The sequence below is a fragment of the Dendrobates tinctorius genome, unplaced genomic scaffold (assembly GCF_039654945.1).
Source record: "Dendrobates tinctorius isolate UK_male_01 unplaced genomic scaffold, ASM3965494v1 ptg000338l, whole genome shotgun sequence".
NCBI lineage: Eukaryota > Metazoa > Chordata > Amphibia > Anura > Dendrobatidae > Dendrobates > Dendrobates tinctorius.
The window spans coordinates 1,446,495-1,590,673 of NW_027362004.1; the positions used below are offsets into that span (position 1 = coordinate 1,446,495).

General features: G+C 42.1%; 1 long non-coding RNA gene across 1 annotated transcript; it reads left to right on the forward strand.

The window, feature by feature from the left end:
* The first annotated feature begins 19,171 nt into the window (after positions 1-19,171).
* Positions 19,172-112,654, forward strand: LOC141074854 (uncharacterized). Its single transcript, XR_012227223.1, has 3 exons — positions 19,172-19,363; positions 110,295-110,394; positions 112,166-112,654. It is a non-coding gene; the product is annotated as an uncharacterized lncRNA (long non-coding RNA).
* Positions 112,655-144,179: the final 31,525 nt, after the last annotated feature.

The following is a 144,179-nucleotide window of genomic DNA, read 5'->3' on the forward strand; positions in this document are numbered from 1 at the left end:
CTATGTAGCATGCATGTAGTATATATGTAGTATGTATGTAGTATATATGTAGTACGTATGTAGCATGTAGTATGTATGTAGCATGCATGTAGTATATATGTAGTATGTATGTAGCATGTAGTATGTATGTAGCATGCATGTAGTATGTATGTAGTATATATGTAGTATGTATGTAGCATGTAGTATGTATGTAGCATGCATGTAGTATATATGTAGTATGTATGTAGCATGTAGTATGTATGTAGTATGTATGTAGCATGTATGTAGCATGTAGTATGTATGTAGCATGCATGTAGTATGTATGTAGCATGTATGTAGTATGTATGTAGTATGTATGTAGTATGTATGTAGTATGTATGTAGTATGTATGTGTTATGTACAGTATGTGGTATGTATGTAGTATGTATGTAGCATGTATGTAGTATGTATGTAGCATGTATGTAGCATGCATGTAGTATGTATGTAGTATTTTTTTTTTTTTTTTTTTTAACATTTAACACATTAGCCGGATGATGGGACTACTACTGTCCCATCATTGGCTAATGTGTCAATCACTGTCATGGTAGCAGGCATCGCCAGATGGGACTTGTAGTCCCATCGGACGATGCTTGCACAGACCCCCGGACATCAGCACAGCCCCCCGGCAGGCCGGCACAGCCCCCCGGCAGGCCGGCACAGCCCCCCACAGGGTGCACAGACCACCGGTAGGCCAGCACAGCCCCCCGGCAGGCCGGTACAGACCCCCACAGGGTGCACAGACCACCGGCAGGCCGGCACAGCCCCCCGGCAGGCCGGTACAGACCCCCACAGGGTGCACAGACCACCGGCAGGCCGGCACAGCCCCCCGGCAGGCCGGTACAGACCCCGGGCAGTCCACACAGCCCCCCGGCAGGCCGGCACAGCCCCCCGGCAGGCCGGTACAGACCCCCGGAAGGCCCGAAATGACGGCGCATCATGATGCGCACACACCGCGCATCATGATGACGTCAGGCTGTCAATCAACTTTGAACTTCCGATTCCGATGCCGACTTCCGATATTGAAAAAATATCGGAAGTCGGTATCGGAATTCCGATACAGCAAGTATCGGCCGATACCCGATACTTGCGGTATCGGAATGCTCAACACTACTCAGGAGTCTTTTGCGTGGACCAAGACACTCCAGAACACAGTTTGTATGTGCAAAAGTCTATATTATAAACACACGGTGCTTCAAACAAATGCAGAAAAAAGGCCATAACACTTAGAATAACTACTTAGCAAGTCTGTGGTAAACCTCAAAGAGAAAAAAACAGTTTTTGTTTAAAGGCAGTTTCCACTTGAGAATGCTGGAAACAAGTAGGTCCGTGTCTAGTCCATGCAAGGATAAGCAAGTCCAAACAAGGTGTTAGATTATCCAGGGAGGCCTTGGTAGGAAGTCTCAGATTAAGCAGAGCAGTCACAAGCTTTGCAGCTCATTAAAAGAATGTAGAACCAAAACAGCAGCCAGCTTACATGTTGCAGGTGATCAGCAGCACGAGTAGTCAGGTGAAGGAGGAACACTGGCACAGATGATTACAACAGAAATCAGAGAGCGAGAAGCAGGATATTCACACAGGTTTGCAGGAGCAGATGGATAGCCAGGAAACCATTAGGAGCAAGATACAGGCAGAATACAGGGTGGCGTTAGGCAGGAAGACAAGGGGCACATGAAACAAAAGATGCCATCTTGAAAAAGGGCAGGCATGCCCAAACAATAACCAATAATATTCAGAGTTCTGATACTATGCTGGCAGAACCGCTGAAGAGGTTAGCACTAGAGGTGACTGACCTTAGTTCTGAGGTCCAGCAGCAACGGCTCCTATTGTGGGGAAGTCTGCAGGTAGGTTGGTCCAGCTTGAACCCAAAATTGCCCTCCCGGACAGGTTTTCTGAGGGTAGAGACTGTTGTTTTGTGTTTAAGGAGGCATACAAATTGTACTTTAAACTTCCTCCTTACTCCACTGGAGATGAGGAGCAACGAGTAGGAATTATTATTTTACTGCTGCAGGGGGAACCTCAGTCCTGAGCTTTTTCTCTGCCACAGGATTCTATGTGTCTCCAGTCTCTGGAAGAGTATTTAAGAGCCCTAGTCCTTTTCTATGATGATCCTGAACATATTTCCTTGGCTGAAACCAGGCTGCGTCGCATTCGGCAAGGGAATCTTTCAGGGGAGATATATAGCTCTGAATTCCATAGGTGATCAACTGATACCAAATGGAATGACCCAGCTCTCAGAAGCCAATTCCTTCATGGCCTCACTGAAGAGTTAACCCCTTACTGTCATTGGACGCAATAGTACGTCCAATGGCAGTACCCCCGCTTTGATGAGGGCTCCGGTGGTGAGCCTGCATCAAAGCCGGGACATGTCAGCTGTTTTCAACAGCTGACATGTGCCCGCAAAAGGCGCAGGTGGAATCTCGATCCACCCACACCTATTAACTAGTTAAATCCCGCTGTCAAATGCTGACAGCGGGATTTAACCAGTGCTTCCTGCCGCTGGGCTTCAAATATGCGCATCCCTGAACCCCATCACGTGATCGGGGGTCAGCAATGCATTGCCATAACAATCTGAGGTCTCCTAGAGACCTCTATGGTTGCTGATGAGGCATTGCTATGAGCACCACCGGGTGGTCGGCGCTCATAGCAATGCTGTAATTCTGCTACATATAGATGATCTGCTCATCACCTATATGTAGCGGAGCCGATACGCCTTTTAACGTCGGTGGTTAAAGGGATTTATTCATCATTCATAACTGCGCTGAGGAATAAGAATATAGCGCCGCCTGGCTGCGGTGGCAATTCCGGTGGGTGTCAGCTGAAAATAGCAACTGACACCCTGCAGTATCAGCCCCAGCCAGTTTTGAGACTGATTAGGGCCGATTAACCCCTTAAATGTTCACATTTGTGCATGCCACATGTGTTTTTAATCCATTTTCTCCTTGCTTATGCTTGATTTGAGAGACCCCACCCCTCTCTTGTGTGACATGCACATAAAAAGCTGCCTTACACCACGTGGCCATACTATGAAGCACCTGTCTGGGTCCTGTTCATTTAGACACTGTTCACATGTTCAGGTTTTAAATACATTAGATAGGGACTGTTCCATTAAGGGTTACTTTGACATGGTGGAGCAGCTTGGTATACATTTTTTTTTGCAAAAAAAGTATCGACTAAATACCCTGTATTTGTTGCCATCTTTTTACCAGCACTTGCTGATTACTGTCATATTTGTTACTGCAGGGTATTTATGTACATTTGTCATTCTGTGTTTTCTTTTTGTGTTTCAGTCAGTGGGTGGTGTGAACACTGTCCGACCAACTTGTTCACATTTGTGCATGTCACATGTGTTTTTAATCCATTTTCTCCTTGCTTATGCTTGGTTTGAGAGACCCCACTCCTCTCTTGTGTGACATGCACATAAAAAGCTGCCTTACACCACATGCCCATACTATGAAGTGCCTGTCTGGGTCCTGTTCATTTAGACACTGTTCACATGTTCAGGTTTTAAATACATTAGATAGGGACTGTTCCATTAGGGGTTACCTTGATGTGGTGGAGCAGTTTGGTATACATTTTTTTGCAAAAAAGTATCGACTAAATACCCTGTATTTGTTGCCATCTTTTTACCAGCACTTGCTGATTACTGTCATATTTGTTACTGCAGGGTATTTCTGCACATTTGTCATTCTGTGCTTTCTTTTTGTGTTTCAGTCAGTGGGTGGTGTGAACACTGTTTGACCGACTTGTTCACATTTGTGCATGTCACATGTGTTTTAATCCATTTTCTCCTTGCTTATGCTTGGTTTGAGAGACCCCACCCCTCTCTTGTGTGACATGCACATAAAAAGCTGCCTTACACCACGTGCCCATACTATGAAGTGCCTGTCTGGGTCCTGTTCATTTAGACACTGTTCACATGTTCAGGTTTTAAATACATTAGATAGGGACTGTTCCATTAAGGGTTAGCTTGACGTGGTGGAGCAGCTTGGTATACATTTTTTTTGCAAAAAAAGTATCGACTAAATACCCTGTGTTTGTTGCCATCTTTTTACCAGCACTTGCTGATTACTGTCATATTTGATACTGCAGGGTATTTCTGCACATTTGTCATTCTGTGTTTTCTTTTTGTGTTTCAGTCAGTGGGTGGTGTGAACACTGTCCGACCGACTTGTTCACATTTGTGCATGTCACATGTGTTTTTAATGTATTGCTATGTGGCTGCACGCTCCGCTCCTGAGTACCGGCGGCAGTGCCGAGTATTAACATGTGAGACTCGGCCGTGATTCTCGCATGTGTGATCCCGGCCTTAAGCTTGGTCTCACAGACTGTGTCAGTGAGATAATGATAGTCTCATGCACTGCAGTACACGAGTACTGCAATAAATGAGAACAGTGATCAAAATAAAAATTATGCATGTCCCACAGTGAAACTAAGTGAAAAAGTAAAACAAAGTAAAAATATGTAAAAAAAAAAAAAAGTGAACACAAATCAAGAAAATCCTTTTTGGTACTGAAAATGGAGCGTTAGTGATAAAACAAAAATAAACAATAAAATGTACACATAATTGTTATCGCCGGGTCCTGAACAATCTGCCTATAAAACTGCCACATTAGTTATTCAGTATGGTGAACGCCGTAAAAAAGTGAATAAAAAAAATCCGAAAATGTTGTTTTTTCATCATAGTGACTCTCAAAAAGTGAATAAAAAACAAAAAGTCATATGTAAAGCAAAAATGGTATAAATGAATATGTCCCACAAAAAACAAGCCCTAATATGGCTCATTCGGCAAATAAATAAAAAAAAGTTACAGCTCTCAGAATATGACAATGCAAAAACAAATTAATTTTGTTAAAATATTGTTTTTAGTCTGCAAAAATAGCCAAGCATAAAAAATATAAATCTGGTATCACTGTAATTGTACCGACCACATGAACAAATGGGTTTTTTCATTTTTACCCCATGGGGAACAGCGTTAAATATAAAACCATAACTGAATTGTTTTTTGCTCATTCTGTATTTGAAAAATCTGAATAAAAAACAATCAAAAATTATTATGTACCCCAAAGTGGTATGAAAAAAAAATCTGCCAATCATCCTACAAAAAATAAGCCCTCATACAACTCTGTTCGCCAAAAAATAAAAAAGTTACAGCTCTCCGAATATGGCAACAAAAATAACAACTTTTTATGAAAAAAGCATTTTTACTGCGTGATAGCAGCAAAACATAAATAATGCAATGTAAATCTGGTATCGCTGTAATCACACCGACCAGAACAATAAATCCGCCTTTTCACTTATTCCGCACGATGAACTGTGCAAAAATAAAAATAAGAACTATTCTTGTACTGCTTTCTATTTGTTCATTCTACATCCCAAAAATCAGACTAAGACTCAGCTCACATTTATCTCTCTCCACTGAGCTCTTAGGTCAGGGTTTCCGTGTAAATTCACCGAAACCGCAATTCAAACAAAACCCCCTACAGAACCAATCACTTATAAGGCAGATGGAATCACTTTGGATTGGTCTCTGTTCCAGCAGTGTATCATCATTTACTTTATCTTCTTAGCACACAAGTGTGGACGACTACAAATCTATGCACGCCTAAAAAGATGATACCATCGGAGCAGACGCCAAACGGAGTATAAAGTGTCTCCATCTGACTCGTTATGGTGGGTGGTTCCGTCGGAAGTGATAAAGAAATGTTTTGTACCCCAAAATGTTACCTTTGAAAACCCTAATTTATCCTGCACAAAACCAACTGGAATACTGTGTCCAGTTTTGGGCACCACATTTTAAAAAAGACATCAACAAACTGGAGCAAATTAAGAGAAGAGCGACCAGAATGGTGACCAGTCTGCAAATCATGTCCTATGAGGAACGGTTACAGGATTTGGGAATGTTTAACTTGCAAAAAAGAAGACTGAGAGGAGACTTAATAGCTGTCTACAAATATCTCAAGGGCTGTCACATTGTAGAAGGATCATCTTTATTCTCATCTGCACAAGGAAATACTAAACAATGGGATGAAACTGAATAGGAGGAGACGCAGATTAGATATTAGAAAATGTTTTTTGATAGATAAGGTGATCAATGATTTGAACAGGCTGCCACGAGAGGTGGTGAGTTCTCCTTCCATGGAAGTTTTCAAACAGAGGCAGGACAGACATTTGTCTTGGATGATTTAGTGAATCCTGCTTTGAACAGGGGGTTGGACCAGATGACCCAGGAGGTCCCTTCGAACTCTACCCTTCTATGATTCTATGACCTCCACTCAGGTCTGTCATCTATCAGTGGAACAATATGGTGGTTCCCACGTTACTGGTAGAACAAAGTTTCTGGAAAAGCAACATAACTCATGACCCCTTAAAAAAATCCACTGAATTCTGCTCTCCCAAATCCATATGCCCCCTCCTTCTGAAACCCACTGTGCCACATGTTTTGCATTATTCTAGTGGAGAAGAAGAGCACTTAACAATTTATGGGGTGTGTGTTGCCTGAAGCACAAGCTGGGCACAATGTATGGGTACTTGGCTGGCAGATTAGCAATTCTCCAGAAAAAAAAGCCTGGCGTGGATGTTACAAAATAGTCACTGCAGTCATAGATGAATTCATTGAGAGGTGCAATTTCTATAATGGGGTCACTTCTAGATTTTTTCCTGGTGTTCTGGTACCGCAAATGTCACCAGTAAACTATTATAGAAAAATCTATGCTCCAAAAGCCAAATAGCGCTCCTCCCTTCTCAGCCCTGATGTGTGGCCTAACAGTAATTTTTGATAACATATGGGGCAGCATGGCATTTAGGAGAAATTGCACAGTAAATTGTGGGGTCTAGTTTCACTTATTAACCCTTGTGTACCTGAAAACTTTGCAACAAATACAACAATTTTTACTAAGATCTCATGTTTCCATGTCTCAATATTATAAAACTCAGTGAGGAACCTATTATTATTATTATTTATTTATATAGCACCATTGATTCCATGGTGCTGTACATAAGAAGGGGTTGCATACAAATTACAGATATCACTTACAGTAAACAAACTTACAATGACAGACTGATACAGAGGGGAGAGGACCCTGCCCTTTCCTGCTTACATGCTACAGGATGGTGAGGAAGGAGACAGTAGGGTGGGGGGTTGCAGCAGTTCCGGTGTTGGTTGAGGTGATATCTCTGGTAGTGGTGAGGAGGTAGTGGGGTCATTGCAGGCTGTAGGATTTCTTGAAGAGGTGGGCTTTTGGGTTCGTCTGAAGGATCCGAATGTGGTTGATAGTCGGACATGTTGGGGCAAAGAATTCCAGAGGATGGGGGCTATTCGAGAGAAGTCTTGGAGGCGGTTGGGTGAGGAGCAAAAAAGTGTGGTGGAGGCATTCCATGATTAAGCCCTTTCAGGGTGAAACGCGTAGGAAATTGCTCCCCTCCATACGCCTCTTTATGTCATTTTTACCTGATGGTATGAAGATTTTATATTTTCAATAAAGCAATTATTATTTTATCTCCTGGAGACGCTAGAAAAATCCTTCTTTATGTTGTGCAAGGAGGTCTTGGCAGGATCGGAGATTATGTGAGGGAAGGTATCGGGAGATTAGTTCAGAGACATATGGGGGAGACAGGTTATAGATGGCCTTGTAGGTCAGTATTAGTAATTTGAACTGGATACGCTAAGGGAATGGAAGCCAATGAAGAGATTTGCAGAGGGGAGAAGTGGAGGAGTAGCGAGGAGAGAGAAGAATTAGTCGGGCAGCAGAGTTAAGGATGGACTGGAGAGGTGTGAGGGTGTTAGCAGGGAGACCACAGAAAAGGATTTCACTGTCATTGAGTGACTTTTAAATGTTTTTATGGTGTTCTGGACTGTTTTGACAATTAATAAAATTCATAATATTTTGATCTAGTGTGTGATCCCATTGTTATGGTCAGTAGCTTTTCCTTGTTTTTCTAATGAATATTTTATACTGACTATTGTTGTATCCCCGTATGTATTGTTGGTGGTGTCCTCCTTCTCTTTATTGTTACAATTGTCTAGTGGCCTTATAAGCCACGTTTCTTTTTGGGAGTGCAGGCAACCCTGTTTGTATATTGGGACTTTATCATGGATTTGGCAGCTAGAGAGGCAGGCTGCAGCAACCAGGCCCATGGTATTTTTGAGGATGTCACGATTACCTCTTCTTCCTTACAAAATGGCACGGGTAATACTGATTTTGACAGCATTTCTAGGGATTTGGTGAATTTGCACAAATCCCTAACGAAGACCTGGTGGAACATTAAAAGCTTAGAGGAGTATAAGAGGTTTGGTTTTGTTCCTCGTGGATTGAGGGTTCAAATATTTCCAGCCTGGGAGGCTGAATGTTCATTGCAGAAAACTTGGGAAAATGGGCATTTTCAGTGCTCTACTATCCTTATGAATTTGCTTATAGAACATGATAGACTGTCCCTAACAAACATCAAGGATAAAATAAAGTCATGTGAATTGAAATTAAGTGCATTTGACCTTAAAACAGTGGTTGAACCTTTTCAGATTCGCCTTAAAAACACCATTGATCAATATGAAAAAGATTTAATTGGGGGTAAAAAACGCAAATTCAAGCGTGATTAAATGGATTTTACTAACGGAAAAGCATATAAGTGGGTACACAGGGGTAATAAAAGACACTTTTTCCCGGATAATACCCCCAATAAGGATAATCCAACAATTGCTGATTCAGAGTCACGTGATTTTTTATCATCAGAGCAAAGCGATCTAGAAGGCGCCACAGGAGGGGCAGACATGGTAAAAAAAGGAGAACCAGAACATTCAAACAATGGTCCCCCAAATATCGGAGAAAAACCTGGCAGAGGCGGAGATATTGATCTCATTTGTGGCTGTTATAGATTCTTCTCCAACAACATCTAGTCTCAAACAGGGTAAGCGGTCTATCATTAATTTATCACGATATGAGTTGTCTGAAGTTGAAATTTCAATTTTACAACGTGGTTTATCATTTTGCCCTATGAATCCTCTGGACAAATTTACATTTATTAAGGATTTATACATGTTTTGTAGACAACTTACCTTTAAATTAATGTACCATCAACCATCTTGACAGCTTACCAATTGGAGAGAGACAAGCCTTGAGAGATCTTATATCTTTGTTGGAAGAAAATGAACATTCAGGGACGAGGACACGCTTCAAGGGACGTTTACCCTCCCAGGCCATTTACCATTTCTCCCCACAGAGAAGGTGAATAAGATTTATTATCATGTATAAGACAGCCCCCACAGTTGTGTATTTATATATTTTAAGTGTTTTTAGCTGTTTTGTCCCTTTTATTAAAGTAATTAGAAAATATGAAGTTTGCATCATACATACGGCCCTTTTTTCAGCTTCTACAGTAGGCTAGAGGTCATCATAAGATTTGAAAGACTTGAAAAGTTAGACTAGTTCTACCTGCTTGTAAAATATCAGCAACATTTCACTAGAGACCCTCTTGCAGACAATAAAACCTTGGACTGATGCAAAGGATAACTTACAGATAACTACTTTATGAATAGCAACATTGTGCAGCAAGTCCCTAAGGCAAGATCTTACCATGTCACATTCCCTATCTATGCAGAGGGATCTTCATGTCTTTGTCCTCACTATACAGATAACTTCTTAATCATATAATGCAGCTACAAGGTTCTGAAACAGAATTTCCAATCAATATATATTGCAGAGGATATTCCTCTGAGAATATTTTTTTTTTTGCACAGACTCATCGACGATCAATTTTGGCAGACTCACTTATGTGGTGGATATAGATCTGTACTGCATGTTATTCAGCTGTTAACTCTATCCATTCAAAGGAAAGAAGGAGGAAAACATGTTTTAAAGACTACTTGGAAAGTCAATGGGAAAGACTAGGACTGAAAGGAAAAACTTCTGTTATGATACCATAGTTAAAATATATGTAAGGAGGTGGCGGGGAACCTTACGTGCCTCCTCTCCCCTGGACACTGTTCACACGATTACCTGCGGCACCTTATTGTTATTAATGTGTAGTGTAATGTTTATGTACTGTGATGTCTTGTATCTGCCATGTACTGTGTATATGTGACATGCCATCTCATGTACAGCATCATGGAATTAATGGTGCTATATAAATAAATAATAATAATAATATGTTTAGGATTAGGGATAGAAGTTAGCATAGAGTAATAGCGGGGTTAGAATAGAAGGGGGCACATTAGAGATAGAGACTAGGATAGGTAATGTCATTAGATTAGGCACAGGCAGCAAGAAGATAAGTAGATGTGAGTGGCACAGAGCAGAGCAGCACAGAGCAGGGAGATATAGGAAAGGCACTTCCTGTTTAGAATCAGACGCCCGGGCAGTCTGCCCAAGGGCAGGACATATGCAGTGGACAGTAGCAAGCTATAGGGAAAAGTCTGCATATGGCAGTAAGGGGCCCCAAGCTGAAGAATAATGTAAACGGGCACCAGCTTAAAGGAATCATCCTCAGGAAGGATTCGGGGTCTAAGATCGGGGCGGGAGCAGCTGCCATGTCTTTCCCGGCATCTTTCCCTATTGGAACCAGACAAAGGGCTGACAGAGAGCTGGTGACGCTGAAGGTACAGATGGGACATAGACTGTCCAAAGGGACTGCCTGTATGGCAGAGAAAGGGAAAGTACAGGAAACGTTGCCCTGTGTGAACTGTGCTACTGATGTGATGGATGCCTTACTGTTTAGTAAAGTTCAACTGTTGGAAAAAAACTGTGACTCTGGTGTTTGCTGGAACCTGGAAGCCAGAAGCTGGAGTAACAGAGGTAACCAACTGTATAGCAGTACCAGGACTTTATCTTTTCATGTACAAGGTGCCGGGGTAACTTTGAAAAACTTTGCTTTACTTGCACCAAGTTAAATGACAATATCTTTTCTCATCATGCCAAAAGATAAATTTAGAACTCTGTTTCTGCTACCGGTTTTGGGCATTGTTGGATCACAAATGTTACACAGTTCTTGTTGATGTTAACTGTTACACTTGCTAAAGGGGTTGTCCAAAACTTCTCACTTTTGTATCGATAGATGAGCAACAGATGTTTAGACAACTAAAATCACTTAATATTAGTAAAACAATGAACAAAGCAATTGCAAAACTATAAACGCTTATGTGTGTCTGTTTTGAGGCTGGAATTTCAGAAAAAGCAAAATTACTTTTTAAGTAGAGCAAACCATGGAGCAAAGCTCATCAGATCTTCCTTGATAAAATCAATATAATATTATCCAGCCTTAAAGGGAATCTGTCAGCAGGATTGTGCACAGTAACCTACGCACAGTGTCAGGTCGGCGCCGCTAAACTGATTAAAATGATGCAATGGTTGATGAAATCCGTCTTGCGGTTGTTGTGTAATCTGTATTTGAAGTTTTCAGTTAATGAGATTCTGGTGCTTTGGGACGGCCTCTGGGATGTGACCTTCTGTCAGAAGTCTCCGGAGCCTGCACAGTGTGGCGTCGGAGTCAGTGTGTGCACATACCGCACTACGGCTTGGCGCCATTTTATTGGACATTGTGCACGCAAATACATTTTATCAAATACACTGTGTATGCAAATAAAACGGTGCTGTCGCAGAGCTATGTTGACATTGTAGTAGAATTCTTCAATAAAATGGTGCCGAGTCAATGGGTGCGCAAACTGCGATATCTGACGCCATTTTATTGAATACACTGGGTCTACGAATACCATATATAGCGTTGACTTTGCCACCATTTTAGTCAGGAATTCTAATACATCAAGATAGCAATGTGTACACGCACATGCTGACTGAATACACTTCCATCACTGATTAGTGTATACAGAAAACTGTCAGTCAGTAATGTGGAGGATTATACTGAGCTCTCTATTCAAATAACTGGTAGATTTGAAAAAGCTAAGTCACAACTTTAGCAAGCAGCACAGTAAGTGACACTTCACTGCAATTAGTCTTTGGTCGAGGTCACACTTGCGAGTACGATGCGAGAAACTCGCGCATCAATAACCGGCACTGCTGCCGACACTCGGACTGGAGTGTGCAGCTGCTTTTATTTCTATGTGTGACCCCGGCCTTTGTCCGAAGATCATGTTGCTCTTAAAAGAGGCTCTCATCAGGCTAGTAAAAATCTTGTGACTGTTTCTCCTTAAAGAAGCAGCCATTTGCAATTTTATATTTTTACACTTCTTCCAAGATCCAAAAGGTTTTAATTTTTCTATTGAAAACACTATATAAGGTCTTGGTTTTTGCGAGACGAGATGTAGTTATGATGGATGTCATTCATTTTACAATACAATGTAGTAAAAAAAACAGAAAAAATGCAAGGAAGTTGTGAAATAACTCAATTCAGCAATTGTTCTTTGGGTTTTATTTTAAAGTGTCCATGTACTGTAAAAATTATGTTTTAGTCTGATTCTGCAGGTCATTATGATGCAACCAAACCTGCAGATTTTCTTTTTAAGTGGTGAAAAGAAATCCATAAATTTGTAAAAGAAATAAAAAAATTGGTTTGTGTCAAAATTTTCTACAACCAGAAATGCTTTTTTTTTTTCCTATGGATCGAGCTACGTTTTTAGCATCCTGCGCAGACTGTTTTATTGACACCATTTTGTGGTAAATACTACATTTAAGGATCATTCAGACGTCCCTGCATATGGTCAGAGATTGGACAGCAATGCACGGACTGACCACATCTTTCCGGAGTCAAGCATGACAGCCTCACAGAAATAAATGAAGCTGTCATGCTCGAGTCAGGAGATCGAAAGCCAGTCTGTGCATTAGCAGCCCATGCTCGTACCGATTGGCATGGACGTCTGAATGAGTCCTAATTTTACCATATAACATACTAAAAAATAGGAAGAAAATCCAAGTGTTGTTAAAAAACAAAATTGTTGTTTTAAAAATAAAATGTGGTTTGTATCAACATTTTCTAAGACTTAGAACTTTTTTGCATTCCTTCGACAGAGTTGTGAGGCCTGTTTTTCATGATGAGCTAATGTTTTTAAAGGCAATATTTTGAGTTACCCCAAGCATTCTGATAACTTTTTATTGCATTATTGTTTTTTTTTTTTATTTTTCTGCATGGTGTTTACCATATTAATGAAATAATTTTCTATTGTTTTAGAATGAACTTTTATTGTATATATGCGGAAACACAAAATATGCTTTTTTTTCTTGATTTTAAATGGTAAAAAGAGGTTTATTTAAATTTTTTAAAAGTACCGTATATACTCGTGCATAAGCCGACCCCCTTAATTTTGTCACAAAAAACTGGGAAAACATATAAGCCAAGGGAGGAAAATGCAGCAGCTACTGGTAAATTTCAAAAATAAAAATAGATACCAATAAAAGTAAAATTAATTCAGACATCAGTAGGTTAAATGTTTTTGAATATCCATATTGAATCAGGAGCACCATATAATGCTCCATACAGTTCATGATGGCCCCATAACATGCTCCATACAAAATACGCCCCATATAATGCTGCACAAAGGTTAATAATGCCCCCATAAAATGCTCCATAGAATAATATGCCCCATATAATGCTCCATAAAGGTTATGGCCGCATAAGATGCTCCAGAGATTATGCCCCATAAGATGCTCCATAGATTATGCCCCATAAGATGCCCCATAAAATGCTCCATAGATTATGCCCCATATGCTGCTAAATAGATTATGTCCCTTAAAATGCTCCATAGATTATGCCCCAATAAGATGCTTCATAGATTATGCCCCCATAAGATGCTCCATAGAATATGCCCCCATATGCTGCTCTATAGATTATGCCCCCATATGCTGTCCCATAGAATATGCCCCCACATGCTGCCCCATAGAATATGCCCCCATATGCTGCTCCATAGACTATGCCCCATATGCTGCCCCATAGAATATGCCCCCATATGCTGCTCCATAGACTATGCCCCCATAGAATATGCCCCCATATGCTGCTCCATAGAATATGCCCTCATATGCTGCTCCATAGAATATGCATCCATATGCTGCTCCATAGAATATGCCAACATATGCTGCTCCACAGAATATGCCCCCATATGCTGCTCCATAGAATATGCCCCCATATGCTGCCTCGTAGATTATGCCCCATATGCTGCCCTGTAGATTATGCCCCCCATATGCTGCTCCATAGATCATGCCCCCATATGCTGCCCCATAGAAAATGCCCCCTTATGCTGCCCCATAAGATGCTCCATATATTATGCCCCCATATCCTGCTGCAAAAAAATGCCATACTCACCTCTCCTGCTCAGGACCCGGCACCTGAGATATTCACCTGTTCGGGGTCCATCACTGCTCACCGCTGTCTGCCACGTCATCTGTCAGTGACTGTTCAGCCAGCAGAGGGCGCGGCATGCACTAACAACGTCATCGCGCTCTCTGTTGGCTAAACGTCACTGACACATGACGCAGCAGACAGTGGTGAGCAGCGTGGGAACGGGGACTGGTGAATATCTCAGGTGCCAGGAAACCTTCCAACTCAGAGAAAACAAAGTTTAAAGATCTTTCTGGGGACTATAAACTTATATGAGACATGTCCGGACCACCCGTGGCCAGCTTCTTTCCACACTACTCTTGTTGATTGCCAGGTCTCTTCCATGTTTGTACATCAGAAAAGACTTATAAATCAATTAGGGCAATGAAGGAAGAACATGACTGGGGGCAGAACTTGACTAGTTTTGTTGAGGAGAGCCTTAAGTTCAAATACTTAATTAACCTCAAGTATATTATTTCACCTTACGTGAGCTTTTTCAGATCAAAGTGTGACACTAAAGATGGCTGCCATCTCCTGCTTGCCTCATGCCATGTGCTAATGGAACTGGAATTTCTTGTTTGGCCAAACCACCATGTGCTCCATGGATCCACCCACGATGACGCCCACTGTGATGACCTCATGGACCAACCCAGCCTGATGACCTCATGGATCTGCCCGAACTAGCTCACTGCCCAATCCACTAACCAATGGAATACATCTGAATACTCCCATCTTAGAATTAACCGAGCACACTCACAAGGGACATAAAAACCTGTTTGAATCAATAGAGCTCTCACTCTTGCTCTCTCTTGGAGCTATGCCATAGATTGATCAAAGAGAGATTACCTCCAACTGTGTGTGGTGTGATTCTTTTAGTGCGCACTGATCAATACCCATTGGGCCAGGGGCAGGCAACTATTGAACGTTATTTATTGTTCAACCTAACAGTTTAATTTCTGCTCTGGTCTCCAGCCGAATCTTTAAACATTTTTTCGTCTGAAATATTGTAGTGTTTAGAGTCGTGGAGTAAAACAGCCTGCAATTGTGCAGACAGGCTTTGATTCATGCTGCCCATGGTTTGGGCAGTACAAATCGATTGACAGACTTACTTCTCCAATCAGGGATATTGAAAGTAATGTAGATGGATACCATCAACAGTTTAAGTGGATTTTATTCACTGTGTCATGATCCATGCTGGATCATGACAGATAAAATGCAATAGTAACCTTTTTTTTTTTTCTTTTAAGCTATGGTGCATAAAGATAGTTTTGCCCCCGGTGGCCATTAGGGTCATTGCACTGTGGTGGTTTCAGTTCTAGTTTTGCCCCCGGTGGCCATTAGGGTCATTGCACTGTGGTGGTTTCAGTTCTAGTTTTGCCCCCGGTGGCCGTTAGGATCATTGCACTCTGGTTTCTTTAGTTTAGTGCATGTGATTATAAAGCAGGTGTGATTGCTCTGGCTCTGCTATAAAAGAGTGCCAGGTGTTGCAATTACGGTTGGTGATATTGCTAATTTCCAACCAAGACTGGTGAAGGAAGGAGAGAGAGAGTTCCTGGCAGCTCAGTCAGAGTCCTGGTGTGGAAGGAGTCAGAGAGGATTTCCTTGCAGTTGTGGCAGCTATTCAGGAGGAAAGCTGCATTCTGGTGGTGGACTGTGTTGCTGGGAGCTAGAGCAACAGAGCAAAGCTAAGTGGTGTTTCCCTGTTTGTATTTTTCCTTGGTGTGTATTAGTACAGCAGTGGGGCCAGTGCCTGCACCACCCAGCTCCCTAGCAAGGGATAGGTGTAGGGTGTGCTAGGGTGACAGGTTCCGGCTCGGCGACAGGTGAGGAGCCTGTATAGGGAACGTTAGGAGTGTGAGGGAAACTGACTCAGGGGGAGTGCAGGAGGTCTCCACGTCCCCGTTCCCTATCGCAGGGCCCACCGTTGTATCTGCTTTCCCTTCCCCCGTGTCTTGTTGTCTGAGTTACCGGCCTGCGGTCGTGTCACACAGGACGGGTCCACGTGACACACTGGGAAGCAATGTACTTGAAGGTTACAAAATCGTTTTAGAGGTAACAGTCTTGAGAGGAGTTGGCATACAGCAACAAGCTAGTATTGATGACACTTTGCTCATGCTTAAGACAGTCTGCTGGGCAAATAGTTCAGCAGCAATTTCTTCACTCGACACCTTCTCTTTCACAATAAAATACATCATACCTAATCAATGCTGGCCACATGCCCTTCTTGAATTTCCTCTTTAGATAGCAGTACTTCAAACACCAACAATTGTTTCTGTCTCTCATTGATGTGGAAACTTTCTACATACGCAAGTTTTAGTTTTCAGAGCTTGATTCATGAAAGCATTCATGCCAAAATTCTGGAATAAAAGCTTTGAAAAGTTGGAAAATGATATGAATTTTGGTGCATCACCAGTTTTTCTGAACTGCGCCAAAATGGAGAATCCACAATGGATAACAAGGGAGCAAGAGGCAAAAACAATTTTAAATTAATTATGTGATGACCCAGCATCTGACTCTTCTTCATCAATGGGTAGGTTTACAACCTCCAAATCTAAGAACCTGATATGTGGCTGTTTACCCTCGATGTTGAGTCACTTTATGCCTCCATCAGATATTTTTATGGTTTGGAGGCAGTTAATTTTTTCTTAGGGATAACAGACATGGATGATCACTTCGTCCATTTTCTGCTGTCCCTTTTGGAATTTGCATTATCACACAATTATTTTATTTTTAAAGAGACACTCTACCTACAGCTCCAGGGGACAGATATGGGGGTGGCCTTTGCACCATCATATGCTTGTCTGTTCCTGGGGCTGTGGGAGAGGAAGATTTTTCTTATGGACCCACCATCTCTTCCTTCTAAGGTTTTATTGTGGACAAGATATATCAATGACGTTTTTGCTCTATGGCAGGGTACTGAAAATGACCTTCTCAGTTTTGTGGAACAACTCAATAGCAACAAAATTAATATTAATAGTATTAAATTTACCTGCAATTACAGTCGTGAAAGTATTGACTTTCTGGATATACGGATTTATAAAGGAAAGGATGGATTCCTGCAGAGTGATCTCTATTGGAAAAAACTTCCCTTAACAGCATACTTCAAGCTTCTTCGGCCCATCCAAAACATTTGAAAAAGAATATACCTTATGGTCAGTTCCTCAGGGCGAAGCGTATATGCTCAGAGGAGACTTCATATCAGAGACAAGCGTATGACCTTCGGAATTGGTTTGAGGAACGTGAATATTCTGGACAGATTATAAAGAGCTGTAAGAAGAAGGCATCATACATTAAGAGAGAAGATCTTCTGAAAACTAAGAAGAAGTCCCCTTTAAATCACCAGGTGAGATTCATTTCTACTTTTTTTAATAATCAATTTGCAGTGAGGACCACCTTGGAGAAGTATTGGCCTTTGACTAAACAGGATCAGACCTTGGCTGAATGTACCTCTTTGCTACTCTCCATTACTTATTGGAGAAATAAGAACTTAAAGGATATTTTAAGTCACAGTTATTATAAAGGCCCAGAACAAGAATACATGTTTGGATCAAAAGGGCTCAAGTTGGGTTTTTACCCTTGTAAAAATTGTGCAGCATGTAAGAACTTGGAACGTTCGCTTTCTTTTAGCTCCAGTGATGGATCTAAGGACGTTAAAAGTACACATCATATAACTTGCTGCACTGAAAATGTAATCTACAGTTTTATGCCACATGTCCGTGTGGTCTAGTATATGTTGACTTAACTTCACGACAACTTCGTGTGAGAGTTAGGAACATGTTCATGTTATTCAAAATGCCGCTGAATCACAGACTGAAGAACAACTTAAACCAATACCTAGACATTTTAAGTTGACACACGGTTGCAATAGTAATCTATTACGGATTGGTGGCATAGACCGCATATTGACTGACAAACGTGGTGGAGATATCAAGAAAAAATTAGCCCAACTTGAGACACAGTGGATTCTGAAAATTGATTGTATTCGCCCAAAAGGACTCAATGAGGTCCTCAGTTTTGTTCCATTTCTGTGAGTTTGTGTTGTGTCTTGTTTTTATGATTGGTTGTATTTTAATTCTCACCTTTTTCTTTGATTGTGCAGGTTTTTGGTGAATTTTCCCTTTTGTGTCCTATTCATATGGATTCTCCACAGCGCATATAGACTTTTGGAGCTTTTTCCTCCCATATAGATGAAGAAATGAATAAATTGGATTTTCTCCTGTCTCCTTCTTTTGACAATATTTATGTATTTAATAGTGAATTTTTCTGTTTTTCTATAAAGATTTATGTATTTTTTACACCTCTCAATCGAAAGGTGCCACTCACAATTACTGTATATTTTTTCTTTTCTTTTTTATAAAAAGCAAAACATTTTTTGATATTTATGTTAATCACCAATTAAGTTCATCTTTATAATGAATATAATAATTTTAATATACATATATTTTGCACTATGGGTTCACTAGTATGTTTTGCTGATTTTTATTGGTCACACATATATATTCTTTTTCTTCCCCCTTCTTTTTTTCTCTTCATTACAATTATTTAGATTAAAATAATAAAGAATTCTTTTTTTATTATTTTATTGTGCACTTTTAACTCTTCTTTTTCACATATTTTCAGATTTTTGTACCTGGTAATTTTCTTTCTTTCTTTGCACCCCTCTCTTTCATCACTTGGTGATATTTCTTGGTTATCTTATAAGGTACTGTATGTGCACCTTTTCTTCTTTTCTCCCTATTATTGTGATTCTTGCCCTCTTTTGCACCTTGTTTACGTTTCCTTCCCTTAGCTCTACTGTGGTGTGTGCTTCCCATGACCTGTGTTATGCTGTTGCCATGGATACGCGTCCATATGACATCTCAAATTCCCACGCGTCAGCAGTGGGCGTGGATTTGTGATGTCGGACGCACGCCGAGGCCTCGGTTTCCGGCTTTCGCTGTGCCGCTGGAAGCGCCATTCATAACTGCGTGCATTGGCTTCTATCACCACCGGTATATAAACCTGCCAATTTGCACTATGACACCATGCCCCCCGCCAAAGAAGCACGATTGCGAAACATGTGTTGGGTACCTCTTCCCACGTCCTCATTAAGGTTGGTCTCCTTTTATCGTTCTGTATGCCTAGCTGACCACATGGTTTCTATACTTATCAGCATCTTGCATCTTTTCATTATTGATGTGTTTTTTCAATTGCACTAAATTGATTTGGACAATCTTTCTTTTTTTATAAAAGGTTCTCTTTACCTATTCGTAGGTCTGATATGACCACGTTGTTGCACTTGCCACTTTATATATTTTGACAAAGTCTTTTATAATGGAAAAGGTTTTTTCTGATTGACTCTGCTGTGCACTATTATTATTTAATTTTGAGTACTTTTATCTTTTGGATTAACCTCCCTTGTACCTTCTTTTGGCCTAACTATTAATCTATATACCAACCATATCGGACGTGGCACCTAGGTGTTGCCATCTCCTTTTTTACTATTATAGGAATTTTTTATCCTGTATTTTTACTTGTCATTTTCTGTATACTTATTAATAAAATTTGAATATAGTCATCTTTCTACTATTTGCTCTTGTATCCATTTTTGTTTTTTTGGTTATTTATAATTAACTTATGGATGAGCTTTGTTTTATTAGACGTCTTTTGGAATTTTGAAAGTTTACAATGCCTGAGAAAGCAAAACAGCGAGCCAGCATCACCACTTCACTGTAGGTACAGTAGGTGTTCTTTTCAGCATAAATTCCATTCTTCCTCCTTCAGACATACCACTCATCCATAGGCCTAAAAAGTTTCTGCTTCAGTTCACTGCTCCACAGGACAGAAACCCAAAACATCTGTGGATTATTTATGTGGTTTTAAAAGAGGCATATTGTGAAGAATTTGGAGAAAACCATTTGTTATATTAGTTGTGTTCAGCTATTTGAATTTTTCAAGTTTGATTGTTTTATGGCAAAGAGCAAAATTTTGTATTTTTTTGCTAATAAATACAATTTTTAATGGAGGTTGAAATACAGTGCTAATATACTATAGCTAGAGCACAAATGTAAATCCTCAATGTGTTATTTAATATCCTAAATTAATTAAATGGTGTCATTGGCAATTCTTTTCTTTATTGATCAGCATTTTTGTGCTAACTGGCTCTAGCAACAGTTGAAAAATATAAATAGTAGTTACCTGGCATCTGTTGTTTGCATGACGTACATTGGCCATCTGGAGTTGGAGATAAAGGATGTATTCCAATTCTAAACTAGGGATTTTCCTTAAATGAACCTTGTAAGTAGAAATTTTAGTGTGTATTGGACTTGTCAAGAATATCATTTATATCCTCTAATCATGGTTTAGCTTCAACATCTGGTTGCACTGCAGACAAAATATATTTCTGTGATATGGAAATAGATCTAGCGATATGTGTCTCAAATGCAAAATTTGCAAACCTGTAATTGGGGTAATTCGCTTAATTTCTTTATGAAATTATTGAAATTGAAAAATTCACTAATTAAGGGATTAAAGACCCATAATAGCTAAATATCCACTGATGGTGTTTGCTTCAGATTAGTGTGGCATATAACATCAGTTTAGTCATTCACCAAGGCAGATACCTATTACAATTGAAGAGACTATAGCCTGAACCTTTTATTAACCAAGTTGCCTCCTTCCCGATAACATAGTGCGCAAATAAGCTCACTGAACACATTACTCTTTGTTGGAGGGGGTCGACCACAGCTTTATTTTTCCTCTTTCATATGACCATTCTCTTTAACCATAAAATGTGTGTATCCGCTGGAATCTGAAATGGTATGCACCACCAGACTCACGGTGAGCAAGTCTTCAGCTCCATACCAGTATATTTTACCACCATGAAGGGGTTGATGTAGTCATATACTGAGCCCCATTGCCCACTCAGCATAAACAAGGCCTGCTCAATCCCATCCTGAAGATCCGATAGGAATATTTCCATGCCTATGTCATTCAGGTGAACACTGTCCTGACCAATCAAGCAGCGGTTAATAATAATTTAACAGCTCAGGTCAAATGTAACCTGCAAATCACTCCGATTTCCAACATCCAATTCATTTAGCCTCCCTATAAGACATACCTGCACTTGTTGCTTTTGTAGTAGATGTAATCCTGAAAGACTGATCACCAAAATCCCTGGGCTGTACACCAGCTTTGAACAAGCAACTAACTCTTTAATATAGCCTAAAATTGATAGAGTATAAACTAGATATCATTCAAACCTTGATTTTCTCTTGACACAACAGTCTGGCCGACTGAGAAGGCTGCTGCCTCTTACACTGGCTCAACCTGCCCATAGCCAAATTGCAGGAACTGTCACCCGACAAAGATGGTGAATGCCACAGAGATTATCTGGAGCAGTGGATCTCCTCCTGTTTCTGAATAATCTAGAAGTATGTCTGGCGCAATGCTGTTTACAATCAGGGCATTAATTGTAAGGCCTCATTCAAATATCGTGAACAAAGTGTAGTTGTGGTGCTCTTACACTCATAAAAACGCTGAACACAGTGCCAAGCATGCCAAAAATTACAAGCAGGGTTATCCAAACACCGTTGAAGGTAATAGCTGTAGTGCTTCATTCAAATATTGATGAGGAATTACAAATATTAACCCCTTCATGACGGAGCCCTTTTTCAGTTTTGCGTTACTGTTTTTTGCTCTCCTTCCTCCCAGAGCCATAACTTTTGTATTTCTCTGTCAATATGGCCATGTGATGGCTTATTTTTTGCATAACGAGTTGTACTTTTGAATAACTTCATTGGTTTTACCATATCATGTAATCATGTACTCGAAAATGGGAAAATAATTCCAAGTGCGGTGAAATTGCAAAAAAAAAAATGTAATCCCACACTTGTTTTTTATTTGCCTTTTTTGCTAGGTTCACTAAATACTAAAACTGACCTGCCTTTATGATTCTCCAGGTCATTATAAGTTCACAGACACCAAACATGTCTAGGTTCTCCTTTATCTAAGTGGTGAAAATAAATTCCAAAGTTTACTTAAAAAAAAAATTGAGCAATTTTCTGAGAACTGTAGCGTCTCCATTTTTCATGATCTCGGGTTGGGTGAGGGCTTATTTTTTGTGTACCGAGCTGACGTTTTTAATGATACCAGTTTTGTGCAGATACAATATGTTCTTTTGATCACACGTTATTGCATTTCAATGCAATTCGCGGTGACCAAAAATACATAATTCTGGTGTTTTGATTTTGTTTTGTCGCTACGCTGTTTAGCGATCAGGTTAATCCTTTTTTTATTGATAGATCGGGCAACTATGAATGCGGTGATACCAAATATGTATATGTTTGATTTTTTTAATTGTTTTACTTTGATTGGGGTGAAAGGGGTGGTGATTTGAACTTTTATGCTTTTTATATTTTTATATATTTTTAAACACTTTTTTTAACTTTTGGCATGCTTCAATAGCCTCCATAGGAGGCTAGAAGCTGCCACAACTCGATTGCCTCTGCTACCTAGAGGTGATGCATAGATCACCTCTAGGTAGCAGAATGACAGCATTGCTATGAAGGCAGACCACAGGGTGACGTTCATAGCAATCTGCCATCAACCTCTGGTTGTCATGGCACTGCACCGATGACCCCCCGATCATTTAACTAGTTAATAGGCGCGGGCATGTCCCGACTTTGATGTTGGTTCAGCGTTGGAACCCACATCAAAGGGGGAGACACGACATGCACAATACTAGTACGGCGCATGTCGTGAAAGAGTTAAGAAAGTGTAGTTGTGCTACGCCTACATTCATAAACACTTTGTACACAGTGCAAAGCAAGGAAAACATTTTAAGGAGTCATCCATACACCCTTGAAGGCAACAACTGGCGGGCCTCTTTAAAATATTTTGAAAGTGTAGTTTATGTAATCCTACACTCACAAAGGCTTTGCACACAATGCAAAGCTAGGAAGAAAATATAAGGAGGGTAATATAGTTAAGCATAGACCCTTGAAAGCAACAACTGGAGGGCCTCATTAAAATATTTTAAAAGAATAGTTGATGTACTCTTACACTCATAAAGGCTTGGCACAAAGTGCAAAGCCAGGAAAAAATTACAAGCAGGTTCATTCAGTCATTCATAGAACAACTGTAGTGCCCCATTCAAATATTGTGAACAAAGTGTAGCTGTGTTTCTCCTACACTCATAAAAGCTCTTTCACTGTGCAAAATCTGCCAATAATTATAAGCAGGCTCATTAATACACCCTTGAAGGCAAAGTCTGGTGTGTCTCCTAAAAAAATTTAAGAAAGTGTAGTCATAGTACTGCTACACTGCGAAGCCAGGAAAAAAATGTAAGTAGACCTTAGTCATCTATAGACGATAACAACTGGCAGTCCTTATTACAATATTCAACATTAAAAACACTTTATGTTCTTCTGTCATCTGGTGGTGCTGAAAAGTCAGGGCTAATCCATGCATTGTTCATTTTCATTAGAATGAGCCTGTCAGCACTTTCTTTTGACAGGCAAAAGTGCCTTTCTGTTATTACCCCCCGGTGGCACTAAAAACCCACTCAGAAAAGACACCAGTGGCAAGGCAGCACATCTCCAAGGCATAAAGGGAAAGCTCATGCCAAGAGTCCAGCTTTGAGACCCAATACCTAAAGATCGCAGAGGAATTAGGGAGTACACAGGTTTTGTCGGTCAGGTATTGCTTGTTCATTTTTAAAAAATGTTCCCTCCTTGTCAAAAATACCCAGTCATTAGGGCCTGGAAGCAGGGAAGGTGTCATGAAATTGGCCCATGCCTTTGACAGTATACCACTGCCTCTGCTGTACTTGGTGAGTGTCTCCTTCCCCTCTCCTCCTTCGTTGGGCAAGGAAGCTTGACCGCTGCATCTAGCATTGTCTGATGGGAATTTTTTCAACATATTTTCCACAATGGCCTTCTGGTATAGCACTATTTTAGAAGACATCTCTGTCTCAAGAAAAAGTGCAAAGTTCTCCTTGTAGAATCGGTCTAGCAGAGTGAACAACCAGTACTCTTTTTGTCCAAGATGAATGTAATGCGAGGGTCACGGTAAAGGCAGTCGTACATAAAGCCAGCCATATGTGCCAAGCTCCCTACAGTCAACACTTCCCTGTCTCCACCATGATGAGTACTCTCCATTTCCTCCTCCTCTATCTCTTCCTCCTCATTCCCTCCTCAGCCCATCCACAAGGGAGTGACGGGACAGTGATTGTGTGACTACTAGCCTCTGTTGCGCTAGAAACCAGCTTCTGTTCCTCCTCCTTCTCCTAAGCCTCCACCTCCTCATTGTTACCCTATCCATGCTGAGCAGATGAGATGAGGCTGTGGCGGGTAGTATCTCCCTGTCTCATGTCATCCTCCTTCCACCTGGTCCCCATGGAATACTTTAGCTTTAATTGTGAGCAGCGACTGTTTGAGTAGGCAAAGAAGCAGGTATTGTTGCGCTGACTATGGCATTATCACCTCTCATCATTTTTGAGGAGTACTCAAAGTCTTGGAGAACCACACAAATATCAGACAGTCTTGCCGACTCTTCAGTTATGTGTGAATGCTGACCAGAATACTGACGAGCGTGTTGGAGCTGATAATCCACAACTGGCCTCTGCTGCTCAGAAAGCTTTGCCAGAGTGTGCAGTGTGGAGTTCCAGTGTGCGGTGACATCGCACAGAAGTCGTTGAGCTGGCACTTGCATGCGCCGATGTAGCACTGCCAGAGTGGCAGCAGCTGTAGCCGACTTGCGGAAATAAGCACTGATGTGGCATACCTTGACCAGAAGCTCTGGCAAATCTGGGTAGGTTTTCAGAAACCACTGTATCACCAAGTTTAGCAGTATGTGGGCAAAGCATGGAATGTGTATGAGCTTGGCAAGTTTCACAGCCACCGTCAGGTTACAGCCATTTTCACACACAACCATGTCTGATTGGAGGTAAAGCAATGAGAGACACGGATCTATCTGGTCTGTTAAGCACTTCAATATCTCTACTGCGGTGTATGGTTTGTGTCCTACACAAATTAGCTTCAGCAGAGCCTGTTGTCGCTTTGCTAAGGCAGTGCTGCAGAGCTTCCAGCTTCCGGCTGATGTGGACGATGTGCTATGAGATACCAAATCAGAGATGGAGGATGAGGAGTAGGGTCATCAATCCTCGGCGTCGGTAGCACATGTGCCATGCCAGGGTGGAACTCAGCCCCAGTCTCCACAATGTTCACCAAGTGTGCCATCAGGGAAATATAATGTCCCTGGCCACAATCACTTGTCAACGTGTCAGTATACAAGCCATTTGGTAAGGGCACGGGTGATGTTCCTGGACATATGCTGGTGCAAGGTGAGGACACTACACCAGGAAAAATAGTGTTGACTGGGGACCGAGTACCGTGAGACGTCTGTCGCAATGAGTCAGTGGAATTTCTACATGTCTGCAAGTATAAATGGCAACATGTTCACGGCAAGCAGCCTGGAAATGTGCCCGTTTCACATTTGGGCCTGCGAGTGAGTGGCTGGTAACTTTCTTTTGTGTTCTAAGGCCTGGGGTAGAAACAACTGAATGCCATGCTGGGACATGTTTTTGGAAGCGCCTGATGTTGCACCCAGAGAAGCAACTAGCACATGGTAAGAGGCAATGGTGTCACCTGCTGAAACTAATCAAGGACCCAGGTGTTTCTCCCACTGAATCTGGTACTTAGATGACATGTGCATAATCATATTGGTGGAGGTTAGGCTCTTAGTGGTCAGGCCCCTGCAGATCTTGGCATTGCACAGGTTGCAAATGACTATTTTTTCATCTCAGAACTCTCTTTAAAAAAGTCTCAGACTGGGGCTTACGTAGCTCTTTGATGAAGAAATTAATGCGTGTTGGTGTTCTGTTAAACAGTTGCCTGCCTTCTCTCTCTGGTCAACCAACTCCTTGTTCCTGCCTGTTTCAGTGCTTGTCCTCCTGTCTTGATGAGTTAACAACAACCTGACTTTTCACAACTGTATCTCATCATCCTCTATCTCCTTAGACAAAATTTGCCGTTCTCCCCCATCATCTCCTTGTGACTGTGACTGCTGTTAAGTTATGTGCATCACTTAACATCATCTCCTCCTGTCCCTCTTGGAACATTCAGGGTGAGAGGCCAAAAACAAGAAAAGAGCTTGTAAAGAGCTCCTCGGGGTGTCCTTGTGTGGGATCTCTGGTCTCCTGGGACTCCAGATGGTAGGAGGAAGAAATATCAGGGTGAGGATTAAATGATCCAGACTGATGGCTAGTGAGACTGGACCATGTGGAAGTCTAGGTGGTGCTGCCAAGCATGCCAACTAGTTTTTTGCACTGGTGTGGCTTCAGAAGTGGTGCACTGTAGTTCCCTGCAAAGTGGGACAGGAAGCTATGTGTTGTGGATGTGTGTGTTTCTTGTGCTCCAGCAATAGGCATAGTTGCACATGCCCCATGTCCTCGGCATCTGCGTGCACCATCATAAGCACTTCCACTTTCCCGTCCCTTACCGCACACCTTAAGCATCTTGCAATTGCTAGGTCTCTGGAAACCAAGTTTATTTTTAATAAAAATAAAAAAATTGGTCACCTGCAGCAGGAACAGCTTTTTTTTTTGTTTAATACCACCGTAATGTAATAAAAAGAACGTAAAACTGTATTGATGACTATTTGAATCAAGAAAAAAAAATTGAACTGTTTTTTGGAGTGTTATATACCTCTGCTATGTAACACTAAGCAGTGCTTTAAACTTTATGAATGACTAACTGAATCCAGAAAAAAAAATGTGGAGTCTTATATACCACTGTAATGTATCACTAACCATGTTAAACTGTATGGATGACTAATTGAATCCAGAAAAAAGTAACTTTTTTTGGAAGTTTTAAATACCACAGTAATGTAACACTAAGCTCATTAAATTCTGTGGGGACTTATTGAAACTAGAAAAAAATTTGAACATTTTTTATTTTATTTTATATACTATCGTAATGTAACACTAACACTAGCCAAATGTTAGCTAACACTAACCTAACCTAATTAACACTACCGCAATATAACACTAACCATATAGCCAAATCACTGTATGGGTGACTAATTGAATCCAGAAAAACAAAAGAACCTTTTTCAGTTTTATATACCACTGAAATGTAACAACCACGTTAAACTCTGTGGATGACTAACTGAATCCAGAAATTTTTTTATTTAGTTTTTTGTGAGTTTTATATACCTCCATAAGGTAACACTAACCACGTTAAACTGTATGGATGACTAATTGAATCCAGAATTTTTTTTATTTTTTTTTGGAGTTTTATATACCACTGTAAAGTAACACTAAGCATGCAAACTGTATGGATGAAAATATAGCCAATTTTTTCACCCATCAAAAAAAAGAATGCGGTCACGTGCAGCAACTATATATTCAGCAATAAACTGCAAAGCCTTTAGCCCTGCCTAGAGCCTGTATTCTGCCTCTCTCCCTGCTCCTGCAATTGCACCTAGGCTAAATGCAGAATGTATCTGATACAAACAGTAAAGCACAAGATTAGCCCTTAGAAGAACTGTTAGTATGATGCTTCAGCATCAGCACCAGTATCACAACTAGAGGACTCTGATTAGTTAAAAAGTGCACACACAGGCCTAGATAACTGCTCTCTCCCTCCAAAAACAACTGTAGCTAGGCTGGGCAATGGTGTCAGCGTGATGAACGTTGCGGCTCCTGTGTCTTTTTAACCTCTGATGAGGTAATACGGCCAACCAATCACAGTAATGCCACTACCAAGATGGCAATGGCATTACAGTGACTGGCAGGCAATCCCCGCATGTTTATTTGCTGTTTAACAGGTGCCAAACATGCAGGGAACAGACTAGCTGTTATCATTTAATAGTAGAGCAGGAAATGGCAATAGTCAATAGGTTTAACTGCTGCTCAGTTGAATGCAATTGTGATAAGTAGATAAAATATGTGAACACCTTTATGGGCGATATAAAGTACTTTGCAAAAGATTTGGGCAGGTGACAAATTGTCTCTTCAGAGAGGAAGAGGACTTGAATTCTAGTGCCACCTATTTTAAGTATCAATCCTACAAGAAATTATTGACTCATTAATGAGCCCTAAAATATGATTTAGAATAAAAGACAAATCAGTATCTCATATTGTGACACGGTATTAGGTGTAATACCCCTCATCAGTACAAAGTGCGAGATATGATTTGGCTAGGTGAGAGGCTAAGACTGAGATGTAACGGGTGAGATTTCTCCTTGTGGAAAGTGACATGCCAGGTCTGGCACTAGCCTGACAGACCTGGCATGTCACTCTCCACAGGTAGGTGTGAAAAAACTCTTCAAAGTAAGAATGCTTTAAAAAATCTAAGTGTTAATTTTTTTTATTAATTAACAATATGCAAAGTGAATTAATGATGGTGATATCTTAATCAAATAAATATTTGGTGTGACCACCCTTTGCTTTCAAATCAGCACATTTTTGTCTAGGTACTCTTGCACAAAGTTATGGATTTTGTGGGATTAAAGAGGACCTTTCACCAAACTTTTCATGTTAATTTGGACAGAATGTAATAGATGATCCAGATCAGAAATAAAATTTTTATTTTTTTTTCGCCTCTCCTTTTTGGAGCTATTAGCAATCAAAGTATTTGCCACTGGAACAATTAGATTTTTTTAAGTCCACGTGGTCTGTAACAGACAGATTTCACTGGAGGCAAGTACGTCAGACAGTAACACAGCCGAGTAAGAAGAGCAAGCGCCCACAATAGTAATGACAAAGTATCTGCTTTCCTTACTGCATTGTGATGAGATGCTTGTGCACAGCAGGTATGAATGTGATTTACTGACTGCTTTCAGCTCTCATTTGAGAGTGTCATTGTAAACTTCTAGTATCTCTCCTCCAAGAATGCTGCCAGCTTTGAAATTTAAAAGATGGCATCCAGATGCAAAGAGAAAAAGAACACACCTGCATTATAGCTTAGGCTAGTTTCACACTTTCTTCCTCCGTGAAGGTCTGCCAACACTACGCCTACTGCCGCATTTGTTCAGCATTTCCCTGTGTACCTATCTTTAACATTGAAGGTGAAGCAGAAGTCCAGTGAGGGTGATATCCATAAAAAAAACTTTTATTCCATTTTAATTAACCCCTTACCTACAATTGACGTAATATTCCGTCCATGTGACCCTGAACCTAATTACCATGGACGGTGCGGGGGACTCCTTTCCTGCAGGTCCCCGGATCCAATATGGCGACGGGGACCTCCGGGGGCCTGCAGGAAGCTGGCTTCCTCAGTGCCTGCAAAGCGCAGGCATGAGGAAGCCTGTGCAGTGCCTGTGACAGATCGCTGATCTGTCACAGTGATCTGTGATGTGACAGATCAGCGATCTGTCACAGGACAGTTATGTCCCCCCCTGGGACATTGTAATAAAGTAAAAAAAAAAAGATAAAGTGTAAAAATAATTTAAAAAAAATCGCTAAATAAATTAAAAAAAAAAATATTCCCCAATAAATTCATTTTTTGGAAATAAAAAAAAACACAATAAAAGTACACATATTTGGTATCGCCGCGTCCGTAACGACCCGCCCTATAAAACTGTCACAATATTTAACCCCTTAAGCGAACCCCTTAAAAAATAAAAATAAAAAACGAAGCAAAAAATAATGATTTATTATCATACCGCGGAACAAAAAGTGCAATAACGCGCGATCAAAAAGACGCAAATAAATATCCATGGTACCACTGAAAACGTCATCTTGTCCCGCAAAAAACGAGCCACCATACAGCATCATCAGCGAAAAAATAAAAAAGTTATAGCTCGCAGAATAAAGTGATTCAAAAATAATTATTTTTTATATAAAATTGCTTTCATTTTATAAAAGCGCCAAAACATAAAAAAACTACCTAAATGAGGTATCGCTGTAACCGAACTGACCCAAAGAATAAAACCGCCTTATAAATTCTACCGCACCCGGAACGGCGTAAACGCACCACCCAAAAGAAATTCATGAAACGCTGTTTTTTGTAAATTCTGCGTCCCAAAAAACAAAATAAAAAGCGATCAAAAAATGTCACATGCCCGAACATGACACCAATAAAAGCGTCAACTTGTCCCGCAAAAAATAAGACCTCACATGACTCGGTGGGTCAAAATATGGAAAAATTATAGCTCTCAGTATATGTGGTGATGCAAAAACTATTTTTACAATAAAAAGCGTCTTTTAGCGTGCGACAGCCGCCAAACATAAAAACCGCCATAAATAGTAAATCAAACCCCCCGTTATCACCCCCTTAGTTAGGGAAAAATAATAAAATTAAAAAAATGTATTTATTTCCATTTTCCCATTAGGGTTAGGGCTAGGGTTAGGGTTAGGGCTAGGGCTAGGTTTAGGGCTAGGGTTAGGGTTAGAATTGGGGGTTTCCACTATTTGCGCACATCAGGTGCTCTCCAAACGCAACATGGCGTCTGATCTCAATTCCAGCCAATTCTGCGTTGAAAAAGTCAAATGGTGCTCCTTCCCTTCCAAGCTCTGCCATGCACCCAAACAGTGTTTTACCCCCTCATGTGGGGTATCAGCCTACTCAGGACAATTTGCAAAGCAACTTTTGGGGTCCTATTTCTCCTGTTGCCCTTAGGAAAATAAAAATTTGGGGGTAAAAATATCATTTTTGTGGAAAAAAAATATTTTTTTATTTTCACGCCTGGGCGTTATAAACTTCTGTGAAGCACTTGGGGGTTCAAAGTTCTCACCACACATCTAGGTAAGTTCCTTAGGGGGTCTAGTTTCCAAAATGGTGTCATTTGTGGGGGGTTTCCACTGTTTTGGTACATCAGGGGTTTTCCAATCGCGACATGATGTCCGATCTCAATTCCAGCCAAAAACGTCAAATGGCGCTGCTTCCCTTCCGAGCTCTGCCATGCACCCAAATAGTGGTTTACCCCCATGTGTGGGGTATCAGCGTACTCAGGACAAATTGCACAATAACTTTTAGGGTCCTGTTACCCTTGGGAAAATAAAAATTGGGGTGAAAAGATCATTTTTGTGGAAAAAATATGATTTTTTAATTGTACCGCTGTACGTTATAAACTTCTGTAAAGCCCTTGTGGGTTCAAAGTTCTCACCACATATCTAGATAAGTTCCTTGGGGGGTCTAGTTTCCAAAATGGGGTCACTTGTAGGGGGTTTCCACTGTTTAGGTACATCAGGGACTCTCCAAACGTGACATGGCGTCCGATCTGAATTCCAGCCAATTTTGCATTGAAAAAGTCAAATGGCGCTCCTTCCATTCTGAGCTCTGCCATGCGCCGAAACAGTCGTTCCCCCCCACATATCAGGTATCAGCGTACTCAGGACAAATTGCACAATAACTTTTGCAGTCTAATTTCTCCTGTTACCCTTGGTAAAATAAAAAAAATTGAACCTGAATTATTTTTTTTGTGAAAAAAAGTTAGATGTTCATTTTTTTTTAAATATTCAAAAAAATTCCTGTGACGCACCTAAAGGGTTAATAAACTTCTTGAATGTGGTTTTGAGCACCTTAAGGGGTGCAGTTTTTAGAATGGTGTCACTTTTGGGTATTTTCTATCATATAGACCCCTCAAAGTGGCTTCAAATGTGATATGTTCCTAAAAATAAAATGGTGTTGTAAAAATGAGAAATCGCTGGTCAACTTTTAACCCTTATAACTTCCTAACAAAAAAAAATGTTGGTTCCAAAATTGTGCTGATGTAAAGTAAACATGTGGGAAATGTTAGTTATCAAGTTTTTTGTGTGTCGTATCTCTGTGATTTAAGGGCATAAAAATTCAAATTTGGAAAATTGCGAAATTTTCAAAATTTTCGCCAAATTTCTGTTTTTCTCACAAATAAACGCAAGTTATTTGAATGAAATTTTACCCCTAACATGAAGTACAATATGTCACGAGAAAACAATGTCAGAATCACTGGGATCCATGGAAGCGTTTCAGAGTTATTACCTCATAAAGGGACAGTGGTCAGAATTGTAAAAATTGGCCCGGGAGTTAACGTGCAAACCACCCTTGGTAGTGAAGGGGTTAAAAGCACATAAGTCCAAAATCCATCTTTATATCCAGAGACACAAAAACAGGTAATTCCTACCAGTGACAGTCACAGGCTTAAAGTGTATTTAAAATCAAATGCATTTCACAATGATTAAGGCAGCACGACCGCTGAAACGCATATGATTTTCCCTGCCACACGCAAATAGCCACATGCAGATGCATCCACACACAACGCATGTGGCAGGGAAATGCTGGACGCATGTGGCCGTAGGAGGAGCACAGTTGGAGCTTCATGGAGGAACAAAGGAGGAAGTAGGATGCCATCCGCAGCCCTCCTTAACGCAAGTCTGAAATTAGCCTTAGAAAAGGCTGTGTGTCAGACATAATGACACAGCATTCAGTGAGCATGGAGGTGTAGCACATCAGAGTTAGGCCAGGGTCATATTGCATTATGGCAGTCCGTTTAATGCATCCGTTACATAGCAGCATTAACGCTATGTAACGGATGCGTTAACACTGCCATAGACTGCTATAATCGAGCACATGTGCCGTCATTCTGTGACGGACCCTCAGACGCGGTCAGCAGTATTCGAGGGTCCAATCACAGCATAACGCGATCGCGCTAGGGAGTAGCTTTAGCGTAGTCTGTTTAACGCATACGTTGAATGGACTGCTCTAACGCAGTATGATCCTGGCTTAGAAGCACTACCCTTTCTTTGGTAATGCTAATGTGTATCTAGTCCTCATTTGAATTTGAGCATAAAGTTACTAGAAGTATTTTTAATGCTGCTCAACTTCCGAACTACAGCCCCTCCCTCAGAATAGGCGCATGAAATGAGTGAGTTAGTTGTTCACCTAATTTAACACCTACAGCTCCAATATTTTACACACAGACACACTAATGACATTATTAGTTAGGGACGTATATAAAGCTCACTGATATGCAATGGTTTACTGTATGTAAACCAGATCTATCCTGTCGGCTTCTGCAATGATTTTACAAAAGCCGACAAATGAATTACCGGCTATTCTACTATGCATCTCTCTATGAAATATAAAGATATACATGTGTCACTGACATATATATATATATATATATATATATATATATACAGTATATACCTATTCTATGTGTATACATGTATTCTATATATATGAATTGCCGGTTTTTCAAAAAGGACACCGGTGCGTAAAAATCAGACAGCACTCACATGGTGTGAGTGCTGTACGATTTTTGTCTCACACACATTGACTTGCATTGGCGAGTCTCATCTGAGAATCGCAGCAATACGCAGCATGCTGTGATTTTTTTCTCAGTCCGATTTCGGCTGAGAAAAAAATCACAAATGAGATGTCACCTATTGAATAACATTGGTCCGAGTGCAATCTGATAAAAATCGTATTTCTCGCAAGTGAGTGTGAGCCCTTAGAGGTGCATCGTTATGTGTAAACAGAACTCACACTTCCAAGAACCATGTCAGCCTTTGTTCACTGAGCGATCCATTATAGATTGAACTGTGTGTATCGTTTACTTTGGCATACTTGTCTAAACAGTCCTTTAACCCCTTAATGACTGGTGATACATCTTTTAACAGCGGCAGTTAAGGGTACTTATGCCTCAGCGCCGCTTTTTAACGGCACTGAGAAATAAGTGTATAGTGCCCCCCAGGGTCAGAATTTTTCTGGGATCTAGGCTACTGGAGGTAGCCGAGACAAAAGAGAACATGATTCGGGTTGGTTTTTACCGACCCCAGTGTTGCGATCACTTTTATTAATGGCATAACGGCGAATGGTAAAAAAAGTCTGATTTCCCATTTAATTTCTCTCTCCTCTGATGTGATCGCACATCAGAGGAGAAAGAAATGGGGTCCCCCGATCACCCCTGGTACCTCCGGAGTCCCTACATCCCCCGTGAAGTCCCCCGAGATGCCGGCATCTTCTTCTGGGAGAAAATGGCGGCTGCATGCGCAGTGCGCCGAGATCTGCCGGCCGGCACCTGGCAACAATTTGAAATTTTACCTATTGGTTCATTTTGATCACTGTGATAGACCCTATCACAGTGATCAAAATAAAAAATAGTACATCAAAGCCCCTTTTTTCACCCCCTTAGTTAGGTAAAAATAATAAAATAAAAAAATGTATTTATTTTCATTTTTCCATTAGGGTTGGAGTTATGCTAAAGTTAGAGTTGGGCTAAAGTTAGGGTTAGGGTTGGGTTAGGGTTAGGGTTGGGCTAAAGTTAGGGTTGGGCTAGAGTTAAGGTTGGGCTAGGGTTAGGGTTGTGGATATGGTTGGGATTATGGTTAGGATTGGGATTAGGGTTAGGGGTGTGTTACGGTTAGGGTTGTGGTTAGGGTTAATATTAGGGTTAGGGGTGAGCTGGGGTTAGGGGTGGAGGTAGAATTGGGGTGGTCCACTGTTTAGGTACATCAGGGGGTCTCCAAACGTGACATGGCACCACCATTGATTCCAGCCAATTTTTGCATTCAAAAAGTCAGATGGTGCTCCCTCCCTTCTGAGCCCTGCCATGCACCCAAATAGTGGCTTTCCCCAACATATGGGGTATTGGCGTACTTGGGAGAAATTGCACAACAATTTTGGTGCTCCATTTTCTCCTGATACCCTTGTGAAAATAAAAAAACATTGGTTCCAAAGTAATTTTTTTGTGAAAAAAGTAAAATGCTAATTTTTCCTTCCACATTGCTTAATTCACAGAGATCAAATTTTAACCCTTATAATTTCCTAACAAAAAAAAATTATGTTTCCAAAATTGTGCCGATGTAAAGTTGACATGTGGAATATGTTGATTATTAACTATTTTGTGTGACACCACTCTCTGATTTAAGGGTACAAAATTAAAATACTGAAAATTGCAAAATTTTCAAAAATTCTAGCCAAATTTCTGTTTTTTTTTTCCATAAGTAAATGCAAGTTGTATTGAACATATTTTACCACTAACATGAAGTACAATATGTCACGAAAAAAAATTGTCAGAATCAGTGGGATACGTTGAAGTGTTCTAGAGCTTTAACATCATAAAGAGACAGTGGTCAGAATTGTAAAAATTAGCCTGGTCATTAAGTACCAAATTGGCTCTGTCGTTAAGGGGTTAAATGACAGCTTTATTGGGTTTGCCAATAGATGGTCATACTGTGCCGCCGGTGGGTCCAAGTAAATTGACATTAAGAAATGAAAATCAGAATTTTTAATTGAATATGTTATTAACCCCTTTCTGCCATCAGACGTACTATCCCGTCCATGTGCCCTGGAACTTAATTCCCAGGGACGGGATAGTACGTCATAGCGATCAGCGGCGCCCACGTGGTGAACGCCGCTGATCGCGGCCGGGTGTCAGTTGATTATCACAGCTGACACCCGGGACAATGTGTCAGGGGGGGTCATGGACCGCCCCCAACACGTTAACCCCTTGTCCTCCGTGATCAAACACGATCGCGATGTACCGGGGGTTAAAGGGAAGCATCGGCAAGGAGGGGGCTCCCTCTGTGCTTCCCTGGGCCCCCCACAGCAGCGCAATGTGCAGCGCTGCTGCGGGGGGCTCTTTCCCTACAGGCCCCCAGATCCAAGATGGTGACGGGGACCTTCGGGGGCCTGTAGGGAGCTGACTTCCTCACTGCCTGCAAAGCGCAGTAAGGCGGAAGTCTGCAGCAGTGCTTGTGACAGATCGCTGATCTGTCACAGTGATCTGTGATGTGACAATGTAATAAAGTTAAAATAAAAAAAAAGTTTAAAAATAATTTTAAAAAAATCGCTAAATAAATGAACCCCTTAAAAAATAAAAAATGAAGCAAAAAATAATGATTTATTATCATACCACCGAACAAAAAGTGCAATAATGCGCAATCAAAAAGACGCATATAAATATCCATGGTACCGCTGAAAACATCAGTTTGTCCCGCAAAAAAAAGAGCCACCATACAGCATCATCCGCAAAAAAATAAAAAAGTTATAGCTCGCAGAATAAAGCGATGCAAAAATAATTATTTTTTATATAAAATAGTTTTCATTGCTTAAAACCGACAAAACATAAAAAACGACCTAAATGAGGTATCGCTGTAACCATACTGACCCGAAGAATAAAACCGCTTTATCAATTTTACCACACGCAGAACGGTGTAAACGCACCCCCCCAAAAGAAATTCATGAAACGCTGGTTTTTGCTCATTCTGCGTCCCAAAAATCGGAATAAAAAGCGATGAAAAAATGTCACGTGCCCGAAAATGATACCAATAAAAACATCAACTCATCCCGCAAAAAATAAGACCTCACATGAATCGGTGGGTCAAAATATGGAAAAACTATAGCTCTCAATATGTGGTGATGCAAAAACTATTTTTACAATAAAAAGCGTCTTTTAGCGTGTGACAGCTGCCAAACATAAAAACCCGCTATAAATAGTAAATCAAATCCCCTGTTATCACCCCCTTAGTTAGGGAAAAATAATAAAACTAAAAGAAAATGTATTTATTTCCATTTTCCCATTAGGGTTAGGGTTAGGGCTAGGGTTAGGGCTGAGATTAGGGTTAGGGGTGTGTTGGGGTTAGGGTTGGAGTTATAATTGGGGGGTTTACACTGTTTGGGCACATCAGGTGCTCTCCAAATGCAACATGGCGTCTGATCTCAATTCCAGCCAATTCTGCGCTGAAAAAGTCAAATGGTGCTCCTTCCCTTCCAAGCTCTGCCATGCGCCCAAACAGTGTTTTACCCCCACATATAGGGTATCAGCATACTCAGGACAAATTGCAAAACAACTTTTGGGATCCAATTTCTCCTGTTACTCTTAGGAAAATAAAAAATTGGGGGCAAAAATATCATTTTTGTGGAAAAAAATGATTTTTTTATTTTCATGCCCAGGCGTTATAAACTTCTGTGAAGCACTTGGGGGTTCAAAGTGCTCACCACACATCTAGATAAGTTCCGTGGAGGGTCTAGTTTCCAAAATGGGGTCACTTGTGGGGAGTTTCAATAGTTTAGGCACATCAGGGGCTTTCCAAACGCACATGACACCAGCAGAACAATCCATCAAAGTCTGCATTCCAAAACATCACTACTTCCCTTCCGAGCCCCGACGTGTGCCCATACAGTAGTTTTCTCCCAGATATGAGGTATCAGCGTACTCAGGACAAGTTGGACAACAACTTTTGGGGTCCAATTTCTCCTGTTACCCTTGGGAAAATAAAACAATGGGGACTAATTGATCATGTTTGTGGAAAAAATACGATTTTTTTATTTTCATGCCTGGGCATTATAAACTTCTGTGAAGCCCTTTGGGGTTCAAAGTGCTCACCACACATCTAGATAAGTTCCTTAGGAGGTCTAGTTTCCAAAATGGGGTCATTTCTGGGGGGTTTCCACTGTTTAGGTACATTAGGGGCTCTCCAAAGGCAACATGACACCTGCAGACCATTCCATCAAAGTCTGCATTCCAAAACGTCACTACTTCCCTTCCGAGCCCCGACGTGTGCCCATACAGTAGTTTTCTCCCACATATGGGGTGTCAGCGTACTCAGGACAAATTGGACAACAACTTTTGGGGTCCAATTTCTTCTGTTACCCTTGGGAAAATAAAAAAATGGGGACTAAAAGATGATGTTTGTTGAAAAAATACGATATTTTTATTTTCACGCCCGGTCGTTGTAAATTTCTGTGAAGCACTGGGGGGTTCAAAGTGCTCACCACACATCTAGATAAGTTCCTTAGGGGGTCTAGTTTCCAAAATGGGGTCACTTGTGGGGGGTTTCCACTGTTTAGGTACATCAGGGGCTCTCCAAACGCGACATGGCGTCCATTCTGAATTCCAGCCAATTTTGCACTGAAAAAGTCAAACGGCGCTCCTTCCCTTCTGAGGTCTGCCATGCGCCGAAACAGTGGTTCCCCCCACATGTCAGGTATCAGCGTACTCAGGACAAATTGCACAATAACTTTTCCAGTCCAATTTCTCCTGTTACCCTTGGTAAAATAAAAAAAATTGAACCTGAAGTATTTTTTTGTGAAAAAAAGTTAATTGTTCATTTTTTTTAAATATTCCAAAAATTCCTGTGCCGCACCTAAAGAGTTAATAAACTTCTTGAATGTGGTTTTGAGCACCTTAAGGGGTGCAGTTTTTAGAATGGTGTCACTTTTGGGTATTTTCTATCATATAGACCCCTCAAAGTGGCTTCAAATGTGATGTGGTCCGTAAAAATAAAATGGTGTTGCAAAAATGAGAAATCGCTGGTCAATTTTTAACCCTTATAACTTCCTAACAAAAAAAAATTTTGGTTCCAAAATTGTGCTGATGTAAAGTAAACATGTGGGAAATGTTATTTATTAAGTTTTTTGTGTGCCGTATCTCTGTGATTTAAGGGCATAAAAATTCAAATTTGGAAAATTGCAAAATTTTCAAAATTTTCGCCAAATTTCCATTTTTTTCACAAACGCAAGTTATTTGAATGAAATTTTACCACTATCATGAAGTACAATACGAGAAAACAATGTCAGAATCACCAGGATCCATGGAAGCATTTCAGAGTTATAACCTCATAAAGGGACAGTGGTCAGAATTGTAAAAATTGGCCCGGTCATGAACGTGCAAACCACCTTTGGGGCTTAAGGGGTTAATTGAATGGTCTAATTAATAGTTTATCTAAAGAACACCAATGAGACAAGTTTTTATTACAGCTACTAGTATCGTGCACTAGTCATTTCTTAGTGAAGGATAATCAACAGTGTTTTTAAGAGTCTAATTGTATTTTATTGAAAGAGATTAGTCATATCCTATAAAGAAAGAGAAGAGAATATAAATTATGTGTGTGCATGTTATGAAGTCTCGTTGTGTCTTTTAGTTTTAATATAGCAATAAAGGTTACATTTTATGTGTATTTAATCTTGTATTCAGTAAGTTTTGAACTCGGGGATTTATAGATGTTACAATTTAGCATCAGTGATTTCATTATTGGACTACACCTCTGTATAAATGTTCTGCATTATTTTATTTCCAATTAAATTTAGGATATTATATATTAGAAAAACTCAACGACTATCAACTCAGTATCCATCATTCAACTGAATATCCTTCATTCTATGGACCGCCTGATGAAGGATCATAATTGAGCTGAAACATGTAGGATATCTACACTCTGTATCTTGTTCTTATTTTTTGTGGATTATTTAATAAAGCCAATCATTATTTTATTTGGATCATGGGAGCTGAATTCTTTGTTTTCCTCTTATTACACACAGATCATGTGATCCATGCACCTGGTGGAGAGTGAGCTGGTCTTTACTGTGCTGATGAACCAACATCTGTAGGGGAATTGCGTTGAGACAGTATGTGGACTGGTAAATATGGCAGACACATATTAATGAGTAATCAAAAAACTTGCCACTCAGCTTTTGAAGATGTGAAGAAAATTTAATGCAGACAGATATTTAGTCCAAAGTCCAGACGTTTCGGTCAAATAGTGACCTTCATCAGTGTACCGACTGCCGTTTTTTGGTATGAAATGTGAGTTAAAGTATATAGAACAATGTGTCTCTTTTAGTATATCCTTTAAATCAGAGAGGCACCATATGCCGTGGAGTGGAGCATACAAGGTGGTACTTATAGTTGGTTTCATCAATTACAGTAGAGTGGAGCCCAATTTTTGGTCCAACACTGTACACCGCTCTTTGAAGACTACGTTGGATGCTCCACTCCACGGCATACTGTATGATGCCTCTTTGATTTAAAGGATGTACTATTAAAGAGACATGTTGTACTTTGACTCACACTTCATACCAAAAAACGGCAGTCTTTATACTGATGAAGGTAACTCTTTGACCGAAACGTCTGGACTTTGTACTAAATATCTGACTGCATTAAATTTGCTTCACCTCTTTAAAAGCTGAGTGCCAAGTTTTCTGGTTATACTATTTGGTTTGGGACCCTACTTGAGCAGCTTAACAGTGGTGCCATGTCACACTAATACATATTGATGAATTCATATTCATGGAACCATTAAAGAATAAGATGTTTTGTTTTGTTGTATATACTGTAGCTTATACGAATGCAGCATACACTTTTAGATAGGATTAGCCACATTTTCTGAGGCTGCATAAGAATTTGATAGGATACCTTTTGTCTGTTATATGTATTAATCACATGGTATGCTATATCTATAATTATTATCACAAAAAGGTCCTAGTAAACGTATGAAGGACAAAAAACTCAAAATACGGTTATCATAAGCAAAGTAATGGTGCATAAACAACCACCAAGAGAGTATAATCCTTAGATTAAATTCTTTATTGATTAATTATAAAATATAAAAATATGCACAATAAAGCCATTTAAGAAGAATAAGTATATAACTCAATTGTAGAACCTCGGCATTTATGATCCATGATACTCTTCAAAGCAAAGTGGAGTACGCAGCCATAATGTGAAGACATGTGTCACTCATCATAAAAAAATCCATTTATACAGCAGCATCCAAGACAAGGTAAGTATAAAGTGTGCAATGCATAATACATGGCCCAAGGCAAGAAGCTGATTACATTTGGAAGGATCCTCAAAGATCAAACAATATGCTGAAAGGAAAATACAAAGTGACTTACTAATAAAAGATGGTGATGTGCTAGGTAACATGTTGTCCCCGCTGCCCCAACTCACGTTTCTTTAAGACATCCTCAGGAGGTGTGTGTTGGGGAAGGGGTCCTGGTTATTTAAACAACGCCTGTCCATTAAAAAGCCGGTTAGCGCCCATGTGTTAGATTGTATGTGTTCCTGGTTGAAAGGTTTATAAGCAAGTGCAATAGCATCCATACTGACCCTGTGGTCATGAAGCATGCACCGCTGTCCCGACATTCACCAGAACCTTCAGATAAGCGGCAATGTACCGCAAACAACCCACGGCTGTCAAGGAGACGGCGCATGCGCAGAACGGTCTTGAAGCCATCCATACAAAAATCCGACACCAGGAAACCCACGCATGCGCACCAACATCTGGAGCAGGGCAGTCCAATATGAACCATGTAGTGAGAAGTGACAAGTGTATGAATATAACTAAATGTGAGACTGAGTGAGGAGGAAAAATAGAAAAATAAATAGGTCCACATTTAAATATGGAATATTAGACAATGAAAAGTAAAAAGTTATAAGTAAAATGAGTGAAAAGTGAATAAGAAATAAAAGTGTTGGGCAAGGGGAAAACAACTAAAGGTGAGAAAATCTAGGCTTAAAAAAATGAAAAAAAAATATATAAAGGGATAAATTAAGTGGAAAGATGAATTAAAGGGAAAGCAATAAAGTGAAAACAAAGAAGGCACAGAAGTGAATTTACTATATAAAGTATTTTAGAAAAATGTAAATAGCAATATCCACATAAATTACCCCAATATAGATCCAGAATTCATATAAGAGATGCTGAAAAACTTTTTGGCAACAAGGAACTCATACTCCACGAATCAGTTAAATCCCCACTTCCATAAACCCTTAGTGATCAGTAGTGTTGAGCGATACCAGCCGCTACTGAAAAATATCGTATCGGAATGGATCGGTCGATCTAAAAAAAGTATCGGTATCGCCAATTACGATACCGGAAGTCCAATTCAAGTCTATGGGACTTCCGGTATCGGAATAAGAAAAACCCTTTTCTGTCCTTGTACAGCCTCTCGGGGGTATGTACAGACCTTCCGGGGGTCTGTGCCGACTGCCCAGGGGTCTCTGCGGACTGCCGGGGGTCTGTACTGGCCTGCTGGGGGGCTGTGCCGACTGTCCGGGGGTCTGTGCAGGCTGCGGGGGTCTGTGCCGGCATCGTCCGATGGGACTACAAGTCCCATCGGGCTATGCCTGCTACCATGACGGTGATTGACACATTAGCCAATGATGGGACAGTAGTAGTCCCATCATCCGGCTAATGTGTTGAATGTAAAAAAAAAAAAAAACATACTACATACATACTACATATATACATACTACATATATACATTCTACATACATACTACATATATACATACTACATACATACTACATATATACATACTACATACATACTACATATATACATACTACATACATACTACATACATACTACATATATACATACTGCATACATACTACTTACATACATAATATATATATATATATATACTACATACATTTTACATACATACTACATATATACATACTACATACATACTACATACAAACTACATATATACATACTACATACACACTACATATATACATACTACATACATACTACATACATACTACATATATACATACTACATACATACTACATACATACTACATATATACTACATTCATACAACATACATATATACTACATACATACAACATACATACTACATACAACATACATAGTACATACATACATACTACATACATGCTACATATATACTACATTCATACAACATACATATATACTAGATACATACAACATGCGACAGACATACAGCATACATACCACATACAATACATTCATACAATACATACATATAGACATACAGTACATACAACATAGAGTACATACTCACCATTACTTGTCACTTTGATCCCCGAAGCCAGTGTCATCTAAAGAAAAATATGAAAATAACAAACCACCAAATACTCCCTGATCCGCAGAAATCCACGAGTGAGTGTCCCACGCCGATCTTCCGTGGAGAGCAGCAGCGACCGCTCTCTACGGGGCTCAGGAATCCAGTGTCGGGAGATAGGTATCCTTCCGCACTGTATTCCTCCGCCACTGTAAAAAAATAGTCCCTGTCTCACTTTATGGCAAATGCTGCGTGGGAACTTTTTCACACAGCAATGCTAAAAGTGAGACTAGGGACTATTTTTTTACAGTGGCGGAGGAATACAGTGCGGAAGGATACCTACCTCCCAACACTGGATTCCTTGAGCCCCTAGAGAGCGGTTGCATCAGCCAATGCTGCTGCTCTCCACGGGAGATCGGCGTGGGACATGCGTGGATTTCTGCGGATCAGGGACTATATGGCTTGTTTGTTATTTTCCTATTTTTCCTTAGATGACACTGGCTTCGGGGAACAATGTGACAAGTATTGGTGAGTATGTACTCTGTGTTATATGTACTGTATGTCTATGTATGTATTGTATGAATGTATGTATGTAGTATGTATGTATTGTATGAATGTATGTATGTTGTATGTATGCAGTATGTAGTATGTCTGTAGCATGTTGTATGTATGTAGTATGTATGTAGCATGTATGTAGTATATATGTATGTTGTATGAATGTAGTATATATGTAGTATGTATGTAGTATGTAGTATATATGTATGCTGTATGAATGTAGTATATATGAAGCATGTATGTAGTATTTAGTATGTATGTATGTTGTATGTAGTATATATGTAGTATATATGTATGTTGTATGAATGTAGTATACATGTAGCATGTATGTAGTATGTAGTATATATGTATGTTGTATATATGTAGCATGTATGTATGTATGTTGTATGAATGTTGTATATATGTAGTATGTATGTAGCATGTATGTAGTATGTATGTAGTATATATGTATGTTGTATGAATGTAGTATATATGTGGTATGTATGTAGTATGTATATAGTATGTATGTAGTATGTATATATGTAGCATGCATGTAGTATGTATGTAGTATATATGTATGTTGTATGAATGTAGTATATATGTAGTATGTATGTAGTATGTATGTAGTATGTACAGTGGGGCAAAAAAGTATTTAGTCAGTCAGCAATAGTGCAAGTTCCACCACTTAAAAAGATGAGAGGCGTCTGTAATTTACATCATAGGTAGACCTCAACTATGGGAGACAAACTGAGAAAAAAAATCCAGAAAATCACATTGTCTGTTTTTTTTTCATTTTATTTGCATATTATGGTCGAAAATAAGTATTTGGTCAGAAACAAGCAATCAAGATTTCTGGCTCTCACAGACCTGTAACTTCTTCTTTAAGAGTCTCCTCTTTCCTCCACTCATTACCTGTAGTAATGGCACCTGTTTAAACTTGTTATCAGTATAAAAAGACACCTGTGCACACCCTCAAACAGTCTGACTCCAAACTCCACTATGGTGAAGACCAAAGAGCTGTCAAAGGACACCAGAAACAAAATTGTAGCCCTGCACCAGGCTGGGAAGACTGAATCTGCAATAGCCAATCAACTGTGGGAGCAATAATTAGAAAATGGAAGACATACAAACCACTGATAATCTCCCTCGATCTGGTGCTCCACGCAAAATCCCACCCCGTGGGGTCAGAATGATCACAAGAACGGTGAGCAAAAATCCCAGAACCACGCGGGGGGACCTAGTGAATGAACTGCAGAGAGCTGGGACCAATGTAACAAGGCCTACCATAAGTAACACACTACGCCACCATGGACTCAGATCCTGCAGTGCCAGACGTGTCCCACTGCTTAAGCCTGTACATGTCCGGGCCCGTCTGAAGTTTGCTAGAGAGCATTTGGATGATCCAGAGGAGTTTTGGGAGAATGTCCTATGGTCTGATGAAACCAAACTGGAACTGTTTGGTAGAAACACAACTTGTCGTGTTTGGAGGAAAAAGAATACTGAGTTTTGCATCGATCAAACACCATACCTACTGTAAAGCATGGTGGTGGAAACATCATGCTTTGGGGCTGTTTCTCTGCAAAGGGGCCAGGATGACTGATCCGGGTACATGAAAGAATGAATGGGGCCATGTATCGTGAGATTTTGAGTGCAAACCTCCTTCCATCAGCAAGGGCATTGAATATGAAACGTGGCTGGGTCTTTCAACATGACAATGATCCAAAGCACACCGCCAGGGCAACGAAGGAGTGGCTTTGTAAGAAGCATTTCAAGGTCCTGGAGTGGCCTAGCCAGTCTCCAGATCTCAACCCTATAGAAAACCTTTGGAGGGAGTTGAAAGTCCGTGTTGCCAAGCGAAAAGCCAAAAACATCACTGCTCTAGAGGAGATCTGCATGGAGGAATGGGCCAACATACCAACAACAGTGTGTGGCAACCTTGTGAAGACTTACAGAAAACGTTTGACCTCTGTCATTGCCAACAAAGGATATATCACAAAGTATTGAGATGAAGTTTTGTTTCTGACCAAATACTTATTTTCCACCATAATATGCAAATAAAATGAAAAAAAAACAGACAATGTGATTTTCTGGATTTTTTTTTCTCAGTTTGTCTCCCATAGTTGAGGTCTACCTATGATGTAAATTACAGATGCCTCTCATCTTTTTAAGTGGTGGAACTTGCACTATTGCTGGATGACTAAATACTTTTTTGCCCCACTGTATATAGTATGTATGTAGTATGTATATATGTAGCATGTATGTAGCATGAATGTAGTATATATGTATGTTGTATGTATGTATGTAGTATGTATGTAGCATGTATGTAGTATGTATATAGTATGTATGTAGTATGTATATATGTAGTATGTATGTAGTATGTATGTAGTATGTATGTAGTATATATGTATGTTGTGTGAATGTAGTATATATGTAGTATGTATGTAGTATGCATGTAGTATGTATATATGTAGCATGTATGTAGTATGTATGTAGTATATATGTATGTTGTATGTATGTAGTATGTATATAGTATGTATGTAGTATGTATATATGTAGTATGTATGTAGTATATATGTATGTTGTATGAATGTAGTATATATGTTGTATGTATGTAGCATGTATATATGTAGCATGTATGTAGCATGTATGTAGTATGTATGTAGTATGTATGTAGTATATATGTATGTTGTATGTATGTAGTATGTATGTATTTAGCATGTATGTAGTATGTTTTTTTTTTTTTTTACATTCAACACATTAGCCGGATCATGGGACTACTACTGTCCCATCATTGGCTAATGTGTCAATCACTGTCAGTGTAGCAGGCATCGCCCAATGGGACTTGTAGTCCCATCGGACGATGCCTGCACACACACAAGACCCCCGGCAGGCCAGCACAGACCCCCGGCAGGCCCGCACAGACCACCGGCAGCCGGCACAGGCACCCGGCAGTCGGCACAGACCCCCAAGAGGCCCGCACAGACAACCAGCAGCCGGCACAGGCACCCGGCAGGCCCGTACAGACCCACGACAGTCGGCACAGACCCCCCGCAGTCGGCACAGACTGCGCATCATGATGCGCACAGACCGCGCTTCATGATGACGTCATTTCAGCAGCCAATCATAGCCATGCCAATAGTTAACATGCCTAACAGGATGTGCCCACACTTCTGAGGATTCCCATTGGCTGAATCAAGCAGGCTGATAGCTTTATGGGAACTTCCGATTCCGGTATCCGATACGAAAAAAGTATCGGAAGTCAGTATCGGAATTCCGATATAGCTAATATCGTCTGATACCCGATACTTGCGGTATCGGAAAGCTCAACACTAGTGATCAGTCAAAGATACCAAAATATAAAGTTGCAAAATGTCCATAGTGAGCCATATACGACATCCCATTATCCCAAAGGATCATAAGATCAATTCAATATATCTGGAGTGTCAAATTTAACAGTCACATATAGATAGTCCAAGGGAGGTGGATTTGAATCCACGGTTGAAAAAATTCGACCTTGTCCCGAACATAGGGCCCCGCCACACACAGCGAGATCACTAGCGAGATTGCTGATTTTGTGATGCATCAGTGATCTCTCCAGCGATCTCGCTGTGTGTGGCACGCATCAGCGACCGGCCCCCCCGCCAGGTATCGCTGATGGTACAGGAACGTCCAGGGCCATTTTTTGATCGTTGGTCTCCCGCTGGCCAGCACGCATTGCGTGGCAGCGGGAGACCAACGATCAGCGACGCTGCACGCTGGCATCTAGGGTAAACAGCGGGTATCCAAGAGCCTGGCGGCTCTTGGATACCCGCTGTTTACCCTTGATACCAGCTTGCTCGCTGGTCCTGATCGCTGGTGAGTTTGTCTATGTGACAGGTCACCAGCGATCAGCCTAACTAAGTCCCAGCGATCCAATCCATGTCGGATCGTTGGTGGGATCGCTGGGACATCGTTGTGTGTAAGGGGGTCTATAGTCTTCACAAAAGGTATTAATGGCCAAGGATCAACTGGTCAACACAGGAGGTAAACACTTCATTGGGCACGAACAGGCAACATGGACCAGGCTAAGAAGAAATATAGAAAGAAAAATAAAGAACATCAACAAAGATTAAGACACCTTGATTAAAACCAAATATAAAGTAGAGAATATATGACTAAAAAAGATAAAATCCCCAACCCCTAAAAAACATGTAGGGTAACCTATAAAAAAGACCCAAAACCAAAATTCTCATTGAGGCCTACTAGGGTGACCGTATTGAGCTGATAAATCCAACAGCTCTCAACCCTTAACACCTTAGAAAGAATCCACATCCTTCGCTGCTTTCTAATTTTATTGTTTTCTTGGTTTTTATATTTAATCAATAAAGAATTTAGTCCAAGGCTATGTACCCACATATGCAGAAAATTCCTGACTGAAAACTGGACTCCTTCCCAGAAAACGGTCGTTTTTTTCCGCACGTTTTCCCCGCTTTTTTTGCACGTTTTTATGCGTTTTTTTACAGAGCGTCCCTAGTCTCATAGAAAATAGTTAGAAATGTGGATTTTTCCATTAAATTAATGAGCATGCTGCGTTTTTTACTGCGATGCGTTTTTCGCAGAAAAAAATGCATCAGTATGCACAAAAAGTGCAGAATTCATTAAAATGAATGGGATGCTTCTTTTAAGCGTTTAAGCATTTTTGCCGGTAAAAACGCTTAAAAAACGCGAAAAAAACGTTAACGTGGGTACACAGCCTAAGGATTATACTCTCTTGGTGGTTGTTTATGCACCATTTTTTGCTTATGATATATTTATAATTAGTTTATCCTATGAATATACTCATGAATAATTTAGTTTGTGCTTGTAGATTCCCACTAAAGGATGCATCTAACCATCATTGCAATCTATGAAGGTAACCTAAGGCAAGTCTTCTTTTAGCAAGTGGACCAGTTTTGCTGAGGTACATTTGCTAAGAGTCTTAAGGGCCTTTTACACATAGCGAGATCGCTAGCGTTATCGCTAAAGTGTCACTGATTTTGTGATGCGATCTCGCTACATGTGACACTTACCTCCGACCAGCCCCCCCAGCTGGATATCGCTGATCGCGCTCGAACGTCCTGGGCCATTATCTTCTCGTTGGCATCCTGCTGGCGTCGACTAGCGACTCATGGACGGAGGCGGAAGTCGTCATCATCGCTGCCGTCTGACAGGGAGTAGCGACCGCCGAACATCGCTGGATCGTTGCTGCGTCACTGGTGAGATATGCCTGTTTGGCAGCTCACTAGCGACCATTTAGCGATGCACCAGCGATCCTGATCGTTGTCGGGATCGCTGGTGCATCGCTAAATGTAATGGGACCATTAGAGTTAGAACATAGATATTGTCTTCTTTTGAATAACTAACTCCCATTATACTGTACTTTACGTTTGAAGACCTCTTGTTTATTTAGTGCACCATACCATATGGTCTTCTAGGGTTCTATATGATCAGATTGCTATTCTGTGTTTCTATAGGTCAACTCTAGCTACTTTTTTCCTTGGATAAATTGTGCAATTTACAGCTCTGGCAAAAATTAAGAGACCACTTTCAAATGTTCAGTTTGTCTGATTTTTCTCTTTATAGGTATATTTTTGAGTAAAATGTAAATTGTTCTTTTAGTCTATAAACTTCTGACAACATATCTCCAAATTTCCAAGCAATGAATTTTGTATTTTTTCTCTGACAAAGAAAAATGTTCAAAATTAAAAAAAACCCAGTGCTTTCAGACCTCAAATAATGCTAAGAAAACAAGTTCATAATCATTTAGAAACAACAATACTAATGTTTTAACTCAGGAAGAGTTCTGAAATCAATATTTTGTGGAATAACCATGATTTTTAAAAACAGCTTTCATGCGTCTTGGCATGCTTGCCACCAGCCTTTCACACTGCTTCTGGCGCAAAAATTTAAGCAGTTCTTCTTTGTTTGATGGCTTGTGACTATCCATCATCCTCTTGATTACATTTCAGAGATTTTTAATGAGGTTCAGGTCTGGAGAATGGGCTGCCCATGACAGGATTTTGATGTGGTGGTTTCTTAATTTTTGCCAGAGCTGTATATCTGTTTTGTTGATGTGGAGTTTTTAATGTAATTTATATTCAATTAATTTTTCATTGCGTGAAATCACTTTAACATGCAAAGAAGAAGTATTCGTTGAACTTAAGTATAATGTAATTTATACAAAAAAAGATTTAGGGGATAATTTTCTGTAAGTATTTCAGCTATTAACCTCTTCCCGACCGCCCACGTTGGCGCTTGCTGGGCTTTGTGCAGCGCCGACGTTTATCTACTGTCGGCGGTTTTGTGCCCCCCGGGACCCCCACATACCTTACAACGCGGGGATCCCGGTGCACAATGCATGCTGGGACCCCCGACGTCATCGAGACCTGATTGGTTCAGGTCCTGATGACGTCAGCGTCACAGCAGCCAGTGGGAGCGATCGCTGGGAAAGCTGCTTGTTTCCCGGCGATCTCACTCATTGTAACGTGGCTTCTCCTCTGATCTAACACTGACAGATGATCAGAGGTGAAGCAGCGTTACTGTGTGACTAGATCGCTGCCTGGCACAGCTGATCGCTGCCTGGCACAGCTGTGCCAGGCAGCGATCTTGTCACACAGTAACGCTGCTTCACCTCTGATCATCTGTCATTGTGAGATCAGAGGAGAAGTTGCGTTATTATGTGCCAGGCAGCGATCTTGTCAAATAGTAACGCTGCTTCACCTCTGATCATCTGTCAGTGTGAGATCAGAGGAGAAGTGGCGTTACTATGAGTCAGATCGCAGGGCAGCGATCTTGTCACAAAAATAAAAAAAGTAAAGAAAAAAAAAGCAGGTACACAGGATAGGGCTAGGGTTAGGGCTAGGGTTAGGGCTAGGGTTAGGGCTAGGGCTGGGATTAAGGTTATGGGTGTGTTGATGTTAGGTTTGTGGTTAGGGCTGAGATTAGGGTTAGGGGTGTGTTGGGGTTAGGGTGGGAATTAGAATTGGGGGTTTCCACTGTTTAGGTACATCAGGGGCTCTGCAAACGCGACATGACACCCGCAGACCATTCCATCAAAGTCTGCATTTCAGAACGTCACTACTTCCCTTCCGAGCCCCACCGTGTGCCCAAACAGTAGTTTTCTCCCACATATGGGGTACCAGCATACTCAGGACAAATTGGACAACAACTCTTAGGGTCCAATTTCTCCTGTTACCCTTGTGAAAATAAAAATTGGGGGCTAAAAGATCATTTTTGTGGAAAAAAAATGATTTTTTTATTTTCACGCCTCTACATTATAAACTTTACTGAAATACTTGGTGGTTCAAAGTGCTCACCACACATCTAGATAAGTTCCTTGGGGGGTCTAGTTTCCAAAATGGGGTCACTTGTGGGGGATTTCCACTGTTTAGGTACATCAGGGGCTCTGCAAACGCGACATGACACCCGCAGACCATTCCATCAAAGTCTGCATTTCAGAACGTCACTACTTCCCTTCCAAGTCCCACCGTGTGCCCAAACAGTAGTTTTCTCCCACATATAGGGTACCAACATACTCAGGACAAATTGGACAACAACTTTTGGGGTCCAATTTCTCCTGTTACCCTTAGGAAAATAAAAATTGGAGGCTAAAAGATCATTTTTGTGGAAAAAAAATGATTTTTTTTATTTTCACGGCTCTACATTATAAACTTTAGTGAAACACTTGGGGGTTCAAAGTGCTCACCACACATCTAGATAAGTCCCTTGGGGGGGTCTAATTTCCAAAATGGGGTCACTTGTGGGGGTTTCCACTGTTTAGGTACATCAGGGGCTCTCCAAATGCGACATGGCATCCGATCTCAATTCCAGCCAATTCTGCATTGAAAAAGTCAAACGGCACTCCTTCCGTTCTGAGCTCTGCCGTGTGCTCAAACAGTGGTTTAGCCCCACATACGGGGTATTGGCGTATTCGGGAGAAATTGCACAAAAAATTTTGTGGTTCATTTTCTCTTTTTACACTTGTGAAAATAAAAAAAAATGGTTTTGAAGTAAAATGTTGTGAAAAAAAGTTAAATGTTTATTTTTTCCTTCCATATTCCATTCATTCATGTGAAGCACCTGAAGGGTTAATAAACTTCTTGAATGTGGTTTTGAGTACATTGAGAGGTGCAGTTTTTAGAATGGTGTCACTTTTGGGTGTTTTCTGTCATATTGACCCCCCAAACTCACTTCAAATGTGAGGTGGTCCCTAAAAAAATGGTGTTGCAAATTTTGTTGTAAAAATGAGAAATCGCTGGTCAACTTTTAACCCTTATAACTTCCTAAAAAAAAAAATTATGTTTCCAAAATTGTGCAGATGTAAAGTAGACATGTGGGAAATGTTATTTATTAACTATTTTGTGCGATATCACTCTCTGATTTAAGGGCATAAAAATTAAAAGTTTGAAAATTGCAAAATTTTCTAAATTTTCACCAAATTTTGATTTTTTTAACAAATAAGAGCAGATCATATCTAAAAAATTTTACCACCATCATGAAGTACAATATGTCATGAGAAAACAGTGTCAGAATCAGTAGGATCCGTTGAAGCGTTCTAGAGTTATGACCTCATAAATTGGCCCGGTCACGAAGGCAAAAACAGGCTCGGGTGCGAAGGGGTTAATTATTATTATTATACATTTTTTTAGCACCATTTATTCCATGGTGCTTTACATGGCAAAAGGGATCAAATGTAGACAAGTACAATAAACAGAGGGTGATTTATGTTATTTATGCTATTAATCCTCTTTATGTAATCCATACTTGTCAACCTATGGCGATGGGTGACCCAGTGAGTTTTTATGACAGTCTGTGTGTATTTTGTACGTTGTAATAAAAAGCTCCGGGATCGCCTTTGCTGGGGTCAAAGGCCACATGGGTTTAGCATGAAACTCAGATGCACAGCCGGGATCCGGTCATAACTGACACTGGGTCGGGTTTATTTCAGGTGAAAGCAAAACATACAGAAATATAAAGCATAAAACAAAAACCTTGCCTGTCCGGCACTAACTAAACAGGGTCCGATCTAACTACCAACTGGAAGGCTTCTCCCGTCCAGCCAAACCATGGTTACCACGAGCACTGCTTTCACTCACAAGTGTCGCTCACACAGACATGCTCTCTGTGTTCCCCAGGCTGAGCAACTAACACACCACCTGGCATCCTTTTATACCCGCCTCCCTCTGCTCATTAGTCATCAGGTGAGATACTGACCAGACTAAGCCACATAGGAAAGGTATCTGGGCGAGATATACCTGCCTTCATCCACTATTCCCCCATGATTCTCACAACGTAAAGATTAGTCATATTCTATAAAGAAAAGGGGATAAAAACTACATGTGTGCATGTTAGGCAGACTCGTTGTGTTTTTATTTTTAACCTCTTCACCACCTTGAGCTTTTCAGTTTCTGCGCTTTTGTTTTTTGCTCCCATTTTGGGTGGTTCTTTTTTGGAGGATGAGTAGTACTTTTGAATGATGTCATTGATTTTACCACATAGTGTACTGAAAAACAGGAAAAAAATTCCAATTGCAGTGACGTTGCACAATTGTTTTGTGGGTTTTTAATGTACCTTGTTCACTAAATGCTAAAACAGAACCTCCAATAGGATTCTCCAGGTCAGTATGAGTACACTGAAACCAAATATCTTTAGTTTCTTTGTTATTTAAGTGGTGAAAAAAAAAATCAAAAGTTTGTAAGGAAAAAAAGTCTCCTTTTTTGGGATCTGCGGCTGGGTGAGAGATTATTTTTGAGTGCCAGGCTGATGTTTTTATTGATATCATTTTGATGTAACTGCAATGTTTTGATTGCCTGTTATTGCATTTTATTGCTATATTGCGGTGACAAAAAAAACTGTAATTCTGGCGTTTTCATTTTTTTTCTCGTTTGTCATTTACCCATCGGATTAATTTAAGTTATATTTTGATAGATCGGACATTTCTTAAAGCAGCAATACCAATTTTTTTAATTATTTTATTTTGAATGGGGCAAAAAGGGGGTGATTTGAACTTTTATGTTTTTTAATTTTTTAAAATATTTTTGCAGGCTTCAGTAGTCCCCTTAGGAAACTTTGAGCTGTGATCATTCGATTGCCTGTGCTACACATAGCAAAGCTACAGCCTCGGGCCGGCGTTCATAGGAGATTTACAATGGCAGGCACGGGGGTCTTTAGCAACCCCCCGACTGTTATGATAACCCATCGATGCTCCATGATCACATGACAGGGCTCCGATGGGCGGGACTAGTGATGCGCTTCCACGGTACCTGTTAAATGCCGCTGTCAGAGATGCTGTTAACATTTAACTTGTTAACAGCAACAGGTGGATTGCAAATAAACCCGCCGCTGTTAGATGCACATTACAGCTGATCAGATCATCTGTCATGTGCAGGGAAATGTTAGTGGGTGGCTCAACCTGAAATAAAACGCAATTAGGTATTTTAGCAATATACTGCTTAGTGAGCCATAGAGATTATCTTCTGCCAAATGAGCCATTTAAGTCTTCAGAACAGGTTCAATATTTTCAGATATTCTTTCAACATTTTTTAATTAAAGGAACCCAGACACGTACATTTCACCAGCACATTTCAGTACTATGGTTTATGTTCATTAGCTTACTTAAGCAAGAATCTTTCCTCTATATTTACCCACCTATTAGATTTGGTATCTTTTTCCTTGTCTGTCACACTTAGCGATGCACCAGCGATCCCGACAACTATATGGATCGCTGGTGCATCGCTAAGTGGTCGCTAGTGAGCTGCCACACAGGCAGATCTCACCAGCGACATAGCAGCGGTCAGGGGTCGCTACTTACCTGTCAGATGAGGCGATCCTGACTTCCTCCCGCCCACGTCCACGCGTCGCTCGTCGGCGCCACAGGAAGCCAAGCAGGAAGCTGATGACGAGAAACGGCCCAGGCCGTTTTCGCGCGATCAGCGATAATCAGCGGGGGGAGCCGGTCGGAGGTAAGTATCACATATAGCGATATCGCTAGCAATATCACTGCTGCGTCACAAAACCAAAACTAGTGATATCGCTTAGTGTGACGGGGCCTTAGGGCTCAAAATATGGAGTTCTCCATTGATTGCCTCATTTGTTTATTTTTAAATGTTTTAAAAAATTTTTACGGTTTTAATATTTTAGTTGCATCATAAATAGTATATACTACATTTATTTGGTTTTGAGATGTGTGCCTAATTTTTGTGTATAGCTTTTTAAATTTTTCTTTAAAAATTTCGTCTTTTTATACACACAGGCAACACTCTAATTTACTTTTATGGTGGTGCTCACGTTATGTACTTACAATAAATTTGAGCTGATCATTCAACATCTAAAAAAATACTCCAAGTCAATACAGAAGGAAATACATTTAAAATCATCTGTAGAAGTTGTCAAAAGAATTTTCATAATGTCATGCTGCTGTCAACACAGCACAACAGTCAATAACTGTCTATTTACTTAATTATTCTTATGACACATGAAGGGAACACATGAATGTAACAAACGTGTCCACTTTAGCTTTATTTAAAAAAGAAATGTGTTAGGGACATGATTTTGTGATATATTTACAGTGGCTTGCAAAAATATTAACCCCCTCTGCATTTTTCATATTTTGCAACCTCACAACCTGCAATTTCACTGTTAGAGAGTTTGCATCAGGTCATGTCAAGAACAGGTCTACAACTGTAAGCATTAGTTTTCTTTTTATTGTGAAAGAAAAAAACAAATAGGATAAAACAACTGAAAACTTCAATATGTATAGATACACCCCTAAAGTCAGTACTTTGTTGAGCCTCATTTTGTGGCAATTACAGCTGCAAGTTGCTTTCCCCATTTTGACACTGGGATTTTTGCCCATTCCTCAAGGCAAAATTGCTCCTGCTCCTTCAAGTTAGATGGTTTCCTCTGGTGAACAGCAATCTTCAAGTCTGACCACAGATTCTCAATTGGATTAAGGTCTGGGCTTTGACTAGGTCACTAGAAAACATTTAATCATTTCCTATTAAACCATTTGAGTGTTGCTTTGTCAGTATGCTTTGGGTCATTGTCTTGTTGGAAAGCGAACCTCAGTCACAGTCTCAAGTCACTGACAGACTGAAACAGGCTTTTCTCAAGAATAACCCTGTATTTCGCAACTTCCATCATCCCCTCAACTCGGGCCATTTTCCCTGTCCTTGCTGCTGAAAAATATTCCCACATCATGATGCTACCACCACCATGTTCCCCTGTGGGGATGGTGTTCATGGGGCTATGAGCAGTTTCTTTTGGCACCAGACATAGCATTTATCTTGGTGGCCAAAAAGTTCAATTTTGGTCTCATCTGATCACTACATCTTGCTCTATTCATTTGTGGAGTCTCCCACATGCCTTTTGGCCAACTTAAAAGAGAGTCTTTACATTTTTGTGTGTACATAAAGGTTTTTTTTTGCCCACTTTCTATAAAGGCCACCTCTATGGAGTGAATGACTTCACTTCACATTCACACTAGACTGTCTGGTCTAGAGTACATTAAAATCACAGGAATAGAATTGATGTCCTGTTCCGTTGTGAAGTCATCTTCATGGCATTGCTCACAAGGTCTCCAGATGCATATCTAGCTATCATTGTGTCCAAGACAAAGGCAGAGCTCATCGCAGAAAAAGACAGACCTTCATTCTTGCCCCCATTGTCATTTTGCTCCACACCATGATAGCCCTTGAGAGCAGTAGCATGAGAAAATAAGAGTAACGTGCATAAGTGCCTGGGGAATTACCTGAGTGCCACCCACCCCTATGCGCATTCCCCGGAAGAAGGCACCAGTCATTGCTCCTGACTTTTTCTTCCATTGTGGCAGTTAGCATCCAGAGATTTCTTTTATACTGCGAGTATGCCTACACTCTTGGATATACTGTTATCTATATTACTTATATTGGCACACTTTGTGGTACAATGCACTTGCACTTTTTGAGCTCACTTATATGCTTATTAATGTTTACCTTGCCTGTGGTTTCCTTTTGCCTGTTTCCAACCGTGGTCCCATCACTTTGGCTTACCATTTTCATGTTATCCTTCCTATGGGATTTTACTGTTTTCTTTAATAAAGATTTTTACTTTTTGGTACCTTGGTTACTAGCTGTGCTTTTCTTCTTAAATGATTATCATTGCTCTTGCACTGAACCCCTCCTATACATCCTTGTACCCCTACGTGTTGGTTATATACTCTGTGGGTGTTTGCTTGGAATATAGGTTTTCAATGTGAATAAGATGTCTAAATGGGCAAACACTTGGCAAATGAGATTTAATGTAGATAAATGTAAAGTTACCCACCTGGGACAGAGTAATCCTATTGCTGCATATACATTAAATGGGAGTATAGTCGGGACTACAGATCAAGAGAAGCACTTAGGGATTCTCGTTACAAGAAAGCTGAGCAGCAGTACTCAATGTCAAGCAGCAGCTGCAAAAGCAAACAAGATTTTAGGATGTACGAAAAAGAGAGATAAAATCCTGCAATCCCAATGTATTATTGCCCCTTTATAAATCACTGGTGAGGCCACATCTAGAAATGGGATACAGTTTTGAGCTCCATATTTTAAAAAGGATATCCAGAAGTTAGTGTTATGATTAGGTAACCGAGGAGGATAGCAAGAGAATAGACTAGGCAACCAGATAACCAGAGAGGTTGGTAACTTAGCGGATTGCAGACCCCTAAACTGAGTGATGACACAACTAGAATTTGCCGTGGGACGTATCTACGATGCCCTAGACACCTCGGCACAGCCAAAGAATTAACTAAGCCTAAAGAGAGAAAAGGGAAAGCTAAACTGCCCCGGAGTAGAACCCCAAAGGAATAGATAGCCCGTGAACATATATTGCCGGTGAGACAAGATGAGGCACAAAACACAGGCAGAAAATAGAGTAAGCAAATGATGGGGCCAAAACTGTCTAGATAGAACAGGAAAGGATACTGTCTGCAATCATGCAAAAAACCATAACAAAAAATCCAACACGTCTGATATACAAAAATACTGAGGCCACACAACCTCTCCCCCACTAAATCAGAACTCTGGTGTGAATTGGATGCAAAACAAAAGATAATGATATAACAGGGGATTAGAAATACTGAAAAGACTGACATGAGCTGTGGCATATGGAACAGAGTCCAGCACAGGTCCCAGCAGGGGACAAGGCTGAACTCACACCAGCAAAGCAGAAATCAGAGGAAAGCAATAAATGAATCAAATGCAAAAAGATTCAAGCAGACAAATAACTTATCTGAAAGATACAAGACAAAGCAGGAGGCAAGCAGACTTCCAAAATGCTCAGGAAGAAAACCAAATCACCGGCAACAACTGAGGGAAGGTTGGTCACTTAAATCTCTCCAGTCTGTAACACCTGACCTCCAATCATCCTCCTCAGGTGATTGACTTCTGTCAGCCAGACCAGCTCCATTACCAGCAGCAACCACCAGAGGGAGCCCAAACTCAGAAGCCAGGTCAAAAGTGTTCACAACAAGTTAGAATCAGTTCAAAGGCAGGCATCTAGATTATGACACGGCATGGAATTCCTCTCATATAAGGAGAGGTTGGAAAAGTTGGGCTTGCTTAGCTTAGAAAACACTGGCACATGACTTGTTCCTTCCAAGGACCATGCTGAGGACTAGGAGGCACTCATTACAGATGGAAGAAAGGCGATTCTGGCAGCTAAACATGTAAGGGTTCTTCACAGTTGGAGCTGTCAGACTGTGCAATGCCCTACCACAGGAGGTAGTAATGAATGACACTCTAAAAGCTTTTAGAAAAGGACTTGATTATTTCCTTGATACACATAACATTGCGTGCTATAGTTAAATTAGTGATGAAATGTACAATTGGTGGAGAAAGGTTGAACTTGATGGACCTAGGTCTTTATTCAACTTACTTAACTATGTAACTATGTAAGCAGTGGCTGATGCATTTCCTGTAATAACTGTTTTGGGTGTATGGCAGCTTTGCAATTTTATTAGGTTATCAACACAAACCACATCCATTTGTGAGCCTAAATGTGCAAGTAGAGCTTTATAGCACTATTCACTGTCAATGAGATATCATTGATGAATTATCAATAAGATAGCTGTTTTATCACGTAGAACATGGACAGACATGGAGAGGATGATACAGCATATGGAGAAGAGAACATGCACAGATATGGAGGGAAGCAGTCAATATCTGTGACTGACCAAAAACCAAAGAATTTACAGCAGAATGTATGCACAAAGAAATATGCAAACGCTGAATATATGACATTTAGACTGCATTGCTGCCTAATAGAATGTACTTATAAAATGAAGGTACGGTATTTAGCACAACACAAGGAGACCTTTCTCTCAAGGGATTCTAGTCATTTCTATCAAACATGCCTCTTCTAGGCCAGAAGCCTACAATTTTAAAGGGAAGGTAGCATCCAGCACAACTTAAAGGGGATCTGTCAGTTGGATCAACCATCTAAACCATCTATATGGGCATTTAGGTCATAGGAAACTGAATAAAGTAATACCTTGATATCTGTTTTCTTATTTGTAAATGAGCTGTTCTGATCTTTGAGCTGGATACTGATCTGTATGAGAATCTGTCTCAAGTGCTTTTTTTAAATTAAAGTTACCAGTGTGATGTGTAATGGTCGCTCTCTGCTCTCCTTATCTCACTGCAGAGCTGTGTGTGATTATACCTGACAAACCTCTAGTTTCCTCTCAGCTTCAGATTCCATCTCACAGGCAGCGAGTGTTTCAATATTTTTGGAAAACAGAAGAGCTATGAAAGCTTCAGCAAATGTGCTTGCAATGAGACCAATTTCAGTTTGATTGTCCTGAGATAATTACATGTCTCACATTGGTAACACCTCTTTCATTGATAATAATCTCTGGAGGCAGAATCTCATGCAGATCAGTGTTCGGCCCATAGTCCGGAACAGCTTGTTTACATATAATTTACTCTGAGCTACTCTGGAGTAAGACATCAGCTCGCAGATCTCAAGGTATCATTTTATTCCGCTTCCTATGACCTATGTGCCCATATAGACTGCTTACGAGGGTTCATCCTACTGACAGATTTCCTTTAAAAACGAACGGTCAGCCAACTATGGAGGTAATAATTGCTTTCAATTGCATGGAGATAGTGACTGAGTGACAAGGCTACAAAAGGCTACAACTTCCCCAGTTGGCAGCGCTGGAGCACAAAAGGTTGCTCTAATAAGGAAAACGTTTTTAGGCTCATGTACATATTTCTTTTCTTTTTGGCTGGAAATTAAGTTTTAAATCTTATTGCAAGCATTTTTGTTTTGTTTTTGTAATATGATGGAATTTGGTGTATGGTCTGATGGGATTAAGAAGTGATATCATTCAGTTTATTTCACCTTTTTAATAAAATGACCCATGTCTAAGCGGCATGTGCCAATCAAAGTCCGGCATCAGTAAATTCAACAGTGGTCAGTCTACCAGTTATTTTACTGTGTGGAAATTTCCTTCTTGACATAGATGTCAGAGCCTATCTGGGCTTTCCTTCCTAAGTGCCCTGGGCATTCACATTAAATAGAATTTGATAGCTCTAAAATTAGATCCTGTGTTCATAACCCATTCAGTGCTGTGAAGGGACCAAATAGCAACACTCCTTGCCCTTGCAGCTCTAAGTGGATTTAACATGGTAATGAAACCCTTCTGTTCTCAGATGACACAGCGGAGACATTGAAATCTGCCACAGAGGCAGTTGATGTGATGTGTTGACGCTGGAGTCATGTTGCTATAATAGGAAGTGTTTATTTGAATAATAAGGTCAGGGAGTTAAGTATTTGGTATTCCACTCAGATGAAGCCGTTTGCACAGTGTCACTAATAATTAAAGGGCTTTTTTTCAACTAATCTAGCAGCTCTACCTAAATATACTCCACTCTGTTCAAGAAACTCATCAAAGCAGTAAAGTGATCTTCGAGGTTATTAATCTCTTCTGCTCCACAGCTGGAGCAAATTTATTTGCTTGAATTAGCATGTAATAAACTTATGATAAAGCTGCCACATTCCTGGTTTTCGAGAGATACTATTGGTAAATGGTTGGCAATATCATTCGATCAAAAATCATATTCACCATTTTATCACCTCCAAAGCCGCAGTGGAAATTCAATATTGGCCCAAATAAGTAGCTAAAGTGCACCACGATGAAAGTCTAGCTGTAATAATAATAATAATAAGCACCTTTCTTACATAGAGCAGCCCAAATCTACGGGGAATTTGCTTCGACTTGGTTATATTGACCCTGGACTCTCCTTGCTGTAGTCATTAATTTTTCTATGAATTTCAATGAATTTTATATTGCAATGCCTACATTTAACCCTTTTTAAAGAGATTCCCATACGTACCTGAATCTGAAGAATATTTTATTTATTAGAAATTTGACTGTTCATGCAGATCTGTTCTGGAAAGCTTACTAAACATATTGATTGAGGTTCTAACTTTAGTAGTTGAGAAACAGCTTGTTAATATAATGAGTTGGTGTCTCTTCACATCTGTTAAATGACCCCAGCTTACAGCAACTGTCAACAACATTAGCAAAACTTAGAAAAAAAAGTTTTTACAAAATTTCCTTGAGCATATAAAGTTCCATTTATTGGTTAGCGTGTATTGTACATACTACGAATACGAAATTTGTTATGCCAATTTTAGAATACGTGCTGTGGGACAAAACTACACCACACCAAACAGGTGTATTGAGCTAAAAATGGCACATCAAAGACATGTGTTTGCAGTCATGGCTGATAGTGTTAGCATATTAGAAATTGTTGCAGAAAATGAAGTATTTCTCACACAAAACTATTGCAATTACACATTTTGTTATAGAAATGCTTATTTCCTTTGTGTGTATTGTAGCACAAAATAAATAGAGAACTAAGGGCAAATTGAACATCATTTCACACTGAACCCCAAAAATGGACAAAATTTTTGGCATCTTTCCAGAAATGTGGATAAACAACTTTGTTTCAAGTATGTGATGCTCGCTCCAATTCACATGTGGCAAGAACCAGGTGTGGGCAATATGAAAATCACACCTGAAACCAGATAAAAAGGAGAAAAGTTGAATCTTTGTGTTGTGTGTCTGTGTGTGCCACGCTAAGCCTGAAGAAAAGAAAAAGGAGAAGAGAACTGTATGAGGACTTGAGAACCAACATTTTTAAAAAATATCGACAATGTCAAGGTTACAAGTCCTACAAGTCCATGTCCAGAGATCACGTTATTCCTTTGTCTACAAAACATGTGTAATTCGACACATTTTCTGGGAGAAATACTTAATTTTCTGGAACAATTTTTGGAAATCTGGAAAAATGTGCTGGTCAGTCTTTTTCTGTTTGTAGCAAACTCATGTGACGTGCACTTTCACGGCCAATTCCAGCAAATTCAGGTGGTTTTAACTAGCTGGTTCCTTCCTGCACCATACAGTATAGGCTTTTTAGTCCAGGAGAGGTGTCTTATCAGGACAGGAACCCAACTATAAGGTACACAATGACGTTACAGTTGGGCTCATATACAGTGGACAATCTATGTACTAAGTACATTCTTTTTACTGTAAATTTTCCTACAACAAATTTTGCATTTTTCCAATTTTTCAAAATTTCACATGTACATAATATAGCACTTAACCAATGTTCTATGGCAGTAATGCAGTTCCAATTTTCTAGATGTAGAATTCTAAACAATTCAGAGTGCAGCTTTATATTCTCTTAGAATTGTTATGTTAACTGGCACCTATTCACACTAGTAGGGATGAGCTGGTCAGTGTTTTTCTGTTTGAATGGTGTAAGGATGACCCTACTTGTAATTTTTGTCAGGCTTTGTAATGTATGCAGAGTTTTTATAAGTGTATGAGTAACACAACTACAGTTTGTTTACAATATTGAATGAGATACTACAGTTGGTGCATTGACAGATATATGGATGACCCTGCTTGTAATTCTTGCCAGGTTTTGCACTGTGTGCAGAGCTTTTATGAGTATATTCGTACCACAAATACATTTTGTTTACAATAGTTGAATGATATACTACAGTTGGCGCATTGAAGTGTGTATGGATGACCCTGCCTCAAATTTTTGTCAGACTTTGCACTTAGTGCATAGCCTTTATGAGTCTTTAAGTACCACTACATGACAATTTAAATTGAATGTGTATGAAGCCCTCCTTTATTTCTAATACAGGATGTACCTGAGTCCATCTTCATTCAAATGTTTGTCAGTTCTTGCTTCTTTCATAAATTACACTGAAGTTTCCAATTTCTTAATAATATATTTCAACTTCGGTTTACTTCAAATATTATTTTTTTAATCCTTTTTACATTTTGTCTTATATAAAAGTCATTATACAGGAAAGAATGTTTCTCAACTTTTTTCATGTTAACTCTCATTTCTCTTTGAATGTTTTATTGTCAGTTCTTAAAGTCTTCCCATGATGTTCTCCTTCCAGTCAGCACTTTTCCCATCCATTTCAACATTTTCACTGCCTCCTTGTAAGGTCTGAGGGAAAAATCCTTGGATTTGCCATTGACTCCCATTAAACTCCTTACTCGAAAGGACCATCCGAGCATTAGGAATTGCTTGGTTCGAGTAACGAGCATCCGAGCATTTTAGTGCTCGCTCATCCCTATTAAGAACACCTGTAAGAATAAATGTATGGAAAAAAAATATGAGTGATACCAGGAGTCCTGTGTAATTCCAAAAGTAAAGCATAGTGAGACCATTCATGTGTGAGGTTGCTTTTCATCCAAGAGATTGGGCTCACTCTAAATATTGGATGTTCTCTAAATATTACAATAGTAATATTGATATAGATATTGAGAATACTGTCATGAATAAAGAATTTAAACATTTTCCAAGAGCAATTTCTCCCTACTATCCAGGAGAAATTTGGTGCTGAACAATCTTTTTCCCAGCATTATATTGCACATGTCACAAGAGATCAGTGAACAAAACATTTGCCAATGGGTTGACATGAGTCAGAAATTTGCCAAAGGCTGGAATCACACCAGCATACTTAGTGTGATGTTTCATTTGCATCCATAGACTTGTATGCGTGCGAGTGAGCCGAGTCTCGCAGCAAATCGCATCATGCTGCAATTGTTCTCTCATGCCAAATCGGCAGATCTGAGCTGCCCCATAGTATAACACTGGAGAGAGTGCTATCTGATGTTTTATCGCACAGCACTCTGTCGTGTTATATGGTAGTGTAACTCTGGCCAAAAGGTTATGTCCAGCATGTCAGAGGGAATTACAGAAGTATTTTCTAAAAATAAAGATCAACATTGTGACTATTGAGTCTTTGCATAAGCTTGATGTATTTGTCGATGAAAGTTTAAATACTTATGCGATACTTATAATAGCACTTCAGTAATCCAAGAAACATGGGACTGAAATAGATAAAAAAAAATTAAACAGTAAACTTTGCAAAAAAACAAAATTTGTCAGTCACTACTGTAAAGTAACTTGCTTTTTAGTGACTTAAAGGGGTAAGCCCATCTACGAGATCCTACCAAATATGTAGTAGGTGTAATAATAGCAATATTAGCAAATACCTCCAATTTGAAATGTAGGTTCTCCGGATAAACTATGTCACTTACCCAGTGCAGGGAATTGTAGTAACTTAGACATCCAAGGTTATGACCACTAGCAACTGTCTAATTGTCATTATATGAGATCTTAGGCATCAGGGTTAAGAAATCTAAGATAGAAAAATAAGGAAAATACTGACAATCAATTACTACTTTTTATATTCTTTGTTTCTTCACAGTAAACAGTGCAAAAATGATTTTGTTTTATTTATTATACAAGCAGCAACTATGGGATCAGTGACATGAAAATAGTAGCCCATAAAACTACTGAACATTGCCCAATTGTTTTTGATTGGTAAAGCAGATCAGTGTTGAGAAAAGGTTATCGTAAGCATCAGTATTTTATGTGCCTGAGATAAGATAAGCTTCAGTGGAGCAAGAACTGATGCTATTGAGCAGATTTTATGTACAGATCTGGGATATATGCCAGATATAATGTGGATAATAGGAAAAAATAAAATACCAACCACAACATAGCAATACCAAACTCATTGAACTTCCTGGACATCAACATGTGGTCCACCAACTAAAAGGATACACTAATGGCAGATATAGCACTGTCTCCCACCAATAATGTAAATTTTGCATGAAGATCAATTTTCATCACATGCTTATAAAATACTCTACATGCTCTTATTATTTTCCAATAGTAGTTACTTTTCAATAGCCGACTTCCAATGGGTTAAGCATTTCACATTTCCTATGGAAAATGACTTTAATCGTAACAATTTAGTCTTTACCAATTCATCAACTGACATTACATATTTTATAAAGATAAAGTTTATGTAGCACAACATTTTTCAAGTAAAAATCCACAAATTGCAATATTCGTTTAAAAGCTAATTCACATTCATGACGGATTAAACATGCATTTATGTTAATATATGCCAATTTAGTGATTGAGTAGCTGTAGTTTCTTGCAATCAAGGATTTTGAACCTCCAATACTATTTATTACACACCCTTACAGCTATAATAAATTATAGTGATTTCAAATGATAACAGATCTCTTGGCTGTTCTATGGTTACTTAAAAATATTATGTTACACAGTCAATTAGCTCAATCGTCTCCTGGCAAACCCAGCCTGGACACATTCTTTCATTTTTCTTTGCAAAGTGACAAAACTGAATAGACTATAAAGTTACCCATGTCTTATATTATAACAGATTGAAAACATAACATCAAAGCCCTGATTCATCATTTGCATTTTTTGAAGTCACTTTTCTTTTTTGTTTTACAGTATTAATTGCCTTTTTTGTTGCCAAATTCTTGAATATTGGGATCATAATTCATAAATTTGGCACAAATTCGAAAATGGTCTTCTTTTCTGCTTTGAGCTTTTTTTAGTGCCAAAAGTCACACATTTTGCAAATGGCACAAAATTATGTCAAAATACTGGTGTATGCAAAAATGCACCAAGTGGGACTCGTATGGAGTTGCACCAAATTTCAATATAAAAAAAAATGACAATTTACAAGTCAGAGGAAAACATGTGGAATCCCTAAACTTTGACCAAAAAGTGGAAAACAAAAAAAACAACAAAAAACAGGTGCGCACATATAAAATAGACTTAGAAAAAGGTGCAGCTGCTAATGGAATAAAGAATTGGGTCCAAACAAAAATAAAGGTGCAAAACACACACAAGAAAAGAGTCTCATAGGCAATGATTAATCAGATTCCAAGAATCGTTTGAAAGGGAGAAAATGTTCAAAGTATTGAGACATGCCTTTGTTCACTACTGTTTAATACAAAGGATCACTGATGAAAACATCAATACTACCACTTAAAGTGGTGGTCAAGGCTTGGGGATGAAGTCTGCAGCCAGTGAGTGTGACTGCTGAACTGTGAATCCTCACAGCGTGCAGTGTGTGCACTGTCAGGATTCTCTGGTGCCAGCAGAGGGAGCATGACGGCACATGATTAGATGCACAATGCCTCGTTCAATACAGTGAATTGAGAGACACTGGACTTGTCTAGACGTCTAGACTGAATGTGCCTTAAAGCATGCATATCACATACTTGTGGTCACATGACCACCCTCTCCTGGCACCAGCCCTGAAGAATCCTGCTAGCTCTCATTATAAGGGCCACGCTCACACATTCAGTATTTGGTCACTCTTTTACATCAGTAAGCCAAAATCAGGAGTGGGTTAAAAATACAGAAGTTGTGCATGTGTTTCTATTATACTTTTCCTCTCATTGCTTCACTCATGGTTTTTGCTTACAAATACTGATGCAAAATACTGACGAACTATAGAATGTGTGAACGTGGTCTAAGGATTCACAAGTCTGCAGTTACATGTGTGACTGCAGACTTGAACCATGAGCCTGGACAACCCCTTTAATCTTTAAAAGTCATGTTTGGAGACATTGGAGAGTAGACAAGGTATATAATTGTCTTGTGAACAATTATGACATTTTCTACTATACCTGTGAATCAATTCATTATGTTTTCCCATAGTCATTACATAAAAATATTCACAGTTTACTTCTAAGAGATGGATATCTGTCCTGATCAGCCAGAATAAATGTACCATAACTTATGTCACCAAGTTTACTAGAAGACTGGTATAAATTTTCATCATGTCAAGAATAAAAAATTATCCCATGAATCATTTTCACACTAAAAGTTCTTAAAGGTTGCTAATAGCTGTTTGAAAGTAGCTGTGTTTCTAGCATAAAATATATTTCTCATCATTTTATTGTTTGTATGTTTGCCCTTTATTGTTCTTTGTAAGTTCTGCACAGAATCACCCTCCTTCCTGTCTGGCATCTAACAATATACAGTGGGTACGGAAAGTATTCAGACCCCTTTACATTTTTCACTCTTTGTTTCATTGCACCCATTTGGTAAATTCAAAAAAGCTAATTTTTTTCTCATTAATGTACATGCTGCACCCCAACTTGACTGAAAAATGTAGAATTTTTTGCAAATTTATTAAAAAATAAAAACTGAAATATCACATGGTCATAAGTAGAGTTGAGCGACTTTTGGTTTTTTAGGGTCGCGTTTCGTTTCGTGAAACCCGACTTTTCCAAAAGTCGGGTCGAGCAAGATCGTCCGATTATAGGGAAAAGTTGGGGTCGTCCCGAAACACGAAACCCAATGTAAGTCAATGGGGAATAAAAGTCGACAGTGAGAGGAGGACAGGAAACACACCAACAGTGCCCATTTGAATGCCAAAAGCATCAATTCTTCTTACTTAAGCTTGTCAACCTTAATTAACTTCATAATACAAGTCACGCACTGAAAAATGGGGGTTATTTGGCTACAGACTGTGGGGGGGGGAGTGCTGGCTCCAGGTTTTCATGTGCCCTGGGCGAAAGAGCGCCCCTTTAACACATACCACAACTCATCATGCTCCGATACGGCAGAGAAATAGCGGTATAGTACAATGAAAAATACCTCAATTTTTACATCTCATGACGAGGCCCATCTATTTCTCCATACAGAATCATTGGTCCCATATAATGTTTGAAACAGTATATGATGAGCTCCACATAATGCTACAGTATATGTTGGTCCCCATGGATGAAGCTCCACTGTCTTATGGGCCCAAATAATGCTCCAAACATAATGGGCCCCATTTCTAATGCTCTAGTGTATAATGGGCCCTGTAAATGCTGCTCCAGTGTCTGATGTCCACCTTTGGAATGTTCCAGTGTATGGTGGGCCCCATCTATCATTCTCCAGAGTATAGTGCTCCCCAAAAATTGCTGTCCCAACATTGAAAACAATCAAATAAGTCTCCTCGCTAGGGAATCCCTGTACTTGTCTGGACTCCTCGTCGTCCCCATCTTCCATCTCACTGCACAGTATTTCAACTTTGCAAGTGCTGTGATCCTGGGCAAGCAGGGGGGGCACACTCGTTGGCGACGGCACTGGCACAGGGCCCCTGATAGTACGGTGGTGTGTCTGATGGCGGGTGGGCCGAACCTGCACTTTCATCTGCAGCTTCCTCTTTGTCACCGTGTAAGATGGAACTGTATATGGGAAGGGTAACCTGAGTTTCATCAGGGTCAGATTCAGGTCGTGTAGCGTGCGAGGGGAATGTAGTGGTCTGGGTCAATGTACCAGCAGATTCATCGAGCAGTGGCTGGGCATCAGTGCACTTGTGTCGCCCCCAGGAGTATGGTCGCCACAGTGGCATTACCTTCTTCCTAGGGAGTGTGATGTCATGCTTGGGAGCAACGAAGGATCTCTCTAGCAGGTTAACTGATTGGGCGGCGTTATTCCCACGAGTCATGACCCTCCAAACAGCGTTCATGAAGGCAAAGTGTTTGTTTTACGTGGGCAGTATGGTTGCAAAGCTGAACCTTAAAGGAATGTCCAGAAGGGCACCACCAGGAGTGGAGCCTACGGTTAAATTCGACTCCACCTGGGAAACCTCAACCATGCCAGCTACAGAACAGATGCACACATTGCAAGCTTAATTCCGTTAACGAACGAGACTCTGTCATGCCCCGCGGTCCGAGTCCGGCTTACTAGAGGGACACGTGAGGCTCTGGCACATGAGATTGGCCAATAACTGGTGTGTCATGCCCTTACATGTCCGTGGCTGCATGTGCGCTACACTGAAAAGGCCAGCGTTTGTCGCTTACAGGTGCAGATAACCCGCTGAGCAACGTTAGTTATGGGGATCACTGATTACAATTATTACCCGCGAACAATGATTTCCCAGTAAGTGCAGGTCAACCGCACTTCCGGAATTAGGCCTAACCGTCATTCCTGAAAAAATGAAAAACTTACGTGTGCAAACCACAGGTGCTGTAGCTTGCTTAACAGCTCGCCAGCCGTTCTCACGCCCAGTATGGATTACACGTGATTGCACAAAGGTTAGAAAGGGTACCGTATCTCCGGATAACATGTATGGATAGCGTACACATTCAAAATATATGTCTCAGGAGGCAGGCTCAGACGGTGTCAGGCCCAGTATGGATTGCACGTGATTGCACAAAGGTTAGAAAGGGTACCGTATCCCCAGATAACATGTATGGATAGCGTACACATTCAAAATATATGTCTCAGGAGGCAGGCTCAGACGGTGTTAGGCCCAGTATGGATTGCACGTGATTGCACAAAGGTTAGAAAGGGTACCGTATCCCCGGATAACATGTATGGATAGCGTACACATTCAAAATATATGTCTCAGGAGGCAGGCTCAGACGGTGTTAGGCCCAGTATGGATTGCACGTGATTGCACAAAGGTTAGAAAGGGTACCGTATCCCCAGATAACATGTATGGATAGCGTACACATTCAAAATATATGTCTCAGGAGGCAGGCTCAGACGGTGTTAGGCCCAGTATGGATTGCACGTGATTGCACAAAGGTCAGAAAGGGTACCGTTTCCCCGGATAACATGTATGGATAGCGTACACATTCAAAATATATGTTTATACATCAGGAGGCAGGCTCAGACGGTGTCAGGCACAGTATGGATTTGACGGCCCAGATTACACAGCGGAGGAGCAGGGAGAGGTAAAGATTGCAAATGCTGGGGCCCTGCCCAAGCAAGGGGGGCCCACTCGTGGGCGTCGGTACTGGCACTGGGCCCCTCATAGTACAGCGGTGTGTCTGACGGCGGGTGTGCACCACCACCGTCAGAGACACTTGATTGCACTATGAGGGACCCTGTGCCAGTGCCCGCGCCCAAGAGTCAGCCTACCCACCTGTCCAGGGCAACGGCACTCGCACTGTGTCGTGCGCTAGGTGGTGACCCCGGCCATGGGGGGGGAGGCAGCACAGTTAGGGAGTTTTAGAAAGTGGCATATGTTGATGTTGGACATTCAGCTGATGCAAAAGGCGAAATAGGTGAAGTACCAGGAAGAGGTGGACCAAAGCAAGCCATTTTTCTGTCACCCTATGTGTCATCAGGGGAAGGTGGGACAAAATCCTTGGAAACCCAGGCGTGGTTCATTTTAATGAAGGTTAGATCATCCACATTTTGGGTTGACAGACGGGTCCTTTTTTCTGTCAGGATTGATCCAGCTGCACTGAAGACTCTTTCCGATAGCACACTTGCAGCTGGGCAAGCGAGCTCCTGTAAGGCATATTGGGCCAATTCAGGCCAGGTGTCCAGTTTAGCGGCCCAATAGTCAAAGGGGAATGACCTGTGTGGGAGAACATCAATATGGGAGGAAAAGTAGTTTGTAACCATAGTTGACAACTGCTGTCTCCTGTCACTTTCCATCGATGCAGTATTACCAGTTGTGTGAGCGGTATTTGAAAAATCAGTCCACAACATTGTCATGAAACCCCTGTCTCCAACGCCACTTCTGCTGTGTGCACCACGAACACCTCTGCCAAGCTGCCGCCGGCCCGTACGGCTCGTGTGAGAACCATCACCGCTGCTGTGTGCTGGGAATGCCTCAAGCAACCGATTTACCAGAGTTGCTTGTTTATTAGCCAATATTAGGTCAAGGTTCTCCTGTGGCATAATGTTTTGTAATTTGCCTTTATAGCGTGGATCCAGGATGCTGGCCAACCAGTAGTCGTCATCGTTCATCATTTTGGCAATGCGGGGGTCCCTTTTTAGGATCCGCAAGGCATAATCTGACATGTGGGCCAATGTTCCCGGTGTCAGTGATGCACTGCGAGTGCTGGGTGGAGGAGCACTTTCTGGCAAATCCACATCCCTCCAGTCACGCACAAACCCTGTACCAGACCTTGCCACGCCAACATTTTCACTTGCCCCACGAAATGCATCCTCCTCCCCTAAGTAATCATCCCCATCATCATCCTCCTCCTCTTCTTCTTCCTCCACCTCGTCCAGGAGAGGTCCCTGAGCAGACAATGGCTGAATGTCATCAAGGATTCCCTCCTCCTCTTCCTCCTCATCAACATTGGCTGCAGACGCCTGCTCCTTAAGGTGCGTCAAAGTTTGCATGAGCAGATGCATAAGTGGGATGCTCATGCTTAGGATGGCGTCGTCTGCGCTTACCAGCCATGTGCATTCCTCAAAACACTGAAGGACTTTACAAAGGTCTTTCAGCTTCGACCACTGCACACCTGTCAACTCCATGTCTGCTCTCAAAGTGCCTGGCTGTGTATCCTCCCACAAATGCATTATGGCCTGCCTCTGCTCGCACAGCCGCTCCACCATGTGCAGGGTGGAGTTCCACCTTGTTGCAATGTCGATAATGAGGCGGTGGTTGGGAAGGTGGAGCAATCGCTGCAGCTTCTGCATACGAACGGAGTGTACAGGCGACCGGCGGATGTTCGCGCACAGTCTTCGCACCTTCTGGAGCAGGGCTGTTAACTCCGGATAATTTTTGAGGAAGCACTGCACCACCAGGTTCAAGGTGTGAGCCAAGCAAGGTATGTGGCTGAGTTTTGAAAGGGCTATGGCTGCCACAAAATTACGGCCGTTATCACTAACTACCTTGCCTGCCTCAAGATGTACACTGCCCAGCCATGACTCAGTTTGTCGCTTCAAGTACTCGGCCAGCACCTCGGCGGTGTGTCTGTCGCCCAAACACATCATCTGCAACACAGCCTGCTGACGCTTTCCACTAGCTGCTCGATAGGGGGACACATCGTGTGCAACAGTGACAGCTGCAGTTGGAGTGCTCGTACGACTGCGCTCTGTGGACGAGCTTTCGCTTCTGGAGGAGGAGGAGGGTCGAACGCCTACAGCCAACTGTTTCCTATACCGTGGGCTTGGCAGCACTGTCCCACCACCGCTGTCCCCTGTGGACCCTGCATCCACCACATTAACCCAGTGCGCAGTGACGGACACGTAACGGCCCTGGCCATGCCGACTGGACCATGCATCAGTTGTGAGGTGCACCTTTCCGCTCACTGACTGCTTGAGTGCATGGACAATGCGGTCTTTCACATGATGGTGGAGGGCTGGGATGGCTTTGTGAGAGAAGAAGTGGCGACTTGGTAGGTCATAGCGTGGTACTGCATAGGCCATGAGTTCGCGGAAAGCTGTGCTTTCCACCAACCGAAAGGGCATCATCTCAAACGAGATTAGTTTGGCAATGTTCAAACCCAGTGTACGCGGATGAGAGACTGAGTACTTTCTTGACCTACTCATAGTGTCTGGGAGGGTGAGCTGGACTTGAGAGCTGCATATGGTGGAAGTAGCGGTGGACAGGGCGGAATGAGAGAGGGTTGATGATGGTGATGGAGTTGGTGTTCTTTCTGATGGCCTAGAATCAGTCTTTCGTTGATATAACAGTGGGATTCCCTGACTGCTGTGGTCTTGCAACGACACCTCAACATTTGCTGCTGTGCTAACCGGTGGGCTTACAGTGGGGGAAACAATGTAGCGTTGCTGACTACCTTCGTTGTGATCAGTTGCACATGTGGCACTTGAGGTTTGGTGTTGTGTCCACGCTTGCAAGTGCATGCTGGTTAAATGTCTAAGCATGCAACTGGTATTCAAATTTTTCAGATTTTTCCCTCGGCTAAAGGTCTTTGCGCACTTCTTACAGATAACCTTGGCCTGATCATGAGGATTTTGGTCAAAAAAGTGCCACACTACACTCTTCCTACTTTGGCAGACATTTTGCGGCCTAGCACGCTGTGATCTTTTGACCCTCTGGACAAGCTGTCCAGCAACTCTTTTGATGTTTGGAACCTGTCTTTGGAGTGCTCCGGGCCTGCCAGATAACAGCTGTTGTGATGTCGATGTCTGCTGTGGATGCTCCTCATCTGAGCTATTGGAAGCAGCACCCTCTTCCCCCAATGGATGCCAATCTGGGTCAACAACTGGGTCATCCATCACCTCCTCTTCTATGTCATGTGCACCTTCCTCTGTGTCACCGTGTATGGTGGTATAGTGTGCGGGAAGGGGCACCTGAGTCTCATCAGGGTCAGAATCTGGCTCTGTACACTGCGAGGACAATGTAGTGCTCTGACTGAATGTACCAGCAGAATCATCCATCAGCGGCTGTGCATCAGTGCACTCCATGTCAGATTCATCTTGGCCTGGGTAATTCACCATTTCACTTGATAATCCAGGCATGGTATGTGAAAACAGCTCCATGGAGTAATCAGTAGTATGGCCTGCGTCATCCTTCAATCTTGGTTGGGGTGAAGGACACAAGGAAAGGTGTGGTTCATGAACATGAGCCTCCAATGACGACTCAGTGCTTTTACTTTTTACAACTTCAGAAGAGGAGGCGATAGAGCTGGAGGCTGAGTCAGCAATGTAAGACAAAACTTTTTCCTGATGCTCTGGCTTTAAAAGCGGTTTGCCAACTCCTAGAAAACTAAGCGTTCGAGGCCTTATGTAGCCAGACGATGACGCAGGGTCAGCACCTCCTGCATTCGGTCCTATTTTGCTCTTGCCACTACCATCAGATCCACCACCAACACCATCATTACCAGCTGCCAACCCCCGCCCAATTCCACGGCCTCTTCCACCAGCCTTCCTCATTTTTGGTAGAAATGTAGACAAAATCCAACAAACTATATAGTAATGTAAAACAAGGTACAAGGTGTCTATAGGACAGGGGAGATTTTGAATTTCTGCAGACACTTGTGGACACTGGACACTTTTGGATTGTGTGAGGCCCACTAATATCTGAGCGCTATGTGACAGGCTCGATGGCACAGCTGTGACCAAAGTGACTAGAGGATAAGGGAGATTTTGAATCTCTGCACACACTTTTGGACACTGGACACTTTTGGATTGTGTGAGGCCCACTGATATCTGAGCGCTATGTGACAGGCTCGATGGCACAGCTGTGACCAAAGTGACTAGAGGATAAGGGAGATTTTGAATCTCTGCACACACTTTTGGACACTGGACACTTTTGGATTGTGTGAGGCCCACTGATATCTGAGCGCTATGTGACAGGCTCGATGGCACAGCTGTGACCAAAGTGACTAGAGGATAAGGGAGATTTTGAATCTCTGCACACACTTTTGGACACTGGACACTTTTGGATTGTGTGAGGCCCACTGATATCTGAGCGCTATGTGACAGGCTCGATGGCACAGCTGTGACCAAAGTGACTAGAGGATAAGGGAGATTTTGAATCTCTGCACACACTTTTGGACACTGGATGGACACTTTTGGATTGTGTGAGGCCCACTGATATCTGAGCGCTATGTGACAGGCTCGATGGCACAGCTGTGACCAAAGTGACTAGAGGATAAGGGAGATTTTGAATCTCTGCACACACTTTTGGACACTGGACACTTTTGGATTGTGTGAGGCCCACTGATATCTGAGCGCTATGTGACAGGCTCGATGGCACAGCTGTGACCAAAGTGACTAGAGGATAAGGGAGATTTTGAATCTCTGCACACACTTTTGGACACTGGACACTTTTGGATTGTGTGAGGCCCAATGAATATCTGAGCGCTATGTGACAGGCTCGATGGCACAGCTGTGACAAAAGTGACTAGAGGATAAGGGAGATTGGATTGCTTTTAAAAAAGCAGTTTGCGGAGCAGTGGGTAAACAGCAATGCAGGAATGTCAGGAAGCCTTAGAAGGCAGCCCAACAACCAACACCACTGATACACCACTATATAGCCTCCCCTTGCACTGCACACACAGTGACTGGTGTGTTGTGCAGGCCAAATTGCTAGCAGCAGAAGCAGTTTTTTTTTCTTCTCAGCAGGACAAAAAAAAAAATTGGGATTGCTTTTAAAAAAGCAGTTTGCGGAGCAGTGGGTAAACAGCAATGCAGGAATGTCAGGAAGCCTTAGAAGGCAGCCCAACAACCAACACCACTGATACACCACTATATAGCCTCCCCTTGCACTGCACACACAGTGACTGGTGTGTTGTGCAGGCCAAATCGCTAGCAGCAGAAGCAGTTTTTTTGTCTTCTTCCCTGCCTAACGCTCTCCCTACAGAATCAGCAGCAACCTCTCCCTATACTAAGATCGGCAGAAGTAAGATGGCGGTCGGCGTGCACGCCCTTTTATACCCCCTGTGACGCCCACCAAAGCAAGCCAATCACTTGCATGCCCTTCTGAAAGATGGTGGTGACCCGTGCCTATGTCATCACGTTGCCCACAGTGTCCGTGGATACTGATTGGCTGAAAAAGAGCGCAAAACAAACTTTTGAAACGCAACTTTGGCGCGTAAGTCGCTGACCTCGTGGCCGACCTCATCCTAGGGTCGGGTTTCGTTTCATGAAACCCGACTTTGCCAAAAGTCGGCGACTTTTGAATTTTTTCGACCCGTTTCGCTCAACTCTAATCATAAGTATTCAGACCCTTTGCCCAGAAACTCATATTTAAGTCACATGCTGTCCATCTCCTTGTGATCCTCCTTGAGATCGTTCTACTCCTTCACTGGAGTCCAGCTGTGTTTAATTAAACTGATAGGACTTGATTTGTAAAGGCACACACCTTTCTATATAAGACCTCACAGCTCACAGTGCATGTCAGACCAAATGAGATTCATGAGGTCAAAGGAACTGGCCAAGGAGCTCAGAGATAGAATTGTGGCAAGGCACACATCTGGCCAAGGTTGCAAAATAATTTCTGCAGTACTCAAGGTTCCTAAGAGCACAGTGGCCTCCATAATCCTTAAATGAAAGATGTTTGGGATCACCAGAAGTCTTACTAGACCTGACCATCCAGCCAAACAGAGCAATCGTGGGAGAAGAACCTTGGTGAGAGAGGTTAAGAAAAACCCCAAGATCACTGTGGCTGAGCTCCACAGATGCAGTAGGGAGATGGAAGAAAGTTCCACAAAGTCAACTATCACTGCAGCTCTCCATCAGTCAGGCCTTTATGGCAGAGTGGCCCGACAGAAGCCTCTCTTCAGTGCGAGACATATGAAAGTCCGCATAGAGTTTGCTAAAAAACACATGAAGGACTCTGAGACTATGAGAAATTTGATTCTCTGGTCTGATGAGATGAAGATAGAACTTTTTGGTGATAATTCTAAGCGGCATGTGTGGAGAAAACCAGGCAATGCTCATCACCTGCCCAATACAATCCCAACAGTGAAACATGGTGGTGGCAGCATCATGCTATGGGGGTGTTTTTCAGCTGCAGGGACAGGACGACTGGTTGCAATTGAAGGAAACATGAATGTGGCCAAGTACAGAGATATCCTGAATGAAAACCTCTTCCAGAGTGCTCTGGACCTCAGACTTGGCCGAAGGTTCCCCTTCTAATAAGACAATGATCCTAAGCACACAGCTAAAATAACATAGGAGTGGCTTCAGAACAGCTATGCGACCATTCTTGACTGGCCTAGCCAGAACCCTGACCTAAACCTATTTGAGCATCTCTGGAGAGACCTGAAAATGTCTGTCCACCAATGTTCACCATCCAACCTGATGGAACTGGAGAGGATCTGCAAGGAAGAATGGCAGAGAATCCCCAAATCCAGTTGTGAAAAACTTGTTGCATCATTTCCAAGAAGACTCATGGCTGTATTAGCTCAAAAGGGTGCTTCTACTCAATACTGACCAAAATATGTGAATACTTATGACCATGGGATTTTTCAATTTTTCTTTTTTAATAAATTTTCAAAAATTTCTACATTTGTTTTTTCAGTCAAGATGGGGTGCGGAGTGTACATTAATGAGAAAAAAAATAACTTTTTTGAATTTACCAAATGGGTGAATTGAAACAGAGTGAAAAAGTTAAAGGGGTCTGAATACTTTCTATACCCACTGTACCTGTATTACTTTTCTTTCTTTTCCTGCAAAATATGTCATCTGAGATCTGCTGCCATGCTACTGTAGACAGGAAATTGCTAAAGGAATTTTTGTCTCTACCATAAAGAATCTGGATAACTTGGAAACACAAAACTTCCAGTCGAACCACTATAATGGTATTGATGCAAATTTCAATGAATATCTCACATGGAACATGTTTCAAGCTCAAGTAGTCCCTTAGACATTACGATAATTGTCAGGGCTCTTGAACCTTCACATTGTACAATTTTGTGGATATTTAAGAGACAAATGACAAAAGATGGTACATATACCACTGATAATGAAATTAAGCGAAATATGATTTTAGGCAGTCTCTCAGGTTCATAACATACATTTCTTAGGTTCGTGGCAAAGGGAGAGTGGAATACTAGTTTTGGCTTGTAAATGTAATCTTTTGTGAAATCAATAATGCCGAGTTGCCAATCATTTATGCCTATCATTGTCTATTTATTAGAACTGAACTAGGGATGAGCGGACCCGTGGATGTTGGGGTTCATCGGGTATGGCCAAACTGTAATTCAAAATTCAATTTGGCATTCAATTGTGACCACAAATTTGATCCTGAACGCGAACCCAATAGAAGTCTATGGGGACACAAACTTCTGTGCTTTTAAAAGGCTGTAAAATAGACATAGTAAGGTCTATGGGGCTGCATAATGAAGCTTAACCCCTTCACTACCAAGGGTGGTTTGCACGTTAACTCCCAGGCCAATTTTTACAATTCTGACCACTGTACCTTTATGAGGTCATAACTCTGGAACGCTTCCATGGATCCTGGTGATTCTGACAATGTTTTCTCGTAACATATTGTACTTCATGTTAGTGGTAAAATTGCATTCAAATAACTTGTGTTTATTTGTGAAAAAAACGGAAATTTGGCGAAAATTTTGAAAATTTCGCAATTTTCCAACTTTGAATTTTTATGCCCTTAAATCACAGCTATACGGCACACAAAAAACTTAATACATAACATTTCCCACATGTTTACTTTACATCAGCACAATTCTGGAACCAAAATTTTTTTTTGTTAGGAAGTTATAAGGGTTAAAAATTGACCAGCGATTTCTCATTTTTGCAACACCATTTTATTTTTAGGGACCACATCACATTTGAAGCCACTTTGAGGGGTCTATATGATAGAAAATACCCAAAAGTGACACCATTCTAAAAACTGCACCCCTTAAGGTGCTTAAAACCACATTCAAGAAGTTTATTAACCCTTTAGGTGCATCACAGGAATTTTTTGAATATTAAAAAAAATTGAACATTTAACTTTTTTTCACAAAAAAAATACTTCAGGTTCAATTTTCTTTATTTTACCAAGGGTAACAGGAGAAATTGGACTGCAAAAGTTATTGTGCAATTTGTCCTGAGTACGCTGATACCTTATATGTGGGGGGGAACCACTGTTTCGGCGCATGGCAGACCTCAGTAGGGAAGGAGCGCCGTTTGACTTTTTCAATGCAAAATTGGCTGGAATTGAGATCGGATGCCTTGTCGCGTTTGGAGAGCCCCTGATGTACCTAAACAGTGGAAACCCCCCCAAGTGACCCCATTTTGGAATCTAGACCCCCAAGGAACTTATCTAGATATGTGGTGAGAACTTTGAACCCACAAGGGCTTCACAGAAGTTTATAACGTACAGCGGTACAATTAAAAAATCATATTTTTTCCACAAAAATGATCTTTTCACCCCCAATTTTTATTTTTCCAAGGGTAACAGGACCCTAAAAGTTATTGTGCAATTTGTCCTGAGTACGCTGATACCCCATATGTGGGTGTAAATGACTATTTGGGCGCATAGCAGAGCTCGGAAGGGAAGCAGCGCCATTTGACGTTTTTGGCTAGAATTGAGATCGGACACCATGTCGCGATTGGAAAACCCCTGATGTACCAAAACAGTGGAAACCCCCCACAAATGACACCATTTTGGAAACTAGACTCCCTGAGGAACTTATCTAGATGTGTGGTGAGAACTTTGAACCCCCAAGGGCTTCACAGAAGTTTATAATGCCCAGGCATGAAAATAAAAAAATCGTATTTTTTCCACAAACATGATCAATTAGTCTCCAATTTTTTTATTTTCCCAAGGGTAACAGGAGAAATTGGACCCCAAAAGTTGTTGTCCAATTTGTCCTGAGTACGCTGATACCTCATATGTGGGAGAAAACTACTGTATGGGCACACGTTGGGGCTCGGATGGAAGTAGTGACGTTTTGGAATGCAGACTTTGATGGCATGGTCTGCGGGTGTCATGTTGCTTTTGGAGAGCCCCTGATGTATCTAAACAGTGGAAACCCCCCACAAGTGACCCCATTTTGGAAACTAGACCCCCTAATGAACTTATCTAGATGTGTGGTGAGCACTTTGAACCCCCCAGTGCTTCACAGAAGTTTATAACGACAGGGCGTGAAAATAAAAATATCGTATTTTTTCAACAAACATCATATTTTAGTCCCCATTTTTTTTATTTTCCCAAGGGTAACAGGAGAAATTGGACCCCAAAAGTTGTTGTCCAATTTGTCCTCAGTACGCTGATACCTCATATGTGGGAGAAAACTACTGTATGGGCACACGTCGGGGCTCGGAAGGGAAGTAGTGACGTTTTGGAATGCAGACTTTGATGGATTGGTCTGCGGGTGTCATATGCGTTTGGAGAGCCCCTGATGTACCTAAACTATTGAAACTCCCCACAAGTGACCCCATTTTGGAAACTAGACCCCCCCACGAAGCTTATCTAGATGTGTGGAGAGCACTTTGAACCCCCAAGTGCTTCACAGAAGTTTATAACGCCTGGGCGTGAAAATAAAAAAAACATTTTTTTCCGCAAAATTATATTTTTGCCCCCAATTTTTTATTTTCCTAAGGGTAACAGGAGAAATTGGACCCCAAAAGTTGTTTTGTAATTTGTCCTGAGTAGGCTGATACCCTACATGTGGGGGTAAAACACTGTTTGGGCGCATGGCAGAGCTTGGAAGGGAAGGAGCACCATTTGACTTTTTCAACGCAGAATTGGCTGGAATTGAGATCAGACGCCATGTTGCCTTTGGAGAGCACCTGATGTGCCCAAACAGTGGAAACCCCCCAATTATAACTCCAACCCTAACCTCAACACACCCCTAACCCTAATCTAAGCCCTAACCCTAGCCCTAACCCTAGCCCTAGCCCTAACCCTAACCCTAACCCTAGCCCTAACCCTAACCCTAGCCCTAACCCTAACCCTAGCCCTAACCCTAACCCTAACCCTAACCCTACCCTAACCCTAACCCTAGCGGGAAAATGGAAATAAATACATTTTCTTTTAGTTTTATTATTTTTCCCTAACTAAGGGGGTGATAACGGGGGGTTTGATTTACTATTTATGGCGATTTTTATATTTGGCAGCTGTCACACGCTAAAAGACGCTTTTTATTGTAAAAATAGTTTTGCATCACCACATATTGAGAGCTATAATTTTCCGTATTTTGACCCACTGAGTCATGTGAGGTCTTATTTTTTGCGGGACGAGTTGACGTTTTTATCGGTACCATTTTCGGGCACGTGACATTTTTTGATCGCTTTTTATTCCGATTTTTGGGACGCAGAATGAACAAAAACCAGCGTCTCATGAATTTCTTTTGGGGGGTGCGCTTACACCGTTCCGCGTGCGGTAAAATTGATAAAGCGGTTTTATTCTTTGGGTCAGTACGGTTACAGCGATACCTCATTTAGGTCGTTTTTTATGTTTTGTCGGTTTTTTGCAATGAAAACAATTTTATATAAAAAATAATTATTTTTGTATCGCTTTATTCTGCAAGCTATAACTTTTTTATTTTTTCGCTGATGATGCTGTGTGGTGGCTCATTTTTTGCGGGACAAGATGACGTTTTCAGCGGTACCATGGATATTTATATGCGTCTTTTTGATCGCGCGTTATTGCACTTTTTGTTCGGTGGTATGATAATAAATCATTATTTTTTGCTTTGTTTTTTATTTTTATTTTTTAAGGGGTTCGCTAAAGGGGTTAACTAATGGGACAGTTTTATAGGGCAGGTCATTATGGACGCGGCGATACCAAATATGTGTACTTTTATTGTTTTTGGTTTTTTTTATTTTGAAAAAATGGATTTATTGGGGAATATTTTTTTTTTTTACTAATTTATTTAGCGATTTTTTTTTAATTATTTTTAACACTTTTTTTTTTTTACTTTATTACCTTGTCCCAGGTGGGACATCACTGTCCTGTGACAGATCGCTGATCTGTCACATCACAGATCACTGTGACAGATCAGCGATCTGTCACAGGCACTGCTGCAGACTTCCTCATGCCTGCGCTTTGCAGGCAGTGAGGAAGTCAGCTCTCTACAGGCCCCCGAAGGCCCCCGTTGCCATCTTGGATCCGGGGGCCTGTAGGGAATGAGCCCCCCGCAGCAGCGCTGCACATTGCGCTGCCGTGGGGGGCTCAGGGAAGCACGGAGGGAGCCCCCTCCCTGCTGATGCTTCCCTTTAACCCCCGGTACACCGCGATCGCGTTTGATCGCGGTGTACAAGGGGTTAACGTGTTGGGGGCAGTCCGTGACCGCCCCTGACACATTGTGCCGGGTGTCAGCTATGATAATTAGCTGACACCCGGCCGCGATCAGCGGCGCTCACCACGTGGGCGCCGCTGATCGCTGGGACGTAATATTCCGTCCATGGTAGTTAGGTCCAGGGTCACATGGACGGAATATTACGTCCTTTGTAGGTAAGGGGTTAATGGGAGTTAGAGCAGGAGAATTGCTCTGCAGACAATTGTGGATTGGGAAATTACTTAAAATAAAGTAGAATAAAAAAATAAAAAATAATAATCTTGAACCAGAATGTGGAGGTCCAAGGGAGGAGGAGGTGGAGGTGGACATGGCGATGTAGGTGAAAGAGGTGTAGGCAGAGGTAGCCAACTGAAATTCAGGTGTCTGGACGCAACGAACAGAGATCATGAGGTGGTAACAGCCAGGGGTTGATATAATGTTATTTATATACAACAGTAACTTTTAAACAATTAGTGGTAGTAGCTATGAAATTTAAGAGTAGAAGGAATAACTACATGTTTAGAATAAACAAGAAAGTCTTTCACTACTTAACATTAGTGTCCTTTTCACAAAGGTGGTACGCCCAGTCTTGGGAGTCACCATGTCAGTTCTCACTCAAAGCTCTGAGTTTTTCCGCTAGGTCGCAAGTCTCTTCCTGATGTAGTCTATCAAAGCTTGTTGAGCCTCCCACGCACCAACCATCCCCCTCCAAACCTGTACTCCTAATTCCAGCCAATGTCAGTGTGGTGCCCCTGGGGTCTCAGTCATCAGTCTCTGCACTTCATCCAGAGATGTGGTACTGTGCTCTCAGGTAAGGAAGGGGCACTGCCAGGACTCACACACCAGCAACCAACGCTAGTCCTCATCTGGCCAGGGGGGAGTTAAGTAGCGGGTGTGGGTGTAGAAAGTAGAGAAGGGGTGGAGCTTAAGGGAGTGACAGTTAGTGGGAGGAGTTAGTGCTGAGGTAAAAAGATTGTTCTGGAAGAAGTCAGTCAGAGAGTGGTGTGAGAGGACAGAAGTCAGTCAGGAGGGAATGAGAAGGAGTTGCTTGAGGAGATTGAAGCTGAGTGCAGCTTGTCTCCAGACTAAAGAGAGTGAGAGAGACAGAGTGAAGATAGAGAAGAAAGGAAGGAAAGCTCCAGGAGGAGAGGTAGAAGAGGTCTTAGGGGCACGGATAGTGAGCAATCCATCCGTGGGGCCCGCATCCACCGGCGTGGTCGGTGGAGGGACCTGGTCGCAGTTAGGGGACCGGCCCCAAAACTAGTGGAGAAACTAAGGACTCAGCTAGGAAACCGGTGGCGGCAGTATCTGTAAGTGCTGCAGCCAATCCACACTCATTCGCTGAAAAGGCAGACATATAGAATCCAGGGGTCTGACCAACGTCGCCCGACAAGATCCAAGTTTGCTAGCTCGGCACACTGTGTGTGAAGATGTAGGGCAGGAGAGGTGGTAGCTAGTGTAATGAGATGGCCAGGAAAGGAACATCAAAGGGAGCCCTGGCAATGTACACCCCAAGCTACCTGAGAGCTGTCTAGACCACAAGCCTGGAGGACACAGCACCCCGGCTGGGGACTGTAACAACAGAACTGTGAGTAAAAGTGTAAAAACTGCACCCTGATGTGTCCTCAGTCTATTTGCTGCTTCACCTCCCTGCACTACAACCACTATTATCTTCAACACCATAATCTGCCCTGGGGAAAAGCTCTGCCTGTGGAGAGCTGAACCAACTCTGCTGCATCACCAACTTCCCCAATGGACTGAATCTGCAGCATCTGCTTACACCTTACTTGTCGAGTACCACAAGTGGCATCACGAATAATCCTTTCTAATCTTTATTTCCCCTTTTCATCATTTTAATTGGATGCCCAGGGCCATGGACCGGGTCACCGCTGCCCTGACACATTCCCTTTAAGAACCATCCCAGTACCGAGTACCCCACGGCCCTGTCAGTGTTGACCCAGTCTGTGGCCCTGGGCATCCAATTAAAATGCTGAAAAGGGGAAATAAAGTTTATAAAGGATTATTCGTGACACCTCATTGTGGTACTCAGCAAGTAAGGTGTTAGCTGATGCTGCAGATTCAGTCCACTGGGAAGTTGGTGATGCAGCAGAGTTGGTACAGGTCTCCATGGGTAGAGCTAGGCCTCAGGGCAGTTATGGTGTTAAATGTGATGATGATGGTGGTTGTAGTGCAAGGCAGGTGATGCTGTAAATAAGTTGGAGGACACAGTAGAGTGCAGTCTTTACACTTTTACTCACAGTTCTTCCTGTTACAATCCCCAGCTGGGGTGCTGTGACCTCCAGGTTGGTGGTCCAGCCAGCTCTCCGGTAATTTGGGGTGCACTGTACCGGAACCCCCTTCTGATGTTCCTCTCCTGACCGTCTCACTGCGCTGGCTTCCGCTTCTCCTGCCCTGCACCTCACACACAGTGTCCCAAGCCAGCAGCCTCTGATCCTGTAGGGGCGATGATCTCCTGGTCCCCTTGATCCTATCTGGCTGCCATTTCAGTGAATATGTGCAGATTTGGCTGTCACACATACAGTCACCACAGCCTCCAGTTTTCTAGCTGAGTCCTTCATCAGTACCGTAGGTGACAGCTTGAAGTGATGGCAATGCTCACTCGCAATGTTCCTCCACAATCGCGGGCGTGCCTCTCCTGTCACAGTCTCTGAACAGTTCTTCTCGGCTTGACCATTGGCAAAAGTCTCTCAGGCATTAAACTAATAGTGGCAGGCAGGTACAGAGGGGAGAGAACCCTACTCTTGCTGCCTTACATTCTACAGGATAATGGGATAAGAAACAGTAGGTTCGGGGGTTGCAGCAGCTCTGGTGTTGGTGAAGTGGCAGCGGGATCATTGTAGGTTGTATGCTGTTCTGAAGACATGGGTTTTCAAGTTCCGCTTGAAAGTTCAGAATGTAGGGGATAATGGATGTGTTGGGTCACAGAATTCTATAGAATGGGGGAAACTAGGGAGAAGTATTAACGACAATTGGATGAGAAATGTGTGATGGTACAGGAGAGAAGGCAGTGTTGAGAGGACCAGAGATTACGTGGTGGGAGATTATTTCAGAGATATATGAGAGACAGATTATGGACAGATTTGTAGGTCAGAATTAATTGCCTGAAGTGGATACATTGTGGAATTGGGAGACGATGAGGGTATTTGCAGAGGGGAGAAGAGAAGGAGAGTAGCTAGGACAGAAGTAGGTTATTGGGGCAGCAGAGGTAAGGACAGACTGGAGAGGTGTGATAATGCGATGGGGGATGATGAGGTTCTAGACTCCACATGGAGTCAAAGCCATCCAAAGTGATGTGGGCAGTTCGGAGAAAGAGGTGGTGGTCATGCTAGTCTGCTGCACAGCAAAAGAAGGAACGGGTACAAAATCGCCATGGCTGGCTACTACTGTGCAATGTGGACAGCCCCTAGCTTTTTCTTTGTCCATGTTGCCTCCTCCTACTCCGCTTCCTCCACCATCTTATCATCCAGTCAGAAAATGCGGGCCATCTGAGTGCGCTATTGGCATTCTCACCGTGCTGCTTACCTGTCTGCGATGCAGTGCCACTTTTGCTTTCCTGCTCCCCACCTCATGTGCAGCATATACACAAGGTGGAACTCTACATTGCATATGCTGGTGAAGCTCAACAAAAAGATGATGATGTGTCTGCTATGAATAATTAAATCAACATCATATCATAATAACATGGACAATTTCAAATGAGACCCTCATCTCCTTATGATAGTAACACCTGTGTACCCTAGGTAACATATAGCCAAACGGCATAGCAGAAAAAAATTCCTTTCCTAATGATAAAATTACCTCCAAGGGATAACACAGCAGACGTGTAGCCCCACATCATCATCCCCTCTTATCTCTTATATATTATTGTACTGTCTGTTGACTGGTTATTCACGTTGATTTATGATCATGGCGGTGAGCCTATAGCCCACTCCCTTCTTTCCCCATATCTTGGCATGTGGTTTTAAATTGTTCTCTAATAAACTTACTTTGTTATATACAATTATTGCCTATAAATCATCTTTTTGTTGAGCTTCATCTGTATTTTGATGATGGGCGTATTTAATCCATATGCACATGACCCATGAGATTTATTGGTAAATATCATGTGTATTCGTCTGGTTTGTTGGTTATTGCATATGCTGGAGAGACTGCGTGAGCAGCAGCACACAATAGTGGAGTTTCAGATGCAGCACGAATGGGTGAGTTGCTCTGCGGAACAATACCACTTGAAGACCAATGAGTGGTCCTCCACGATGCTATGAGTTCTCCATGAACATGGCCAGCGCTGATGACATCACTATCAGTGTTAAGATCCCACCTGTATGCTTCCTTGAAAAACCATTTCAGGTGATGATCGATGAGGTGGTGGCACAGGAGCAAGTGTTAGTAGCTTAAAGTGGATACATCACGCAATTGGGAGACAATGAAAGGATTTGCAAAGAGCAGAAGTGGAGGAGTAGCGAGGATAGAAGTAGATTAGTTGGGCAGCATAGTTAAGGACAGACAGGAGGTGTCACGATCCAGGTTGGATTGTGACAGATTTAGCACATGTAACTTTTTTTTCCTTTAAGCCTTTGGCTTAAGGTTAGTTTTGACCCTGTTGGCCGCTGGGGTTATTACACTGTAGTTGCTTTAGTTCTGGTTTTGCCCCTGGTGGCCGCTGGGGTTATTACATGTAAATTACCAAGCAGGTGTGATTACCCTGGCTCCTACCTATAAAGGAGTGTCAGGTGTTCTCAATCACTGTTGGTGATATTGTTCATTCCCAACCAACCTTGGTGGTGAAAGGAGCTATTGAGAGGAGTTCCTTGCAGCTCAGTCAGAGCTTTGGAGTAGCAGCTATTCAGGTGGAAGCTATATCCGAGTGCCATACTCTGTTGCTTGGAGCCATAGCAGCAGAGCAAAGCTAAGTTGTGTGTTTTCCCTGTTTTGTTGTATTTTCCTTGTGTGTATTAGTACAGTGGTGGGATTAGTATCTGCACAATCCATCCAGTTCACTAGTAAGGGATAGGTGCAGGGCGAGCTAGGGATTAAGGTATCCAGCTCGGCGATAGGTGAGGAGCCTGTATAGGGATCGTTAGGAGTGCTTAGGGACACTGCCTCAGGGGAGTGCAGGAGGTCTCCGCGTCCCCATTCCCTAATGCAGGGCCCACCATTGTAACTGTTTCCCCGGTGTTCCCCTTGTGTGTCATGTGTCATGGTGTTAGTGCCATCCTGCGGGTTGCGGCACAGAGGACAAGTCACACCGCGACATTATCACCAACCCTTTCTTTTTTTTTTTTTCCTGGTGAGCCATGGACCTATTGCAGACCTTTGCCCAATTACTGCAGGCCTTCACTGATGAGGTTAGGGGGCTGCGTGGTGAGGTGGTGCAGCAACTGCAGCTGTTGGTGGGCTTTGGGGGTTTGGTTCAAGAACAGGCTCAGCCAGCACCCAAGATATCCCTCCCTGACAGGTTTTCTGGAGGGAGAGATAAATTCTTGTTTTTTCAGCAAGCCTGCAAGTTATACTTCAGGCTTCGCCCTCGTTCATCACGGAGTGAGGAGCAACGGGTGGGAATCATTATGTCCCTTCTTAAGGGGGATCCCCAATCCTGGGCCTTCTCCCTGCCGGTCGATTCACTATCTCTAGGATCCGTGGATGGGTTTTTTGCGGCATTGGCACTAGTGTATGGGGATCCTGATGGCGTCTCCCTGGCGGAAACCCGACTCCGTAGGATTAAACAGGGAACCCGGCTTGCTGAGGAGTACTGCTCAGAGTTCAGGAGATGGGCCACTGACACGCAGTGGAATGACCCTGCACTTAGGAGTCATTTTGTGCAGGGCCTGTCTCCAAAGTTGAAGGATACTCTGGTGCAGTACGCTGCCCCCAGGTCGCTGGAGGCCGCCATGTCCCTTGACATCCGGGTGGATAGACGTCTCAGGGAAAGACATACACCTAATGTGCCCCCTATAGTCCTCAATAGAGAGGAGGACACACTAGTGGGGACTGAGGAGCACTGGCAGCCCGGAGTTGTTGGTGCTAAAAAGGGGTCACCTGCGGGTCACCATGGTGTGGGGGTATGTTTTTCCTGTGGGAAGCCTGGCCATTTCATAAGAGCCTGCCCAGTGGGTGCCAAGCCTCCAGATGAACCCATGCAAGCAGGAGGAACTAGTTGTGATACAGTGTTGCCTATGGTTCATGGAGTGGTGGGGGCATGTTGTCACTGTGGACAGACTGATCATGTCCTAAAGGCTTGCCCAACATGCGCCAAATTATCTGTTGCAGCTAAGAAGCCGCGTCCCCCTGGTCATGTGGAGGAAGACGACCTGGGAGTGTATATTTCCTCCATTTTGCCCTCTCAAGGTACTGTGTCAGCAGAAGAGGTGGTTGGCGGGGTACCTGAGGGCATACCTTTGCTTGTGGACAGTGGAGCAGAAGTCAGTCTGGTGGATGCTCTTTTGTCCAGACTCATGGCCTGAGGTGTAAGATGCTGACCAAACCCCTAAACGTCCAGGCCATTAACTCTGTCCCACTGAGCCTGGGGAGGTTGACCCAAGTCGTAGAAGACATTCAGCTGCGTAAAGGACGCCATGAGGAGTCCTTGTCATGCTACGTCTTGGAGGGAATGTCAGTACCTATCGTTCTAGGCCTCCCTTGGTTGAAAAAACACAACCCGGTCATAGATTGGCGGTCTAGGGAAGTTGTCAGCTGGGGGGCAGTCTTGTGAGGGCTGCTGCCTGGGGGCTACTGTCTCTGCCGTCTCTCTACAACCATCCCCTTCCTCTCCAGTGGGGGCAGCAGAGGTGCTGCCAGGGAGTAGGGGCAAGTCTCAACCCTCACCAGTGGCGAACCCTGAGAGGCACAGGCCTCGCAGTAGGAGGGGTCGAAGGGTGGTAATACCCTCTGTGAATTGCGGGGGTGTGAGTGTGGTGACACAGGGGGACGCCTCTGTTGTCAGTTCCATAAAGAGTTCACCGTCTTGTGGCAAACGAATGGCTGGCAATAAACGTTCAGGTCTGGACCTGTGTGTGAACGAGTATGTATGGGTGGCCACCAAAAGCATCCAGTGGAAGTGTGTTGCTGGGGTCTGGAGTTCTCAGGTGATTGGGCCGTAGCGGGTGTCGGCCATCCTCGGCCCGGAGACTTACCAGCTGGAGTTACCCCCTAATATGTCCATACACAACTCGTTCCCCAGATCGGTGCTTTGGAGGTTTGTGTTGCCTCCGGAGCATACATTGCCACTAACAGCTGCGCACGTTTGAAATAAACCTGAGAATCAGGTAGTTGCTGGGGTGAACTCTGGACCTCGGCATCCCCACTGTAGGTGGTTTTCTGGTGAGGAGCGGTCTTGAGGGTCCAGAGGCCCCTCATTGAGGGGGGTACTGTCACGATCCAGGTTGGTTTGTGACAGATTTAGCACATGTATCCTTTTTTTTCCTTTAAGCCTTTGGCTTAAGGTTAGTTTTGCTTACAGTGGCCGCTGGGGTTATTACACTGTAGTTGATTAAGCTCTGGTTTTGCCCCCGGTGGCCGCTGGGGTTATTACACGTAAATTACCAAGCAGGTGTGATTACCCTGGCTCCTACCTATAAAGGAGTGTCAGGTGTTCTCAATCACTGTTGGTGATATTGTTCAATCCCAACCAACCTTGGTGGTGAAAGGAGCTATTGAGAGGAGTTCCTTGCAGCTCAGCCAGAGCTTTGGAGTAGCAGCTATTCAGGTGGAAGCTGTATCCAGGTGCCGTACTCTGTTGCTTGGAGCCATAGCAGCAGAGCAATGCTAAGTTGTGTGTTTTCCCTGTTTTGTTGTATTTTCCTTGTGTGTATTAGTACAGTGGTGGGATTAGTATCTGCACCGTCCAGTTCACTAGTAAGGGATAGGTGCAGGGCGAGCTAGGGATTAAGGTATCCAGCTCGGCGATAGGTGAGGAGCCTGTATAGGGATCATTAGGAGTGCTTAGGGACACTGCCTCAGGGGAGTGCAGGAGGTCTCCACGTCCCCGTTCCCTATTGCAGGGCCCACCATTGTAACTGTTTCCCCGGTGTTCCCCTTGTGTGTCCTGGTGTTAGTGCCATCCTGCGGATTGCGGCACAGAGGACAAGTCACACAGTGACAGGAGGGGAGCGATGATGTTATGGGGGAGGATGAGGTCCTAGACTGCACATGGAGTCAAGTCCATCTGATTGATGTGGGGAGTTCAGAGGAAGAGGTGGTGGTCACGCTGCCCCAGCTGCACAGCAAAAGAGGGAGCAGGGTGCAAAAGCACCATGAGCAGCACGTAGGCAATACGTCAGCTGCTACTGGCCATCACACCGACAAACTGAGCACTCCAAAGCCAGCTCAAAGGAGCTCTTTGACAATACACAGGTGGTTTGCATGCAGTGCCTCCAGAGACTGAAGTGAGGTATAAATGTTCTGAACCTGAGCACCACCTGCATGATGAAGCATCTGAATGCAAAGCACAAGCTGCAGTGGAGTACACACATGAAAAAAACAGGAAAGATCGGAGCCTTCTCCTGCACCTTCTCCTGCTGCGGTCTGGGTCTCTTCCCCCCTCCCGAGAAACAGGGCCACCTGGCTCCCCTAGAGAGGATGTGACAGCAAAACCACCAGCAATATCACCAAGCAGCTCCACACCATCCCATTAAAGCGTTCAATTGTACATCCCCCAAATACTATCTCTCATATTCTACATGTGGCCTCACAAGTGATTTCTAAAGGGATAACAATACACTGGGATCATGGGAGCAACAGTACATGATTCCCAGCCACTGCTACTTTTCCAGGTGGACTATCCCTGCCCTGCATGAACATGTTGTTAAAAAATTCAGGTGTGCACAGTGCAATGCCATAAGTATAAAGGTGCACATAACCACCAATACATGGAACAGTAAACACGAGCAGGGACATCATATCTCTTTAACTGCCCACAGCTGGGCTTGTGGCAGAAAGTATTTTGGTGCATGTCCTACCACCAATGAGGATTACTAGATGTTTTTTGAAAGTTTCTCTGTCCAGGTTGCCTTCTCCTCCTACCCTGTTTCCCTCAATGCTTCCTCATCTGGTCAGTGTAACACCTGCACCATGAACTTCAGCACTGCCAGGGGGAAGCGACAGCAGGTTGTTCTAAAACTCATCTGTTTGTGAGGAAAATCTCACACCGCGCAGGAGCTGTGGATGGGGATTAAAGAACAGACAGATGATGGTGCCACTGAACCTCAAGCCCGGCCTGGTGCTCTGCTATTATGGGTGAAATCTCGTAGCAGCTCTGGGCCTTGCAGGTTTGACGAACATCCCTTGCCTGGTGAAAGTACTGAATTTTACGGTGTAGAGCTTGATCAAAAACTACAGAGATATGCCAGAGCTGCTTCTGAAAATGCAGGTTGTCTATGTGCACTTTTGGCATTCTCACCCTGCGGCTGCTCACCTGTCTATGCTGCTGCTTCACTTCTGCCTTCCTGCTCACTGCCTCATATGCAATGTAACCATAAGGTGGAATTTCACCTTGCACAAGATGGAAAGACTGTACGAGCAGCATCGCGCGATACTGGAATTGTAGCTGCAGCATGGACAGGTGAGTCTGGAGCGCCCCCAGGGTCGTGGGTTACTTGGTACCAGGCAAGTGTCTTAAAGGGATGTGTCACCACAGCAGTGACCCGGTCCGTGGCCCTGAGTGTCCATGTAAAAATAAGAATTGATGAGGAATAAAAGTCTATGTGTAGATAAGTTCGTGACACCACCTGTGGTACTCGGCAATAAAGGTGTTAGCCGATGATGCAGTTCAGATCCTCTAGGACTGATGGTGTGATGCAGCAGAGTTAGAATAGCTCTCCACAGGCAGAGCTTTGTCCCAGGGCAGATGTAAGAAGTTGAGGGAGATGGTGGTGATGTAGTGTTAGGCAAGGGATGTAGCAGTGCTGAGAATGTGACACAGGAAGAATGCAGAAGACACAGCTGGGTGCAGTTCCAAAGCTTTTCTCACAGTTCTGGTGTGAACAGATGCCCGCTTGGTACTGACATCCTCAAGGTGAGGGGTCCAGCAAGCTCCCAGATAGATGGAGAACACCTTTCCAGGTCTCCCTTCAGTGTATGCCTTTCCTGGCCATCTCACTGTGCTGATTTCCTCCCTCCTGTCCAGCACCTTCACAAACAGTGTCCCAAGCCAGCAGACTCAGATCTTGTCGGGCATAACCTGTAGGTCCCTGGATCCTATGTGTCTGCCTTTTCAGCGATGTATTCATGGATTTGGCTGTAGTACTTGCAATGCTCAGAGCCTCTGGTTTATCTAGCTGAGTCCGTTGTTCACTCCACTAGTTATAGGGTCAGTCCCTGTACTGCGACCAATCCCTCCACCCGACGTTAGCTGGCGTGGAACGAGCCCCATGGACAGTATGGTCGCTGTACCATGCTTCTAGGATCCCTTCCCTCTTCAGGGAGCTTCCTTCAGTCTCTTTTCCTTCCCAGCAGCTCCTCTAAACCTGGAGCTGCTTCACACACGACTTTCCATTTTCACTTCCTCCTCATGTCTCCTAGACTACGCTCTGTTCTCCAGCTCTCATTCACTAGCTCCACCCACCTCCTAACATCCTTTCACTACCCAGGCAGAGATGATATCCTCCTCCCATAGCGTACATCCAGATGCCCTGCTGCTATAGGGTATGTGTGCTGGGTGTGTTGGACGCAGGTGTTAGAGTCCTGTGAGGTGCCTCCACCTTACCTGGGGAGTGGGATACCACACCTCTGGGTGAGGTGCAGTATCTCTGTGGTGACTGGACTCCCCTGGGGCACCACAAGTCACTCTGCAAAATAACACTACGTCACAATAAATGAGTGGGCCTCCATGCGGGATGTGTGTGCGTTGTTACTCTGCTTTGAATACTACATGAACATTGCCAGCACTGATGATGCCATTATCAGCATCACTATCCCACTTCTATGCCTCCTAGAAAAAAAAATTCAGATGATGTTGGATGAAGTGGTGTCACAGGAGGAAGAGGAGAACAGGTACCATTCAAACCATTATCAGGCCAGTCATCCACACATGTCTTGGAGGATGGGTTCCTTCCTGTACCAACAGCGGCCAGGTACACAATCGTCCAGTCAGGGGTCAGTTTTGGAGGATGAGGAGGATTAGGAGGATGAGGAATAAACGTATTCACAGCAGAGTGGCATTCAAAGGAGCTCATGAGCGTCATTGCAGCGTGGCTGGGGGGATGCAGATTATATAGAGGACCCAGATGATACACTTCGCACCAAGGACAGCTTGTCATTGCCTCTGTGAAGTCTGGTAAAGTCTGTGTTCGGTGTCTGTGCCCAAACAGTAGGTGTTCGGTACGTATGCCGAACTTTACTGTCCAGGTTCGCCCATCTCTACTTATGTATAACACTGGGTGCAGAAAATATTCACCTATTTTTCTACAGCTCAATAGTCATAGAGACAGACAAGAGTCAGTAGGATAAAACTTTTGTTTATTGCTGTATTTACTAACTGTACTACTTAATACATCACTTCTTTGTGTGTATATAATTACAGCATTATATCTTTGTAATATAGAGTTTCATTCTATTTCTCTGCTTCAGTGCACAAATTTAAATTGTAATTTCTCGTCCAAAGCAATTAATAATCCTGCACAATAGTTTTCTGAAGCCATACAGAATCTGATCTATTTAAAACTAGAAGCTGAATATGTGGAAAATATATTAACTGTTTGCATCTTCATATAATGCATATCCACATAATACACTTATTCACTGCATTTCTGTTCAAGCTGTTGGATTACATGACAAAGAATGTATATATACTCGATATCTATATACATATATAATACTGTGCAGAAGTTTCAGACAGGTGATGAAAAAATGTAAAGTGAATGAGAAAATGAAAAACGGCATGAGAACATCAATTATATGTACATTTGCACTTTTTTAGATACAGATCCTCTTTGGATGTAAGATTGCAAAAATGTTTCTGTCTCCTCATGTAATCCCACACAGGATCGATGATGAGATCAGGGCTCCTTGGAGGCTATAATATCACTTCTAGGAGTTCTTTACGATGACAATAGTACTTACTCATATTGTTTGTATGTTTTAAGCTGCCAATGGAGCCAATCAGAAGCCTCACTAAAGGCATTCCATGATGGATAAGTATCTGCCTGTATTTCTCAGCATGTAAAAACACCAAAAGATAGTAACATACAGTACAGTACAGCAGAAGCAGTGACTGTCCAATAAAAATTAGCACAGTAGGTGAAAGACACATCATGCTTGCTTCCCTTTGATGATATTGATATTTTAAAGCATTGTCAGGTTCGGTTATGAAATGAGCCATTTCTTAATGATTTCGATCTCCTGAATTCAAATCTGACAAAAGAAAATTTTTAGTTGGCTCTAGTTTATATGATATCAAAGAGTTTTCCTTTTTACTGCTACATGTAATTAATGCATAACAATTTTAATACTTTGAAATGTTAATATTTTTGCACATACAAAGATGTATAATATTTTGTTATGACAATTTTCTGATATTTAGAAGAAACTTAGCAACAATTCAAATAACTAAAACATGTGTAAACACTTACGAATTTAAACAGTTATAGAAACTGCACTACAAAATTTGGTCCTCATATAGTGACAACTCTTTTTTGCTTGTCTCTTGTACTCCTGCACTGGATCATCTCTAGCCATTGTCCAACAGTAATATGTAAGCATTGATGGATTCCATTTTCCTTGAAATCTTTTCTCCATAGCCACAATATCTTGGTGAAATCTCTCACTGTGCATGTCACTCACTGCTCTGCAGTCTGGTGGAAAAAGGTCTAGATACAAATATACAGTGGGTACAGAAAGTATTCAGACCGATTTAAATTTTTCACTCTTTTTCTCATTAATGTACACTCTGCACCCCATCTTGACTGAAAAAAACAGAAATTTCGAAATTTTTGCAAATTTATAAAGAAAACAAAAAACTTAAAATATCACATGGTCATAAGTATTCAGACCCTTTGCTCAGTATTGAGTAGAAGCACCCTTTTGAGCTAGTACAGCCATGAGTCTTCTTGGGAATGATGCAACAAGTTTTTCACACCTGGATTTGGCGATCCTCTGCCATTCTTCCTTGCAGATCCTCTCCAGTTCCGTCAGGTTGGATGGTGAACGTTGGTAGATAGCCTTTTTCAGGTCTCTCCATAGATGCTCAATTGGGTTTAGGTCAGGGCTCTGGCTGGGCCAGTCAAGAATGGTCACAGAGTTGTTCTGAACCACTCCTTTGTTATTTTAGCTGTGTGCTTAGGGTCATTGTCTAGTTGGAAGGTGAACCTTCGGTCAAGTCTGAGGTCCAGAGCACTCTGGAAGAGGTTTTCATCCAAGATATCTCTGTACTTGATAAAAAAAACTGAAGTCTGAACTGAAAAAATAAATTAATGTGTATGCACAATGTAAGTGTATATTAACACATGACCATTAACCAGAGAAAACAAAAAGCAAAAAACACAAATAAAAAGTAAAAAAGAGTTTGCAGTTTATTTTTTACTTTTTATTTGTGTTTTTTGCTTTTTGTTTTCTCTGGTTAATGGTCATGTGTTAATATGCACTTACATTGTGCATACACATTAATTTATTTTCTCAGTTCAGACTTCAGTTTTTTTTATCCATTTCATTGTGCATTCAGTGCATATAAGAGTGTGACTGCCCTCTTTCTGAGCTGGGAAAGCCATCCAGTCTGGCCTGTGCTTTTACTAGTGGGTCAGTCCCTCGTTCCTTGTTCACATTCACGTCACTTGGCAAGTGAAAAGGTTTTAAATACTAGAATAGGACTGTCCCACAAAGGTTGCCGTGACGTGGCGGAATGGCTTGTACATTATTTTGATCAAAATTATGTTTACTAAATACCCTTATTATTATTATTACCTTTATGCATTATTTGCAGTTTATTTTTTACTTTTTATTTGTGTTTTTTGCTTTTTGTTTTCTCTGGTTAATGGTCATGTGTTAATATGCACTTACATTGTGCATACACATTAATTTATTTTCTCAGTTCAGACTTCAGTTTTTTTTATCCATTTCATTGTGCATTCAGTGCATATAAGGGTGTGACCGCCCTCTTTCTGAGCTGGGAAAGCCATCCAGTCTGGTCTATGCTTTTACTAGTGGGTCAGTCCTTCGATCCTTGTTCACATTCACGTCACTCGGCAAGTGAAAAGGTTTTAAATACTAGAGTAGGACTGTCCCACAAGGGTTGCCGTGACGTGGCGGGATGGCTTGTACATTATTTTGATCAAAATTATGTTTACTAGATACCCTTATTATTATTATTACCTTTATGCATTATTTGCAGTTTATTTTTTACTTTTTATCTGTGTTTTTTGCTTTTTGTTATCTCTGTACTTGGCCACATTCATGTTTCCTTCAATTGCAACCAGTCGTCCTGTCCCTGCAGCTGAAAAACACCCCCATAGCATGATGCTGCCATCACCAACATGTTTCACGGTTGGGATTTTATTGGGCAGGTGATGAGCAGTGTCTTGCTTTCTCCACACATGCCACTTAGAATTATCACCAAAAAGTTCTATTTTCCTCTCATAAGACCATAGAATCCTATTTATCATAGTCTTGGAGTCCTTCATGTGTTTTTTACCAACTCTATGCGGGCTTTCATATGTCTTGCACTGAGGAGAGACTTCAGTCGGGCCACTCTGCCATAAAGGCCCAACTGGTGGAGGGTTGCAGTGATAGTTGACTTTATCGATCTTTCTTCCATCTCCCTACTGCATCTATGGATCTCAGCCACAGTGATTTTGGGGTTCTTATTTACCTCTCTCACCAAGGCTCTTCTCCCACGATTGCTCAGTTTGGCTGGATGGCCAAGTCTAGGAAGACTTCTGTTGGTTCCAAACTTCTTCCATTTAAGGGTTATGGAGGCCACTGTGCTCTTAGGAACCTTGAGTACTGCATAAATTCTTTTGTAACCTTGGCCAGATTTGTGCCTTGCCACAGTTCTGTCTCTGAGCTCCTTGGCCAGTTCCTTTGACTTCATGATTCTCATTTGGTCTGACATGCACTGTGAGTTGTGAGGTCTTATATAGACAGGCGTGTGCCTTTACAAATTATGTCCTATCAGTTTAACCCCTTCATGATCAAGCCTATTTTGACCTTAATGACCAGGCCATTGTTTGCAATTCTGACCAGTGTACCTATATGAGGTAAGAACTCTGGAACGCTTCAAAGGATCATAGCGATTCTGAGAATGTTTTTTCGTGACATATTAGGCTTCATGATAGTGGTAAATTTAGGTCGATAATTTTTTGCGTTTATTTGTGAAAAAAACGGAAATTTGGTGAAAATTTTGAAAATTTTGCAATTTTCAAATTTTTAATTTTTATTCTGTTAAACTAGAGAGTTATGTGACACAAAATAGTTAATAAATAACATTTCCCACATGTCTACTTTACATCAGCATAATTTTGGAAGCAAATTTTTTTTTCTTAGGAAGTTATAAGGGTTAAAAGTTGACCAGCGATTTCTCATTTTTACAACAAAATTTTTAGGGACCACCTCACATTTGAAGTCACTTTGAGGAGTCTATATGGCAGAAAATACCCAAAAGTGACACCATTCTAAAAACTGCATCCCTCAAGCTACTCAAAACTACATTCAAGAAGATTATTAACCCTTCAGGTGCTTCACAGGAACTAAAGCAACGTGGAAGGAAAAAAATGGGCATTTTAATTTTTCCAAACAAAATTTTCTTTTAGCATCGATTTTTTCATTTTCACATGGGCAACAGGATAAAATGGATCATAAAATTTGTTGGGCAATTTTTCCTGAATACACCTATACCTCATATGTGGTCATAAGCCACTGTTTGGGTGCACAGCAGGGCTCAGAAGGAAAGGAGCGCCATTTCACTTTTTGAATGTAAAATATGCTGGAATATTTAGCGGTTGCCATGTCGCATTTGGAGAGTCCCTGTGTGCCTAAACATTGGAGTACCCCCACAAGTGACCCTATTTTGGAAACTAGACCCTCCAAGGAACTTATCTAGATGCATAGCGAGCACTTTGAATGACCAGGTGCTACACAAATTGATCCGTAAATAAAAAGGACTTTTTTTTCACAAAAATTTTCTTTTAGCCTCAGTTTTTTCATTTTCACATGGGTAACAGGATAAAAATGGATCCTAAAATTTGTTGGGCAATTTCTCTTGAGTACACTGATACCTCATATGTGGTTATAAACCACTGTTTGGGTGCACGGCAGGGCCCGGAAGGGAAGGTGCGCCATTTGTGTTTTTGAATGGAAAATTTGCTCCAATCATTAGCGGACACCATGTCACATTTGGAGAGCCCCTGTGTGCCCAAACATTGGAGCTCCCCCACAAGTGACCCCAGTTTGGAAACTAGACCCCCCAAGGAACTTATCTAGATGTTTAGTGAGCACTTTGAACCCCCAAGTGCTTCACAGGAGTTTATAACGCAGAGCAAAAGACAAAAAACTGACTGGCACATCCAGACTAGTGTGGATAGGTGCATACCAGGAGGAGCTACCTCCATATACAATATACAAAATAAGGTTGCACTCTATCATGCTAAAGCATGTCAATGTAACAAAGTTATTAAGGTTGAAAGAAGACTTTAAGTCCATCTAGTTCAACCCATATCCTATCCTAACTTGCCCTAACATGTTGATCCAGAGGAAGGCAAAAAAAACCCATGTGGCAAACAGTAAGCTTCACATTGGGGAAAAAAATTCCTTCCTGACTCCACATATGGCAATCAGACTAGCTCCCTGGATCAATGCAATATTAAGGAAACTAGTGTATATACCCTGTAATATTATACTTTTCAAGAAAGGCATCCAGTCCCTTCTTAAATTTTAGTAGGGAATCACTCATTACTAGTGTTGAGCGATACCGTCCGATACTTAAAAGTATCGGATCGGAATGGATCGGCCGATCTAAAAAAAATATCGGGTATCGCCGATTCCAATACCGGAAGTCCCATTCAAGTCTATGGGACTTCCGGTATCGGAATAAGAAAAACCCTATTTTTGCCTTGTACAGCCTCTCTGGGGTCTGTATGGGCCTTTCGGGGGCTGTGCCGGCCTGCCGGGGGGTCTGTGCAGGCTCCGATGGTCTGTGCCGGCCTGCCGGGGGGCTGTGCCGGCCTGCCGGTGGTCTGTGCAGGCTCCGGTGGTCTGTGCCGGCCTGCCGGGGGGCTGTGCCGGCCTGCCGGTGGTCTGTGCAGGCTCCGGGGGTCTGTGCAGGCATCGTCCGATGGGACTACAAGTCCCATCGGGCGATACCTGCTACCATGACAGTGATTGACACATTAGCCAATGATGGGACAGTAGTAGTCCCATCATCCGGCTAATGTGTTGAATGTAAAAAAAAAAAAAAAATTACATGCTACATACATACAACATGCATACTACATATATACTACATGTAACATACATACTACATATATACTACATGCAACATACATACTACATACATGCTACATACTACATACATGCTACATACATACTACATACATAATACATATATACTAAATGCATGCAACATACATACAACATATATACTACATGCATGCAACATGCATACTATATATATACTATATATACTACATGTAACATACATACTACATATATACTACATGCTACATACATGCAACATACTACATACATGCTACATACTACATACATAATACATATATACTACATGCATGCAACATACATACAACATATATACTACATGCATGCAACATGCATACTACATATATACTATATATACTACATGTAACATACATACTACATATATACTACATGCTACATACATGCAACATACACACTACATGCTACATACATGCAACATACATACTACATACATGCTACATACTACATACATGCTACATACATACTACATACATACACTACATGCATGCAACATACATACACTCACTGGCCACTTTATTAGGTACACCATGCTAGTAACGGGTTGGACCCCCTTTTGCCTTCAGAACTGCCTCAATTCTTCGTGGCAGAGATTCAACAAGGTGCTGGAAGCATTCCTCAGAGATTTTGGACCATATTGACATGATGGCATCACACAGTTGGCGCAGATTTGTCGGCTGCACATCCCTGATGCGAATCTCCCGTTCCACCACATCCCAAAGATGCTCTATTGGATTGAGATCTGGTGACTGAGGAGGCCATTTGAGTACAGTGAACTCATTGTCATGTTCAAGAAACCAATCTGAGATGATTCGAGCTTTATGACATGGCGCATTATCCTGCTGAAAGTAGCCATCAGATGTTGGGTACATTGTGGTCATAAAGGGATGGACATGGTCAGCAACAATACTCAGGTAGGCTGTGGCGTTGCAACGATGCTCAATTGGTACCAAGGGGCCCAAAGAGTGCCAAGAAAAAATTCCCCACACCATGACACCACCACCACCAGCCTGAACCGTTGATACAAGGCAGGATGGATCCATGCTTTCATGTTGTTTACGCCAAATTCTGACCCTACCATCCGAATGTCGCAGCAGAAATCGAGACTCATCAGACCAGGCAACGTTTTTCCAATCTTCTACTGGCCAATTTCGATGAGCTTGTGCAAATTGTAGCCTCAGTTTCCTGTTCTTAGCTGAGAGGAGTGGTACCCAGTGTGGTCTTCTGCTGCTGTAGCCCATCTGCCTCAAAGTTCGACGCACTGTGCGTTCAGAGATGCTCTTCTGCCTACCTTGGTTGTAACGGGTGGCAATTTGAGTCACTGTTGCCTTTCTATCAGCTCGAACCAGTCTGCCCATTCTCCTCTGACCTCTGGCATCAACAAGGCATTTCCGGCCACAGAACTGCCGCTCACTGGATTTTTTTTCTTTTTCGGACCATTCTCTGTAAACCCTAGAGATGGTTGTGCGTGAAAATCCCAGTAGATCAGCAGTTTCTGAAATACTCAGACCAGCCCTTCTGGCACCAACAATCATGCCACGTTCAAAGGCACTCAAATCACCTTTCTTCCCCATACTGATGCTCGGTTTGAACTGCAGGAGATTGTCTTGACCATGTCTACATGCCTAAATGCACTGAGTTGCCGCCATGTGATTGGCTGATTAGAAATTAAGTCTTAACACACAGTTGGACAGGTGTACCTAATAAAGTGGCCAGTGAGTGTATATACTACATACAATACATGCATATAGACATACAGTACATATAACATAGAGTACATACTCACCGTCACTTGTCACTTTGATCCCCGAAGCCATTGTCGCCTGAGGAATAAATATCAAAATAAAAAAACACCAATATACTTACCCCGATCCGCAGAAGTCCACGAGGGTCCCACGTCCATCTTGCGTGGAGAACAGCAGCATCAGCTGATGCTACCGTTCTATACCAGCTCCAGGAATACAATGATGGAAGGTAGGTATCCTTCCGCACTGTATTCCTCCACCACTTTAAAAAAAAAAAAAAAGTCCCTAGTCTCACTTTATGCCATTGCTGCGTGGGAAATTCATAAAGTGAGACTAGGGACTTTTTTTTTTACAGTGGTGGAGGAATACAGTGCGGAAGGATACCTACCTTCCATCATTGTATTCCTGGAGCTGGTAGAGAACGGTAGCATCAGCTGATGCTGCTGTTCTCCACGCAAGATGGACGTGGGACCCTCGTGGACTTCTGCGGATCAGGGTAAGTATATTGGTGTTTTTTTATTTTGATATTTATTCCTCAGGCGACAATGGCTTCGGGGATCAAAGTGACAAGTGACGGTGAGTATGTACTCTATGTTATATGTACTGTATGTCTATATGTATGTATTGTATGTAGTATATATGTATGTTGCATGCATGTAGTATATATGCAGTATATATGTAGTATGCATGTTGCATGCATGTGGTATATATGTAGTATGTATGTAGTATATATGCAGTATATATGTAGTATGCATGTTGCATGCATGTGGTATATATGTAGTATGCATGTAGTATATATGTAGTATGCATGTTGCATGCATGTGGTATATATGTAGTATGTATGTTGCATGCATGTAGTGTATGTATGTAGAATGTATGTAGCATGTATGTAGTATGTATGTTGCATGTATGTAGTATGTTGCATGTATGTAGCATGTATTGTGTATGTTGCATGTATGTAGCATGTAGTATATATGTAGTATGTATGTTACATGTAGTATATATAGTATATATGTTGCATGCATGTAGTATATATGTTGTATGTATGTTGCATGCATGTAGTATATATGTATTATGTATGTATGTTGCATGTATGTAGCATGTAGTATATATGTAGTATGTATGTTACATGTAGTATATATAGTATATATGTAGTATGCATGTTGCATGCATGTAGTATATATGTTGTATGTATGTTGCATGCATGTAGTATATATGTATTATGTATGTAGTATATATGTAGCATGTATGTAGTATGTAGCATGTATGTAGCATGTAGCATGTATGTAGTATGCATGTAGTATGTAGTATATATGTAGTATGTATGTTACATGTAGTATATATGTAGTATGCATGTTGTATGTATGTAGTATGTATGTAGCATGTATGTAGCATGTAATTTTTTTTTTTTTTTTACATTCAACACATTAGCCGGATGATGGGACTACTACTGTCCCATCATTGGCTAATGTGTCAATCACTGTCATGGTAGCAGGCATCGCCCGATGGGACTTGTAGTCCCATCGGACGATGCCTGCACAGACCCCCGGAGCCTGCACAGACCACCTGCAGGCCGGCACAGCCCCCCGGCAGGCCGGCACAGACCACCGGAGCCTGCACAGACCACCGGCAGGCCGGCACAGCCCCCCGGCAGGCCGGCACAGACCACCGGAGCCTGCACAGACCACCGGCAGGCCGGCACAGCGCCCCGGCAGGCCGGCACAGACCACCGGAGCCTGCACAGACCACCGGCAGGCCGGCACAGCCCCCCGGCAGGCCGGCACAGACCACCGGAGCCTGCACAGACCACCGGCAGGCCGGTACAGACCCCCGGACAGTCGGCACAGCCCCCCCGAAGGCGCGAACTGACGGCGCATTATGAAGCGCACAGACAGCGCATCATGATGACGTCATTTCGGCAGCCAATCAGAGCCACAAAAGTGGCTCATTGCATTTTGGACTTCCGATTCCGGTATCCGATACGAAAAAAGTATCGGTACTCGGTATCGGAATTCCGATACGGCAAATATCGGCCGATACCCGATACTTGCGGTATCGGAAAGCTCAACACTACTCATTACAACATCATATGGCAGAGAGTTCCATAATCTCACTGCTCTTACAGTAAAGAATCCGTGTCTGTGAGTATGCTTAAACCTTCTTTCCTCCAGACGTAGAGGATGCCCCCTTGTCCCCGTCACAGGTCTAAGAGTAAAAAGATCATTAGAAAGGTCTTGGTATTGTCCCCGCATATATTTATACATTGTAATAAGATCACCCCTAAGCCTTCGATTCTCCAAACTAAATAACCCCAAGTGTAATAACCTGTCTTGGTATTGCAGACCCACTAGTTCCCTAATAACCTTGGTCGCTCTTCTCTGCACCCACTCCAGTTCAGCTATGTCTTTCTTATACACCAGAGACCAGAACTATACACAGTATTCTAAGTGTGGTCGCACTAGTGACTTATATAGAGGTAAAATTATGTTCTCCTCATGAGCATCTATGCCTCTTTTAATGCATCCCCTTATTTTATTTGCCTTTGCAGCAGCTGCCTGACACTGGCCACTAAATGTGAGTTTGTCGTCCACCCATACACCCAGGTCTTTTTCAGTGACTGTTTTGCCCAGTGTTTTACAATTTAGCACATAATTATACATCTTGTTCGTTCTACCCAAGTGCATGACCTTACATTTATCCCCATTAAAGCTCATTTGCCATTTATCAGCCCAAGCTTCTAGCTTACATAAATCCTCCTGTAATATAAAATTGTCCTCCTCTGTATTGATTACCCTGCAGAGTTTAGTGTCATCTGCAAATATTGAAATTCTACTCTCTATGCCCCCTACAAGGTCATTAATAAATATGTTAAAAAGAAGGGGGCCCAAAACTGACCCCTGTGGTACCCCACTGCTAACTGTGACCCAGTCCGAGTGTGCTCCATTAATAACCACCCTTTGTTTCCTATCCCTGAGCCAGCTCTTAACCCACCTACACATATTTTCCCTTATCCCCATTGTTCTCATTTTATGTATCAACCTTTTGTGTGGCACCGTATCAAAAGCTTTTGAAAAGTCCATGTACACCACGTCCACTGCATTCCCTTGGTCCAGTCCGGAACTTACCTCTTCATAAAAGCTTATCAGATTAGTCTGACAGGAACGGTCCCTTGTAAACCCATGTTGATATTGGGTCATAAGGTTATTCTTCTCCAGATACTCCAGTATAGTATCTCTTAGAAAACCCTCCAGGATTTTACCCACAGTTGAGGTTAAACTTACTGGCCTATAATTTCCAAGTTCAGTTTTTGTCCCCTTTTTGAATATTGGCACCACATTTGCTATATGCCAGTCCTGTGGTACAGACCCTGTTATTATGGAATCTTTAAAGATTAAAAATAATGGTCTATCTATGACTGTGCTTAATTCCTGCAGTACTCGGGGGTGTATCCCATCCGGGCTGGGGGATTTGTCAATTTTAGTGATTTTTAGATGCCGCCGTACTTCCTGCTGGGTTAAGCAGGTGACATTTAATGGATAATTTTATCCCTGATCATGTTATCTGTCATGGGATTTTCTTGTGTAAATACTGTTGAAAAAAAGTCATTTAGCATATTGGCTTTTTCCTCATCCTCATCCACCATTTCACCCAGACTATTTTTAAAGGGGCCAACACTATCATTTTTTAGTTTCTTACTATTTATGTAGTTAAAGAATATTTTGGGATTATTTTTACTTTCTCTGGCAATGAGTCTCTCTGTCTCAATCTTTGCTGTTTTGATTTGCTTTTTACAGAATTTATTTAATTTTCTGTATTTATTTAATGCCTCATCACTACCTACCTGCTTTAATTCTCTAAATGCTTTATTTTTGTCTCTTATTGCACCCCTTACAGCTCTATTTAGCCATAGTGGTTTCCTCCTATTTCTAGCATGTTTATTCCCATACGGTATATATTGTGCACAGGTCTTATTCAGGATGCTAATAAATGTCTACCATTTTCTTTGTGTATTTTTATGTCTCAGGATATCGTCCCAGTTAATTGCACCAAGATCATCTCTCATCCGTTGGAAATTTGCCTTCCTGAAGTTTAGTGTCCTTGTAACCCCTCTACTACACATCTTATTAAAGGATACATGAAAACTCATTATTTTGTGATCACTATTACCCAAGTGACCCCCAACCCTTACATTTGATATGCGATCTGGCCTGTTGGTTAATATTAGGTCTAACAGTGCCCTCCCTCTTGTTGGGTCCTGAACCAGTTGTGAAAGGTAATTGTCTCTCATAGTTGTCAAAAACCTATTACCTTTGCTGGAACTGCAGGTTTCGGTTCCCCAATGTATTTCAGGGTAGTTGAAGTCCCCCATAATAATGACTTCTCCTTGAGTCGCAGCTTCATCTATTTGCTTTATGAGGATATTCTCTGTTGCTTCCATTATTTTTGGAGACTTATAACAAACCCCTATCAGTAATTTATTATTTTTCCCCCCTCCCCTTATCTCTACCCACAGGGACGCTACATTTTCATTAGATTCATATATATTATCACGAAGGATGGGTTTTAAGGATGATTTTACATATAAACACATGCCTCCCCCTCGCTTATTTGTACGGTCTGAACAGACTATAGCCCTGTAAATTAACCGCCCAGTCATGGCTCTCGTCCAGCCATGTCTCAGATATCCCCACCATGTGATAATTATGTTCCAACAACATTAACTCCAATTCCTCCATTTTGTTGGCGAGGCTTCTGGCATTAGTATACATGCACTTTCTGTATCTCTCTGTACCTCTATTCTTTCTTAAATTATTAACTGTTCTAACCCCACCCCCCCATGCCACCCCCACCCCCAATGTCATTATTTGTGCCCAGGTCTCTATCTTCACTGTCTTCCCCTCCTATAAAAGGAATACCCTCCCCCATCCCTAGTTTAAACACTCCTCCAACCTTCTAGCCATTTTCTCCCCCAGCACAGCTGCACCCTCCCCATTGAGGTGCAGCCCGTCCCTAGCGTAGAACCTGTAGCCAACTGAGAAGTCGGCCCAGTTCTGCAGGAACCCAAACCCCTCCTTCCTACACCAATTCCTGAGCCACTTATTAACCTCCCTAATCTCCTTTTGCCTCTCTGGCGTGGCACGTGGTACAGGAAGTATTTTCGAAAATACCACTTTGGAGGTCCTTGCTTTAAGCTTACAGCCTAATTCCCTGAAATTATCTTTAATGACCTTCCACCTACCTCTAACTTTGTCATTTGTGCCAATGTGCACCATGACCGCTGGATCCTCACCAGCCCCTCTCAGTAATCTGTCAACCCGATCAGCGGTGTGTCGGACTCGAGCGCCAGGTAGGCAGCACACCGTTCGACGATCCCTGTCTTTGTGACAGATTGCCCTATCTGTTCCCCTAATAATTGAGTCCCCCACTACCAGCACCTGTCTGGCCTGCCCTGCTCTCCTATTTCCTCCCTTACTGGAGCAGACACTCCTCTGGCTTTCAGAGGACATGCCTTGCTGCAGCAGTGCTACTCCTGCACTGACACTCCCCTCATCTGCCAACTTAGCAAACTTATTGGGGTGTGCCAGATCAGGACTAGCCTCCCTGGTGCTCTTCCCTCTACTCTGCCTTCTAACTGTCACCCACCTAGCTGCTTCATTGTCCTGCAGCTCCAACCTAGCATCCCCCACTCATCTATCCCATTGAGCGTCTGCTCAGTGAGCAGAATACTCCTTTCCATATTGTCTATGGATCTCAGTGTTGCCAGCTGCACATTTAGATCCAATATCTGTGCTTCCAAATGCACAACGTGCTCACATCTCGCACAGCAGTATGCACCCTCGACCGGCTGTTCAAGGATTTCATACATGCGGCAAGACGTGCACTGGATGGCATTGGCAATAGTGGAGCACATCCTAATGGGGATTGCACCAGACAATAAGATAAGCAAAAATAAATAAAAAGTATTAATAAAATATAACAGCAATTCAGTAACACCTCCCTTGGAAACTCCCTGAATCCAAAGTCACTGAATCTCAAGTCACACACTTGCCACAGTTCGCACTTACACTCAGGTCACACTCAGCTCGTTCACACTCGCTCAGGCAGAAGATTTAAAAGAGTTTTTTTCCCCGCTTTTACCAGCACACCACCTTGCTGCTCAATGCACTTCCAAAAGGAGTTGAGCCCCAACCAGCTGCCCCTTATAAACCCTTAATTACTGTTTGAACTCCCACCCTTAATTAACCCCTTGTGAATATAGTTGCACCTCAAGATTTAAATGCAATATAATTAACCCTTAAAAACACAGATAGTAAAATGAGAGATTAACCCTGTAGAGAGAAAAAATAGGTTAAACAAGCCCCCACCCCCCAAAAAATTGAACAGGTAGAAAGCACTCAGCAACCTACAATTCAGCAACTCACACAGGTATTTGTTATAGGTTTTCCAAATACCTCTTCACTGAATCTCAAGTCACACACTTACCACAGTTCGCACTTATGCTCAGGTCACACTCAGCTTGTTCACACTCGCTCAGGCAGAAGATTTAAAAGAGTTGTTTTTTTTTTCCCCTTTTACCAGCACACCACCTTGCTGCTTAATGCACTTCCAAAAGGAGTTGAGCCCCAACCAGCTGCCCCTTATAAACCCTTAATTACTGTTTGAACTCCCAGCCTTAATTAACCCCTTGTGAATATAGTTACACCTCAAGATTTAAATACAATATAGTTAACCCTTAAAAACACAGATTGTATAATAAGAGATTAACCCTGTAGAGAGAAAAAATAGGTTAAACAAGCCCCCAAGCCCCCCAAAAATTGAACAGGTAGAAAGCACTCAGCAATCTACAATTCAGCAACTCACACAGGTATTTGTTATAGGTTTTCCAAATACCTCTTCACTGAATCTCAAGTCACACACTTACCACAGTTCGCACTTACGCTCAGGTCACACTCAGCTCGTTCACACTCGCTCAGGCAGAAGATTTAAAAGAGTTTCCCCCCCCCCCCTTTTACCAGCACACCACCTTGCTGCTCAATGCACTTCCAAAAAAAGAATATATGAAATTTGAACAGCAATTCAGCTATGGAATATTAAGAAAAAATATGAGACGCTTAGCATATAACTTGGCCAAATTATATCTGCCCATCAACCAACGTCAAGGTGGCCTCAAAATCTGATGGGTACCTACACTGTGTGAATACCTCTCTAAGGCTGATGTCTGAATTCCTGGGTGAATGTGGACACCTCTGTCAGCAATGCCTGCATTTATGGGTAAGTAGGAACCTGCTGTAGTTAAAATCACCACCTGGTGGAGGGCGGAGTGCTCGGTCAGTAAGCTAATATACAAAAGACAAAAAACTGACTGGCACATCCAGACTAGTGTGAATAGGTGCATACCAGGAGGAGCTACCTTCATATACAATATACAAAATAAGGTTGCACTCTATCATGCTAAAGCATGTCAATATAGAATATATGAAATTTGAACAGCAATTCAGCTATGGAATAGTAAGAAAAATATGAGAAGCTTAGCTCAGAAGGGAAGGAGCGCCATTTGACTTTTTGAATGGAAAATCAGCTCCAATCGTTAGCTGACACCATGTCATGTTTGGAGAGCCCCTGTGTGCCTAAACTTTGGAGCTCCCCCACAAATGACCCCATTTTGGAAACTTGACCCCCTAAGGAACTTATCTAGATGCATAGTGAGCACTTTGAATCCCTAAGTGCTTCACAGAAGTGTATAACGCAGAGCCGTGAAAATAAAAATATTTTTTTTCCTCAAAAAATGATTTTTTAGCCCACTATTTTTTATTTTCACAATGGTAACAGGAGAAATTGGGCCCCAAAAGTTGTTGTCCAGTTTGTCTTGAGTACGTTGGTGCCCCATATGTGGGGAGAACCACTGTTTGGACACACGTCGGGGCTCGGAAGGGAAGTAGTGACGTTTTGAAATGCCGACTTGATGGAATGGTCTGCGGGCGTCATGTTACGTTTGCAGAGCCTCTGATGTGCCTAAACGGTGGAAAACCCCCACAAGTGTCCCCATTTTGGAAACTAGACCCCCTAAGGAACTTATCTAGATGTACGGTGAGCAATTTGAATCCCCAAGTGCTTCACAGAAGTTTATAACGCAGAGCCGTGAAAATAAAAATCATTTTTTTTCCACAAAAATAATTGTTTTAGCCCCCAATTTTTTATTTTCCCAAGGGTAAAAGGAGAAATTAGACCCCCAAAGTTGTTGTGCAATTTTTCCTGAGTACGCTGATGCCCCATATGTGGGGCTACACCACTGTTTGGGCTCACGTTGGGGCTCGGAATGGAGGGAGCACTGTTTGATTTTTTGAACACAAAATTGGCTGGATTAAATGGTGGCGCCATGTCGCGTTTGTAGACCCCGTGATGTGCCTAAACAGTGGAAACCCCTCAATTCTAACTCCAACCCTAACCCCAACACACCTGTAACCCTAATCTCAACTCTAATCATAACCCTAACCACAAGCCTAATCCCAACACACCTAGCCTAACCCTAATCCCAACCCCAACCCACCCCTAACCCTAATCCTAACCCTAATTCCACCCCTAACCCTAATTCCAACCCTAACCCTAATTCTAACCCTAACCCTATTTCTAACCATAATGCTATCTCTAACCCTAACCCTAATTCCAACCCTAACCCTAATTCCAACCCTAACCCTAATTCTAACCCTAATGGAAAAATACATTTTTTTTATTATTTGTGCCTACCTATGGGGGTGATAAATGATGGGTGTATTTACTTTTTTATTTTATTTTGATCACTGTGAGAGTTTATCACCATGATCAAAATGAAAAAATGAATCTGCAGCGCGACGGGCGCATGCGCCCGCCATTTTCCAAGATGACGGCACCCATGATCCAGGACAGAGGGACACCGGGAAGGCCAGAGGGACATCAGAGGCACCGTGGAGGGTGAGAGGTGGATCGGAAGGTGGGGGGAGCAGAGGGAAGCAGGAGGGGAGCAGATGGTGGTGGCGACGGCTGCCAGTCGGGGTGTGGGGGGTCAGATCTCGGTCTCCCGCCATGGCAGATGCTATTGTAGCATTGGCCATGGCAGGATTGAAATATTTCACCAAATTCATTGGTGACATATTACAAATCGCTCTGATTGGCTGTTTCACTTTTAAAGAGGCAGGGGCCGCTCCTGAGGCCATGGAGATTGGCATCACTTTGCTAAAAGAAATGGAGAGAAAAAGTCGCCGTGAGAAACAACTCTGTTTCTATTGCGGAGAGCCCAGACATTGGAGAAAAGATTGCCCGTCCTCCTCTAAGACGACGGGAAACGAATAGGTCTGGAAAGTGGTCGAGGAGGCTGCCCAGACCTTCAGGTAATTCTTTCCTTATGTCCTAAAGTCTTGGTAATGGTGGAAGTGCTGGTAGACAACGATCGTTTTTTCTCTACAGCATTGGTGGACAGTGGTTCTTCTCTCAATCTGTCTCGGTGTCTTCTGTTGGAGGGTATACCTAAAAGACTTTGAGGATGTGTTCTCTGAAAGTGAGGCTTTGGCGCTACCCCCGCATAGACCATTTGACTGTGCCATTGATCTTACTCCTGGAGCCAAATTACCCAAGGCCCATCTTTTTAATTTGTCAGGCCTGGAGCGCCTCGCTATGAAGCAATATATCGCTGAGAGTCTCCATATGGGGCATATAAGACCTTCTGTGTCTCCTGTAGCTGCCGGGTTTTTCTTTGTTAAAAAGAAGGATGGCGGCCTACGTTTTCTTGGACCTTGTTTGCCACTTTGTGTTCATCTACTTGGATGATATTCTGATATATTCCACTGACAGACATTCTCATTTATCACATGTTAAAATGAGTTTCAAAGACTCAGGGAAAACCAATTATTTGTTAAACTGCAGAAGTGTTCTTTTTTCGTTCAGGAGCTGTCATTTTTGGGTCTCATAATCTCTCCACAGGGGTTTTGGATGGATCCCAAGAAGGTGCAAGCCATTATGGAGTGGGTCCAGCCTCGGGTCCTTAGGGGACTCCAGCACTTCTTGGGATTCGCAAAAAAAGGTTTTTCTCAGATAGTAAAACCCTGTCATGTCTGTCATGTATGCCATGTTTGTTTTGCCTCATGACCCTGGGAATGGTGTGCACACGCATCTCATGTCTGCTATCCTGCATGTTCCCTAGAGCAGTGTGCACCCTCACCTCATGACTGTTGAGCTGCGGGATGCCTGCGTTTCTGCTCTGCCTTCTGTGATCGTCTCTTCATGTCTAGAACCCCAGATCATGTGTCCTTCCTATGTTCCAGCAGAGGCTGGTTCTGCATTCATCTCTGCATGCCTGGAACTCTGATCATGTGACCTGACTAGGTTTTAGCACTGGTTCTGCATTCATCTCTGCATGTCTGAAACTCTGATCATGTGACCTGCCTAGGTTTCAGTACTGGTTCTGCAATCATCTCTGCATGTCTGGAACTCTGATCATGTGACCTGCCTAGGTTTCAGTACTGGTTCTGCAATCATCCCTGCATGTCTGGAATCCTGATCATGTGACTGCTCCCTGTGATACTGGAGGATCTGAACTGGAAGTTCTCCCCTGGTCCTGACCCGGAAGTGGAGGTGCTATGCCCTATATCAGACCGCCCCTTCCTATGCTCAGGGCCTGAGTATTGTGTTGCTTCCCTGCATGGCTGCTTGGTCTGCTGGGTCTCTCCCTCTATTCTGTGTCCTTGCACTCTGCTCTGTCGTGTGTCTCTGCACACGCTCCGTGCTTGTACTCCGTCTCTTGTCCCGTGCTTTGTCTAGTGTTTGTCCATCATGCCATGTTTTGTCTCTGCTCTGCTTTGCCTTGTAGTCCTTCTTTGCTCTGATTCCGTTCTGTGCTCCAGTCTAGCTCTCGTTCCTTGTTCCATATCTTGTCTTGCTCTGCCTGGTTCCTCCCTATGATCTCTGTCTTTGCTTGCTCTGCCTCGCTCTCTCCTTTGGTGCTCTGTAGTGCTCCCTGACACGCACCATTCCTCCTCTCTTACTTTTGGTGCTCTTTTCCATGGCTAGTCCCAAGGCTCTGCCTTGGCCCGGCTCTGGGCTTCGGCCTACGCTCCGCTGCTAGACTCTTTCCTATTGTGCTCTCTTGCACGTTTCTAGGCTAGTCCCAAGGTTCTGCCTTGGCCCGGCTCTGGGCTTCGGCCTATGCTCTGCTGCTAGCTCTGACCAGATTCCGTGTTTCTCGTCTTGCTATGCCTCTGTTCCTGGTTCTGTATTCTGCCTAAGCTCAGCCTGGTTTCCTGTCTTGCCTCGGTTGCTGCTTTGTACCCTGTCCCTGGCGTGCGCCTCGGCACGCGCGGGTCTCGCCATGTACTTTGCCCCTGGCATGCCCTCTGCATGCACAGGACTCTGCCTCTTACCCTATGCCTTGTCTCTGATGTTTCGTGCGCCCTTGCACTTTTCGTACTTGGCTTTGCCATGCTGTTTCACACGCGTCTCTGTCCTGTACCTTTGCCTAGCCCTGCCTTGTGGCTCCGTGCCCTCGTGCACGCGCCTGGTCGCCCTGTGCCTGCCTGTTGTGTCTCAGCCGTGCCGCCTCTAGCTGTGCTCGCCTGTGTGCCTCAGCCGTGCCCGCCGTCCAGTGCTATAGTGGTTATCGCCTGTGTGTGCCTCAGCTGTGCCACCTCTAGTCATGCCCACCTGTGCCACCGTCGGTACCGCCTGCCGGTGCCCCAGCTGTGGTTTCCGTGCTCCCTTGCACTCACGCTGGTTCTCGTACTGTGCGTTTTCATGCTACTCTTGCACAAATTCTTTTGCTTACTTTGCTCTGCTTTTTACCCTGTCTTGCCTGCCAGATTCCATAACCTGCCGACTGCTGCCAGAGGTCCGGACCCTGATGACTGCAGCCTGATGTCCGGAGCTGATTTCCGCAGTCTGATTCCTGGATCCTGTCAGTCGAAACCAGAACTCCGGATTCCGATGCCACCATACCCTATCTTGGATCCTGGCGTGTCCTCGAGCACGCACTCTGTCTTGAACCCCAGCATGTTCCTTGACACGCATCCTGTTTCTAACTTTGTCTTGTCTCCTTGCATGGAACCCTGATTTGCTTACCGGATGTCCGGATCCTGCCGATCACCTACAGAGCTACAGAATCTGATGTCCTGGTTGATCGTTGCCTGCTGTCCGGAGTCCGTTGTCATCGTGCCCCTGCCTACCATCTTGCACTTACCATGCTTTGGTCCTCGGCATGCCCTAGCAGGCACCTTGCTATATGTACTGTGTGTTTACGTTTTGCACCTGTTGTACCCTGAAGTGTTCCTTAATGAAGTTACTTGAACTAACGTCTTGTCTCGCCTTGTCTTGTTTCCCTGAGCCGGCCGTCTGGTCCAGCTGCCATGGTCGACGGAATTGGAGCGGGAAATTGTGGGGGCTCAATCTTAAGCTCCAAGGTCCAAACCTGAAAACAAATTTTTTGTTTCCCAGCATTTACGGACCAAGCTCCTGCGGGAATTCCATGATTCAAAACTGAGTGCCCACCCAGGCATTTCGGCCACAGGAGAGGCAGTAGCTAGTGTTTTGGTGGCCTTTAATGGCCTTGGATATAAAGAAGCATGTCGCTGTGAGTGGGGTATGTGCCCGTTCTAAGAGTTCTCATTGCCGGATGGCCGGGGAATTGGTGCCTTTGCCACTTGTCCATGGACTTCATTACCAACCTTCCTTCATCCCGGGGTAACACGGTCATCTGGGTTATTGTTGATAGATTTTCTAAGTTAGCGCATTTTGTACCTATGGCAAGTCTACCTTCAGCAGAGACCCTCGCTAGGCATTTCCTCTCTCAGATTGTCCCGGTGAGCACGGGACAATTACAAGGACAAATACACACAAGGCAGAGAGGATAAAGTTCACACAAGACCAATACATGGACAGGTACACGCAGGATAGACAGGACCAGATTCACACAGGGTACTTACAATGAAGTAGCAAGTGTACACACAGATCACTAATGTTACATAACGACAACATTTTAAGTAGTGGTTCAAACACTGCAGTTTTAGAGATAGGTATTGGTTCACACACTGCAGGTTTAGCGATAGGCACTAGTTCAGACTCTGCAGGTGTAGGGATAGATACAGATACAGCAGCTTTAGGGAAAGATCCTGACTTAAATACAAACAGGTTCAGGGATAGGTCCTAATTTGGACAAGTGTAGATACAGGTACAGGTTCAGGGTTCAGGCCTAGGTATAAAGACCAAAGGAAACAGGTTCAGGCAAGATCAGAAACAGGACAAGACTTGGCAACTCAGTAGTTGCACATTCTCCGAAAGTTAATGTTACACAGGCCCCTCCCAACAGGTGGAGGTGCGTTAGTACCAAGTGACCCTCAGCAATAGGTTGGGTATACATTACGAGCTCACACACTGTCTCTTTAAGAATTAGGATGTTCTCGCGCATGCACCTTAAACATGCAGCAAGCAGAGGACAAGGAGCTCTCTGCACAGCCTAAGGTGGTGAGTACGTCGGTGTCCCTTCATGGTGGGGGATGGGAAGCCATGCAGGGATGCAGGCAGTGGTGTTACAGTTATATAACACAAAAAAGTAACACAAAGCATATGGATCAAAATATATAAAAAATGTTCACCCTCAGCAAAAAAAATGCAGCTACATATTTGGCAATGGACTGCACAGCCCTAAACCCTTTCTACAGATTGTATTCAGCCACTCTCCCTGCTCCTGAGACTATCTCGCCCTCCCTAGGCTAAATGAAGATTGTATGTGATACAAACAGCAAAGAAAATGATTAGCCCATAGAAGGACCATTAGTACTATGGCCCAGCTTCAGCACCAGTTCCATTGAAGCGTCTGATTGATGCAAAATGGCGATCGTCCTCCACTGCATCTGCTCCACTGCATCCATGTACTACTTGTATTGAATAAGAAAGAATTGTTTTACTGCATCATGGAGTGCCATCTATTTTTTCCTCTTTGGCCTGGACTTAAACTTCCCCGGTAAAAAAACTAATTACTTTTGATTTCTACCTCTATATACACAAGAGGACAGCTCCGGAAAGGCTTTGAGATTATACAACATTTTGCTACTTAGTCTCAGTCTTCTTTTAAGTTTTAATTATGTGTTCATAAAATAGAAAAATAGAAAATTGAAAGTCCTCAGTTTTTTTTTCCATCTACTGGCTAAAACGGTACAGAGATATATTTTCCTGTTAGTAAAATGAAAACGTTAAGTTTTAGTTCTCTCGGCATATTATCAACAATTTTGCATAGAGCAATTCAATTTACTATATTGTATTAACAATTCTGCGTAGAACAAATGGTTGGAAGATCGCAGCTTCAAGTCTCCTAAGGGAACTATTGAAACAAATAAATAGTAGAAAAAAAATGTATTTAAAAATATTTTAAAAAATATAAAAGTTCAAAACACCATTCAAATAAAAACTATCTAAAAAAATAAAAAATACACATATTTGATATCGCTGAGTTCGGAAGCGCCAGGTCTATCAAAATATAAAAACAATTAAGCCGATTGGTAAACGACGTAATGAGAAGAAATCAAAATGCAAGAATTAAGTTTTTTTGATTACCACAACATTTTAATAAAATGCGATAATAGTCGATCAAAACATCATATCCACCCCAATATGGCGTCACTAAAAATGTCAGCTCAACCTGCAAAAAATAAGCTCTCTCCAAAGTCCAAATCCCGAAAAGTAGAGACGTTACGGGTCTCGGAAAATGGCACAAATTTTTTTCCTTTGCAAAATTTTTTTTTTCACCACTTGAATAAAAAAGAACCTAGACATGTTTGGTATCTGCGAACTCTGAATGACCTGGAGAATCATTAATGGCAGGTCAGTTTTAGCATTTAGTGAACATGGTAAAACCAATATACAAACAAAAAAAAAATTGTGGAATTGCACATTTTTTGCAATTTCACAGCACTTGGAATTGTTTTCCCGTTTTCTAGTACACTAAATGGTAACATCAATGGTGACATTAAAAAGTACAACTCGTCCAGCAAAAAAACAAGCCCTCACATGACCATATTGGCAGAAAAATAAAAAAGTTATGTTTCTTGAAAAAAGGGGATCAAAAAAGAAAAATGGAAAAATGGAAAATCCCACTGTCATTAAGGAGTTAAAACTGTTGTCCCAATTCATACAAGGTGTGTTGAACATCAGTCAGACTGACGCCTGAAACAGTGTTATTAAACTTTCCCATCTGAACAGAACACAAACGTGCTTCACTTCTGGTACAACACATTATGACAGAGGGGAAATTATTAATCCCTGAGTTTTGGAAAACAGCAACTATCCCTTCCATCCACCAATTATATGAAAAGGTAGACATGTTATACCACGTGACTAAACTAGCTGCTATAGTAAACTGTTCAAAAGCGACATTTGACGAAATATGGCACCCATGGATTCATTTTAGGTCCACTCACAAACATAAATAAGACTAACGGAACACTATTAAATTGAGTCAATTTAGCATCGAAAGGATTTATGCCTACTCCCCTTCAACCCTTTCCCTTCCCCCCTCTTTCGTTCTCACCCTTTCATTACTTCTTTCATGTTTCTGTACCTCTTTTTCTTTTTTTCATAATGTTTCTATATCTTAATACAACTCTAGTAAGAAGGTTGTTTTATGAGCTGTAGCGATTTGAGGTCTATTATCCTTCACGAAATTGGCAAGCTGTGACGCTGTTGACATGTGAGGTTCTTTGAACCACTATATATTATTTCACATCGCAGAGTACTGATGGTTAGTATTATTTAGTAGAAGGATTCTCCTTTATTCTGACATTTTAATGTTTTGTTCGCTACATTTTGTCTGATTTCATGTTTATTCATGTATTATTTTCAATAAAAAGACCATTGAAAAGAAAAGGGATTGTCCCAATAGCAAAGTACATTTTAATTAATAATAGATCTTAGAATGAAAGTAAGTTTAACAATTAGATTTGTTAAAAAATTATTAATGTGCACCTGTTATGTATTGTATAATGGATGTGTCCGACCATTCAGGAACATTGTCGGATATACCACATCTCCTGGGCAGGGGAGGAAACAAAAGAGAGTACACAGACAAAACAGCATGGGATCGGAGATGATTGCTTCTGTTTTTAAACGATGTCTTTATACTCTCTTTTACTTCCTCCCCTGTTCAGGGGATATGGAAGTATCAGACCATGCTCCGTGCACGGTTTGACTCTAGGTGTTACAAGGCCCTTGTCATGTGTTACAGAAACACTGCTCATCCTAGTCCATATAGGTATGAAATTGCTTGTCAAAAGTATGGGAATAAAAACTGTGCTGGTGCTATGTTAGTAACACTACAAAATAACAAACTTTTTAAAATATTTTCTTTCTAGAACATAAAATGTTGGTGTTGTAGAATAACCTGAAAAAATATACTGTTGCATTTAATTAATCTACATAGGTAATAGAAGACAAACAATCATCATTAATATAAAACGGTTCCAGCTTTGTTCCATCTAGCAAAAACAAGAACTTTTATAGTCAGGACAGACATGCATTTCTGGTCCATGTGACTCTTAATAATAATAAATTTAATAATAATAAATTTTATTTCTATAGTGCCGACATATTCCGCAGCACTTTACATTTCAGAGGGGATTGTATAGACAATAGACATTACAGCATAACAATAATCACATAGATTATAACAAATACCAAGAGGAATGAGGGCCCTGCTCGCAAGCTTACAGTCTATGAGGAAAAAGGTAGACACGAAAGGTGGGGTGGTAACAATTGCCCAGATTGTATGGACCAGCCATAATGTTAAGTGTGTAACAGTACAGACACAGAGGGCTAATGGATGCATAAAACATGTGGGAACATGATGCGGGGGATCTGGTTATGGTAAAACTTGTGACTGTGCCACCCAGGGATAGATTAGGTTAATGTGTTGAGGCGGTAGGCCAGTCTGAATAAATGTGTTTTCAGGGCACGCTTAAAATTGTGGGGATTGGGGACTAATCGTATTGACCTGGGAAGTGCATTCCAAAGAATTGACGCAGCACGTTTAAAGTCTTGGAGACGTGAGTGGGAGGTTCTGATTATTGAGGATGATAACCTCAGGTCATCAGCAGAACGAAGGGCACGGGTTATGACATGTGGGTGGGTATAATCAAAACATGATTTAAGTATACAACATCCAGTAGAAATATTCCATGTCAGCAAGCAATTGATTGAACACAACATATTAAAAATCATTGCTACTGTAAAGAATATAAAATCTTGTGAACACAAAAAAATCTACATTTTTTTTTACATTTTGCAATATCCAAAATGTACATATGATGTAATGCAAATAATTAAAAAAAAACCTAGACTGGCAAATACAGCAATTTCAGGGTAACCCTGGGGATAAAAATAAAAAAATAAAAATAAGATGTTAAAATTCCTATTGAACTGACTTTTAAACGGATTGGCTGGGATTAAACGTTTGAATATCACAATAGCTGAAATACTAAATAATACAATTTCTTATATGCTTATCTTTAGGGTTCTTAATTGTCCGCAATGCTACTTTATGAGTGCCCTGCTGCTGCCTGCATCTGAATAGCTGATTGTTATCCTTATGGATTTCAGCGGTGATGTACGGGACTCAAACTCCTGTGCCCAGTGTTTGGCTGCAGCGGTCACATTCTCTGTAGTCATGATGTCACTGCTGGAGCCTGTCAACAAAAAACAGGGCAGCAGCAGATAGGCAGCACTGGAGCTGGAGAGAATGAATTTAGCTGTTTTTGTTTTTGTTATTATTTATTTCCGCAAGCCTAGATGCCAATGGGAATTAATCCCATTCGAACCCTTTTATATTTTTCATCATTTCCTTCCTATCAATCTTTGGGTCTTTGGTGACATCTGGTTTTCAATCCTGCGTTAGCCATAGGACTAACATGTCAGCCAGTGAGTTACAGGTTGCTGCAGATCATCCACACAGTAGTAGGAGAGGGCTGTGAAAAATCCTAATCCTAAAAACAAGCATATTATCAAGATTTATATGATTTTAACCAATTGTGTTATTTAAACTATTTTAATATTTTATTTGCCTGAAAAATATCTTTAATCTCTAGATATTTAGATACCATTTATCCAATTTGCTTCTTTTTCCTTTTTAATACATACATTTTAACTCTGCAATTAACAGTAACTATATTGTCACAATGAGATATTCATGCCGACTTGTCAATTTCTTACTATAGTATTATCAGTATGTGATCCTTATAGCGGTAGATTCAAGACTTGCAGGTAAAGAAGACAATTTGTGTTTTAAAATGACATCTCCAGCTGTAGATAATCCTATGGAATAGAAAATGGAAAAGCATCTTGTCTGCCATTTATCTTAAAGTTACCTTCCTTATCTGATATCAATGAGTTATAATATTCTGAAAATAATAGCGTTGGCTGTCATCCCCTCCCAGCGGAACCTTTTGCCTTCTGAGCCTGTGCTACATTATCTAGGCCACAAGAAACACAGGTATTTTAAGATGAGGATGTCAAGAAGGGTCATTTTCAACTTGGTTATCAAAACGAGCAGTCAAGATGAGAGGATGTACCTCAGACTGCTGGGGCACATCAATCACACTGACAAGCCCTAATCAGACAAAAGGAGTCTTTTCAGAAGTTGTGCGGAGATTAAAAAGGTGGTGGAAAGAGTATTATTGTTCAAATCAAACAAATGATTTAGGAGGGAAGTTTTAAGCCAACAAGCAAGACCCTTAGCCCTAACATCACTCGCATGTGGTCCTGCAATCTTATATATTTCTAGTCATCTGCTTCTGCTCTGTCAGATCTTTCCTCTGCTTTCATTTTTTCATTTTCAGGTGACATTACTGTCTTTCTTTCAAATTTCAACTCCCATTTTCCAATCTTGATTCTGATCTCGGCTGACGTGACTGGGATGCTCAAATGTATCTTTGCAGGGAGGTAAGGTAAATAGAAACATATCGGTGTTATTTTTCAAACAGCTTTTTGTCAGGGCTGTAAGATGACAGAATTATTCATATGGAAAGGTGGAAAGGGACTTTTGTTTCACTTCTACATATTCAGAGAGCCTGACAGAACACAGCACAGTTTTGGAGAATGCATGATGAAGAAAAAAAAAGGACAACAACAACAAAAACACATCTAATATAAAAGAAAACAAAATATACCAGCATTTTTTACAGATTGACTCATCAAAAATAGAAAATTGCCCCTTTTGTCCCCAAATCAATTTGAAATTCCCAAATGTTAGGTAAGACCATGTTAATAATTGGGGTATTTAATGAAATAGACTGGGGGGGGTTTCAACTTCTTGTCTAAATTGAAAAAAAAATGAATTGCTCCTATATCCAGATATAGCTGTTACATAAAGAGGTTACACTTCTTAATGTAACACACAACGTCCCCGATTCATTAAGACTAGTTTTGCACATACCATTCCTAATCAAGGTGCATGGTGGAGTAAGGGGCACAAAATTCATTAAGAGGCACATGCCACTTAAAGTGGTGGTATGATACTAAAAATTTATTTTAATAGTAAATTTCTATTTAATGTCATAATCTAATCTCTTTTCTAATACACTTTAATTAACAATTCGCTATTGTTCCCTCACTACTGTATCTAATTAACTTTATTTTATCTTTTCTTACTGCTTCCTATGGAATGATACCTCGTTTGAGAATCCAAAACTCTCATGTGCCTCCTCTCCCCGGGAGGTGCACTGTTTATGTACTGTTTATGTACTGTAATGTCATGTACTGTGTGTTAGGCGCCGGGTTCCTGCCGCTGCACAGCAGGAATCCCGAGCCTTGCATTCGGCGGTCTCCCGTTCCCCTTCAGCCGCAGAGGAGCCTGCTCAGCAGACTCATCGATCCTGGCGCTCTTCTCAGGCCAGCTTTGTGGGCTTGGCTGCTGCTGCCACCTCTGGTCCCCTTAAAGCAATGCATGCTGGCCAGCAGCGAGCCACGCCAGGGACTAAGTCCTCCTTTCGGTCCACTGAGCATGCCGTGGGACGATCTCTCATTGGAGATCGGAGGTCACATGCTCAGGTCCTTCTCCAGCTCAGATTGGATCATCAGAGAGGTCAGGAAGGTCCCAGAGGGGCGCTGCTATAAAAGGTTCGCATGACCACTTGGCCATGCACTAGTATAGACTGCATTACCAGACTATGTGGAGTGAGTGTTGTATGCATGTATGAATGTCTCTGGTGAATGACTCATTATGAAACCCCTACCCTTGGTACGCATGTGTTGTGCAGCCTAGCCTGTTAAGCGCCCAGGCTTAGGTGTAGGTAGGACAGAGTTTGAGACAGGCATCAGTGCCCACCGGTGGCTCGGCACGCCACGGTGCACATGCTCGATACTCCATAGTCATCGTCTAGAGTGGCGTCCGCAGGTGCGACGCCGCACGCTCCAAAGGTACTCTGACCCCGTGTCCTTAGGGCAGAGTTCTGTGACTGCTTTCTGTGTGCTCTGTTGCCGGGCTCTGTGAGCTAAACAGGCACCGGCACTTATTTTCTGCGGTAGCGCTGTTCTGTGAATTAACAGAGTTCGCTTCTGTTGCGGCTCTGTGAATTAACAGAGTTCGCTTCTGTTCACACTGGGTGACGTTAACCCACGTGTGACCTTTTCCAGACTGCTTTATACTTCCGCCATTAATAAGCAGCAGTTTACCACCCCTGCAGGGGGGACCCTGGGCTGCAAACGCACCTACTATTATTTTATTATTTGGTACGTTCCGCCAGCCCTAACACTGTGTATAGGCTTAGGGCTAGGATAGGATCTTAGATAGTATAGGACCTTAGGGGGATTAGAATAGAGGGGGCACATTAGAGATAGAGACTATAATAGATAGGAGTGTTTGTCAACTTAGGGGTTTAGCAGCTGGGAGGAGTTACAGGGCAGGGTAGTACAGAGCCAAAGATACAGGAGGGGGACTTCCTGTATAGGTAGCAGAGCCTAGGAAACCTTGCCCAGGGCAGGGTGCATCCAGTAGTGAGTGTGGAAGGATTACTAGCCATGGGGATAAAGCTGCAAAGGCAGTAAGGGGCCCCAGGCAGAGAACAGTGCAATCGGGCAACAGCTCAATGGGACCATCCCCAGGAAGGATCCTGGGTCTAAGACCAGGGGCGGAAGCCGCTGAGATGTCATTTCTGGCACCTTTCTCAATTGGAACCGGATGAGGGGCTGACAGGGAGCTGGTGACGTTGAAGACATGGATGGGATATGGACTGTTCAGAGTTACATCAGGGATTGCTGGGAAAAGGAAGCTGATAGACAGGATAGGGCCTACCCAGATGGCAGGGAAAGATAAGAAGAAGATGTCTCTGTGTCTAACCTGTGCTGCCAATGTAAAGTAGAGTTCAACTGTTGGAAAAGAACTGTGACTCTGTGATGTTTTGTGGAGCCAGAGTGACAGAACTGGAAAGGACTCTGGCAGTGACCATAAGTGTTCTGCTGTGCATGCTGTACATACAGCAGAAGAGACATTGTGTTTTATCTGTCGTGAGCCAGGGTGTGGGAACAGTACAGCCTGTTGTCATGAATACAAACCTGGCCACCATACAGAATTGGCGTAGTTTGCAGGATTGCAATGCCTTGTGTACAGAGAGCCAAGGAACGTTGAAAACAGTAAACATGGTGGCCATTGGAGACTTAAAGGTGGCACCGAACACTGACAATATCATGGTGGTCAGTGGCGTGAAAGCTGAGAGTGGTGCCACCCACCGTGGGCGTCCTAAGCATAAAATGGCATGAAGATGGAAGAAGCAGTGGCCTGAGCCAAGGCCACGTCCCATAGTGAATGGTGTCATCCCAAGATGGGCACGGCCAAAGAAGAAGCCCCGACTCCTGCAGTAAAATTTAGAGGAACAGGTGGGGCAGCCAGAAGTAACTTTTAACAGGGAAAAATGCAAAGTACTACATCTGGGCAATAAAAATGAAAAAAGCATGTACAGAATGGGAGGAATAGGGCTAAGCAACAGAACATGTGAAAAAGACTTGGGTATACTAATAGATCACAGACTGAATATGAGTCAACAGTGTGATGCAGCAGCAAATAAGGCAAATGCAATTATAGGATGTATTAACAGAAGCATACCGTCTAGATCACGTGAAGTCATTATTGCCCTCTACTCCTCTTTGGTCAGACCTCATCTGGAATACTGTGTCCAGTTTTGGGTGCCACATTTTAAAAAAGACATCAACAAACTGGAGCAAGTTCAGAAAAGAGCAACCAGAATGGTGACCGGTCTGCAAACCCTGTCTTATAAAATAAAATAACTCAAGGAAAGTGCAGTATAAAATTCACCTAAATATCATAGTTATGCACCCATGGAAAATATTAAAAAGACAACTCGGACAAATAAGATAAAACAAACGAAAAAACCGAGGAAAATGTCCAATCATTAAAATTTCTTTATTTTATTATTTAATAAACAAATGTATACATTATATATATAATTAAAATAGATTAATAAGGGGAGGTCAATGCCAAAAATGAAGGCACAGCCAGGGGACAGCTGTAAATACTTAGTAAAAATGCACCCACAATAATGTCATACAAAATCTAGTGAAAACAAAAATGTATAATAAATGTATAATATATAAATATATAAACATATATATCAAGTGCAAAACTACAGATGATAAGTGCAAGCAAAAAAGAACTGTGTAAAAAAATATATATTAAAAAAATGTAAAATAAAACTAAAATAAATATACAATGAAAAAGATTAATTGATAATGAATAATAAATATATTACCACAAATAAAGTGCAATGTGTTGAAAAATAGTGAATAAAAAAGTGTACAAAAAATCCCTGTATAAATATATATATATACACATATATCTAAGACCAAGTGCTGAAATAATTAATAATAAATAAAATAAATAAATAAACTAATAAGCTGCCGCACATAAAGTGCGATGTGCTGCGGTGATACAGGTGATGCGGTAAATCAGCGCTTATAGTAAAATAAAAAATAAAAGAAGTGAGCACAGTGTGGATACCTTTCTGCTGCCTCTGTCCCCAGGATGTGCCAGCCCCGACGCGCGTTTCGGCGTACCTTCGTCAGGCTGACGAAGGTACGCCGAAACGCGCGTCGGGGCTGGCACATCCTGGGGACAGAGGCAGCAGAAAGGTATCCACACTGTGCTCACTTCTTTTATTTTTTATTTTACTATAAGCGCTGATTTACCGCATCACCTGTATCACCGCAGCACATCGCACTTTATGTGCGGCAGCTTATTAGTTTATTTATTTATTTTATTTATTATTAATTATTTCAGCACTTGGTCTTAGATATATGTGTATATATATATATTTATACAGGGATTTTTTGTACACTTTTTTATTCACTATTTTTCAACACATTGCACTTTATTTGTGGTAATATATTTATTATTCATTATCAATTAATCTTTTTCATTGTATATTTATTTTAGTTTTATTTTACATTTTTTTTAATATATATTTTTTTACACAGTTCTTTTTTGCTTGCACTTATCATCTGTAGTTTTGCACTTGATATATATGTTTATATATTTATATATTATACATTTATTATACATTTTTGTTTTCACTAGATTTTGTATGACATTATTGTGGGTGCATTTTTACTAAGTATTTACAGCTGTCCCCTGGCTGTGCCTTCATTTTTGGCATTGACCTCCCCTTATTAATCTATTTTAATTATATATATAATGTATACATTTGTTTATTAAATAATAAAATAAAGAAATTTTAATGATTGGACATTTTCCTCGGTTTTTTCGTTTGTTTTAAACCCTGTCTTATGAGGAAAGGTTGCATGATTTGGGAATGTTTAGCTTGCAAAAGAGAAGACTGAGAGGAGACTTAATAGCTGTCTACAAATATCTCAAGGGCTGTCACATTTTAGAAGGATCATCTTTTTTTTCTCATTTGCACAAGGAAAGACTAGAAGCAATGGGATGAAACAGAATGTGAGGAGACACAGATTAGATATTAGAAAAAACTTTTTGACAGTTAGAGTGATCAATGAGTGGAACAAGCTGCCACGAGAAGTGGTGAGTTCTCTGTTGTGAATTCACTTTCTGGCCTACCTCTGGTGGCTGGTGAAGGTAGTGGAGATGGTTGTATTGACAGAGGGGTCGCGAGTTCTCTTTCCGGGCTCCCTCTGGTGGTTACAGGAGGTAATGGAGCTGATCTAATTAACAGAGGCCTGCCACCTGATAATGAGGAGGACGATTGGACATTGGGAGTTTCTGACTGGATTTAAGACAGCTGACTCCCTCTATCCCTGCTGGTGATTTTTTCCTGCCTCCTGAGGTCTTAGTATCTAGCTCAGTCACTGCATGCTCAAGCTAAGTGTTCTTTTGCTATTGTTCACATTTGATTTGGTTTTGTCTATTTCAGTTTTGTGTGGTCAGCCAGCCCCGGCTGGGGCTGTGCTGAATTTCCATCCTTATGTTATTGTTTGTGCCAGTTTGTTTTTGTTCCTTATTAGATTGGCCTCTCTTTGCTCTGTTTTCAGAATATACCAGAGTGCTGATATATAAACTCTTTAAACATAATAGTCCTTGACCTCATCAAAGGGTCACATTCCACATAAATATCAAAACAACTATATCCTAAAGGGATATCAAGAATGTATGACAATTAATTGGATCTTAAAACTCAATTTATTGATCAATATTAAAACAATACACATTATAAGTGCTGCTCACAGATCTGTTATGAATGAGTCACCGGAGGAGGAAAAACAAAAACACAAGCTAAGTCCAGAAAACCAGAGAGGTTGGTAGCTAGCGGATTGCAGACCCCTGATCCTATTTGCCACAACTAACAGTATCCGTGGGGGGTTCCTACGGTGCCCTAGACCCCTCGTCACAGCTGGAGAGCTAAATAAGCCTAAAGAAAGAAAGGGGAAATCTAAACTGCCCCAGAGCAGACCCCAAAGCAATAGACAGCTGCCAACATGTATTGTCGGTGAAAAACAGATGAAAATACAAACACAGACAGAAAGACAGGCTGAGCAAATGATGGGGCCCAGCTACCTAGATAGGAAAGGACAGAAAAGATGCTGGCTGCAATCACGCAAAAACCCTGCCAAAAATAATGTCCAACACGTCTGATAGAAAAGGCCCTGAAGTCACTAGACTTCAAAATCACTATATCAGCACTCAGGTATATTCTGAAGACAGAGCAAAGAGATCAACTGATCAGAGACAAAAATGGAGTTCAGCCCGTCCCAACCAGGGCAGGCTGAACACAAACACTAAGTAAACAGACAAAATCTCATGGAAAAATAGCAGAGCAAAAACTTAGCTTTTAGTAGAGAGGAACTAAACTGGATGCCAGAGCTCAGAGCAGAAAGGATCACCAGCAACCCTCCAGGGCGTCGGCTGCCTTATATCCACTCAGAAATTCCGGATGTACAATCACACTGCACCTGTTCAGATGACAGGTTCTTCCCATCCAGATCAATTTCACTACCTCCTTTCACCAGCAGAGGGAGTTCATCAGACATCAGAGGTGAAGGAGAAAATGAACTCATAACAGTACCTCCCCCTTGAGGAGGGGTCACCTCAAGGTCCTCATCCACGCCACCAGGGCGATAAGGATAGGCCCGATGAAAAGCACGAACCAATCTTTCGGCATGAATATCAGATGCAGAGACCCAAGAATTATCCTCCTGGCCATAACCCTTCCATTTAACCAAATACTGGAGTCTCCGTCTAGCCAGACAAGAGTCCAGTATCTTCTCAACCTCATATTCCACATTACCTTCAACCAATACAGGGTCAGGAGGTGCCACCACAGGAACTACTGGTTTAACAAACCTCTTTAACAGAGACTTATGAAACACATTATGGATCTTGAATGTAACAGGAAGAGCCAATCGAAACGAGACTGGATTAAGAATCTCCAAAATCTTGTAAGGTCCAATAAATCTAGGTTTAAACTTTGGAGAAGCCACCTTCATAGAGATATTCTTTGATGACAACCAAACCATATCACCCACCTTAAACCGGGGACCAATGGTCCTATGCCAGTTGGAAAACCGCTGGGCCTTTCCCTGGGAGAGAGACAACTTATCCACCACTTGGTCCCAGATCTGGTGCATTCTCTCCACCACAGTGTCAACACCTGGGAAGGCAGAAGACTCCACCTGCCCTGAAGAGAAACGAGGATGAAACCCAAAGTTACAAAAAAAAGGTGACATCAAAGTGGCAGAACTAGCTCTATTATTTAAAGCAAATTTGGCCAAGGGCAAAAATGAAACCCAATCATCCTGATCAGCAGAAATAAAACATCTCAAATACGACTCTAAAGTCTGGTTTGTTCTCTCCGTCTGCACATTGGTCTGAGGGTGAAACGCACAGGAGAAGGACAACTGAAATCCCAGCTTGGAACAGAAAGTCCTCCAAAATCTAGAAACAAACTGAACTCCTCTGTCAGATACAATGTTCTCAGAAATCCCGTGCAAGCGAACCACCTGTTGCAAAAACAAGGGCACCAACTCTGAGGAAGATGGCAACTTAGGGAGTGGTACAAGATGGACCATCTTAGAGAATCTATCACAAATCACCCAAATAACAGTCATTCTCTGAGAGACAGGCATATCAGAGATAAAATCCATTGAAATATGGGTCCATGGCCTCCTGGGCACCGGCAAAGGCATCAACAACCCACTAGAGCGAGAACAAGGTTTACACCGGGAGCAAGTCCCACAGGACTGCACAAAATTCCTGACATCACGAGACAAGGCGGGCCACCAAAAAGACCGATTCACCAAATCTCTAGTACCAAAAATACCTGGATGACCAGCCAATGCGGAGCAATGAACTTCAGACATTACTCTCTTCCTCCACTGGTCAGGAACATACAATTTTCCAATGGGACAACGCTCAGGTTTGTCCTCCTGAAACTCTTCCAGAGCACGTCTCAAATCGGGCGAGATGGCAGAAAGAACTACCCCCTCACCTAAGATGGTAGCAGGCTTGGTCACAATAGGAGAATCAGCAAAGAAACTCCTAGAGAGGGCGTCTGCCTTGACATTCTTAGTGCCCGGAAGAAAAGAGACCACAAAATCAAAACGTGTGAAAAACAAGGCCCACCTAGCCTGTCTAGGATTCAAGCGTTTGGCCGACTCCAGGTAAATCAAATTCTTGTGGTCAGTAAGGACCATGACTTGATGTTTAGCTCCCTCCAACCAATGTCTCCACTCCTCAAATGCCCATTTCATGGCTAACAGTTCCCGATTCCCCACATCATAGTTACGTTCGGATGGCGAGAACCTTTGGGAAAAGAAAGCACAGGGATTCCTTTTAGATGTTACAGAATCTTTTTGGGACAAAACAGCTCCTGCACCAATCTCAGAAGCGTCCACCTCTACCTGAAACGGGAGTGAGACATCAGGTTGCCGCAAGACCGGAGCAGAAGTGAACCTTCGCTTCAGCTCCTGAAAGGAAGAAACAGCCTCCGTAGACCAATTCAGCACATCAGCACCCTTCTTAGTCAAATCAGTCAATGGTTTGGCAATACCAGAAAAATTAGCTATAAATTTACGATAAAAATTAGCAAAACCCAAAAACTTCTTTAGGGCCTTCAAAGAAGTGGGCTGAACCCAATCATAAATGGCCTGTACCTTGGCCGGGTCCATTTCAATAGTTGGCGGAGACAAAATAAATCCCAAAAATGAAATCCTCTGTACCCAAAAAGGCATTTCGATCCCTTGACATACAGGGAATTCTCCCTCAAAATCTGGAACACAGTCCAAACATGTTCCACATGAGAGTCCCAATCCCTGGAAAAGATGAAAATATCATCCAGATAGATGATCAAAAATTTATCCACAAAGTCTCGGAAAATATCATTCATGAAGCACTGGAAGACAGAAGGGGCATTAGTGAGCCCAAAAGGCATCACCAGGTACTCAAAATGTCCCTCCGGAGTATTAAACGCCGTCTTCCATTCATCCCCATGCTTAATGCGAATAAGATTATACGCCCCCCTGAGGTCAAGCTTGGTAAACCAGCAAGCACCTTTAACTCTGGAGAATAGATCAGAAATCAGGGGTAACGGATACTGATATTTAACAGTAATTTTGTTGAGGGAACGATAGTCAATACAAGGCTTTAATGAACCATCTTTCTTGGCCACGAAAAAAAACCCAGCACCTAAGGGTGAAGAGGATGGTCTAATATGACCCTTCTCCAATGACTCCTTAATATAGGATCGCATAGCCTCGTGCTCGGGTACAGATAAATTGAAAAGTCGACGCTTGGGAAATTTACACCCAGGGCTCAGCTTAATTGCACAGTCATAACTCCTATGAGGAGGCAAAGACACATACTCATTCTCACTAAATACATCAGAAAAATCAGCCAAATAGTTAGGAACATCATGCGACTGGAGAGAGGTGGAGAAAACAGGAGCGTCACTAAGGGCACACCGACAACCCCAACTCACCACAGACAAAGATTTCCAATCCAAAACTGGATTATGGATTTGCAACCAAGGAAACTCCAGAACAATGGTATCATGCAAATTATGCAACACCAAAAACCTGCAATTTTCTTGATGGTCTGGGGTGTCCCGCATTACCACCTGGGTCCAAAACTGAGGTTTATTCTTCATCAAAGGAGTAGCATCAATACCCCTCAAAGGGATAGGCGTCTGCAGAGGTGTCATAGGAAACCCACAACGTTTCGCAAAATCCAAGTCCATCAGGTTCAGAGCTGCTCCCGAATCCACAAAAGCCTTAGTGGAAAATGTGGACAGGTAGCAGATCAGAGTAATTGCCAGAAGAAACTTAGGTTGAACACTACCCACAGCAAATGTGTGTGCAAAACGTTTCTCTCGTTTAGGGCAGACAGAAATAATATGAGAGGCATCTCCACAAAAAAAACACAGCTTATTACACCTTCTGAACTCCTGACGTTGCGCCCTAGACAAAACTCTATCACATTGCATAGGTTCAGACATTTGTTCAACAGGTGGAAACACCTCTCGTGCAGTTTTGCGTTCACGCAAACGCCGATCAACCTGAATGGTTAATGACATAGAATCGTCAAGACCAGAGGGAACAGTAAATCCCATCATAGTATCTTTTACGGTTTCTGACAAACCCTTCCGAAAGAGAGCTGCCAAGGCACCATCATTCCAGGTAGTAAGGACCGCCCACTTTCGGAATTTTTGACAGTACAACTCTGCAGAATCCTGACCCTGTCTCAATGCCAACAGGGCCTTTTCAGCCTGATCAATAGCATTAGGTTCATCATACAACAACCCCAAGGCTTGAAAGAATGCGTTCACATTAGTTAGAATAGGATCATCAGGTTTTAAAGAAAGTGCCCAATCCTGGGGATCGCCGCGCAGCAAAGAGATGACAATTTTAACCTGCTGCGCGGAGCTCCCCGATGAGTTAGGCTTCAAGGCAAAAAATAAATTACAATTATTCTTAAAATTCAAAAATTTAGACCGATCCCCAAAAAACACATCAGGAGTAGGGATCTTTGGTTCAGCAGCATGTGAATGAGCAAGATAGGCGGAAATTCCCCGCACGTCAGCAGTGAGCTGCTCCACACGATCAGACAATTGCTTAATCTCCATTGAGAAAAAATTCCCCCTAGGAATAGAGGAAAAAATATACACAAAAAAAATTCCTGACACTTTTTTTTTTTTACAATTCTTTCCTGCTATTGAGTACCCTAGAATCTGCGGTATGGCTGGTGATTCTGTTATGAATGAGTCACCAGAGGAGGAAAAAACAAAAACACAAGCTAAGTCCAGAAAACCGGAGAGGTTGGTAGCTAGCGGATTGCAGACCCCTGATCCTATTCACCACAACTAACAGTAGCCGTGGGGGGTTCCTACGGTGCCCTAGACCCCTCGTCACAGCCGGAGAGCTAAATAAGCCTAAAGAAAGAAAGGGGAAATCTAAACTGCCCCAGAGCAGACCCCAAAGCAATAGACAGCCCCCAACATGTATTGTCGGTGAAAAACAGATGAAAACACAAACACAGACAGAAAGACAGGCTGAGCATATGATGTGGCCCAACTAACTAGATAGGAAAGGACAGAAAAGATGCTGACTGCAATCACGCAAAAAACCCTGCCAAAAATAATGTCCAACACGTCTGATAGAAAAGCCCTGAAGTCACTAGACTTCAAAATCACTATATCAGCACTCAGGTATATTCTGAAGACAGAGCAAAGAGATCAACTGATCAGAGACAAAAATGGAGTTCAGCCCATCCCAACCAGGGCAGGCTGAACTCAAACACTAAGTAAACAGACAAAATCTCATGGAAAAATAGCAGAACAAAAACTTAGCTTTTAGTAGACAGGAACTAAACTGGATGCCAGAGCTCAGAGCAGAAAAGATCACCAGCAACCCTGCAGGGTGTCGGCTGCCTTATATCCACTCAGAAATTCTGGATGTCCAATCATACTGCACCTGTTCAGATGACAGGTTCTTCCCATCCAGATCAATTTCACTACCTCCTTTCACTAGCAGAGGGAGTTCATCAGACATCAGAGGTGAAGGAGAAAATGAACTCATAACACAAATCAATCAGAAACGGTTGGGAGCAAACACAGTCACCCAGATCAAAAAGTGTTAATATATATGGCACTTGATGGTATAAAAACTCATATATATCTCATATCAGTAAATGCTAATGGTTTTCCATTTTCTAAATATTGCACAAATGGCGTGACAAATTCAATAGAAAGCCGCTAAATCATTAAAAGTATGCTGAAAAACAATTAACAAGACCCCTGACCGCTGCTAATGACCAAATGTCTAAATGCAGCCACCAAATTGCATCATGGCGCCTGACCGCTGCTTAAATGATAAAGTGTCTATATGCAGACCGAGAGCCATGTTAATGTTACTATGAGAATCAGAGTACTCAGTGAAACATGAGATTATTAGTTTGGCCTCTCTTTGCTCTGTTCTCAGAATATACAAGAGTGCTGATATAGTGGGCGAAGTCTAGTGACTTCAGTATTATTTCTATCAGTCGTGTTGGGCATTTTTGCAGGGTTTTTTGCGTGATTGCAGACAGTGTCTTTCCTTTCCTGTCCTGTCTAGTTAGTTTGGGCCCCATCGTTTGCTCAGCCTATTTTCCTACCTGCGTTTGTGTTTTCATCTTGTCTCACCAACAATATATGTTTGGCGGCTGTCTATTCCTTTGGGGTCTGCTCTGGGGCAGTTTAGATTTCCCCTTTCTTGCTTTAGGCTTATTTAGTTCTCCGGCTGTGTCGAGGCGTCTAGAATCATCGTATGTACGCTCCACGGCTGCTGCTAGTTGTGTGGATAGGATCAGGGGTCTGCAATCCGCTTACTTACCAACCTCTCATGTTTTCTGTGGCTTAGTTTGGTCTTGCTTTACTCCTCGGTAACCCAATCATAACAATTCTCCTTCAATGGAAGTCTTCAAACAGAGGGTCGACAGACATCTGTCTGGGATGATTTAGCGAGTCCTGCTTTGAGCAGGGGGTTGGACCAGATGGCCCAGGAGGTCCCTTCCAACTCTACGATTCTATGATTCTATGAACTTCATCCACAAACAGGTGGAGCTCAGAAGAGCAAGACAGCGTGTCCAGAGAAGAGACGCCATTACCTGACCAGATGCAGCGAAGGAGAATGTCATTCCACAGGGGTATCGGCAGAAAGGGCTGGGAGCGGTCCGTGATCCCAACAAAATCGGGCCCACATCCCAGAGGCTGGTGGATGGAAGAGATGGATGATTGATTCCCCTTCAGTCGGCTGGGGAACCAGGTCATCGAGAGATAGGATATCGCAGGCTTCGTGGAGCCGGAGCTGGAAGAGGTGACAGAGAAGCTGGAGGCCGTACAGAGATGAATCATCACAGCCGTGATTCCAAGCTCACGCGACCGCCATGGAGGACGGTCACAGCAAGCTGTAGATTCGGTGAGTGAAAGTCCTGCACTCCCCTCAGTTTCCACACTGACTTCTGCCCCATCACCTTCCCCGGCCCCTGCGTCCTCCCGCAACGTCTGACTGGGCGAATCTCAGGCTGCTATGGCAGTGGAGGCCCAGTGGGTGAGGGGAGTCATAGAGGAGAAGAAATTGCGGGAGCGCCGAATCTTAAAAGAGCTGTGGCACCCCAGTGGGGGAGCCATGTCCTGCCGGATGACACATGGCCTCATCAAGTACTTTAATCCCACTGGGGGTATGTATTCATTCACGAGGTCGAGACCGGGGACAAGGTATACGTGAACGTTGGGTCCATTGATTTTAATGGTCCATTACAGGAGTGGGACCGAGTAACATTAATAAAGGAGCAAGGTACGGGGACCATATGCAGTGGCAGTAAAGATGGTTACCAGCATTGAGGAGGGATGGGCGTGGGAAGCGCAGTATTGTGTGTGGCCACCTGCAATGGTCGCAGCCCCTGCAGTCAGCCAGGGAGCAAAGGCGCCTTTCATGGACATGGTGGCAGCAGTTGGGTCAAGGAAGCAGGAGACTCCAGGTCTGTTCAATCTGTCACTGGTGGAGGGAAGGAGCAGAAGGAACCATGGAGAGTCCTCCTCCAGAGGGTCTTCGGGCCACACCTTTATCATTGTGCAGGACTAGCATGTGGCCAACTACATGGTCAGCGGCCCTGCATTGATTAGAGTGATCTCTTTTATTGTGTTGTGCTAGTTGCATGGATTACTGCAAGAGAGAGAGACTGTTCCGCATCTTCAGAAAGGCAAGGAGCCCAGGACAGCACCAGGACTGGGTGCCAGTGGTGGCCAATATGGTCACAGATGAGTAACTTTTGTTTTCCCCCCTCATCCAAGTTTTATATGTGCACATTTGCGCACCCCCTGCTGGATTACGGGACCAAATTCCTGAAGGGTTAATAACCTTTGAGAAGTGCTTTAAGAAGTGAATTGTTTCAACCCTGCGTTTTACCTGTATTAGCCCTGAATTTTATCTGTCTAAACTCGGACTGTTTCTCCTTAATAAAAGCAGCACACTTGTTTTTACAGGCCTGTACTCTACTTCAGGAGGGAGGGGGAAAAGATCTGAGCAGGAGAACACGAGGAGCGAGCCGGGTCAGGACTAAAAGGACTGTTGCTGAGTTGGCCGTTGGGCCAGTGTGTTTTTTACGGGCCAGGAGAGAGGGGATCAATGTCAGTCGGACCCATTTGAAAATAACTCTTTTGTTCCAGGGCTCCAACCGAGTGGAGCCGGAGTCACGGTTGACCTACCAAGGTCATCAGATAAAGTCTGTATTGATTGTAAATATGTTTAAAAAAAATTTCTAGCAGTTTTAAATTTACAGGTGCCGCGATGTTCAGGATGACCATATTCTAGGAGGGAGGAGTGTAAAGAGGTGGTGGGGACCCTCACATGCCTCCTCTCCCCTGGTAGCTGCTCACAAGTTTATGCGTGGTACCTCATTGTCTATTAATGTGAAATGTAATGTTTATGTACTGTTATGTCATGTGTCTGTCAGGTACTGTATATAGGTTTAGGGCTAGGATAGGATCTTAGATAGTATAGGACCATAGGAGGATTAGAATAGAGGTGTGCACATTAGAGACATAGAATAGAATAGAATAAATAAGAGTGTTGGTTAACATAGGGGTTTAGCAGCTGGGAGGAGTTACAGGGCAGGGCAGGGCAGAGCCAGGGATATAGAAGGGGATCTTCCTGTATAGGCATCAGAGCCTGGGCAGCCTTGCCCAGGGGAGGATGCATGTAGTATTAAGTGCAGATGAATTGCTAGCCATGAGGATAAGGCTGTGAAGGCAGTAAGGGGCCCCAGACAGAGAACAATGTAGTCGGGCAACAGCTCAATGGGACCATCCCCAAGAAGGATCCAGGGTAAGCGACCAGGGTGGGAGCCGCTGAGATGGTGTTTCTGGCACCTTTCTCAATGGAACCGGACAAGGGACTGACAGGGAGCTGGTGACGTTGAAGACACAGATGGGACACGGACTGTTCAGAGATACGGCAGGGATTGCTGGGAAAAGGAAGCTGATAGACAGGATAGGGCCTACCCAGACAGCAGGGAAAGATAAGAAAATGTCTCTGTGTCTAAAGGGGGTTTTACACATAGCGATATCGCTAGCGATATTGCTATAACGTCACCGATTTTGTGACGTTATAGCGATATCGCTAGCAATATCGCTGTGTGTGGTACTTACCTCCGACCGGCTCCCCCACTGTCCATCGCTAATCGTGCGAGAATGTCCAGCTCCATTTCTCGTCGTCAGTTTCCTGCTGGGCTTCCTGCTGTGACGACGAGCGACGCGTGGAGGCGGGCAGGAGGACGCCAGGATCACTGTGTGTGAAAGGTGAGTATCATGCGCTGTGTCGCTGCTGCATCGCTGTGAGGTCTGCCTGTGTGACAGCTCACTAGCGATCATTTAGCGATGACCTGACCGGGTCAGATCGCTTGTCGGATCGCTGGTGCATCAGTAAATGTAAAGGGGCCTTAACTTGTGCTACCAATGTGTTGAATGCCCTATTGTTTAGTAAAGTGACTTTGTGACGTGCTGCTCCACCGCTCCCTCTCCCCCGCCGGCTTTGTGGGACAATTGACTCGTGTATATGTTGAGGGGGGCGTTTTCAGCACAAAAAAATGTGCTGAAAAACTTAGCTTATACACGAGTATATACGGTATTTAAGAATATGTGCCTTGTAAGTGTCTGGGAGAAAGAAGGTTTATTTATGAGTGTCCTTAAGTAAACCACCCATAACTGGATAATGGTTTTGAAGCTAATGATCAGTGGTTAATTGCCTGCAATATTTAATTTCGTCAAGAACTTTTCTGCAAAGATAAAATTATTTTCTATTACTGTTGTATTCAATTTTGTGTTTGGAGGTTTTATGTTATTGATAATATTTTAATAAAGTTGTGACAAATTAATGAAAAGTTGAATATGTAAAATACTGTATATATATGACAACATACTCATTTTTTCTATATGGGTACTGTACATACATATATATTAACAAATTGTGGATTACTTCTTTATCTGCTTGGGAGATTTTTATTTTGATACCATTTTACATAAAGATCATTTCACTTGAGATTTCATTCCAACATTCTCAGTCTGTGTGCATAAATTTGTCAAATATTTTTGGTTACTGTCGGAAATAGTAGATCAAAAAGAGACATGTGTGAGTGTCTATGTTGTGCCTCCCATCTCAATTTTCACCTTATGCTCTAGATTTCAAGTTTAAAATTCTTTTGAAAACTGGATAAAAATTCAAGGCAAGATAAAAAAGGCAAATAGATGTATGAAATGTAATAGGTGTTCAGTGTGCATAGAATTTGTGTGTCTTTATTTAAAATTTCATCTGTTCAATAGACTCATTGAGATGCCAAATCTTGTTTCACAATGTATCCGGAGGGACACTGGGCCACCATAAAGGAACTTCAATAAATCAGTTGTTCTACTCACATATATAAACCATGAGCTTGTACAACTAAGAAATGGAAATGTACCCATAAAGGCTGACTGTTGCAATACAGGTAGCATAACAGCTTATTAAAAATGAATAACTACCTCCCATACATAGTCAATGGAGATCTTTACCCACTGAGCGCAGACATAACATATCAATAATTCTGTAAATGGCTTTAAAATCATTTACTTTGCTAAATAGTTGTGATGTTCGCAGATAAAACAACAGCTGGAAGCAAATTCTTGACCGCTTAGAAGATACCCAGAATACAGATCCTCTGTTTGTAAGAGCTATTGAAAGAAGAGAAAATAGATGTAAGTACAGCAATATTATTGATCACACTGTACATAATCTTTTTATGAATTCTAATAAGCCTAAACACAATCTTAGTTCTTTTGGACAAGTACAAAGAAAAATCATGTGGATTATAAATAATTTAGTGACAAAAACTGTATAACTGGCGAAGGAAGGTTGAACTTGATGGACATAGCTCTTTTTTCAACCTATGTAATTATGATAATTTACAAAGCCATATTTCACCTTCCTGACCAGGTCAGGTTTTTCAAATCTGACATGAATGTGGTAATAACTCTGTAATGATTCTAAATATCCCAAATATTCCAGTGATTAATTTGGTGATACATTGTACTTTGGGTTTTTTTTTGTAAAGTTAGGGCAATATGATTTGCATTTTTTCTGAAAATTTAGAAAAATTCACAATTTACAAATTTACATTTTTTTTTACGCCCTTTCAGACTAATTTTATTTTCAGGTGCATAAATCATTAGTGCACATAAAAATAAGAAACTTTAAAATATGTCTTATCATAGAAATCTGCTTCTTTCTCCTCCAGGACTGATCATTCATTTTCAAAATTCTCAAATCATGGGTAAAATCTGCATTCAGTGAGGATAAATTTTTATCTTACTAAGGAGATGATAGAGCGTGCTAGTAAGACTCTATGTGTAGGGAAGGAAATGAGAGGGAAGAAGAAGCCAGAACCAGAGCTCGTACCTCCTCCTTCCTCCTCCCATCTATACAGAATCTTACCAATTGTAACTCCCATCTTCTATCCCAATAATGTAACAATCTGTCCTCTCTGTATACAGATTTTACCTCCGAATTGAGAATTTTGAGATTGAATAATTAGTCAAGGAAGAGAGAGAAGCACATTTTTCTGATATTATAATATTATTTTACTTCAGTATAATTTTTGATACATTTTTTTTAAATGTTAAAAGGTTAAAAGTAGAAGTAAATAGATCGCTTTATGTAACCCTGGTCCAGGTCAATGCTCTCTGGCTATGGACAGGATCTGTGCAAATTTCAGAAAATTCATGCAGTTTCTATCCACTGCAAGAGTACACTGACCTGGATCGTGGACTAAGGGTTGCGCAAAGCGATCAACTCGTCTCTAGCAACCAGTTTAGCAACAATTTTTCATTTTTTTTTCAAAAAAATTACAAACCCTGTTTTTTTTTTTAGAGAACACATCACTTTAAATTACGTTAAGGAGACTAAAGTCCTAAATATGTATAAAATTTTGGGAAGGATAAAGTCTTTGACTGCCAGTATCTTCCCAAAAATGGAAGTCTCTAGCTGAGCCAAAAAGGACAAATTGCCTGTAATAGTCTTTATAATGCTGTCTAAATTGGCCCTAACTGTGGCTTGGATTGATCCTGCTATTCTAATCCATAGATAGACAATCTCTTTCTCATCCCAAATGAACTGGGATTGAGTATTTATTTCGCTAATTTCGGATTGTTTCATGTTTAGAGTTATAAATTTTGATTTGTGTGGGTTTATCTTAAAATAGGATGCTCTAGAGAATTTTTCTAGTTCATCTGAAAGGGCTTTAATGGAATTCGTGGGATCAAGTAGTGTGAGGAATAGATCATCTGCGAATAACCCAATTTTAAAATTTCGTGATGGCAGTTCAAAGCCTTTAATATCATTGGTTAATCTAATTTTTTCGGCTAGGGGCTCTATGGCAAGCACAAATAGAAGGGTAGACAGGGGGCACCTCTGTCTCGTGCCATTAGTAATGTCGAACGAGTCGGAAAGGAAGTTGTTTGCATAGATCCTGGCACTAGGACCCGAGTATAGGGCAAAGACTGTTGATAGAAACTTCTCGTCAAAGCCAAATCTAGCGAGAGTTGCTTTTAAATAAAGCCAGTTTAGTCTATCGAACGCCTTCTCGGCGTCCAGTGCCAGAAAAGCAGTTTGGGTTCTAGAGTTGTTAGCTAAATTTATCAGGTTCAACATCCTTCTAGTCCCGTCTGAGGCCTGGCGGCCCTCTGTGAACCCTATTTGATCATCCACCAACAGATGTGAAAGGATGTTTTTTAGTCGGTTTGCGATGATCTTTGAGTAGATTTTAATATCGCTGTTTATGTGCGAGATTGGCCTATAGTTTTGTATCCTTTCGGGGTCTCCCCCCTCCTTTGGAATCATGACAATTGTTGCCTCTAATATCTCTTTTGGGAAGGAGCCCCGAGACGATGCCAGATCAAAGTCGGAAGCTAACTGTGGAGCCAGAATTTTTTAAAAGGATTTATAGTATTCTCCAGAGAAGCCATCCGGCCCTGGTGATTTTTGGGACTGCAGTTTCTTGATAACGTCAACTATTTCACTCTCTGTAAAAGGGCTATTGACATAATTCAAGTCCAGCTCATCAACTCTTGGTAAATCGATACTCTGTAGAAAAGAATCCACAAAATTTGAGTTAACCACCGGTGTTTGGGGGTCATCTTTCAGATTATAAAGATTTTTGAAGAAATCTGCAAATGAGTTGACAATGTCCCTAGGGTGAATTTTGGGGTCACCCGAGGGAGATACAATCTTAATTATTCTTTTTTTGATTCTCTCTTTAATTTCCTCATCATAAACTTGGTAGGCTTGTTGAGAGATGTATACGATTTCTACCTAGATGCTTTGATAGCTGCATCATATTCCTGGTAGATTTCAGATCTCAGACTCTGTCTAAGTCTCAAAATCTCAGCCTGGATGGTTTGGGAAGGAACTTTCAAGTTGGTTTGTTTTTTTTCCAATATCACCAGAACTTCTAATGCACCAGAATTGCAGATTGTTCTTCCCCAAAATTGACCGATTTACAAACTACACACCTCAATGAATTCATCTAGAGGTTTTAGTGAGCATGTTGACATCATTCATATTTAGCATAATTTTTTAAATTTGAATGTTGAAGATGAAAAAAATTATTTTTATCAAAAAAATGCTACTTTTACTCTAGATTTTACATTCTCACAAGAATACATGGGTGAAAACAGCCCCAAAAATTACTTGTGCAACTTTACCGGCATGCCACAGTATCCCATACAATACGTGGTCATACATTACTGCAGGGAACATGGCAGAACTTGTAGGTAAGCAGCACTAATTTTCCAGTGCAGATTATCCTGTAATATTTTGTGGTCATCATTTGCTGAACCCCTAAGGTGCCAGAACAGCAGAAAATGCCCGCAAGTGATCCCATTTTGCATTCTATGTACTGTACTTCTGGAAATTTCTCTATGTTTTAGTGACTATTTTGACTTTGAAGGTGTTTTTCAGATATGAACCCTCAAGTGATGTTGCACAATGAAAATTGTAAATATGCCAGCTTAGTGCCCTCTATATTGTGCCCAGCTAGTGATTCTGGAGATACGCACCTTTGAGCTCTTACAGTTACACTAGTGCCAAACATGTGGGCATTAACTGTGGTTTGGGCACACTGTGGCGCACAGCTGGGATGAGAGCATTTGGATTTTGGAACACAGATTTGGCTGAATTTTTTGGAGGGGAACCATGTCACTTGTCTAGAGCCTTTGCTCTACTAGTATCTTGACCACCTCCGATTTTTCCATTGACAGATGATGGACCTGAATGGAGGCTTGTTTTTCGTGGACTCAATTGAAGCTTTTATTGCTAGCATTTTGGGGTACAGAACATTTTTGAAGACTTTTTAAAGAAATTATTCGCCAATTTTTCGATAACCCATCTGAAACCAGCATGATGTAGGTGCAAATACACTGATTTCAATTATGTGTCACTTAATGAGCTGCATGCTGTCATTTAAATAAAATTACTGTTTTCCCCGCTGCAGAACTCATAGTTCTCTGAATGCTGAGCTCTGTAAAACCCCACCCAAAACCACTGATTGACATATTTCTGTGTACAATGTGCGTAGGCAGAAAGCTGTCAATCAGTAATAGACACAGGGTTATATAGAGCATATGAACGTGGATGACTACATGGCAGCAGGTTTACTGGTTCACTAATGATAATTACCTGTTGATAAAACAGTGATTTTTTATTAAGGTACAGCAAGCAGCCTAGTAAGTGACACATCACTGTCTCTATATCATTCTGCACTCAGATTTGGTGGCAAAAACTTGGTGACAGATTTACCTTAGGTTAGCCTAAGGACAGGCTAAGTTCACATTTATTTTGTGTTTTTACACACAGAGATGTATCATATGATGGTTGACACTTTCATAAATATGTTGCCGAGATTACTCAGACTGCCACATTATTATTAAACTTGTGTGACAGTATCTTGACTACTCACATTGTCACAGTAAATTCTATGTAATCTCATGAAAGTAGCATGGCATTAGGAAAATGGCCTGAAGCATGATAAACATATTTTTCAGACAAAGGGATCGATCCACTGGGGACTTACAGTGCTGTTCTGCGGCTGATTTTCCGAAGGCTTAAGAACAACTTGTGCGGTACATGAAATCTTAGCAGAGCTTCCGTGAAGAGTTGATTGGACTTAACCACCTGCTTGCAATGTTCTTTACTTGAGAGGTGCTTTTTACAAGCTGCTCATGCAATCCTACAAGGAAATGTCAGGGCCAGGGCAACAGTGCTATTCTTGTAATAGTCTCTATATGGCCCCTGAGAGACAAAATCATAAGAGCAAAGTCTGAGCGATGTGTTATTGTTGCCAAACAGCTAAAGTATCAGACTGTTTTATAGCACATAATCTAAGTACCCTTTATTACATTACAATGGATTTTTCTTATAAAGCTGCACTACTGAGACCAGGAAAAAATGTTCTCATAAAAAGGATGTTTTTATTTGTGGTCTTACTGGTAACAAGGGTGAATGACTCAGTGGGATCTTAAAATGTTACTGTAGATGGTGGAACAATGCAGCTCACTTTATATTAACATTACATTATTTACAATTTCTTTGCGGACATGAACTGATGATCTACTTAGATAAAGAAAGGACAATGAGACAATGACAAGGGAGGATAAGGTTGTTCTTCGGTCATGCAGGAACAAGAGATTCTAAAGATAACATTAGAAAAGCCAAGGCCATAGATAATGAATATCAAAAGCCCCAGTGCAAGAAAGCTTTAAAATCTCATTGAAATATATACATTTTGTTAGATTTCTTAAAGATCTTATTGAAGTGTAAAAAGTAGAAGGATGATCCTATAAAAGATATGATAACTTACTTTTATATCATACTTATTGCTGTTATACATATTAAAGCCATGTTCTGAAGAGCGTATGAAGACTCATCTGATTTTCATCCGTTTGACTTCTTCGCGTCTTTGTGCCTATTTTTTACATTTTAAAGAAACATGCTCAAACAATTAAAACTCCACAGTAAGTCACCTTACTGCAAAAATATCCCTTTCACCTGCTCCCAGATTTGGCTTTTGTGATATTCCAAATATGCCAAAATAACATGATGAAGCCTGCTGACCGTGCATTTATGGTATATCTGGTGTCCCGGCTGGTGTCCTGAACAGGGGCACATGTAGGGTGAAGTGTAATAAGGACACTTTAGCCATTTGCTTAGAGCCCAAGTCCTTGGGTCCCATGGTCAGATTGCCCTCATCATAGGCAGTATGCTAGGAAGGGAGCGGTCCTGCAGGTACGTTGGCCATAGTAGAAGAATGGCATCAGAGCCATGGGAAGCCATCCGCAGGTTTCTTTTCATACAAAAACATAATGGAAAAAACAAAGGACCCAGATCATCAAGATCGGCATTGTTCACGCCAGTCTTGATGACAAGGAGTGCTTGAATCAGACGTTCCTGATTCATGAACAGGTGCATGCTTCTTCATGAATCAGGAGCGCCGGACAAGCGGTGCATACCTCAGTGTGTCTCACCACAAATCCTACTCTAAACCATTCTGAGGTAAGAATTGTGACATAGCCAATGCCAATGCTCATCATTAAAGCACCTAAATTTTTGCAACTTTTCAAAACTTTTACACCAGAATTTTGGCATGAAAGCTTTGATGAATCGTCTCCATTACATTTACACTGTGTGAACATGGCCTAGCAATGGCCAGGAGGTGTTAGGATTTTTATGTAGAATTATTTATTTTTTACTTCAATGTTTATTTGCCATATCTTTTTTACATTTAATAAACACTTTTGAAAAGCGGAGAATTTGGGATTGTGAAAAGCCATTTAGTGGCATGCCATGCAGGGACCTTTCCTGTAGCTCCACTGCCAGCACTAGGAAGTAGCAACGGAGCTGCAGGAAGCTGTCCTCAGCTTCCTGCCTGATGCTTTCTCTATGACTCAGGTCATGTTATGATGTAATCTTGCCATCTGCGTCATCTAGCATGTACCTGGCCAGAAGAAGATTAAAGCAATGGGGCTTGTCTGTAGGGGTGAAGTGATTCTTTATTTATTTTAACACAATAGAGAAAAGCATGATAAAGGCATGGGTGGTAGGATGGAGAGAGTACATTAGGCTTCGCTCCCACTTGCATATAAAATCAACAAGTGCAATGCGAGGAAAAAATGCATTGCACTCTCATCAATGTTATTCAATAAGTCAGTGCTGTATTTTCTCAGGTGGAATCTGGATGAGAAAAAAAAATATCGCACTGCAATCATGCTGTAAGTGGCCGCATATATCAGACGAGACTCACCAATCCAAATCAAAGGGTAAGACAAAAAACAAATGGCACACAGACCATCCATAAGGCTAGTTTCACACAAGAGTTCGTCAGAACAGCGGAGGGCTGCATAGTTCCTCCGTTAAGCCCTACCCACTTCCGCACCTCTTCCTTCAGCTCCGCCTATGTCGGCATGCGTTCTGCGTACCATATCTTTAGCATTGGTTACATAGACCATGCAAATGTATGTGGATGCCTGCACATGCGTCGTTTTGATGCTGCGCCGAGCTGTGTGGAGCGCAACATGTTGCATCCGCATACATTCACTGCGTACCCAATGTTAAAGATAGGGCATGCAGGATGCATGCCGACATAGGCGGAGCTGAAGAAAGAGCCCTCTGCAGCTCTGCCGAACGCTAGTGTGAAACTAGCCTAAGCCATCTGATTTTTACAGATACATTACCATTCTGTAGCATCAAACACTGCCATGACCTGACTCAGTGGCCCTGGCTGTGCCGTAAAATGGGGAATATGTATATGGGATTTACCGTGACGCCACCTGTGGTGTTCGGCAACAGATGGCCGACGCTGCTAAAGGAGACCACTGGGGCTGCTGGTGACGCAGCTGGGATGGATCTGCTCCTCACAGGTGGAGCAGGGCCCCAGGGCTACTGTTTCTATTTATTTAAGGTTTTGTGTACCTTGTAGTGCAGGACTCTGGATGCAAGAGAACACTGGAGGACACAAGGACTGTAGTTTTCTTTTCCTTTACTTGATGGTTGATAGTACAGACCGGGGCACTGGTAACAGATCGTGATGGAGAGCCGGGCAGCTTGGAAGCAATTTTGGATACACCTAGCCAGGTAGGTATGGAGCCCTTCCTTCTTCGCTGTCCTCCCTTTTTCCTCGCTGCCTAACAGCTCACCCTCCTGCTGCTAACTGTCTCTCTCTAATTTTAAAAAAACAAACCTTTGCCCACATGGCAGGCAGCTTGAGCCTATCACAGGTGCCACTCCTTTGTGTCGGCTCCAGGCTCTGGTATGCTGCTGTGCCGCCAGGTATTAGATCGGGCCATGAGACCTGCAGTACCCTGCCCTCCGGATTTAGCTGCGGGGACTTCAGTACCCACGCAACCACGGACTCCGGTATCTGGTACCTAGCGCTCAGCTCTGGAGTGAGTTTAATCACAACTCCACTCCCCAGGTTCTGCTCGACTTCTCTCCTACTGACAGCTGGTAAGGGGACCCCTCCTTGCTTCTAGGCATGCCATTACTCCCTGTGAGGGAGGAAATGCCACTGTGGCAACCAGACTCCTGGGGTGTCACACATCATCAGACACATCCTGTTTCATTTATGAAGGACGGACTCTGAATGTCACAAAACCTATTTTTATAGGGCAATCAGGCGGCCTTTACTATTCTTAAAGAGCCAGCAATTGGCCCTCACTATTCTTAGAGAGCCGTCAGTCGGCTATGCTTTGTTGTTCCCATTATTAAACAGTGGGTCTCCTATGCTGTTATTGCATATGCAGT